The sequence below is a fragment of the Arvicanthis niloticus genome, chromosome 2, assembly GCF_011762505.2.
Source record: "Arvicanthis niloticus isolate mArvNil1 chromosome 2, mArvNil1.pat.X, whole genome shotgun sequence".
NCBI lineage: Eukaryota > Metazoa > Chordata > Mammalia > Rodentia > Muridae > Arvicanthis > Arvicanthis niloticus.
The window spans coordinates 40,755,554-40,893,489 of record NC_047659.1 but is presented as its reverse complement, the minus strand read 5'-3'; the positions used below and the strand labels follow the sequence as shown (position 1 = coordinate 40,893,489).

The 137,936-nt window shown below is 39.2% G+C and overlaps 1 protein-coding gene across 3 annotated transcripts; it reads left to right on the top strand.

Annotated features, from left to right (window-relative positions):
• Positions 1–17,378: 17,378 nt before the first annotated feature.
• On the top strand, positions 17,379–124,343 carry Grb14 (growth factor receptor bound protein 14). 3 transcript variants are annotated; one of them, XM_034496664.2, is made up of 14 exons: positions 17,379–17,728; positions 18,956–19,082; positions 86,610–86,766; positions 101,122–101,243; positions 103,116–103,190; positions 106,265–106,402; positions 109,036–109,146; positions 109,338–109,433; positions 114,629–114,709; positions 119,810–119,926; positions 120,022–120,094; positions 120,210–120,297; positions 122,402–122,495; positions 123,968–124,343. In XM_034496664.2, the coding sequence occupies exons 1-14, from the start codon at positions 17,544–17,546 to the stop codon at positions 124,112–124,114; spliced, it is 1,611 nt and encodes a 536-aa protein (XP_034352555.1). In that variant the 5' UTR covers positions 17,379–17,543; the 3' UTR covers positions 124,115–124,343. The 3 variants fall into 3 exon arrangements, with proteins under 3 accessions (XP_034352555.1, XP_034352556.1, XP_076784936.1); XM_034496665.2 differs by lacking the exons at positions 17,379–17,728; positions 18,956–19,082 and adding an exon at positions 65,056–65,277; XM_076928821.1 differs by lacking the exons at positions 17,379–17,728; positions 18,956–19,082 and adding an exon at positions 67,463–67,501.
• Positions 124,344–137,936: the final 13,593 nt, after the last annotated feature.

The following is a 137,936-nucleotide window of genomic DNA, read 5'->3' as shown; positions in this document are numbered from 1 at the left end:
AAGGAGATCCTATGTTCTAGATGTTTGAGTTATAAATGATGTCACTCTTTGTCTAGGAGCGTGAAAAACTATGCAAAGCAGGACCTCTGCCATGCCATGGTAGAAAGATAGCTTTGTTTTCGTAATCCATGGTGACCTGAGAATAAATCTCTGGCAGCACTTATTCAACATGCGCTAATGGATGTAGAATACATACTCTGCAAATTTTCTTCTTTCCTTTAACATTAAGAAAGATAGGGAAATAGAAACTGCATATTAGTTTTACTGAAGACCGGACCATGTCTCACTTGCTCTGCCAATTCTGGTAATCTCTGCACATTCTATTTTCTCTGATTTTCCTAGTAGGCCCAGGTCCACAATTTCTTAGACTACTGTTATGAAGGCCCTACCATCTTTCAAACAGGATAGCTTTGTTTCTTTGTGGGATTATTTGAAGAAAACACGCTCTGACTTACTAGCCATTTCTCACAAGTACTCACTCTTCTTACATGTGGCTCCTCTGCTATGGTGGACCAGCCAGGAGGAAGGTGAGTGGTAGCCTTCCAGAAACTCTGTAAATCTTTTGTGGTATTGATGTTCGATGGCTAGCAGTTATGGCACAGGCAGCATAATAGTTAGGTCAACACGTTTAAGATTTCAAATAATATTGAAAGTTATTTTGAAACCAGGAGAGAACTTTTGATTGAAGAAGCCAGTCATCTTCATGAAAAAATGGAAATAAGCATAACTCTATAGACAGATGACTTTCTTTTTTTTAAAATTTTGTAATTATATTTATGTACAGAAAACCCAAGTGTACATTTTTAACCCAGTTTAGTGGCGAGTTCTTTAGCCTTTGCCTTTTCCAGCTTGGCAGTGCGAGCCACAGACTTAGGACCCAGGACGTTGCCTCCCCAGTGGCGGCGGATCTCATCATATCTGTCATTATAATTGGTCCTAATCGCTTCCACCAGCTTAGCCAGAGCACCCTTGTCTTCCGAGTTAACCTGTGTGAAGGCAACAGTGGTGCATGTCTTCCTGTGGACCAGGAGCCCCAGCCTGGCCTTTCCCTTGATGATGCAGTAAGGCACCCCCATCTTTCGACACAGGGCAGGCAGGAAAACCACCAGCTCAATGGGGTCTACATCATGGGCAATCACCACCAGCTGAGCCTTCTTGTTCTCCACCAAGGTGGTGACTGTATTGACTCCTGCTCGGAGGACAGGTGGTCTCTTAGTTGGGATGTCCCCTTTGCCAGCAGCCTTCTTCTCAGCACGGGCCAGTAGCCTTTGCTTCTTCTCTTGCTTTGTCTCTGGCCTGTGCTTGTGGGCAAGCTTAAGCAGCTGAGTAGCTGTTTGCCTGTCCAGGGCCTGGGTGAACTGGTTAATGGCAGGAGGTACTTTGAGCCACTTGTAGAGGATGGCTCTTTGCCGCTGCAGCCTGATGTATCGGGGCCATTTAACGAAGCGTGCTAGATCTCTTTTGGGCTGGATGTCCTGCCCAATGCCGAAGTTCTTGGGCCTTTTCTCGAACAATGGATTGACCACCTTTTTGGCCTCCTGTTTCTTGACGACGGCGGGGGCCGGGGCTACCTTCTTCCCCTTGGCCTTCTTTCCTTTGGGCATCTTGCTCGGCTGGAGGAGAGCGACAGATGACTTTCTTTTACCTTGGGATTGTATCCTAACAAACTCCTTCAAAGCTGAAAATATCTTAAGTCAGACATGAGTTTAGTACATATTACATCTGAAAATCTTAGCAAGCAAGTGTGCTATAGTGGATAATTTCATAATTTCCCTTGGGATTGCTTGATGCCTACAGTTAAGACATGAGATATAAACTTAGTCTACTCTCCTCAGCCAAGGAAAAATAAAAGTTCAAACTTTGATGTATGGTTTCCACTTAATGAATATCCCTTCACACTATCTTAATGTTGAAAATCCCTGAGTCAAGGACCATTAGAAAAATAAATTACAGTATAATAGCTTGAGATGAATGTATGCAATTAATTATACTCAATTTAAAGTCCATTATAACTTCAGTTTTTAATAATTTAGCCTGAAACATGGCTTAGATTATTCCTAAATGTTACACTTCGCTAGAACTGGGAGTATTTGTCTAGATTTAGCCAACCCTAGATTTATTCAACATGAGGACACTGGAAAAATAAAACAAATTTGAAGTAACATTGTAAAAAGGAATTTGAAGGCCAATGGCAACAAAAATGATTCCTACTCAGTCCATTGCACTGCCTAATCCATATTTACCATATTACCATATTATCCATATTTACCAACCCCCTCCTTCTACCTATTTTCTTCATCTTCTACCATTAACTGAGACAGTGGGACTCAGTCTTGAAGCTAGCAGAAATAACTCCCTGAGGGCAGTAATAACTACCTAGATTTCCGACTACACCTTCTCTGTATACTTTGAGGTCTCTTCCTCTCCTGCCCACAAATATTCCTGCCTAAGGTTTATTCAAGTCTTTACTTCTCAGACTTTTGTGTCTGGTAGCGTCCTCTACTTTATTCTTGCAAATATGGCCTCTCCACAGAAGGATCTCAAACAAGTAATGGTAGTTGGGACTTCATACTAAAAGCCCATGTGACAATTCTAGCTACCTCCTGCTCAGACACCTGCATACTCCCCAATGGTTCAAAGTTCATATATGCGAAAGCCAAACCCCAAACTTCCTACATCCCAATTCACTCTTCTAGTTCTGCTGACACGCTCTCATCTTCTACCTACACTGTCTGGACACATAGAGCATCTTAGAATTCCTGTGTGCCCAGCCCCACTCACACTACAACCATGGGCACTTTGAGGAATAGATCAGCTTGCCTCCTCACTCTAATGCCTGGCTCATGTTCAAATGTTCTTTTGGAACTTCTGTTTGGTTCTGATTATGTAGAGAGGAAGGAATGCTGATTCTCCATTCTGATGTTCGGGAAGATGATAAAATCTGTCAAACTGTTCTCTACTTACCCTAGAAGTTATAGCTTATATATTATAGTTGAAATTCATTACTGTCTACAATAAGATTTTGGGTTTGCCACCTACAGAATGGGAATTATCAAAAAAAAAAAAAAAAAAAACCTCAAAAGGAACTCTGCAGTGTGACTGAAGTCACTGGTAGATGCCCAATGGAGTCGTCTATACCATGTGCAAGAAAATAGAATTTTCAGGCATCCACATATATCTAATATCATGTGTGAACCCAGCACTCTAAAATAGGGAGTAAGGAAGAGGAGAATGATAGTCCTTGCTTTCCTTTGCTGATGATGCTGAAACTACCACCGAAGTCTAGTCTGTTTCTAGAACTCAGAAACTTAACCTAAAATTGATTGGATTGATGGGTCTGACCATTGCCTATTGAGAAGGCTAGGCTGATTCCATGACAGATTTCAAATTGGCAGTTAAGGAGACTGGGCTTAAGAACTGGGCAAGTTCAGGCAAGTCAATTACTAATAGACTTCACACCCCAATAATGGTACCAAATTGCCTAGCTATAGAGTAAGATAAAGCTCATATACCTTGGAATTCCAATGTGCTTTAAATCAGTCCCACAAGCTTTCACTTGGTTCTCTCTCTCTCTCTCTCTCTCTCTCTCTCTCTCTCTCTCTCTCTCGGTAATGGGAGACCCCAGCATGCTGGTCTTCTGCAGAATAAAACACTGTTTATGTTTATATACTATTTGAGTCCGGGGTGTCATTCTTCAGCAAATCATGAACTCTTACACTACGACTCCTTTGTGACTGATTTATGAAACCAGTGTTACATTTTCATTAGCTATGCTGGACATTACACTGGATGACAAATTGACCCTCCACACTGGCCTAACCAGGAGCCGTGTGCCATTAGAATGAGAAAACAAATATAAATATTCAAGTTTGTTGTTCCTGTTGGTTTGGTTGTTGTCCCGCTCTGTTTTTGCAACAATACGAAGTCATAATTGGAATGCAAGGAAAAGAAAACAAATTGAAGGGAATCATTTATATCATTTATTCACAGAAAATAGGCTGTAGGGGTCTATGTGCTGGCTACAAGTGGACTGCAAAAATAAGAGTGAGTATTCTTATATAAGTATCTGACTTCTAGGCCAGCTTGGTCTACACAGACGAAACCCTGTCTCAGAGAGAGAGAGAGAGAGAGAGAGAGAGAGAGAGAGAGAGAGAGAGAGAGAGAGAGTTTCTTAGACCATGAAGCTGAAAGAGAAGCTGTAAGGGAGGAGGGTGTGAACAGTTCCTGAAAAGACACTGGCCCTCTCAAACATGTGGCTCTGGCAGGCCTTGTCCTTCTCCCGCATTCCCTCTGCCTTGCTAAAACCATTAGACTGTATTCCTAAAGCTAGCCACCAAGGTCTATTCCCTTATTTGGCCACCAAAGTCCAGCTATCAAAGTATTAAGGTCTCCTTTGGCTCACCTAATTGACTTGCCCAATTAAAATTGAATACGTCATCCTAACACAGGGTTTCCGCTTTTCCCTTTATAAACTGTCATTTGTCTCTGGGTCATGTGTTTCCTCTCTTTTCCCACAAATGTTCCTTTCCCCTCTCTATTATCCCCCATCTCCTCTCTCCCTAGTTCTCTTCTTCTGCCTCTTCATCTATCTCCTGCCCTTGTCCCTTGTCCCTGCTTTCTGACCCTCTGGGGCAAATAAACACTCCTTTTGCTGAGAATGTGGTCATGGGGAGTCTTGAGCCTACTTTAAGGTTCCCCACAATTTCTCGGGAATGTTGCTCTGTTTTCCTGGGTCTATTACAGTGGCTGTTTTAAGCAGCTGCTGTAGATGCTCAATTCCTGCAGAGTATTTCCTTAGTGGATTGATACTTCTCCATCAGCCTGTTACCCTGCCACTAATCTAACTATTTTGCATTTGCTTCCCTATTCCTCCTTTATTTCAAATCTAATCTAATCTGTGTGCTCCTTTAAGACATCCATTAAAATGCTAAGGTTTGGATTTACTGGCACTACTAGTAAAACAAAAAACACAAATTTGTGGATTGTGTGTGTGTGTGTGTGTGTGTGTGTGTGTGTGTGTGACAAGTGAGTTAGATCTAGCCACTGAAAGCAATACAAGTTAAACTGTTAAATAGTCCATTTTGCATTTCCAATTCAACCGGGTATGCTCACTGGCAACCATCTGGAGAATAGAGGTCTAAAGGCATGCATGGTTTCCATCTGATAAAGCCAAGCATGCACACATGGGGTGAGGCACAGTCAGGAAAACTTGTGTTCATAGGACTGTTGAATAATGCTGACTCCCTGGGGTCCCTTGTGGTTTTCCTTTCATGAAAAGTGTCAGATTGAAAGTTTTTAGATCCTCAGATTTCTTCTTCCCACAATACAAGAGCATGAAAATGTCAAGCTTGCTGGGATACTTTTGATGGGAGAAATAATTAAGGAACATATTTGGGGCATTTTAAGAGTTCATAACCATGCTACAATTTCTATAATCAGGATGGCCAACTGAAGGCTATACTAAGAGAGGAATGAATAAACTTCTAAACAGTGAAGGTTTCTTTCCCTATCAATTATTACTCATACAAGTTGACTTTTTGATAAGATCACTTATATGCATTTGTGGGAAGGGACCACTTAATAAAAAATAATTGATGAAATCCCCAATAGACAATATGCCATTAAAATAAAACATTGGCTTCTTGACCATAGCAAGTAGGTAAGACTTTAGAAGACCAAAAGTTTAACCTTAAGTCGTGAAGACACTGTAGACTAATGGTGTTTCCCAACCCTGACAAAACAAATACAATCCTTTCTAAAGTAAGTCAATACCATTCTAAAACTATTTTTTAAAGTTATCTTGTACATCAGTTTCAGATGAGGAATTCAAATAAATAAATCATTAAGCATTTGAGATAACATGAAATGAACACAATCTATCATAATAAGTAAATAATAGAAAAGTGTATTTCTTTTGAGACAGAGTGTTAGTTTGAGACTGGCTAGCCTAGATCTCACTGTGTAGACCTGACTGATATCCAATTTGCAATGACCTTCCTGCCTCTGCTTCCATATTCTAAATAACATTATTGTTTTCAAAGAGATCAGAAACAAGCAAGATTTTTCTTTGATTGTTTAAAAATTAGAATCAGAATAAACAAATTCACACACCATTGAGTAGGCTTATAATCATATCTAACTAAGCTGAAGACAGATATGTTAGAAAAAGCACCCAGAGCTATAAAAATATCTTATAGCCTGGTATAACTGTCATCTTAGAGGCTTACTAGTAAGTAAGCTCACCCTGTCTTACTTCTTTCTGAACTCTAGCTGGCTGGTTCAACTCAGCTGTTCTGGCTCAAACTCCTCTCCAAGCTGACTGATTCAATCTTGCTTCTCTCAGCTTCTCATTGAATTGTTCTGCTAGGTCGCAAACTAACTCTAGCAATCTGTTCTAATCTTCTCCATCCTTCTCTGCTGACCTGCACTGAACTGCATGAACTCACAAACAAACTCAATTCTACTGCACTACACTCACTGCCCTGACTTCAAATGACTGATTGTTCTCTTCCTGTGCTGCTCTAAAATAACTTCTCTTTCTTGTGCTGTTCTTGTGAGAGTTATTCTATCTCTGACTCATTTTGTCAAATCTTTCTCTGATTTGTCACTTTGTCTGCCTCTCAATTAGACATCACTTTCAAACATGGGTGCTTCCTTCTACAAACTAATTTTACCTTAAAGGTGTATACTAAGAGAATGTCAGTATTCCAGCTAGAGACATTAAAGGTGAGTGGAGTGTCTGGGTTTTTAAATGTGATCCCTTGTCAGAGCATCCATATTGCTGGATTGAAATTAATCTACATAGAGAAAAGTAAGGAAAAATTAAAAATGAAGGAAATATTAGTCAGAATATAAGACAAGGACATGTTGGGGTAAAAAAAGATGCTTAAGTGCAAAAGGAGAATTTGGGAAAGACATGCTGTTTAAACAGATAATGGTTGAGAAGATTTGTAAACTGACAGAGAACAAACATTACATCACAGATCTAAGAGCACTTACTGGCTGGCTGCAAAAAGAAAGTGAAACACTCCTTCAGAACATTACAGTAAAACTGCTACCCCCCCCAATAGGAACACTATAAATAATGTGGCAGGGCATAGATTATTCTCAAAATTAATGAAAGTTGAGTGCTAAGAGGATGGCTTCTTTGCTGAAGTTCTCATGAGAATCCAGATGCAGATCCTTAACACCTCCATAAAAGGCCAAGCGTGGTAGCACTTGCCTTAAGAGTATCCAGAATCTTTCTGGGCAGCTAATCTTGCTAAATCAGTGAGCTCCATGATTGATTAGAAATCCTGTTGCAAAAAATTAATTGAAGAGCCATAGTCACATGACACATCCAACTCTGGGCTTGACATGCACACATATATGTGCATGTAGTTCTATACATGAAACCTTACATGTGTGAACATATGTGCACATATACATATAAAACAAGGAGAAAATCATTTCCATCTATAATGATATTATAAGGATAAAATGTTTATGAATAAATGTTTTCATAAATGGAAGACTACAAAATAGTGCTGAAAGAAACTAAATAATAAAGAATGAAATTGATTCCATGACTAAATACTGGAAGATAATATTTCTAAAATGAGAATACTGTTTACTTGAACCACAGATTTAATGCAATTCCTATCATAATAACAGCTGGCTCCTTTCTGCTAATTGAATAAATTATTCATGAGAAATCCAAAGGACCTGGAATACTTAAATATTCTTTGAAAGAAAGAACACAACTGGAGGGTTCATAGTTCTTGATTCCAAACATTGAAAACTTACTATAAAGCCAATAAACAATTCAGTTTAACATAAAACAGACATACAGATAAATGGATTAGAACTAAGATTATATAAATAACCCTTATGTTTATGGCAAATTTGTTATTGACTTGAGTGTCATGGAATCAGTATGCAATAAATAGACTTTCCAATAAATGATAGTGTGGAAGCTGTCTATATGCATACAAAATAATGAAATTTGGCTCTTTGTACTGTATAATATACAGAAGTAAGCCTTAAAAAGTAGGAAAAGATCTAAAGGTAAGAAATGCAACTAAGACTCTTATAAAAAGACAAGTGTAAATCTGTGTGACTTAGGAAGAGTGAAAAGAAACCTTCCCAGATATGCCACCAAGCCCACAACTGTCAAGAGAAAGCAATCAATTCCAGCCAAAGTAAAATTTCAGTGGTTTATAAATGTCATCAAAAATGTAAAAAACAACTGTAAATCATAAACTGGTTAGAGAACGTTAATGTAGACTATGTAAAAGATCATTAATGTCAATAGTAAAATTGGAAATGGCTCAATTAAAATGAGTAAATGAATTGGGTGTATCTCACTGACAGAGCGTTAGCATATCACAGACAAAGCCTTGGCTTTATCCTCAGCACCATACCAAAACAAAACATAACAAAACCAACCAACCAACCAAACAAACAAACCAACTAATAAAACCAGTAAGAACTAAGAGCAATAGGTCTGAATTTACACTTTCCCCAAGAGAACACATAAATTTCAAGTAGGCACTTGAAAAGGTACTTAAAATCACTAATATGGTGTTTTGAATGAGAATGGCCCCCATAGACTCCTTCCTATATTTGGATGACTGGTCCCCTGTTGGTGGAACTGTTCTGGAAAGATTAGGAAATGTGGCTTTATTGGAGGAAGTGTGTCACTGGGGGGCAGACTTTGAGGTTTCAAAAGTCCACAGCTTTCCCAGTTAGATTGCTCTTGGCCCAACCATTGTGGATGATATGTAAGCGTTCAGCTTCTGTTACAAAGCTCTACCTGTCTGCTTGCTGCCTTGTTCCATGCCATGCTGTTCATAGATTCAGCCTTTGAAGCTATAAGCAACGATCCCCCACCCCCAGTTTAAATGCCTTTTTAAATAAGTCACCTTTGTGATGTTGTTTTGTCACAGGAATAGAAGAGTAACTATGACAATTAGCCGTGTGATGAATACAAATTAAATCTAACAGTAGAACCTATTACTGACTGGACTGGTTGAAATAAAAAGATCATAAGGGTTAGGGTTTATAGAAATCAGAGCACTCATGCACTGATGAGTGGGAAATCAGAATGGTGTAGACATTTTGGGAAATATCTGGCAGCTTTTCAAATGATTAATCACAGAGTTACCACAGGACCCAGCAATTACAAAGAAAAGTAAATCTACTTTTACATATAAAAATCTACTCTTACATATTAAAAAGGTACAAAAAAACGTTCTCTCTAGTACTGTTTACAATTGCCAAAAGAAAAGTGTAAGCAAAACTAATGGCTGTCAGCTGATGAGTATATACCTAATATATATATATGTAGAGAGAACATTTTTTGTACATATATATATATATATATATATATATATATATATATATATATATGTATATATATTGTCAATGCCCACAGAAATGATAGTAGCAAGACTGTTGCCATTAGCACAGGTCTCCGAATCTAAAACCCCATGGCATTCCATGAGAAGGGAATGTCTACATATGTAGTAGGGTTTCGTTCCAGGAGAGAAAGAATCTGGCAGGGAAGGCAAGCATAATGAGAATAAATATCCAAACTTCATACTCTTCCCATGGTTCAGAGTCATTCTGTGCATTCCTTGGGCAAACCAAGCCATGTTTTGAGTGTTTAGATGTCACCAAAAAAAGTATATCTTCTTGGTGGTTTGGGGGAGAGTAGCGGGACATGGAAGACATGTCAAATGGACCAAATGGGTGGGGAGGCAGGAATAGAGGAATAACAATCCAAAAGCAAATAAGAAATAAAGGAAATAGGAATATAGAGTTAGTGGGGCAAAGACCTAACACTAAAATTAACCTGTTCAACCCAAAATGTTTAAAAGCTTCTATTAAGAAAATGAAAATTATCTGAATGAATACAAAAAACAACTAAGCAAAGAGCTCCAGTCATTTAAGAAAATGCTGTTAAAATGTAGAGATAGAAGGCTGAGGGTGTGGCTTACTTGGTAGAATACTTACCTAGCATACATGAATACCTGGCTTCTATCCCAGCATTTGGCAGGTACATATAGAAGAAAAAGAAGTTTAAGGCCATCCTCAGCTACATAGAAATTTCAAAAATAGGCTAGCGAACATAAGACCCCATCTCAGTGAATGAATGAATGAATGAATAAATAAATAAATAAATAAATTTTATTTATTAATTAAAAATTAAACAAAGGTAGAAATATATGAATGTTGACAATTGTAAACATGGGAAAGGTACACTAGAAAATGTCAGCTGACCCATAGTACCAATTAACAGACTCAAAGACAGAAATTAGTAGAGCTAGAGGACAATTTAGAATGTTAAAATTTCCAAGAATATCTAGTATTCCAATTAATGAAAGGTTTATTAAACTTTAACTCCTGAAAGTAAACCCACAATATGTCTCTCTTTCTCTATCTCTCCATATATATATATATATATATATATATATATATATATATATATATATGGTTTTATATATATATATATATACACACACACACACACACACACATATATATGGAGAAATGAGGAAAAATAAATAAATCCATAACAATAGAGGATGTTTTAGTCCAACACCTCTCAGGGAATTAAACTAAGAAAGAGTTTAGAGAATTTATATACAGATAACGCATTTAGTCTAATTGATGAATACGTAAAACAATAAATCAACCAATGGCAGAAATCAGTGGCCTTTGGTGGTAGTTTAGGCTACAAACTTCAACACACACCTGGCCACAATAAGATGCGGGACCCAGACATAGCCCTCTGTGGTAGCGTGGGCCTGGAACAGTCCCCATTTTTATGGTCTCTCATTCTGTTATCCTCTCAGAAAGATTACATGAGAAAGAAGAATTAAAGGCTGATCTCACTCATAAACAAGGACAAAATCAACCCAACAAAATATCAGAGAACATTAAAGTATATAGAAGAAGAATAAGTAGTGTTTATTTATACATTTAAAAATTTTAGTTTCCTATCTACCTCAGGTAGACAGATGGTACAAAATGAGCCACAGCTGGACCATAAATCAACTTTTAATACATTTCAAAGAATAGAATTATATTACGTCACAAGAAAGTAGTTAAATTTTTTTTTATTAAGAAGAAAAGCAAATCAAATATCAGCTCCAATAGAAACTATAAAATATTTTGATGTGAATAATAATGGAAATAAAGTGAATTAATGCTTGATGAATCTCAGACATCCCTGGAGGAAAAAAGTTAAATACCAATATCAATGTTCTAATACATACATATATATATATATATATATATATATATATATATATATATATATAATACTGAGGATACAGACCAGTGGTAGAGTGTTTAACTTTCACAGGGCCTGGTGTTTTTACCTCTAGCACTGAAGGGAAAAAGAGGGAGGGAAGGAAAAAGAGGGGGAATGAAGGAAATAAGCCAAAGAAAGTAGGAGGCAAGCAAGACATCAATAAAAGTGAACACACAAAAAAGGCAATCCCTAAACAGCTTACAAATTGCTCATTGTTTTCAATCTAATTAGGAAAACAACATCAAAGGCACCAATATCATCAACAGTTAGGACTTAGAAATGGGACAATTCACTAAATGTTTCAGATATTAAAAATAACTTGGGGAGAGAGTGATGGATAAAGGCTCTCTGAGCTTAAGACTTCTGGATGCTCTTCCAGAGGACTCAAACTCAGTTCCCCACACTCACACTGGACAGCTCACAACTACCTGTAATTCTAGTTCCAAGGGATCTGACACTTTGTTCTGGCCTCTGCAGGTACCAACTAAGGCATAAGACACACACACACACACACACACACACACACACACACACACACACACACACACAGAGAGAGAGAGAGAGAGAGAGAGAGAGAGAGAGAGAGAGAGAGAGAGAGAGAGAGAGATTTGCTAAAGTATTAAAAATTTAGATGAAAATTCTTAGAAAATGCCATTTGTTGGCATAAGAATCAGAATACAAATGTATTCTGATACAAATGTATTCTGATACAAATGTATTCTGATACAAATGTATTCTGATACAAATGTATCAGAATACAGTTAGTAACTACTAACTGCATTGAGATATTTATTAAACTTTTCCTTAGAGAAAATTATAAGGTTGCATGCATATTTTCACCAACTATAATGAAAAAGTAACCACAGTAACAGAAGACAAGGGAATAGTTCCCATTTTTCCCAACATAATATATTTATTGATTCTTCAGAGATTTCAGATCATCCAGTCCTATCATATTCATTTCCCAGTCTTTCTCAGTTCACTCCCTCACCCTGGAGACCTCCCCACAAGCAAGAAAATAAGAACCCAATTGGTATTATCAATACACTCAGTGGAGTGTGATGAAACTCTCAGTGGCCTTAAGAGTCTGATCCTTCTCTACATCCCTGCTGGAAGCCATGTATCATGGAAGGCAACACCCCAGAGTCCAATCAGTTTTCAAAGTGCTCTCTCATGGCTTCCTTTCTAGGCTGTTACTGTTGGAGGGGGGAGGGATAGGGGAGGGTATGTCACAGAAGTCTTCCATGTCCCTTTTTCTCCACAGTGTATCTCAGCCATCAGTATCACTGCCAAAGTAGCTTATTTTCTTTTTATGGTCCGTGGGAACATGGATTCTGGGCTTCCAAATGGCATCAGCAAAAACCATCAACAGGGCTCCCGGTTGCAGTTGCCATGGACCCAGACAAGGCCCTTCAAAGTAACCGGGATCATGGACATCAACAAGGCTTCAGTCTGTAGCATAGCCCAGCCTTTGGTGGCAACATGGACCACAGACATCAATATAGACCTGGCCACGATAAGACCATGGACTGACACATAGCCCTGGCCACATGGGTCTGGACATCACTATGGCCCCAGGTAGTAGCACAGGCCACCTACATGGCCCCTGATGGTAACATTGCCATGGATATCATCAACATGGTTTCAGCCTGAAACATAGATTATAGACATCCATATGGCCTACAGTGTTATCAAAGTTCATGGCTATCAACACAAGACCCGAGGCCACAATTTAAGTGTTGAATTAAAACACAGACCCAGCTTCAGTAAGACCACAGACCTAGACATTGCCTTCTGAGGCTACATGGCCCACGGCATCATTATAGCCTTATATGGTAGCTGCAGGTCACTCAGATCAGTATGGCCCCCAACAGAATGGCCCATGAATATCAATATGTCTTCAGGCTGCAGCACAGACCACAGAGATCTTCCTGGCTGTTGATGGTAGCACAGGCCACAGACTTCACCATTGACCTGGCCATAGTAAGACCAGGGATCCAGACTCAGGGAGCCTCTATGATAGCATGGGCCTGGATCAGTTTCCATTTTTATAGTCTCCTATTGTGTTATCTTATACTCTCAGAAGGATAATATGAGAACGAAGAATTGAAGGCTGGTCTCACTCATAAACAGGAACAAAATCTTTCAAACAAAATATCAGAGAACATCAAACTGGTTAAGAGAAGGGTCTCACTACCCACCTCCTCAGTGACACACTTCCTTCAACGAGGCTACACCTGGGTCACACCTCCTGAGAGTGCCACTCCTTGGGCCAAGTGTGTTCAAACCACCACACTGGGTATAATTCCTAACCGTAGAAAAATTATAGATATGAAGTAGCAACAAAACCAATTTTATGATTGGGTCACTACAATACAAGGAACTATATTAAAGAGTCATGGTATTCAGAAAGTTGAGAACCACTGCTCTAAAATGTTAGGTCCAGAGTGGAAGAGGGACTTTGAAAATTTGGAACCAAAAAGGAGCTAGCAAACTGAAAAACGAAGATGTATAATTGAGGTTTCTCAGTGCGGGTGAAGAGTGGTTCAGTGAACAAGACCACTGGCTGTTCTTTAAAGGAGCCAGGTTTGGTTCCATCTGTAAGTTCTGATGCCCTCTTCTGACCTCAGAGGGCACTACTCAGCCATGGCCCTCAGCAGCAGCGTGGTCTGGGACCTCTCCATAGCCCCAGGTAGTGGGGCTGGCCACCTACAACATGCTATTTCTTTTCACCCTTAACTCTAGTTCCTTCTCTCTATTTTCCTAGCAAAGAAGTACAAGTTCACGATTACATGTAAACATAGAAAAACATCACAAACACAATGTTAAAAGAATGGAAGCAAGTGCAAAATGATTACATCTGCATAAAGGTCAAACCCAAACAACCTAACTGACCATGTTTAGGTAAGGATAGTTAGATAATTAAAGCAAAACTCACACTGGTTGCCATGACAATCTTAATAGGAGAAGGGGTGGGGCATTTGGAGCACTGGTCTAGTGTATTTCTTTTCTGGGACTGTATGGTCTTTCCCTATGTAAAGGATTGATGAGCAGGAGACAGGAGAATGAGGAACAAGGTGGAAGATGGCTGGGGTTCCTCAGGACAGGAAGTGCAGGAGGCCAGATAGGGATTGTGAAAGGGAAGAAAAGGCCCCAGTAGTGGAGGAACTGGGCAGACTCCTGCATCTCAAGTTGACAGGTTCAAATCCAAAAAGCCCAAACTACCCAGATCACCCAATCTGGTACCAATATATCTGCTGTATTGTTTCAGAAAACTTGGTCAGTTATAGGGATAAAAACAATCTATAATTATCCGTCCTTTTTTTTTTTTCCTTGTATGGAAAAATCTCCCTGTGTGCTTCTAATAGTGTCCTATACCTTTTATAACACATAGTCCTTTGTTTAGAATAATTTCTTGCAAACTTAAAAATGAAAACAGCCTCATTTTTCTTCAAATGTATTTGGATAATTCTTGGTACAAATACTCAAGGTCTTAGAGGTAATTAATTTGATACAAGACAAAGTATTTAAAATCTTATTCTTAGGGATTTATTCCCTTCTCTCTTTCTCTGCATAATGCCTTGTAAAGGCCTTATAATTTCTATTCATGGAGTTTATAGGAGGTCCACAGAGTCTGGACCTTTCTTTGATTTTCACTAATTATAAGGATGCATGAAGAGGGGAGACATATTTGGAATCTCATTTGAATTAGCAAAGGTTTTTCCTTCGGGTCAAGAAGATATTCTGGGAAGTTGAATAGAATTCACTGTTGGACAGTTGTCTTCCCGGTGAGTTAAGACATACAGTCTTCATAGTCTTTGCTCCAGGAGATAAAAATAGAGTGCTCTTCTGCTGAAAGAGGAGGAGGAGGAAGAGGAAGCAGAGGAGAAAATGTGTGTGAGAACACACATGCATACTAGAGTGCATTTGTTTGTGAGTGGTGTGTGTGTGTGTGTGTTGTGAGGGGACAAACTTTAGTCATTGATTAACTCTGCTGTTATAATGTTCACACCCTATTATGTTCAGTTTATATTACTTTAGAGGAGAAACAGCTGCAAAGCCTTTTGGGTAAAATTAAGATAATTATAATGGTAAACTTTATTGTTTTCCTTCAAGATATCTATAAACACACACCCCATTTTGATTCTGCTGGAATAGCTTTAATATATAACAGCGTGTCTTAGAAAGGGTTTTATTGTTGTGAAGAGACACCATGGCCAAGGAAACTTTCAGAAAAGAGAACATCTAATTGGGTCTGGCTTACAGTTTCAAAGTTTTAGTCTGTTATCATCATGGCTGGAAGCATGACATCATCCAGGCAGACATGGTGCTGGAGAAGGACTTGAGAGTTTTACATCTAGATCTGAAGGCAGACTGAAGGAGACTGTCTTCTTGGAGGCAGCCAGGAAGGGACTCTCTTCTGCACTGGGCGGAGCTTGAGCACCAAGAGACCTCAAAGCCCCACTGACTACACAGAGACACACTTCCTTCAGTAATGCCACAACTACTCCAACAAGGCCACACCTCCTAATAGCGTCACTTCCGATAGGCCAAGCATATTCAAACCACACAGTGCTTTGCCATTAAATGCACTTAAAGTCCACAAGTATAGTCCAGACCATAATTAAGAGGGCTAGATATGAGCCAGGAGTCTGTCTGGCATCCGTGGTTGATAAGTTTTAGCTAAGACCATTACTATTTTATGCCCCAGGAAAGCCACTGTTTGGTCCTGTGTTGGCCACCGCCTTTTTACAAGGCCTCCTGGAAACCGTGGCTTCCATAAAGCCACCGCCACTCATGCTGTTTTAATTCTTAATTTTGGCTTTAGGAAAATGAAGAAGTTAACTATTATCTATTCTTTGACTCAGGTGTTCTGAGTTCATGGAGTCCCCAGGCTATAACCATGAAGCATGACAACCCTGGTTGTCATCAGATTTTGGGGCTGACATCCTGATGGCAGAGATACTTAGGCAGGACAAGGACTGCTCACTTTTTCAGGAGGGATGTTTATTTTGCCATGGACCGAGGTCGTGGAGGTTAACTTAGTGAAACAGGTGCCAGGACCAGATGATACCTAATTTGGTCAAAGAACAAAGAGCGTGTAAACTATCTGAAAGTCCTCCACGGTGCACAGGATGTGGGACACTTCATGAAAAACAGGAACAGAGGTCTGGATTTCAGGGTATGGTTGCTACATCTTGGATGGACACAATGCAGTTACTGTTTCACTATCGGGGTTGAGACGGAAGCTTATGGGATGAATCCTGACTGCATCTGTTACTAAGAGCTAAGCAGTACAAGGCACTGGTTTGCTTGGGGCCCTGGTATTCTTTTGTAAAAAAAATGAAGCAAGTATTTAGATTCATGGAACAGTTAGGAGAGCAAAACAGAATGAGGAAAATATGAGGAAAATGTTCTCATTAAAAAAAGAAAAGAGAAAAAAAAAAAGAAGAAAAAGAAATTAAGTCATTTAATAATCCCAGGAACCTTTGGGTTCATTCAGGTTTTACTGAGAATTCTTACCAGTTCAAAGAAGTTTTTCTAAGACAGCAACCCTATTTTTTCTATTTCTTGATGTGGAGGGAAAAAGGAAAGGGATGGGGTGTGTGTGGTGTGTGGTGGGTAAACTGGGGCATACATAGCTCTAAGATCCCTCTTGGTTTGCCGGTAGGTACTGTGGGGTCTGTCTTGAGGATCCAACCTCCAGCTTAGGTCATCTCGGTAGCCCTAGTGGCACGGAAGGGTCTAAGGATCAGTTCTGCCCGAACCAACTCTGGTTGGAGGTTGGAGGTCGGTCGTCGGTCGTCGGTCGTCGTCCTGTCCCAGAGTGGTACTTGGCCCTTGGGACTCCCGGATTTAGCCTTGTGCTAGGTCACCCACTTGGGAAAGCGACAGTGAGACCTAGGGAGCCTGAGGTCCAGGTCCCCGCGCGTCAGGAGAGAGACACCAGCGCCCCCGAGTGCCCGGGCCACGCGCAGGGCCCGCCAGGCTGGCGGGCCATCCTCCCCGCCCCCCGCACCGCTCCTCCCGGTCCCCACCCTCCACGTCCCCACCCTCCTCCTCCGCCCCCGCCCCTCCTCCGCTCCCCGCCCCACCGCGTCCCAGCCGACCCGGCGGTGAGCGCAGGCGGCCCTGCCACCGCACCTGCAAGGCGCTAGCTGCCTGCACTCGGCACTGCTCGACCCCAGCCCTTCGTCGCTTTCGCCTCTCGGTCGATGACTCCCTAGACCCCTGGCCTACGACCATGACCACGTCCCAGCAAGACGGGCAGAGCGCCGCGGGCCGGGCAGGGGCCCAGGACTCGCCGCTGGCAGTGCAGGTGTGCCGCGTTACCCAGGGCAAGGGAGACGCCCAGGACCCGGCGCAGGTCCCCGGACTGCACGCGCTGTCCCCCGCTTCCGATGCGACCCACCGCGGTGCTATAGACAGGTAGGCGGCTTCGTGGGGGGCTTCTTCCAGCTCAGCAACCCGCGCTGGGGTGTGGAGGCGGCCCAGGGGTGACTGTGTGCCCAGAGCCCGACCAAGTTTGGAAAGTGTCTGAAGACAATTCCCTTGGAGCCAGCTCCCGCGGGGTCAGCAGGGCATCGCGATCTCCAGGTGCCCTGTTATAAATAGCATCGCGGGGTGGTTGGAGAGCCGCCCGTCTCACCTTTGCCCTTTGGTGTGAACCAGGAGGCGACACTCAAGACTGACCACACTCAGCTGCTGAGTGGTCCTTTTCCTACTACACTATAGGTTTCAAAAATCCAAGCATGAATGTGTTCGCCTCCCGAGTAGATAGAGTCTTCCAAGGACCCTGGAGAGGCAGAGCAGGAATTAACATTTGAGCAGCCTTTCTGTTCCACAGGAAGGAACAGAGGCTTTTCAAGGTTTCTCGTCTCCACAGAAATGATTAAGTGCCTTTGGAGTTGTCAGACCTTAGGAAAGAAAAAGGCAGGCGAGAACAGCTTAAGAATCCGTGGCTCTTTGCAGTCACACATGTAAATACCACTCCTGCTTCTTTGTCAGGATTGCAAAGCGCTCTGACTTCAGTCAAGTTAAAATAACCCCCCAGTGGCCTAGCGTACATTCCTGTTAACACAGTCTATTGACTTAGACTCCCTTGAGGTTCTGTATCTATAAGCACTTGAAAAATTAGCAGACTGTGTGTGGGCAACATTGTGAATGAAATTCGAAGTGAGATGAACCGCATTTATATTTAATAAATCATAACTTCCAGCAGTGATGAGTAAAAAAAAAAATTCCTGGGGATGAGTTCACTGGATGTAACTTACAAATTTTGTCAATTTAATAGGCTCCAGGAAATGGCGCACTCCTCTGGGTGATGTTTGCATAAATCATGATGTAGCCTGTGTTGGTGTTCAGGAAAATCCTAAGTACAGGAAATGGAGTGTCCATGCCTCCTGAGGGTTTTTTGTTCTTTCTTCTTTTTTTCTTTTTCTGTGAGGTGGGGTGGGGGAGGTGCTACAGCATTACTTGTGGGTAATCGGCATATTTTATTTTGACCCGTGGATACTCCTCCATCCTAGCTCTTTCCTGAAGTGTTAGCTGTCACCAAGCGGCGCACATTAGCTTTAGCAATGCTCTTCCCCCTGACAGAAATTACATTTCATACTCTGTTCTATGTAAATGACATCCTATGTTCTCTTGGTGTAGGAGAAAAGGTCTGGATGGTCTGGAAACGCCACCCATTCCCAACCCCTTTCCTGAGCTCTGCTGCTCCCCACTTACATCTGTGCTGTCAGCAGGCTTATTTCCCAGAGAAAATTCAAAGAAGAAACAGGTATGTACTTCCAAATCTGTGAGATTCTAATGTCTTCTGAGGCTTATGCCCACACAGACTTCAAGAGTTTTGCGAAAAAGAAAAAAAAAAAGAAAGAAAGAAAGAAAGAAAGGAAGGAAGGAAGGAAGAAAGACAGCATCAGAAGAGAATTTGCTTGGCCCATGCTACATTTCCCTTGACTAAGAGGGCTCTTGAGATGATGTTCCTTTTGGGATTCAGTTTCCTCAGCTGTGTAGTGGGAATAGCAAAAGTTCCCTCTTGGGTTCTTAGGAGAGAATAGGGGTGAAAGTGCACCTGTGACTGCTCTTGTCACTCACTAGGGAGCCAGGACAGGTACCTGAAGGGCATCACTTTCACAGTCTTAATTGGAAGGGGATTGGCTTTTTGTTTGCTATTTAATGGTGTTTTTCCTTATACACATTTCATATAAGGCTAACCTCCTTTACTAAAGAAAAGTGCTGTAGACAATCTGACACAGACAGAGCAATGGCTCAGTAGGTGAGGGCCTTCACTCCTAAGCTGGAGAGCCTGAGTTAGATTCCCGAGACCCGTAAAGGAGACAACTTACTCCCAAAAATTGTTCTCAAACTTCTTCATGGGTTCTGAGGTATGAATATGTACACACACACACACACACACACACACACACACACACGCACACACACACACACACAGAGAGAGAGAGAGAGAGAGAGAGAGAGAGAGAGAGAGAGAGAGAGAGAGGTGTATAAGTAGGAGAAATTATAGATATCTACCTCTGATTGGTTTAGTGGTGTAGTTTTACTTAGGGGAAGAGAGGAAATACTCTGGGGAGCAGACATGGCTACTACCATGCAGCAGTAGATAACAGTAGGAGGTGTGTGTGCAGGAGTTTTATAGGTGTGTAAGTACTGTGTAATATGTGGTTTAAGAGGCCAGAAGTCAATGACAAGTGTCTTCCTCAAATACTCCCTGTCCTGTTTTTAAATATTTATTTACATATTTACACACACACACACACACATACACACACACACACACACACACACACACACACACACACACACACACACACGTGCTTACATTTGTTTTCCTGTGGAGTTTAGAGGACAGCTTTCAGAATTGTTATCTGCTTCCCTTGGTGCCAGGGGTCAAATTCAGGTCATCAGACTTGAGCCATCTTGTAACCCCTGCCCCAACCTTATTCTTTAGAACAGTGTCTCTCACTGAACTTGCCAGACTGGCTGCCCAGTGAGCTCCAGGGAACTAACTGTCCCCAATTTTACAAATGAAACCTATGATGTCTGATTTTTGGAAGTGAAATTTTCGTAGCTGTCTGGTCTATACACATTTTAGGGGAGATTATTGGAACCTGAGAGTGAGTTGGGAGAGATTAAGAGGGTGACTTTAAAAAAGCCTTTTCATCAGAGTGAGATTTGAAGTTTGACTGTAACGTTGCACATAGTTTTTCTGAAATATCCAAGCACTCAGAGTTTGGGTATAGGGTCAGGGATGATGGATTTAACCGTGAGCTTTGTACAGGTGTTTTTCTCATCCTGGGTGGGCAAGAATATGAACGATGTTGGCGTAATATTCAGTTGGGGGAATTTAGTTAACAATTTCTTCAAGCCACACATTTCTTACATTATCCTAGACAATAGACACCTACTCAGGCAGAGGTACACTCCCCTGCCCCGAGACAAAGAGTTACTGGCAAAACAAGGGTGTGTGATGGAGAGGAAGAACAGTAGAAAGAGTGGTCTGGCAAGGCTTTATTTTGTGAATGAACACAGGATACTTCTGTGTAAAAGAAATATTAGTAGAACAAGCTGGGTTCAGGATACAAAGGGAGACTAGATATTATTGTGTTCACGCCAACATGCTCAATTTGACAAAATCTAGATGGGTTTCAAGGCATACCTGCAAGGGATCATCTTGGTTTGGTCTTATTGAGCTGGGAAGGTTACGTACTGTGCGTGGAACCGTTCTCTGGGCAGAGATCCTGGCCTGGGGAAGATGGAGAAAAGAGAGTAAGTTGAGCAAGCATGCAATCATCCATCATCCTCTCTTTCCCACGGATGCAATGTGACTAACTACTTTACGCCTGGCTACTGTGTCTTCCCTGGCCATGATGGACTGTAACATTGGATTGCTATTTGAAATAAACCCTTTCCTTCTTAAGTTGCTTTTGTTATAATATTTTATCACAGCAAAGGGAAGGAGGCTGAGATTCAAAGAGAACGAGAGTAAGTTAGGTCTCAGATCCAGGTGGAGGCAGGTGGTCCAGCGAAGGGCAGCGGGTTTCACACTCGGAAGTTCAAATGTAGAGAAAAGATGACATGCGGATCACTCTGACGGGTTTCCTCTGCCCCTGCAGCCTGCATCTAGCCTGACAGAGAACATTGTGCACACTCACAGGCAGCTGAGCTTACTTAGGAGCTGGTGCTGACTGACTTACTGGGTCCAGTCACTGAGGGGTGTCCTGTCTCCCAAAGACATTTTTTGTAAATGTCTTCCTAGGCCTGGGACTGACAACTTCATGTAGAGGATATCCCACTGTCGAGAAAGATTTGTTTTCTTTTTTTTTCTTTTTTTCTTGTTTCTCTCTTTTTACCTCTCCTAGATGTTGCATGGAGAATCAATCCTTTTATGGTAATTATTTTATGCATTCTAAGTTCTTTGGAAAGAGAAGGCTTTGAGAACGCACAGCTCTCTACATTAGCAATTTTCTTAGTACCTTTGCCAAACACATGCATGCCCCCATGCCCTTGCTACAGGATAGTACCTCTGGCCTCAACATCTGCAGCCTTTGGTTGAGATGATATGCATGACTATACTATGTGACTACACTGCACCTCCCAATATTTCTTATGGCTAGTACTCTTTCCTTTGTAGTCTCTTACATTTGTTAAACCATTCCAGACATGCTAGAACTCTTCTCTCTCCCCAGGAAGAACGAAGAATTGTAACTTGTTATTAACAAATGAATGTCCAAAACCTTTGAGAGAATCCAGACTAGAAATATTAAGTTTCATTTGGCCTTTCAAAGCCACAGTCAAAATCACTTTCCAGGCCACAAGGATGCTTTTTAAAAAGCATCTTGAGATACTTACATCACGTGTGATTGGTATATTGTACTGGAGCCATGATAGGGTTGTGTGTGTGTGGAGGGTGTCTCCTTTGCATGTAAGATGTGCCTAATCCTGTAGTGCTGTGTGGTTTCAGTATTATTTTAACAGGAGAACTAGTGTGAATATTGTTTCTTTATTCTCTCTCTCTCTCTCTCTCTCTCTCTCTCTCTCTCTCTCTCTGTCTTTCACGTTCATCATGTGAAATTGTAAGACCATTTCTTTGTGTCTGACAATAATAGCTATCTAAAGTATCCCTTCCTTTAAAATCTGCGATCTAGAAAAGTGACATTTAAAAATGACTTTCATTATGTAGAGAAATGTCATTCCTAATTTATGATAGAAGTTTGCTAGGAAATTATTCTTTACTGGTGATGCTAAAGACCCATTACTTGAAGAATAGGGAAAAAAAAAAAAAAAGAGGTTTTGGTCTTCATTGAGGAATCATTTCTTGTCTTGTTTTCTAGGCCTTAGGTAATTTTTGAGCCTATTCACAGCCTGTGTGTGGGTTCCGGTCAGTTACCTCCAGGGACTGTCTAGGATAGCTAATGCAGAATAAAGTGCCTGGATATTTTAGAGCTTCAACCCAGTGAAAAACTGTGTCATTGAATGCTGGAGATGAGAGGGAGGCTTGGCATCATCTACTGCCCTACTTCCACAGATCTGTAAATTGTGTCTAAGCGTTGCTAGGTGCTTAACAGTGATGTAATTGGGACGTGGCATTTGTATGTCTTGAGGATTTGATAGGAGTATATTTTTCAGGAAGGGACAATTTCCGAAGACAGAAAGGACCACCTAACTAGTGTGAGTGATAAACTCTTACAAACATTCTTAGCTACAAGCCCACCTATAAAACAGCATAGCAGGCCCTGCTAATGTCATTGGTTAATAGTCATCTAAGGATGTGGCAGTTCTCTCCCTTTTTCTCTCTTTTCTGAATTACAACGCTATGATTTTCCTCTACAGCTTTGCTGTCCCAAATTTGACATGAAAAATTAATCAAATAATGAGCTACATTAAATCTCCTAGCCAATTTCTATCATAAATTAGAAATGACGTTTCTTTCCATAATGAAAATCACTTTGAGTGTAAGTAACTTTTCTAGATCACAGATTTTAAAGGAAGGGATATTCTAAACAGCTAGCATGCTCAAACACATATTTGTTAGTACCTTTAGTAACCAACTTTCATATGCTGTCCATGGTCCTTGATAAATATCCCAGGGTAATATTAAAATGTAGTAGTTGGTCGTCGTAGTCTGACTCGTCAATCTGGTACTTGGGGGAATAGTGAGAAGGATTATTTGCTCCAGACCAGGTATGCATAGTGCATCTAAAAATAAAATACTTTTATGTGCTTTGTGGCTCATCATACTGTTTCTGGTCTGTTGTATAACATTTTTCTCCCTTCCTCCTTTCCTTTCTTTTTTGGAGTCAGGATTTCATTATGTAGCCCAGGCTGACCTGGAACCCCCTATGTAGATAACCCTGGCATTGAATCCATAGAGATCTACCTGTGCTTGCCTCCCAAGAGCTGGGAGTAATTGTGAGGACCATAACCCTTGGCCCCTGCAGCCTTTTAAAATATATCTCAGGAAAACCAGGAATGTCTCCTGAATACTTGAGTCGTTAGTTTTCCGTATTCATTGGCTTGGATTTCCTCTACTGTGTCAACAATGTTTAAAAAGATAACTTGATCTCTGTCTCCAAATTGAACATCCCTTTATGTCACTGTGATGCCAATAATTATATCACCACACATGTGTTAAGCCTGTACGTGTGGTCCCGACTATGTATGTGTGCTCTCCTATATTCATTTCTCCAACATGCATAGAAATAGAAAGAAATTCTACTCTCATGCTCTTAGTTTCCAGGCTTAGCGGTTATCAAGACTTTCCTCAATTTACTTCATCTATTCTTTTTAAAAATATATGATTTTCTTTGTGGGAATATTTGGGAGTTATTATTAGGCATTCTGTCATTGTAGCTCTACCGAGTTTTTAAATGTGTGCCCCGAAAAATACATTGAAAAAACTATAACCCAAATAGTATTATTCCCTGATAAGTATAATTCCTTGCTATCATCTGAAACCACTCATAATTGAATTTCCTCAGTTGAAATAACACATGAAATCCTCATATTATGTATTGATTATGCTTCAAATGTCTAAGAATTAGCCCTTTGAAAGTCTGAAGTCATATTCATATGAAAACAACATCATAAATTGCACTTAGGCCCTCCAAGCTATTCTACAAAATTCCATGTAATGTGAAATGAAACACACACATACACACATACACACACACACACACACACACACACACAAACACACGAAGAATAATAGAAACAATACTTGCTTTATTATTAGTGTCAAATGAATCTCTCTCTGTAACAGCCACTTGTTACTCTTGAATGCTGCTACTTGATGAATATTATTATTTTGGAAAATGTAAGAGTGTGTAGATCTTTCTAGTACCATTAAAGCAGGCTGTAAGAGCAAAGGCTTCTCAATAGGTGCTCACAAAAGCACTTTCCATGGAGAACTTGGACTACTTACAGATGTCCTTGAAGAATAATATCCCCAAGAAGGACAGGGGGAAATGAACTCTTTATACGTTTCCTTTGCTGGGTGCACAAAATCAGCTATTTTCTTCCCTGCCACTTTTAGACTCTGTCAATATGCCTTTGGAAAACTGTGAAGAAATCTCTTCAGTTGAGAGAAGGTGGGGATACTGAAAATGGACTTTGGTTGGTAGTTTAGCCATGTATTGATTCTTTAGGGGAAACAGAACCTTACATGAACTGGCCTGGAAAGTTTTGTTTTAGTATCCAAAGAACAAAAGTTCACTGGTCTCATGAGAAATTGCAATTGCAAAGTAAAATGTCAGGGGGAAAGAAGAAAACATATAAAAACCAGGTCAATGAACTTCTCTCTTTTCTCCTACTGATGTATCACCTAGCCCAGGCTTCTTATAACTTCACTTTGTCCTCTTACGTTCTGTATTGTTCACCAATGGCTGTCCCTTGGCTCTCTTAGTGGTGGCTCAGTATGTAAAAACTGACAATAGTCTGTGCATCCAGCTCTGAAACAGTTGTAGTCAAGGGGACAGAGGGCCCTAGATACACTGACCGCTCAGCTAGTGTTGGGGAGTTCTTCTGGGAAGCACAGGTTCACTAGGTATGGAATAGAGAGACAGGTGCAAAAAACAAAATGAAACAAAAAACTACCTCAGGTATAAAAAAGAGCTGCACCAGAGTGTGCAGTTGAGAACACACCAAAGCTAACTGTTAACAGACATGCGTGACATGTGGTGACCGCTAATCTGCTGTCCGAAGTTGTGTGTGGTTCTTAATGTTTGCTTTAATTCATGTATTTTACACAAAACCCATTTACTAAGTAGTAGTTTCAGTGCACGCCACTTTTCTGAGGCGATCAGCTTTTGGGGGCCATTGTCTTGAGCTTCATGAAGCATGCTGTCCTCTGATGATGGAAGCTCTCCACTCAGGTCCTCTCCACCTTGTGTAAGTTGCCTTCCTGTACAGCAGAAGATGGCTGTCTCTTTACTTCTACAGTGTTCCTGTCACATCACCACTTACTTCAGAGGATTCTAGTTTGAAGATTACTTCCACAACTTGTTTAGATTTTGAAGGCACATTCCCAGTCCATATTCATTTTTCACTTTCTAAAAGCTTGGCTTCTGTTTTGTTTTGTTCTTTTTCCTCAGGGGTCTAGATTTTGTTCTATCAGGGGAGGGAAAATTGGAGTCATTCATTGTTCAGGATAAATGTGTATTTTAATATAATTCCTCAGACTTTCATGGATTTCTTTGGAGGAAATGTTAATTTGCATAGAACAGTAATAAATTCTATTGTGGAAATAATACCCATGTATTTAAATAAGAGATTAACACACTGAGGAATTTTCTTTATGAACTTCAAGGACAGATCAAGGGGGAACCTAGGAAGTGATCACAGGCTTTGGCCCTGGCAAAGGAACAGAAAGAAGGATTCTGGGTTAAATTAGAAGTGGTGTGAGAATGAAGACAAAGATAGTCTCCTTTGCCTCATAGGCTTTCTTGCAGTCTCATATTTAATACTTTTCAAAGCCACAGGGAACATAAATACAAATGGAAGGCTTGAGATCCCTCCTTTGTTCACAAATATCTCTACTTCTAAGAGTCATTAGTAAAGTGCAGAGTTATCCACAGTGCTTTATTCCATAAATGAAATGCTGTGTATGGTGGTTTTGGAATCCCTGTTAAATCATAATGTATTTACACCGTTCTGGGGACCACAGTTAGTTTTGTATCTGTGGGATGGTGGGAGTCAGTGTATTGCGATTGAAAGGTTTTAGTTTGGGGACCAGCATGCCTGTGTTTTAATACCATCCCACTGCTCCTGACAAATGCAGTGTCAGGCCACTGCCTACACTTCCCAGGTCTTGGAGCTCTTCCATCTTTTTCTGGACCCAGGACAGGTGAGTCCTATGGCTTTTAAGTCACTCATGACTCCTGTGTAGTAGACATGCCTTTTTTAATCTCAGTCTTTTTTTTCTGAGCCTCTACCATGGTCCCTGCACCTCTATGGATAAAGAATGCATCTGTGGTGAGATGGGGCAAGGGACAACAGATTCTTGGCCATGGTGAGAGTGGGAATAGGAAGGCCTAGTTAAAGTAAACATTGTGCAGCAAGTCAAGAGAAAACTATCAAAAGGAGAACCAGGGGGTCATCACATCTGGGAGGCAGAGGGCTGTAGTGCTGAGCCAAGTGCTTAAACTGAGGGAGAAAGACATGAGCTTAGATGGGAACATGTGAGGTTGTCATAGGCCCTGTCTGCAATTCACCCCAATTGGCTTCCTGGGTGTGGATTGGTTGTGGCTCAAATTCTTCTTCAAATTCCTTTTGTCTACCCTCTAACCCTTCATCTGGTTGTTAAAGGCAAAAACTAAGGAGACCACTTTCCACTCTTAATTACCACTGGCTATTCCCTTTGTCTCTGCCACTACCATCCTAGTTTAAACTATCCACACAGACCATAAATGGCCGGCCATGATTCTATAATAGTCTACCTTGATCCATTTCTCTTTGTATTTGTTACTAGGAACTTAAAAAAAATATATAGACCAGGATATCACAAGGAGAAATGGATCAAGATATCTTACTGATACTTGTAAATGAAGCCTAGGACCTTTAGTAAATACATAAAACATTTATAGAAAAACAAAATAGACCTCACTGTCTTTCTCTGGTTGAAAAAGTTTTGATCACTTAAAGATAACATCTCATGTGGTATTGCATGTGGTTGGTCCTGTCTTGTGGCTCTCGTGACTCTCGTGATTCTTGTGACTCTTGTACCTTATATACACTTTACCTTTTGCTTATTATACTGCATTTAGAGGCCTGTCATCTCCTCTGCTGTGAACTGGGCAAGCTTCTTTCTTCTGTCTCAGGGACTGCTTTCTGTGATTGGAGACTCTTCCCTAGCTCTGTACAGACTCAGTGCTACTCATTTAGGTTTTAGCATAAAATGCCATTGCCACTACCCTTTGGCAGCAGTGTGCATGACATGGCTTTCATTCTTCTTCCTCCTCCTCCTCCTCCCCCTTCTTCCCCTCTTCCTTTCTCTCCTCTGTCTTCTCCTCCTTCCCTTTCCTCTCCCTTCCCCCTTCTCCTCTTCTTGTTCTTCTTCTTATTCCTGTTCCTCTTCCTGCTCCTCTTCCTTTTCTTTTTCCTATTTCTCCTCTTCCTTCTTCTCTTCCTCTTCTTCTTTCCCCTCCTCTCCCCTTCTCTTCCTCCTCCTCCTCCTCCCCTTCTCTTCCTCCTCCTCCTCCTCCTCCTCCTCCTCCTCCTCCTCCTCCTCCTCCTCCTCCTCCTCCTCCTCCTCCTCCTCCTCTTCTTCTTCTTCTTCTTCTTCTTCTTCTTCTTCCTTTTCTCCTTCTCCTCCTCCTCCTCCTTCTCCGTCTCCTCCTCCTCCTCCTTCTTCTCCTTCTTCTCTTTTCCTATTCCTTTACATTTCTCAGTTTAGTTTCTTGACTGCACTTTCATGACCTGACTTATCTTTTATATCTGTTTGGTCTATTTATTGTTTTTCCATCCAAATGAATTATCTTGGGTTCATCATTCCTAGTTTTTTGTTGTTGTTGTTGTTGAAAATGAATGGATAAATGGATACTGAATGGCAATGCACAATGGAAACCCAATTTTATCAAATTGTATCCTGTCCTAGTCCAACCACGATCAATTATCGTCACTAAAATTTAGAAGTAACCACAATTTTATTAGAATATTCTGTTTACAAAGCAGACATGTATCAGGACTAATTGGACTTAATATAATATTTTACTTTAGTTATTAGGACTTGTTTGTCATCTGTAATGAAGTTAGTGGAGACATTTCCAATTTTACATATTATTCTTATTTGGTATTCTTGTAAGTGATAAGTACTCACTGCACTACTGGACTTTCTTCAGACTAACACTGTTTTGACAAAGTCTACACAGCAACATTTAAATGCAACTGTCATTTGCCTGTTTTTCTCTCAGCCGGAGGGGAAGACACCTGCAAATACTCTATTCAGTTGTTTATTTTTCTATTTAGTTTTGAGGCAGGGTCTCTCAGTTTTGTTCCAGTTAGCCTAGAGTTTGTTCTGTTAGAGCAGGCAGACCCCAAGCTCTCAGAGATATGCTTGGTTCTGCCTCTTGAATTAATTTTTGATATGAGTGTCACTAATGAGTTATGTAGATCAAAATTTATCACACGAGACATGGCACATACCTTTAGATACATGCCAACATTTTGCCAGAGTGGCAAGAACTCAGGGATTTGAGGGAATCAGTTTCCAGGTTTTCAGTTCTTCATCTTCTATGCATGCATTTACCTAAACCTGAACTCCCTTAGAATTTACCATGCTCACTATAGCCTCTCTACTTTGCTCCTTGTCATGGGGTAAGAAAATCCTCAAAAGCATTGCAAACTATTTTTGTTTTCTGTGTGAGATGGAGGAGTCACTGTGTTGTTCATGACTGCCCTGACACAGTTCTTTATAGACGTTAGACATCTTGCCCTGTATCTAAACCTGTTTGTTGAGGGTGTGTGATGGTTAGAAAGGATTCAGGCCAGTTCAAAATGTTTCTTGAGGCATACAAGGCTATGAGAGGACTAACGACACTTCTGGTTTCCCGTTTGTTCATTTTCAATCTTTGACTTCAATGGTCTTGTGTCTAGACTGTTAGAAGATAAAGCCTCTTGGGATGAAGAACTCATCTCTGAGAAAATTAAGTACTTAAAATGACCTTCGTCATGGATTTTAATGCATATCCTACCATACTTAATACATATGTATAGGAGCTTGAGAGAAAATGTACCTAAAATACGTGCTGTGATATAGGCTAGTGCTTAGGTCAGAGTACAAGGCAGAAGCTTGCTTGCAAGAAGCCTTTCGCAGAGCACACTTAAAAAGAGTAGCAGTACTGGTTAGTTTTTGCCAACTTGAAACAAACTTGAGTCACTTGTGAAGAGGATACCTTCTCTGAGGAATTGCTTCCATTAGACTGGTTCTAGACACATCTGAGGGGTATTTTCTTTATTGCTGATTCATGTTGGAGGACCCAACTCGATGTGAGCAGCGCCTCCACCTGAATAGGTGGTCCTTGGCTGTGTAGGAAAGCAACTAAAGAAGTCAGTAAAAGCAATGTTTGCCTGTGGTTTCTACTTCAGGATCCTGCCTTGGCGTTTCTGGATAATAGACCATAACTTATAAGCTAAAATAAGCTCTTTGTGCACTAAGTTGCTTTTGGTTAGTCTGTTATCTCAGCAATTGAAATCAAACTAGGACAGTACCAGTGGGAATGGATACCAAGAAAAGTCAGGCTGTGGTGCAGTTGCAACAAAGCCCTCAACCCATTCCTTAGACATTCCGGAGCCAGGTAGGGCCGCAGAATTGTTGAGAATTGAGGCACAGCATCTTAGGTGCTTTGGAAATGCCTGGCTTTGAATATAGTAGCTCCCTTTAGTGGAGTGAAGTGGCAAAGAAGGAAGTCTTAGCCACCAAGACTTATTGGCTCCTACTGGGAAATTGGGAACTTCGGTCTTGAATAGAATGGATTTGGGTGGTTGCCAGCATCCAATACAATTAGTGATTTATTCTTCTAAATACAATTTTTTCCCCTGAAAATACTAAGTTTTAAAGATAAATTGGTTAAAAGTCAAAGATAAAATTTATGCATGATTTCTTTAAAATTTTGTGTGCAATTCAACATTGTGATTAACAATGCACTAATGAATTGTATTATGAACTGTTTATTCTAACTGTGCTCAGCTCGCATCCTCTTTCATCACAAAATGTTTAAATATGTCCTGCTTTCTAAAAACAGTCACATGCTAGTGGCTGGGCTAATTTTTGCACAATACATTGTTTGCTTTCACTGAAAACATAAGAAAAAATTTACCATGCCTAGAATGATATTTGATTTAGACATTTCTAATTTTATACTGGACTTTTATTTAATGACATTCAAAGTGGCAACCCAGAGGTGAAATGAACATTCACACAGTTCATCGAGTAGGTCTGTGCACTTCATAGGATTTCAACATAACCTGAGACCTCTTACTCCCTCACCATTATTACTTTTATGTTTGGAATAAAGGATGAGAAGGTTCTCATTTTTTTAAGGCTATGCTCAAACCTCATATGTAGCCATGATTGTCCTTGAACTCATGACATGACACTCCTTCCTTACTGCATTGCCTAAATTCTGGAAATACAAGCAGGGATCATCCTGTCTGGCAGTCTTGTGTTATTTTAAATATTGACTCTTTTTAGGTATTTCTATTGTTCAATCTAACCAATAATGTATTGTGTCTTTTTTTTTTCAAATGTTTTGACTCAGAATGATATTGATATCATTGTATAAATGAACAGTAAAATTGAATTTTACCTGACAGGGGATTGACTTCTAAGTGTCCCTGCCTCTGTCTCAGTTTCTCTCGCTGTCTCTCTGTATCTGTCTCTGTCTCTTTGTCTCTCTGTGTCTCTGTGTCTCTATGTCTCTGTGTCTCTGTGTCTTTCTCTGCCTCTCTGTCTCTATCTCTGTCTCTGGCCTCAGAGTTCTGACGCTACTCTTACCTGATTGCCATGATTATAGTCATACACTACCTCCTGTGGTCAACATTTTACTCAAATTGAACAAACTAAATCTGAGGTTTTAAGCTTTTGAAGAAAAAATATTTAAAACAAAAGACAAAACACTTTATGAAAATAACAGGCTGGAAAAAGTTCATGCAAGAGCCTTATGAATGCATTGGTTTGGCTAATGTGTGATGCAATTATCACACATTTTCTATGAATATTGGTTTGAATAAATCTGTATTTATGTAAAGACTATAAGTCATTACTGGTAAAGTTGTGTTAATGAAATATCTAGACAATAAGAAAGTGAGTTAATATGATTGGACGACACATCTGTTTCAACCTAGTCAATATATGTTTCTGAGGCACTGATTAGTTTGCAGTTGATTGATAGCCAATAATGAATTTTATCTCAGACTTAAAAGTTAACACTGCCTTTAATTCCCTCGGCATTCTTCCTCTTTTATATCACGCAGATCCTAGTACTGTAACAAAATATCTGATAATCAACTTAAGAATTACAAAGGTTTTGGGTTACAGTTAGGAAGGTTTCTTTTGACATCATGGCCTTGTGTCTGTGGGAATCAGCACATCACGGTGGGAGGGTATGATGGAGCAGTGCCATCCACCTCTTGGTAGACCCAAAGTTGCACAGAAAGGTGAAGGGCCCCTGTGCTGGTATCCACTTGGAAGCCCTCAGCTTGTTCCCTCCTCCTAGTCCTCACCTGTCAAGGTTTCTGACACTTTTCAAGGATGTCATGTGTTGGGGAAGAAGATTTTAATCTACCAGCCTTCGGGAGACATTCAAGATCCAAACTGTTGTGTTTACCCAGCTTAATCTTTCTTCCTAGTACATAATTCCACCCAGTACTCTTTGTTCACACACACACACACACACACACACACACACACACACACACACACACACACACACACATATATTTGCTCATTGACTTTGCTCAGTAGATCAGAAGTTCTGTGAAGGCAGAAATTCTGTTGTACTAATGTTAAAGTTTATTTTATTTGTAATTATATGTATATGTGTGTCTGGAGAGCAGGCACTCATGGAGTACAAAAGAAGACATTGGATCCCTTGGAATTTGAGTTACAAATTCAAGTGGTTTGAACCAGGTGGTTGGGAACTCCTCTTGGTGGGTGCTAGAAACTCAGTCCTTTTACAAGGTCAGTGTGTTTTTAACCCCTTGTGTTAAGTTTTCTATGCTCAGTTTCTAGAAGGTAAAATATCTCTGGCTTTTAGTAGGCTCTCAAGAAATTTTGGCTTAATAAATAATTAAATGAGAATAAATAAATGAGAAAGAAACAGAGAATTGTTGATTTCTTGATGTGAGAGTCTACCTGAGACCCTACTGATTATTTAATATAAATGATTTAATTTACAATGAAACTTAGAAATGTTAAGTCTACTTCTTTTTCGGGGGAAGGTTCTGCTATTGTAAGTTGTTGAAAGAGATCCTGGGCAGGATAAACATTTGAGTATTGTTTTAGCACTATAAGCATATTCTAAATTTGGATCACCCTTGCTCCGAGTGAGTCCTGTTCTTTGTCTCTTGGTCCCTTTGTCAGCATTTTCATCCTTCCCAGCACACGTGTGCCAATTAAAAAGCACATCTCCTTTATGGGGCCGAGTCTGGTATGGTTTTCAGCCAGCCCACATTCACAGTGGAAGATTACTTTCATTCTTGGGGAGGGTTACACTGGCATGAGAGACTCAGTATTCAGATAAAAGGGCCACTTTGGTATTATTTAACTGTGTTTTGGCAAGACTCTGGTCAGTGTCTGGTTTCTCTTTGGAGCCATTTTGCATTATATCACAGTACTCTGACTGTGCTATGCCAAGGAAATTAAGATCAGCTGGAATACTCAGTTGGTCATTGGCTTGGACTCTTAGGGTACTAGGAACTTGATGACCTCATTTAGGCTGAACCTGCCTTTGTCCCCAAAGCATAAGGGCTCTTTTACAAAACCATGTCTGCAACTTGGGAAAGATAGGAGTGAGGTTCAGAGAAAAATGACTTAATAGTGGAAGATATTTGGGTCAACACTGAATACAGAGCGCATAATACGTGTTGACAATTTAGTTGAGAAAGATGAAGAGGAGGCACCAAGTCCCTTTAACATGACTTTAGCCACCAAGTCCTGCGATCTTGGAGGATTATTTGAAGATTGGTTTGTAAGTGCATGTGCATTTGTATGTGAGATCAGATGTTGATTCTGGGTGTTTTCCTTAATCCCTCCTATTTCATTGTTTTTTGAGACAGTATCTCTTATGGAGCCTAGAACTCTCTGATTAAACCAGGTTAGGTAGCCACTGAGCCCCAGCCATCTTCCTGTCCCCAATGCGTGGATTTGAAGTGTGCGCTGCTGCTAGCTGCAGCTTTTGTAAATGTGAGTTCTGGAGCGTCAAGCTCAGGTCCTGAAACTTTCCTCATAGGCAGTTAGCTAACTGAGCTCTCTCCTCAGCTCTGAAAGGCATGGTTTAAAGAAAACTAAAGGAAAGAAATGTTTATGGTATTGGCAGCTGCTATTCGTCTTATGTTTTGTCAGTCTGAGATCTGAGAGAACCTTCTCCAGACAGTAGAACTTGTGATGGGCTCTGTGTGCATACATTCTGTGAGAAGCTTGTGGGAGGGTTGTCATCTGAGAAAAAGTTGCAAAAAGTAACTTTGGAGAACTCTTTGGTGATGATGATGAGTTTTGGAGACAAGGACTCACTATATAGCCCTGGCTGGCCTGAACTCACAGAGATCTGCTTGCCATTTCCTCCCAAGTGCTGGAACTAAAGGCATGCACTTACTGTAGTAAGGCCTGGGTTACTAAATTCATTTTAATTAAAAATATGAGGAAGAAATTTTTATTTGGGGATGTATTTGAGAAAAATGACAGTTGACACGGATTTTAAAGCACACATTAAATAGCTTAGTAAGATTACTTTCTCTGAGATTCTAAGGGCTGTCCAACTAGTCTCTCTTCTATGTTGGGGAGTTCTGGTGGAGACATTTGCAACGTTCTTTGCTTCCAGTTCTGTGAGAAGGGCCTGTTTCCAATCTCCATCTCTTTCTTTTTATTTCTTCTCTGACCAAAGTTCTTCCTCTAGATTTTGATTTTATTTTATTTTATTTTATTTTATTTTATTTTATTAACATGTGTGTCATTAGTATTGCAGCTATTGGGTTTCCTTGCATTTGAAAAGTAGTTTTTTGCCTTGTGTTTCCTTACGTTGACAGGAAAATGGCTCTCAGTAATCTGAAGACCAACTAGTCTCCAGCAGCCAGCTTCTCTGCCCTTATTTTGATGGCTCTAGAATTTTATACACCTTTCCTTTTTAGACACCATCTTGGCTTCTGCCTCTCCCAGAGCTTGTTGTAGGATGTTAATGACTGCACTATTTAGGGTTTTATCATAGAATTTGTTGCCATTTTACTGTCAATGTGATCTCACCAGCTTCCATGGCTGCAATTGAAGTCTAAATGAGCTGGGGCTGGAACTTTTTGCTCCACGAGGTTCACTGGTGCAGCCCAGAAATGGCTGAAGCTCAGCCTATTTCAAATGGAATCAATTGGTTCCTGTTGGGGCCTTACCTCTTCTCTAGTTCCCTTTAGTGGCAATGGAACTTGTTTCACTCACGTTAGCCATTCACAGATCTCACCTTACCTTTAGCTTCTCTCTTCCTAGTTTTCCTCCTCCATTGGTTGGTTACCAAGTCCCCTTGAGAAGATGTGTCTTGGGTTATCCACTTGCTTATAACTTGTGCTCCACGGCAGCAGCTCAGGCCAAATCACCTCCCTCATAAACATCTGGAGGCTCTTCTCACTAGTTATTCTGTTTTGATTTTCTACTCTTAGAGATACTCCTTAAATTTGCTGTTGCTACTGAGGTCAAGTTCATGCAACACAATAGTCGGTTTACAGTGTTTGATTTACCTTCATTCAATGCTCTCACAATGGCACCATTGTATTCTTGTACTTTCAAAACACTTTCATCACTGGAAAGAAACCCTCTCCCCATTAAACTGTCCCTCCATCTCTTTTCCTCCCTCTGGGTCACTGACAGACATTAGTTTATGTTTCATCTTTATGGTTTCCTTCACAAATCCTGGACATTTCATAAAATTGAACTTCTACACCACATAGCCCTTTGAGTCTTGTTTCTCTTAAAGTTCTCTTAAAGCTGTTTTTGTTTATTTTGAAGTGTGATAAAATTGTTTCATCCCATGAAATAACTCTCGGTCTGTAGAGAGGTAATGAGTTTCTCTTTTTAAGAAATAAGAGAATGTTACCAATTCAGGCCTGTTCCTCTACTCTTGGTCCTTTTTGTTCCATTCTTTCTACTTTGAGGGGAAAACTATTTGAGGTAGGTCAGTATCATCTTTTTCTTCCATTATTTTATACCTTAACAACAAAGAGAACTACAACATATTTCACTTTATATAAAAGTACAATGGGGCTGGCGAGATGGCTCGGTGGGTAAAGAACCTTGCTACTAAGTCTGATGACCTGGGTTTCCCAGATGATAGAAAGACAGAACTGACTTCTACAGCTTAATTTTCTGATCTCTTTGTGCATGTGTGTGTATGTATGGATACATCCTCCCACAAATAGCCCCCCATAATAAACAAATATAATATTTTTTAAAGAAGTAATATATATATATATACATACCTTCTGTTATATATATATATATATATATATATATATATATATATATATATATATATATATACCTTCTGTTTTTGCCTGACATTTTTTATTAATCCATAGTAATGATTGTATAACTGGTCTACTTGCGTTTCAGACATCCTCATTTATTGTCTCTGCACCTTAGAAAAATTTCCAGCACAAAATGTGCAGGGGTTTCTCTTCTTTCTGTCCTCAGAAATGGGACTGTTGGGAGTGTGAGGTCAGTGCATTGTTCAGTATTACTAGATTCTGCCAAGTTGTCATCCTGAGTAGCTGTGACCACCAGCACTGTATGTGCCTTCGTTTTCATCCTTTTGGTTCAACAGCTGCTGGTTCATAATTTTAAGATTTTTTTTCAATCTGGTACATTCAATGACATGTAACCAATGTGTTAATTTGCATTTCCTTGATTGTTTGTGAAGATTTCAGTAGTTTCTGGTTACTCGTTTCTCTTCTTTGTGGATTATCTATGTTTTTCTGTCCTGTCATTTTTCTCTTCAGAATGGTTTGTGAGAGTCACTTATAGCACATGAGGAATACACCTTGTTGAGCAGTGTAAGCATTATGATGACATTTTCTCAGTAATTGTGACTTGCCTAAAATGTGCTTACAGCACCTCTTAGGATACAGAATGCTGTCTACTTTTGTACTTTTGTGTGTCTTCAGAAAAATTAAATTTCTATATCATAAATGTGTTTTCATCTAGCCATGTTAACATTTGAGTTAGCATGCAAGGGCCTTTATGTTAAATTGTTAAATCATTCAATTGTTATTTTTCAAGAGTGCCCCTTCATACTATTGTTAGCATACCATATATTAAAGTAATTGCCTCTCATCTTTTCCCAGAGCTTTGAAAACATTCCTTCATCATGACCACTTCCCTTTATAGAAATAATAGTCTGGAAGGCAACTCCAGCTATAACATTTCTTTCTTAAAATCATTTCATGGATCCTTCATCTCTGTTCACGCACTGATTTCAGTGAGGTCCTTGAGATGCTATGTGGCTGGCCCTCTCTCTAACTATGTTACTCATTTCTCCTCTTTGTAAATTATCTATGTTTTTCTACCTATCATTTTTTCCTTATCTATATCGCTTGCTTTGAACCCACTGAAAATCTTTAGTTTCCTACCGTACAACTTCTCTGATAAAATAATGACATTCAGCCACACCTTGACACATGGGACAAGGATCAAGGCTTCTCATGAAACCGATGCTTTGCTTTCCTGTGACCCTCTACTCCTTAATCTTTAAATAGCTACTTTGAAGTGCATCTCTCTGAAGTGTCAGCTCAGAGAGATTTTTTCTTTCCCTGCTAGACTGTTGTTATGAGCTGCTGTGTTTGGAGATGATCTACCTGGTCAGCGCCACGGCACTATCATTCTATTTACTTATCACTATCTTATGATCTGGGCAGCATTCCCAGGTCACAGGAGTCATGTTTGTCTTTGACATCAATATGTTTCTGGAAACTAACATTGTACCTGGACAGACTAGGTCCTCTGTAAATACTTGCTGAATAAGCAGGAGGTTCATAAAACTCGACTGTGAGTAGGATTTGTTTCAAGATATTTAATAGAAGGAAATGTGTTTATGTGCATAATCGTATATGTGTGTAAGTATGTATGTATGTATGTATGTGGAACACATATATGAACTGGCCAGAAGACAGTCTCAGATGTTGTTCTTCTGAATAGCCATGGATGTTAACCTTGTTTCTTAAGGCAGGGCCTCTCACTGGGATCCGGATCTCTCTGATTCAGGTGAGCATGCTGGCCTGTGAACCTCAGGGATCTGTTTATGTCTTCCCATGACTCAGTTGCTAGGATTACAAGCAAGCATCTCCCCACACTGAGCTTTTTGTTTGTTGTTGTTGTTTATGTGGGCTCTGGGAATCAAAATGGCAGTCTTCATGCATGATGGCTTTATTGAGTTTATTGACTGGATTAGCTCCCTAGCCTCTCTCTGTGGTATTTTTCCTGTGAAGCATATATACTGCTTTTAAGATATATATATATATATATATATATATATATATATATATTGTTCAATATATATATATATATATATATATATATATATATATATATATTGAACAATATATATATTGTTCCTGATTCAAGAAATGTCAGAAGCCGTTCTCATTATTTTGTACTGTGTGGGACTTTGAATGATTTTTTTCAGAGACCAGAAGAGAAATTGAATCATCTTCAGATCAGGATGTATTCTTATTGAATGAGTAGCTGTGCTCTGGATTATTAAATTAAGTTTCATTGACAGATAATAGTCTTAGATTTAAGTCAGGAAAAAGTTCCTATTCAGTGCCCTAGAGAACCACTGGACAAAACAGAGAAGTGGAGAGGACAGAGGCTCTTGGACAGAGCCAGGGCGTCTGCAGAGACAGCAATGATCTAGCAAGGGACCTGTCTTGTTAATCCATGGCAGACATTAGCCAGCCACAGCCAGAATAAGTGTAGGTCTGTAGTTATGACTGCAGATAAATACTGTTGTTAAAAGTATAGAAATTAAAAAGTTATTCAGGTACTTCTAGAGTAAACTGAACTCCATTTTGAAAAAAATTTGACAATCCTTCACTTATCAATATAATCAGTCTTCCACAGGTTGTTTTATATGTGCCGTTTCATGGTGTCAGTAACAAGCACCAGCCTAGAGCCTTTGATGAGCAGGACACATCCTCACACAGCACCCTGGAGAGTCAGTGTCTGTAGACTGAGATACTAGTAGTTTGAACAAGTACCTGCCAGAAGAACCCTCTGTTTCTGATGCAACCTGTCTTAGGCCACCTTTGAAGAGATCTTGCTGCAACTCCAGTGCAGGTTTGGAAGAACAGCTCTTCACTTCCTCGAAGCATTGGACAATCTGCTATCCTCACAAGATGAAGCGTTTTTTATTTATCGTATGCTCGCTACATAGTCTGTAAGTTAACTCTTGTCTAAGTCTCTTTACTCCACCTTAAACTGATTAGCTTTCCCTTGGATTTTAAATGAGGTCACCTTTAAAATTAAAGTGTATTTCCGGTTGGATAAGGAACTTGTTTGGCTTCTGGGAGTTGTCTTTTTCCTTTCTTCCAAGGCTGCTGAGTGGCTGTTGAGTATACAGGGGGCGCTGTGTGAATATGCTTTGGCCTGGGTAGTTCCAGACACACAGAACAGAGGAGGCATGCTTTAAATGACACAGGGTGTCTATTGCCTGATTTCATTTCATTTTTTTCCGGCGTAAACTTTTCTAAATTACATTACTTATTCGTTTTGTTTGGATTATTGGAGCAATATAATTTGTTAAAACATATGATCTGTTGAATAAAGGACTATGCATAGAGGACTTAATTATTTGAAGAAAAATATTTTAAATTTGTATTTATGTAATTGTGTTTTTTTGTCATGGTTTCACATTGTAATGATGATCACTAGCCCCAGATAGCATCTGTTTTAAGCTGGGTGTTGTTGTTGTTTTGAATTGTGAGAGTTTAAATTTTTATATGATAAAGGCTCCATTGAGTTAAAACTATAATTGGCAGATATCTCCTCTAGATTATTATTTGAATAAAAAATTTATGGTGTTTTGCCTGACAATTGACATATATCATTAGGCTGAATCATGTCAGCATTGCTTTTTCTTCTAGACTTACTACATATGCAGATATTTTATTTATAATTTAGTGGTCTATTTTATCTAACATCATTTCATAAATGCTTTAAAGATCAATTCTCTGTTAATTATAATGAAATAAAAGCCTTGAGTTAAGCTGATTATAAAATGAAAGCTGTTTTTAGTCATTCTCTTTTTGAACTGTGAACTTTTTAGTTCACAATGTTTTGGATGAAGAAGGGGCTGCTCCATATTTATTTATAGTCTTTTCAGTTCCTGTGAAACACTGAACAGAGCAACAAATGTCACTGTTGGGATCACCACTTAGATTCAGGCTTTGGTCGACTAATGGTTAGGGACCCTTTGTTAAACCTCCCATTGTGAGGAGGAGCCTACATCTCCACTGGAAACTTTGAGAACTAATTATTGGACAGTGTAACCCAGTGGAAGTACCAGTGTGAGTTTCTGGTGTGAAGCTTTGGGAGGCTGACATCTTTCTCTTCTGCTCTTTGGAACAGCCTCTGGAACTTTGAGCTACCTTATCTGAGCCTGCCTACATCACATGCTCCATGCTGGAGAGTCCATAAGTTCATTAACTTTGCCATAGCCACAGAGTGAAGTAACAGACATTGGGCTTCGGGATACCTAGAGAGCAACTGGCGTATCAGGAAGAACTTTGCTAGTCTTTGATGAGTCACCAAACAGAATTTATCATAGGCATAAGCAACCCAATCATTTTGTGTTTCTTATAAGCTATCATAGAAAGATACCTTCCAGTATTTGTCTGATTCGACGTGCAGCTATAGAAAGCTAATCAAGAGCACTACACACAAATAATGCATGCTCCTGGTGTATGTGCTCATTGGTAGGCAATTGTAGGCATTTGTGCAATTTATATTCTGGACATCCCTTTGAACACTTTGCATGTACTTTCCCATAGAAACATTGATTCAGAATTGGATTTAGCATCTTATGTTTAAATTATGACACTAGAAATGGTCCATGTCTTTATCAGTGTTTGAGAAGGATGCTTGGTATCCAAACACCATGTCCAGCAGCAGGAAGAAATGTTCTTCATGCTCTGTGCGGAGAAGTGTGCTCTTCTATTTCATGATGACAGAAAACAGCATCATGGTTCAGATCTTCCTCCTGAAAGATCTTTTTTAAAGTCATTGTTTCAAGTAAGCCCCTGGCACATGTCTGTCCTGTCTGTTTTCAGACTTGTAAGAACTCTTTTTCTTGCATTTTCCTGGGTGTTTTCTCTCTCTCTCTCTCTCTCTCTCTCTCTCTCTCTCTCTCTCTCTCCCTCTCTTCCTCTCTTTCATTCTTTCTTTCTTTTCTTTTTCTCTTCTTCCTAAGGGAAATAGAATGAAGCTTATCACTTTGTATATTGCTGTCTTAGAGGGAAAACTCGTGTTGTTTTCTTTCTTCTTTTTATTCTTTTCTTTATTTCTTTTCTTTCCCTTCTTGTCTCTTTCACCTCCTCTCTTCATTCTTCCCTCTTTTCTAACTCCTTTCCTTTCTTTCCTTCATCTCTTCCTTCTTTTCTCTTCTTCTTTCTTCACCCCTATTTATTGTCTTTTTTCTCTTAAAAGCATCTAGTTTCTTATATGCCTTGGGAATTGTTGGCTGATGCAGTCAATTATATTTCTCAATTTACTTATAGATTCAGGGAATGTGAGTGGTATCATTATATATCTTCACTGTTTATGACAAGTAATTTAAGGACAAAGACGAAAACAAATTCTTTCTCTGTCTCTCTGTCTCTGTCTCTCTGTCTGTGAAGTTAAGCACCGAGGCCTCTCCAAGACTCCTCACAGCGTGGCCCCAAACATGAGAAAGTCTTTGTGTTTCCAAAACGGGTTTATTGGCATGACAGAAGGTGGATGGTGGATGGATCTGGATGCAACACCTGCTCCCCCCTGTAAAACCCAGGACAGTCCTGAGTTAAATAGCAGGGAGGGGGGAGGGGCTGGGAAAGTATGCTTAATTGGCTCCACCCTCTGGCCTTCAGGTACCACATTAGTATGTAAATCTCTCTAGGGCCTGAGGCCTGTTAATCACGACTTCTACCTGTGCTCTGTGTGACTGAAGGGTGCAGGTTGAATGGAGATTAGACCTCGTGTCAGGAGTCTGGGTTCTGGGGGCATGGATGAACACTCACAACCCAAGAACCAGGATACCCTTCCACGCCCGACAGGCCTGTGCCTAGCCCGTAGCTTAAACAGATTCTACATATTCTACTAGATTGCAAACTTATAAGAAGAGGGATGACAGTTAATTTCTCATTTTAATCACTAATACTTTACAATACTGGGTAGTCAAATGAGCAAAGATTAGAGCAAAAAACTCCTGTGTGCAACTACCTATATATCTGTGATATGAAATGCACCGGATGGGACATTATCTTGACATCTCATAAGCACTTGCAGACTGGCATGTTTCCAGCCTGAGTGCCTCATGGAGCAAGAACGTGCAAGGTTGCCAGATTAGATTTTGTATTTTGTGTTCCCCTTTTCTTTCCTCTTTCACTTACCGTGGTTCAAGGATGCTGCTTGGTTCTCTTGTTAGAATATCCTCAGACCTTGGAACAGTGAAGTGCTACGGGGTTAGTGGTCAGTTTACTAATGTCAAGGGAAAAAACGTGATACTAAACACTCATCAGAATAAGAAGAAGTAAAGGAAGATTTTGCATGTGATTTCGAGCATTAAAGACGCCACATAGGGATCTTTTTCTTCTGATAGTCTAGGCCCTGGCGCATAAGAAGCAGATGTGCAGCTCAGTCTTTATGTGAGTCCCGAACAAACAGAGCGGGTGTGTGTGTGTGTGTGTGTGTGGGGGGGGTGGCTATGCATAAAGCTGTTGCCTATCTGTTTAATCCTTTCCCCTAACTTGGCTTCCTTGTCTGTCCTCAGTGGAAGCACCTAGCCCTAAAGGGACTTGATGTGCCAGGGTGGGGGTGGGGGGGATACTCAGGGGGCAGTGCTCCATGATCTCAGAGGAGAAGTGAATGGGGGAGGGACTATGGAAGAGGGGACTGGGAGGGGTGATAGTAACAGAGATGTGCAAAAAAAGAAAAGAAATAACAAACCACAGTTCTTTCCTCAAGTAGAAGAAGGCACAACGTGACAGTGTCAGGTTTTGCCAGGGATAAGATAATGATTGCTGGAAAAGTTCAAGGTAAGTTTTGAATTTGATGTTGCCTTGAGCCTGATCAAAGTGTAAAAATAAGATTCTAAAGAGTCTCAAGTGGAGAATAAATCATTCTACATTGTTACCCTCCCTTTGCACTTATCAGGGATTTTGCTCTAGCCATTCTAAAATATTTGCTATTTTTATCTTCTTAGACTAAATATACTTCAAATAATTCATCAAGTCACCGAGAAGGGAAATGTAGTGATGAGAGAATCCTACATACTAATTTTAGGAGATGTTTAGAATATGCAAGAAAACTATGTGTCAAGGATTATAGTTTTGCTTCCCTTGCTCCCATTTTAGAGATTTGCATGTTAACGACACAAAGGCTATTCATTACTTTCTTCATATGTTATTTGACTTTGGGATTTTTTTTTAAATTTTCATTAAGGCATAAATTATTTAAGAGCTAAGTATTTAAAAACATAAAATAACTCTATTGTACCTTGGTATGTATTTGTTACACATCCAAACAGAAGCTTATGTTCTTTGTAGCACAGTGGAATCCCTTGCCTCTGAGAAAAACTAATTTGCATTTGTACATAGAGTCAAATAGAGGACATTTGGTCCTTCTTAGAAGGAGTAACAAAATACTCAAGGGAGCAAATATGGAGACAAAGTGTGGGACAGAAACTGAAGGAGGGGCCGTCTGGAGACCATTCCACCTGGGTATCCATCCCATGTGCAGTCACCAAAGGTAGATGCTGATGTGGATGTCAGGAAGTGCAAGCTGACAAGAGCCTGATATAGCTGTCTCCTTAGAGGTCTGCCAGAGTCTGACATATTCAGAGGTGGATGCTCACAGCTAACTATTGAACTGATCAAGGAGTTCCCAATGGAAGAGTTAGAGAGAAGACTGAAGGAGCTGAAAGGGTTTGTGGCCCCATGAGGAGAGCAACAATACCAACCAACCAGAGCTCCCCAGGGTCTAAACCACCAGCCTGGGAGCACATATGGATGGACCCATGACTCCATCTGTATATGTAGGGGAGGATGGCCTTGTTGGGCATAGGTGGGAGAGAAGATCCTTGGTCCCATGAAGGCTGGATGCCCCAGTGTAGGGGAATTTGATGGCAGGGAGGTGGGAGTGGGGGGTAAGTGGGAACACATCCTCAGAGAAACAGGAGGAGGGGGATGGGATAGGAGGTTCCTGGGTGGTGGGGGGAATGGGGTAAGGAAATAAAATCTGAAATGTAAATATAATATCCAATAAAAAATAAAATAAAAAAGAAATCAGAAGTTAATAACTGGGTATAGAGAATGCAGCTCATGTGTACCCCACCAGACAAATTTCAGTTAGACTCTAGAGTTTTCTATATTGCTGCTGTAATCTCTAGTGCTAGTCACTGCTCAACTGCTCTTAGATCCTGTCTGTCTCTTCTTTCCTAAGACGCATCTCCAGTACTCTCTCTGAATACTTAGTTCTTAGTGCACCATCAACTGTGTGGATTCCTGGTGTCTCAGGGTTCTTTTGCCATGATAAAGACCATGACCAAAAGCAATTTGGGGAGGAAAGGGTTTATTTCATCTTGTACTTCCATGTACAACAATTATCATGGTGAGAACTCAAGGCAGGAACGTAGAGGCAGAAACGAAAGCATAAGCCTTAGAGGAATGCAATTTACTGTCTTGCTCCTCTTGTCTTGCTCAGTTTGCTTTTGTAACCCCAACACCACCAGCCCATGGATGGCACTGCTCACTGTAGTCTGGACCTTGCTACAGGCAATCTGATGGAGCATATTCTCAGTTGAGATTCCCTCTTCCTAGATAAGTCCAGGATTGTGTCATGTTGACAAAAAACAAACCTTGACACTTGGGTGTCCTCATGGTGTGTCCAGTAGAGCTCAAGGTTTTTATTGCTTGCCAGTCCTCCGTGATCTGATCTATAACAGCCTACTGATGCATATTGTCTCGTTTTATCCACATCTTTTTGCCCCTTTAGGTATAGTTTGCTAACCCAGAATGGATTACTGGCCTTTTTAAAAAAACATGTCTTGATATCGTCAAGGAAAATTGAACTCATTCTCTGTAGCATCCATTGCATTTGTTTTTTTTTTTTTTTCAGTGTTTACAATATCAGTGCCCTTAAGATCTATCTGCCTACTCCTTAGAATCAGGGACCACCAAACTAAGAGTAGTATTATATTTTAGTCATCCATAGCCCTGGTCCCTAGGACTTAAAAGAGTCTCTTGAATAAAGGAGAAAACCCATAATATCTGTTTGAATTCACAAACACTGATTTATTATAAACTACATCTCAGGTTCTGGAGATATCTGGTCATGTGGGCCTTCTTTCTTGTTTCACTGACTTATCTAAAAATGCTTTGCTTCCTCTATATATAGATACTGTGTTGAGCTATGGGGAGTGGAATTGATGTGAACCTATTAAAGTGTCTGACATTCTAACATTGCAGCTGAGGAATACAACCATTTTCATGGAGACCCATTACCTGAGGCCTGGCAGGAACTGATTTTGGTGTTTAATATGAAGCCTGTCTGTGTATGCCCTACTTTAAGTTTTATACATTTTCCTTCTGCCTTGAAAGTTTCAAGGAAGGTTTTCAGTGGGTAAGTTCAAATGCCTTGCACTATATTCCCAGTAGAAAAAACACTGCTGTATAATCATTTATGGAGAAATCGATGGTTTCTTCTCGTCCTTGATTATATGGCTATTTCATTTAGCATCGTGGAGGTAGATTACAGATAAGTCAAGAATTGTCTGGGTTCCTAAGGTTGATAATGAGCGTTATTTAAAATTCTTGGGCAAAAAACCCATGCAACTCTTGTGCTTCACAAGGAAAAACACAGTGGAAAGATGCATCCAATAAACAAGAGGCAAGAAAGTTAGCTTTTCACACGCCTCTGATATTTACTAGCTGGACTTTATTTTGAAAGCTAGTAGATACATTCTGTGCTTCTGTACCCATGGTATGCAGATGACACTGTGGTGCTTATCTCCACTTGTACCATGAAAATTAAATATATTGTATTCCAGTGCATACGCAAAATTAATTTATATCAAAATAATCCATGGTTCAATAGCCCAGAAATAAAGTCTTATAAAAATGAAAGACTCTTTTTTATCTTCTTACTTCATTGGAAGGAATGTAGCCAATGACTTGGCCTTCTTTTCTGTTATGTAAGAGTTTTATATTTGTCTCTTTTCTCCCTTTCTCTCTCTCTCTTTCTCTTTCTCTCTCTCTCTCTCTTTCCCCCCTCCCTCCCTCCCTCCCTCCCTCCCCCCTTCCTTCTTTCCTTCCTTCCTTTCTTCCTTCCTTTCCCCAGCTTCCCAAATTCTGGGATTATAAGTTTGCACATGACACCAATATGTTTCTAAAGTGTTGTGTGATGGAAAGTCACTGGAGTTTTTAGAGGCAGATCATGGGTCCTGGTATCTGGAACAAGCTGTGCTTGACTCCTCTATTAGTCAATGAAGGAGATATATAGTAGTGGAAAGCAGAGAAAGATTTATTTAATGTGGCTACATTGGGAAGAATAAATAGACAATTCTTCCCCAAGACTGTCGGGACCATGACATAATGGTGACTGAAAGGTTTTACTTCTTTGACATCTCTCTTTTGATGTGTTCACATAATTTTTCTTTTTGTAATTTCATTGACTTAAGTGTGCACATATTATTAACTACTGCACAGTGCATTATAATTGTATTGCTTTTACAATAAAACTTCCTGTTTTTCTTAGGGTTAACGGTTGCCTAGTTGTTTTATCTGTTTCTTTTTCTTTCAGCTGATCTCCAAATTCTTCCTAGATTCTTCCATCCTTCCAAGGAAATTAATCAAACTCAACACAACCTTCTGAGGGGCAGAGTGCAGGCATTTTGTCAGTTTCTTCTCCATCCCAGAATCTTTCTCAGAATATACACTCCTGTCCTACACTCTACCCTCTCCAGGGCCACTTGCTTTGGCTGTCTGCTTTGTGTTTATTCTAAGAATCCCCCTTTCCTCTTTCCTGTGTTAGATGCCTCTACCCCCACCTCAGGCTCATGTGTTCTTCTGTTCTCTTTTATTCTGTTGGAGTATCTTGCTGAGAGGAAACTCAGAAGAAGTAATTTGGTTTTTCTTTGTTTGTTTGAGTGTTTATCAGTTTGAAGTCAGCAATAATTTTGCCTGAGTTTAGAAAAGGAATCATTTTTTTTACTCCTTTGTAGTACTACCCCCCCCATGTGTGTGTGTGTGTGTGTGTGTGTGTGTGTGTGTGTGTGTGTGTGTGTGTGTCTTATTCTTAACACATTGTTATGAGCTCCTTCTTTGGGACCTGGTTATTCCTCTTAGGGATTCCTCTGTTTATTCTGGTATTTGGTGGCTTAGTGTGAGATTTTGTTCAAGAATTCATTGTGTTGGGAATGTTATGACCTTTTAAATCTAAAGTTTATCTTTCTGTTTTTCTATTTTCCTGAGTTTTTCTGCAGCATATTCCTGCCCCATGTTTTGTTTTGTTTTGGTTTTTTTTTTCCTTCTATTTTATAAAATTGTGTGGATCAGATGTTGGGTCTTTTGACTTAATCTTACCATTTTCACCCCTTAGTCTTTTGCTTTGTTTTTTTTTCTTTTGTTTTGTTTTGTTTTTTTTTGTTTTGTTTTGTTTTTTTGTTTTGTCGTTATTAGTTCTCATTTTTACTTTGAGATAAAGTTTTTGTTTTTAGCAATTATGCCTCTAATATCTAAGAAATGATTTTCTTTATTTCTAAGTATTGTCTTTTATTTATATAATCTCTTGTATTATTTCTGGCAACTCTCTCAGGGGATTAGTCATGGTCTCTTTAAAGTTACCTCTGTTGCATTTATTGGTTTCAATGGTTCAATGCTGTGGTCTTTTTCTTCCCTGGTGGAGTTATCAGAAATGTGACTACCTGTTTTTATTTTAAAATGAGGCCATAAATAATTGGGGTCCAGTATCTAATTACAGAGTCTACAGAACGTAGACCAGAGTCATAGACTAGACTGCATTGGAGCACCCTGAGTTCTTTTGAGAGTTACGCCCCTCCTTTTAGGTAGAGATAGATCATTTACTTCACTGCAGAAGAGAATTTCAAGATGAGCTGGTATGAAGTAGAGTGGGCATTTATCAGAAAGTATACAAAGCATGTCTGCTCAGACTCTCAGAAAGTAGACACTGTGCTAGAGAAGCCAGTGAGCTCACAAAATTGGTACAAATATTCTCAAAGATTGACAATTTAGGTGTGTGAGGCCTTTGCAGATCAAGAGTCCTGGGTCTTAGAGGAGGCTGGCTTTCTCTGTGTCTGTTCTCTGAAAATTACAAAATAACTGGTGGTATTGGTGAACAGGGTAGGATCTTTGACTTCTATTTGATTTTGAGATCCACCTGCCTCTGCTTCCCACGTGCCAAGTTCTGAGATTAAAGAAGTCCGTTACCTTGCCTGACCAAACATGCTGGTTTTTTGTTTTGTTTTGTAATTTTATTTTATGCATATGGGTGCTTTGCTTTTATGTATGTTCATGTACCATGTGCATGCCTGGTGCCCTTGGAGGGCAAAAGAAGACATTAGAGCTTCTGGAACTGAAGTTGTGGATGGTTGTGAGCTGACCTGGGAGGGCTGGGAATCAAACTCAGGTCTTACAGAAGAACAGCCATGGCGCTTAACTTGCTGAGCTATCTTTCAGCCCATGGCACACTTCTTTTATTGGCAACATAAAAAAAAATAATAAGGGCAAAGACAGTTGGTGTACCTGGGCCTGAGGCTTGGCTAGAGATGTTCTTCACTAGAAGATCAAAGTGGGCTAGAGGTTGTTCTCTATGGTCTTGTAGAAGGCTTTTTCCATTTAGTGGACAATTCATTGGTGTGTTAGAACACAAGTGGCATGCCATCTATGTATTATGATGGCAGGGGAGGTAAGTGCAGGGGTCCCTTGTGTGAGCTCTTCCTCTATCCCTAGACTTTCTTAGAAATTTTGTGGTAGAAGGAAATTGTAATTGCCAGAGTGTCTGACTGCTGGGGTTGGGTTAGGAATTCTCAATAAAATATATAGAAATCATTATTATCTTCAAAAAGCTTATATTAGTACTGAAAGCAATTTCTCTGTGTCCATAGATATTCATTAGGTCAAGTAATCTTGCTGTGTTAACAGGCTATGTAAACCGTATAGGATTACAGCCATGTATTGAGGGCTAGTCCACATGTCATGTAGCTATTTTAAAAAAAAAAATGAATCAAGTGGAGGTTTGCAAATATGTATTAGAAAGTAGGATTGTGCAGTTGTTGACTTAGAACACTAAATCAAAACAATGGAGGTAATATTTTCTGTTTATGCAAAGAATGTGACTGGACCTTGGTTGTGGAACCAAGTGCTATCAAAATCAAACAAGTGAAATCTTAATACACCAGACTCAGCTGGTCTTGTAGTTGATAGCTTGCTATATGTTCTCTCCAGCAGTAACTGAATGCCAATTTGTGCTATTTTTTTTTTTTTTTTTTTTTTTTATGTAAAGACAACACTCTGGTTTCTTCCTCTTTTCTAAACTGTTGGACTTGCTTTGTTTTAGTGAAACTTAAAGTCTGTGATTTAGCAATTTTTTATGTCAGAATAGACATGTTTGGATAAAGACAGTCCTATTCGAGCTAATAACTGGGAGTGGGCTTTGGTTCTAGTGGCAGTGTGACTGCTTGGTAATTACCTCATCTGGGATAGGTAACTGAGTTTCAGAGATTGCTGACCAACTTTTAAGCTTCTCATTGACGGTCAATATCAATGCCTGGAGAGTCTCTGCTTTAGAAAAAAACATAGAGTTGTGGAGAGCCAATTCTGAAGAAGGAGATGAGGGCTCTATTGGAAGAGAAGGTATTTACACTCTGAAGTTCTTCTTGCCCTTGTAGAGCTCAGTATCTGTAATAGGGAACATTAACATACCTGTGCAGAAGAAAAGCATGGGCTGCATATGTGGTCTCTCCCAACTCTCTGTGTTGAAATCTGTACTCCCTTGTGATAGAGTTAGGAGACAAGGCTGCAGAAGGTCATTAGGTCAGAAGGTGGGAGGGTAGAATCTTCATGAATGGAATTAGTGCCCTATGAAGTGTGCTGAATGAAGACCCAGGAAAAAGATGAAGGCTCTTGTGAAACCTTACTCTGCCAGCATCTTCAGTTTGAATGCTTTGCCTTCTGCCCCCAGAACCATGAGAAAAACATTTTTTTTGCTGTTTATCAGCTGCCCAATCTGTGATTACAATGCAAACTGATTAATATAAGAACCATTACAGACTAACAATGCATGCAGACCCTGCTTCATCTTTCTGTGGATACTTTATCTAGAATAGGATTTCTTCAAAGCATTAGTACTGTTGTGGTTTGAATTCAATACTTTCTAGCAGAACAGTATGAATAGCAACTGAATGCTAATTTTACATTTTAACTCTGTGAATATATGCCTGGAGGAAGGGGAGGCTCTGTGTACTATGATGAGTACACTGACATTTAGAAACTATAAACCTCAATCAATCTTCACTTGCAAATAATGTCCAGACTACTACCAACTGGACATGATCACAAAGAGGCCTCTGGATTGATTTTTCCCCATAAGGAATTGTAACAAAAGAGTCTTGTGTATTTAAACAGAAGCCATCGTTTTCTTAAAATAGCCTTCCTTGCAGCAAGTCGAGCATTCAAAAATTATTGCACCCATCTCAGAGCCTTTTTACTAAAAAGAATTAGGAAGTTCTTTTCGTTCATGGCACAAAATAGTGGCCATTTACTTTGTAAATGATCAGTGGAATGGAAAACGGTGGCTGGAAATAAAAATCTAGGTGTATCTTAAACAATTTTGTGTGAAGCTTCCCATGATGACACCTGAATAATGACTTTGATAATCATCTTTGAAGCATTTCCTTCATTTTACGGTTTCAGATCTTCCAGCATATTTCTTAAATCAGCATCATTATCACAAAGTCACGCCTCATCAGTATTTGAACTTGAGGTCAAAACATTGCATAAACTCCCACAATCACCACCGAGAACACTTTCTTCTCTCTAGTCTCGCACGGCTCTATAATGATGTCCACATTTGCTTTTTTCAAGGCTTCTGCTATGTCCACTGGCAGCAACAGCTTAGTAGACCAGATGGGCTGTGGATTTGAGTGGAGCTATTCCTTGGCTCTTGTTTTAATTTAGTAGTTTGCCTTGATCTGCCCAGGAACATCTAATGGGAGAGCATAAGGATACTGCTGAGAAGACAAAGTTCTTTGGCAACATATCTGCATTTCCTACAATCCCTTGGCTGGGAATTGATTTTAATTTTCTTATCTTAGTAGGACCACTAAATGAATCATTTGAGTAATTTTTTTTCCACGCAGCATAATATTGTTTTTTAAATTAATTTTTATTGAATATTTTATTTACATTTCAGATGTTATCCCCTTTCCCTATCCCCCCCCCAGAAATCCCCATCCCATCCCCCCTTCTCCTGCTTCTAGGAAGATGTGCCCCCACCCACCCACCCACTCACTCCTACCTCCCCGCCATCGAATTCCCCCACACTGTGGCATCCAGCCTTCACAGGACCAAGGGCTTCCTCTTCCACCTATGCCTGACAAGGCCAGCCTCTTCTATATACACAGAGGTCTGTAGGCATAAAGCCTATGACCTGTAGAGAGTTTTAGAAGATCAGAAACAGGCTCATCCTTTAACAAATGATGGTGCAAACGAATCATTAATCACATTTGGCTTAATTTTCAGATCCAGCATTAAGGTTTGTAAATGAAATGTTGCTCATAGACTCATGTGTTTGGACACTTGATCCCCAGCTGGTGGCACTGTTGAGGAGGCTGTGGAATCTTTGAGAAGAGTTTAGCTGTTAATCACAGCCCACAGGCCACTACGGTTAGGCCTTGATGGTAACCAAACCCTGCTTCCAGTCTTCTTGGATTCCTGACACACTATGATGTGTTGAGGAGATGTCTGTCTCATGCTTTCATTGCAGTTGACTGTGTCGTCCCAAATGCTGTACCTCTCCTCCATGCAGTGGCAAAAGAAACACTCCTCTTTTGAGTTATTCTTATCAAAGATTTTTCATAGCAATGGAAGACAATAACTGATAGAACCATCATGTCTGTATTATGGAAGGGTAGAAAAGGAAGTTCAGAAAGATGTAAGGTTCTCTTTGGGACTGGGCATCTACTGCAGAAGCTGCCATGGCTGATACCATCCTTGGGTCTTTTACTTCTGTGAGAAACATTTTATGCCTGATGAAGTTTTCTCTTCACTTGGTCCTGATACCTAGAATAAACGTTTCCCTTGGGAAGTAAAACTAAGTATCACTTTCTGATCTTCCAAACAAAAATTAGTGAAGATGTTTTTATTTGTGCTGAATATCTTATTTGAGGTCAAACTAATAGCTGATCAACAGACTCCACTTTCCCCTTTCTCTTTCATTGGTTATAGTATGACTTATTAGTTTATAGTAAGAGAGTTAGTATCTGCAAGCAATACAACATTATTATGCCAACGTATTTTAAAGACAATTACTGAGGAGATGTTGTAGCCAAACACATTGGGGAATATGGTATCCCAATAAACTAATTTATCATTATTATGATTGACTAAAGGACACTTCTTTTATATAGAGAAAGAGAAACTGACTTGAGAATTTATCTCCCTGAAATGAGGACTGCCTAACACAGTGCCTGACACAGAATGAATGAGTGTTCAGTGGTGAGATGCTTCTTCTACAGGATGCCTTTGTTTGCTGATTCCTCTTGTCTCATAGTATGGCTGAGTATAGAATTGCAAGTTCAAAATAATTTTTCTCCCATAGATTTGAAGTTATGAATCTTTTGTCATCTGATATTGACTTTTGTAGATTAGAAAACAAAACAAAATACTTACAATGTGAGTCCTGTTTGTGTCTAAGACTTTTTGTTTTGATTTATTTACTGGTTCTTAAGCCTTGTTGGGATTATGATATTCCCCTTCAATTTGCTAAAATTGTTGTGTTTAGAAAAAAAAAAAAAAAACCAAAGTGATTCCTGCTTTGTCCTTGGTAAACTCATTTAAACTCAAGCCCATGGTCTTTTATTCAGCACAGAAAACATGATGTATTTTGTTACTTTTACTCTTTTTTGTTTTCCCCTTCTGGGTCCAAGTTTTGCCAACCGTATGCTTGTGATTTTGAAAGCATTAACGTCTAACATCTTTGGTCATCAATTGCAGCATTATAAAGTGGAAATTATAATCCTTGTGAGGAGGGGTCCGGACTCACTATGTCAATCATATCCCCCCTGCAGATGCTGTGCAGCTCTGAGCCTATCCTTTTAGTCAAGCCACTCAAATCTAAATATAGACCTCAGGCTCTTGCAGTGATGTCTAGGTTGTTTTTAGCATGAAGATTATTGGACATGACTCAGGTCTTCAAGGTAGCACTGGTTAGTTGGTGAAAGCCTTTTGAATAGTGTAGCTGTTGGGTTATGTGGCAAATACAGAGGTCAATCCCAAGGAAAGGATAAAGGTGTGTGTGCAAATGGGAGAAGAATGTTGATTGACAAGGTTACCCTTAGCACTTGCTTTAAGGTAGATATCTATATAATAAACAGTGGGATCTATGAGATTCTCATATAGATTCACCTAGAATTTCTAGAAACATAGCTCTGGTCATGTTCCATTCCTTCTTAAGAGTCTTCATTAGATTGTCATTTGTTGATCATGGTAATATACCACCTCAGCTGAGTCTTCAAGTTATGCAGAACATTGGTACTAATGAAATGTTCCAGGTTTGTGTCCCCTCTTCTCTCCAGAACCCTGCCATCAAACTCAATGTTTTACTATTTCCTGGGTCAGTTTTGGTTCATTATTGCCTTCCTCTGAGATACTACCTCCCAATTATACCCAGGAGAACAATTCCTTTCAATTAGGCTCTGAGGCTTCTGCCCCCACACAGCTTTTGCCAGTCTCTGTAAATCTATCTTCTGCTTCTCTTTGTGGGCCAGAGCCCACAAGTTGCTTGTGTGTTTCTTATGGTACATGGTCTCTTGCATTTAGGTGTTTTGTATGTGGAAGGAGGAAAATGCATCTTCTGTTTTTGTTCAGTAAAGAGGAGTCTATTTCTCTGGCTTGGAAGAGGAGGCTCAGGAAGGATTCTTCATATATTGTACAGCACAAGCCTGCTGTGAGCCAAGATCCCAGTGGTACAGGGACACAGAGATTCCCATTACAGGATGATGTTCCTCTTTCTGCCATTAGGTTCCTGGGTCCAAAGATAAATGAGATGGCCTCATCAATACCTCTGAAATCTGTTGGTGATGTGATAATTCTCTCCTAGGTAGAATGCATGTTAAAGGAAAGGGTAATGGGATCACAGGATGCACATGTAACTATCAGAGACAACTGTCCAGGAGCAAATGCTGTGTGAGCGACTTAAGAAGAGATTGCCAAGCTGGGCGTGGTACCACATGTCTTTAATCCTAGCACCCAGGAGGCAGAGGCAGGTAGATTTCTGTGACTTCCAGACCAGCCAGTGCTACACTGAAAGATCATTTCAAAAGAAAAAAAAAAAGAAATAAAAGAATAGAGAGAGAGAAAGAAAGGAAAAATGAGCCATTGCTGGTTTTCCAGCTATCAGAGCTCATGGCTTTCTGTTTTTATTGAGTACATGCCCCGCAGCTTAAGGAGTCCTGTACATGATATAAAAGTCTGGACACAAAAATAAATACATTAAAATAGTCACAAAGGGAAATGTTATAATCAACCCTATTATTTTGTATAATATATGCTAATATATGACAATAAATAAAGATATAGTCCTGCAATGATGATTCCTTCCTCTAGTCTTCCTGTCTTCCCTAGAGTGTAAGATTACAAAAAAAAAATAAGGCTTGGTTTTCCCAGATCTTTTAAATTGGCATGTTTATATTTATGTATCCATTCAACATATCTATTTTGCTTTATTTTATGCAAAGGGGGATAATACTAAACAACTCCTATTAATTAATTAGTTCCTTTTGCTTTAACACTATAATTTGGCATTCTTTTTTTTTTTTTTTTTTTGGTTGGGCTGACTCTTAGTTGTCTCTATTGCTGCCTGATATTCTGTAGTCTCAGTACAGTGCATTTAACTAGTATATAGCTATTCTCATTCTTGTTCCATAGAGATGGTGTACAACTATGAATTATAGTCACAGAACAGTTTTGTCAATATATAATTCCTGATATAATGTATTGCATTTTAATTATGTTATGACTAAAGTCAGGCTTTTCAGATGCCAGGAGCTGATCTTATAGCTCATTTTCTTTAAAAGTGAGTTTTTCTTTTATTATTCTGTGTGTAGGGAAAGATGGATGGATTCTTTCCATGATTAAGTGACCAGAGTTTTATTCATATGAGAGCATTTTTTTTTTCTTAAGTCAGTTTCATGAAAAGAAAGGAAGTATATACATTTACCTTGCAGTTTGATGTAGAGCAATTCAGTCTAGTTAATTATGTTAGCCTTTGATGTCTGTTTGTATTTATATCTGTTGTTAACTCCCTTGTGATTCACACTTTGAGAGGACTGGATAAGAGTCTATTAATAATATATTGTTGCAATCTGATTCTCCTTTACCTGCATTCATTTGCTTTACAAATGTGTGCTACATATTCATCTTCACTTTGCCTTTCGGGTGGATCACATCGATCTGCACTGTAGTGTTTTCCTCTTGAATGCTGTTAACCCTGAGTTCAATATGACTTGAGATTCATGCCTGTTTCCTTCCGCTTCTTCCTTTGTTCCTCTCTTCCTTGTCTTACAAGTCTTCTTATACTTTTGTTTTCTGAATTGTGGATCACTGGTTCTTAGGGGGTTTCTCTTTTCCATAGAATAAAGCAGAAGTGATCTTTATGATTAAACTGGAAATGTTTTCTTTCAGTTGGCAAGTTTAGCTGTTTAACGTTTCTAAAACAACATGGAAGCGTGGTGTTATTATTGCTCTTTTTATTATTTCTGAACGTTGTGTTTATTTTTTATTAGAAAAGTTGTTGCTTTATTACATTTATATCAGTAGTTATAGGATAATTTGAAATTCTTAAATAACCTTTGGAATCAGCACTTTTTCCAAAGATCAGTCCTAAAGCTAATATTGTTTCCATACACCTCGTCTTTCTGCCAGCTTATGTTAGCATTCTGAAATAAATTATAGACAGTTCCCTTTTGAGTTAGCACTTTACCCCTCTTTGATCTTATATTTCAAGGGACTCAGGTGTGTGCTGCATGCCTTGTCCTTCCTTCTTCAACTTCAATTTTTTTCATTCTTTCAGAAAGTTTGTTTTTCCATTTCCATAGAGCCATGCTCTATGTTATTTGCATTTTATTATGACAATTCGATCACACACTTGATTGAATCTTAGTACTATAGCTAATTTCATTGTTCATTCCAGACCTGTTGGCTCTTTCCTGTGTATTCTGCCCATGTCTTGGTTGCCGCAGTTTATCTTTTAGCAAACTCACGATCCCAGGAGAATAAGGTTTTCTGGCTTCTACACATTGTTACATTTATCACTAATGAGTCTTTCTGTTTATAAACCTCCTTATTTCTTCCCCTTCAAGGGTTTCGTGAGAATGACTCTTTCAAGGTTATCAAGCTGAATCCACTAAAATATGCAAGGGATGGACTTCTCCATCCCTCTGAGTAGGTATCAAAACTTTCCTACTTGTTATCCACAGAGTTTAACTTTTAGAGGAAGGGTTATAGTGTAAGATTTTTCTGGGAAACTAAGGTTTTTTTTCTTAATTTTTTTATTAGTAAGTGTGTGTGTGTGTCTTTGTGTAATTTTTACTCTCACTCTCCTCTTATCCTATACTTACCCCCACTGATATCCTCCTCTTCTCAAACAAGCACTCTCTGCTTTCATTTTTCTCTTTTTATGTATTACTTTGTTTTGTAATAAAATAATCTTCATTAGAGTTACTAGCAACATGGGTGAGGGTTCTTTTCTAGGAGCATAGGCACCTTACCAATGGCTATATCTCTAAACTCATAAACCATTAACTGGGTATGACTCCTCAGTGAGGAGTGGGCCCCATGAATCCCTTCTGCTCCTTGACAGAATGAAGGTCTCTGTCTTATGTAGATCTTGCAGGCAATTGCAGTTGCTGTAAATTCAGTAATGCAATGGCCATGTCATGTATAGAAGTGTTCCACATCACACTTCTATCCTCTTCTTCTTTCTGTAATAGTCCTTTTGCTCCTCTATTGACTGAATATTGGAGGGCATGACATAGATGTCCCATTTATACATGAGCATTCAACAGTTATTTCCTTTCAGCCCTTTGACCAGTTATGAGTCTTCATAGTAACTGCTAACCACTGTGAAAAGAGGCACTGACATACTCAGTGATTTAGAAGGCATTTTGACAAGGATATCACGGTCATCTATTAATTCAACCATAACCCCACTATAGCCTGTGACTTCCGCAGCCTTGGTGTTTTGATTGAGTGTAGAATTCTATACATTAGTTCCCTTTAGCTAGTGACAAACCCAAGGGAAAGGGACTGGTTATGTCCTTAGCGTATTTGCCACCATTGCTGTAGTGAGCACATCTCACCTGACTAGTCAGCAATGCTGTGCCCAGCGACTCAGCATAGCTGAGTAAGATGATTGATGTCCAGCAACTTGCACAGCTCCTTCTGGTGCTATGAGGGACAACCAGCCGACAAGACACTTCTTAGTTACAGCGTGATTTCTCTATATTGTCCTCTATATGATTTCTTCAGCAGTAAGGTTTTTCTTTCATATAGTTTTGGTGGGTAACCCACCATAGTGGGTTACAATTGCCTGAATTGCTTTTGGGGGTCCTTAGGAGCCTCCCTTACCAAGTCCTCAAAGTTTATGCTAGGATCATATTATGAAAATGTTCTTACGTTTAACTTTTATGTTTGTCCTTTCCCATTGTTCTTATTTTCTTTTGTGAAGGTTTGCTTTTTAAGTCTTGGTTTTGGAGCTGGGGCATGTGCTGTTTTGTACATGTAGAAGTCAGTGAACAACTTGTAGTCTATTCTCGCTCTCTGACTTATGGTCAAACTCAGTGCCAGTCTCGTTGGCAAGCACCCTTACCACTGAGCCATCTTTCAGTCCAGGTCTTACATTTAAAAGTTTTTCAAAAATAAACAACTAGGTATTTTTTCTTCTCACTTCGGCTCCTTTTCCTCTGTAACCTCTAGGCCTGCAATTGCAACTTTCATGGGTAAGTTAATGTACTGAAGTTAAGTGTCTGTGTTCTGCTTGTGTAAATGCCATGTTCCTTGTTACTATTTTTCCAATGTGCTGGCACTTTCTTAGGCATTTTTATGGCACACCTTTGTTGGAGCCTCTGGTTGCCTCTGCTGCATTCCTGTTAAGTCCTTACTTCAGCACTGGGATTGTTTGTGAAGAGTGTTTCCAGGATCTCTATCCTGAGGCCAGGAGAGGGTTGAAGACCTCCTCCTTTCAGCTCTCTGCCTTCCCTCAACCCACCCACCCCCTGCTTCCTCAAGTCCTTCTTCATCTCTCATGTCTCTGAATCTTTCTTGACACTTTTCATGTGAAAGCGTTCACTCTAATTTTGTTTTGTTTTGTTTTGTTTTTTTTTTAACTAATGCAACTCCAAGAATCTTCTAGGTTTAGAAATTCTTTTAATTTTATGTCTCCATAAAGCATCATTTTTTCTCATCCCAGAATAAAAGGAGTCCTCTTTCCCAGCAACGATGTTATTCCCTCTGCTCTCTCCTCCTTCTTTGTTTTGTTTGCCTTAGGTCATTTGCAGTTTTGATGGGATGGGAAGAACGTGAGGACTTGTTTTGTACATTCAGTCTACTTTTTCTTAAGAAAAGCCTTCAGGAAAATAAAAACTGAAGACGTGAAAACAAGATATTTATGTCTTTCTGGTCTATATTTTGTGGATTACAACTTAGGCCACAAGCTTATGTAGAGAAAAGATATTACTGATGGCTTTGTATCTGTGAGACAGCCTCATTCTGCTGTCTCTACTTCGCTGGTTTCTCTGGAACGTTGCCTTTTTCCTAATCTGGGAATTTTCATTTTTCTGTTAGGTATTTTATGTCATTAATCTTTCTATGTAACATTCTTGGATAAAAATATGGATCATCTTCCACACTAAAATAAAATTCATACCATACTGTATATCTTCATGCTACAGATGAGAACCATGCTCTTCTTGGCATAGCATGGCCCTTCTCACCGCTTTGCCCTCTATTTTGTCAAACTTCTTGAACAGCTGTGTGTGTTTTCATGAAGGGTTACATTCATTCTTGAATCCTTTGCCATTTGGGGGACTTATCTAATATTTCACGGTTTTAAGGTTTCTGTACTTTAATTACAACCAGTTACAGAACTAAATATAGTGTTTAAGTGGTTCCTCCCAACCCCCACATTTATCCATCTTGACACAAAATATACCTTCTTGACAAGAAGGGATAATGGACCACCATTCAGTAGAACAGGTGGAGGCATTTTCAGATAATTGGATGAAGTACACACTGTGATTCCTGTTAACCTGAGAGTCCATGAGTCACTCAGTAATTTCTTTTAAGAAGAAATTCCCATGAGTGGTTAAACTGGTGAGATGTTCTAGACATTCTCAAAGAAAGGAAATAGCTGTTGGAGTGAAGAGAGAAAAGCATTATGGGTAACACCGGGCTCACCAGGTATGATGCGACATCATATCCTGGACCTAAGCAGTAGCATTCCTTCAAAGAACGGATGCGGATAGAGCCAGAGGTTCTTACTTTTCATATCAAGGCTGAGGCTATGCACGCTGACTGCTGTAACACTCTAATTTTGAAACTTGTGTTTTCAGAACACAGTGCAGATTTAGCATTCACACCAGTAGCCATTGAAAGACTGTCACAAATCAAGGAAATCTCATCCCTCAGGAGGCAGAACCAGGGGTATTTCTATGACATAGAGGCTAACCTGGTCTACATAGTGAGTGCCAGGCCAGTCAGAGCTACAAAGTAAGACCCTGTCTTAGCCTGGTCTACATAGTGAGTGCCAAGCCAGTCAGAGCTACAAATTAAGACCCTGTCTTAAAACCAACCAACCAACCAACCAACAACCAACCAAACAAACACAACAAAATATCCAAAGTCATGTAATCAGGTGTGTTTTTATTCAGAATTAGCCGTTAGTTAAGCTAAGAAGGGAGGCTTGACTTTGTGCCATCAGCTCTACATAAAGATAGTATCCACTGTGCACAAGAGAGTACTCTGCTGGGTGTTCTGGGAAGAGCAGGAAGAGGTAGAACCTGAGCCTCACCAATGAGTATTCTAGTTTCCTTAGGCAGAACTGCCTACAGATTATGAAAGAATTTATACGTTATATAACCAATGCACTGTTAAGCACAGACCAAAACACAAGAAGTAGATATAAAAATGTGCAAAGAAATAACTTCTATGACTTAGACGGAAGGATGACTTTCTGGTGGTGTGAACCTAGACCTGGGCATTTGAGAGAGACAATGCATCTGGATATGGAATAATTTCCCTCAGGTGAGCAGCCCACTAGCACAGTGTATAAAATTAGATGAAGGGACAAGGACATCTGTTCTGGGAAAGGCCAAGACCGTATTTGGTTAAGAATTACATGTAGGACTTGGTAAAGAGAGAGTATTTTTCCTCCTTCTACCTGTCAGCTTGTGTATAGACAGTTTGTAGACTGGAATTGTTAGAAGTTAGACATGTCCCTGCTTTCATGTATCTGTATTCAATGTGATTGATGCACACATACATGGGAGACATGACCTGAACTTTCAATGAACTAGTATGTGCTAAAGACAAGTATAGAGCCAGACGAGGCTTGAATCTGTGAAATGGGATTAAGTCATATCTGCTTTGCAGACTTGTTAGACTACAATAAAATAAAATATCTATAATGTCCAACAAATTCATGAGGGGTTGACACATGTCAGCTTTTCTCTTGTACACCACTAGCACTTGGTTCTGAGACAACTTGTGCTATATGAAAGGAGAGACCCTTGATGGATATATGAAAAAAGGAAACTTTTGGAAAATGTGTGGCTTTGCTTAGACTGTGGAAGGTTTGTGAGGGTTGGCAACCTGATGAGCCCTTTGGACAGGGGTGGGGCACAGACTGTGTGGAGTCCAGTGGGCGGCCTTTGCTGCTGTGTGTGGAGAGGGAGAAAGGGTGTGCTGGGACCTACTGGTCATTTGCGACTCCGCAAGCGTCCTGTTCTGCCCACATGTCCCTTGAACTATTGTGACTACTTGCTAACTTCTTAGGTTCATTGGCAAATAACGATTAGGATTTGATCAACTTTAAGTTTTCCATGGGAAGCAACATAGACCTTTCTTTCCATATAGCAAGGGCCACAGCAAATATATCCACTAAGGTTAATAAAAGGAATGAATAATTCCATCAGAAGGAATTGTGATGTGAAGAGGATTCTTTTTGCCAATCTGTATTGAGTTATTTAGTTCAGAATGGGAATGAACATGCACAGTGACAGTCTGGGTCTCTTGGAGAGGCCCAGGTGGGGTTCTGTTCTGGTTTATTGGCACACGGGCTTGCAGAACTCATAAACTGGTTTACAGTGTGTATTATTTCTGACATGATTTCCTAGCTCTGTTTTCCCCATGAATAACCAGTGCTACATTGTAGGAGGGACACTTAAATATTAAAAGTAGCATAGTACCTAAAACATATTGACTATTAATATTAACCATGGTAATAGTTGTTTTTGTTATTTTTCAGTTGATATGCTGATAATACAGATTTTTAAAGAAAGTTCAGGGGCAGGGGGATCGAAGCTAAAGCTTTACCTATGCTAAACAAGTACTCGACAGCTGGGCTAACAACCCTAATCTGATAGATTTTGGTTGGAAAAAAAGTTACTCATGTTCTGCCAAAATATTAATAAAGATATACAGGGCTATTGCATGATGCCCATTGACCCTGTTATATTAGGAAAATTTTTACAAGCCAAAATTGTAATTGTGAAGATAAGTGGCCCCTCGAAAAGAGTCTTTCCTGACTCTAACAAGAATTGAAGGTTTCCTCAACACTTAATCTTGCTCTCTCTTGAGTGTAAATATAAATCTGGATTCATTGATCTTCAGTACATTTCTGAAAGCATCAGTCATGGGTCCTAACCTGAAGCCTGTGAAGACTCTAACGCTCAGGCGACAGGGTAGTGAATGATAAAATCATTGGAAATTCATGTTGACAAAAAGAGCGTGCAAAGTTAAAATTTTAACCTGTGTCTAAAATACATAAAAAGCCAGATGGAACACAGTCAACATGGGCACCTGAAGGAGCTTACTGAAAATGGACATCACCTGGCTTAAGTGTGCATGCCCTCTGAGTTTCTTTTAGTATGTTGGCTAGCAAAAGTGTTTGTATGTTTAATTTTTTCAGAGACAGTCACCTTTTCAGCATCAGAGAGTTGCAAAATGTCTTTTGTTTTTCATTGAATATTTAGAAACTGTAATTTCCATGCGTTCCAAAGATAGGGTCTGTCACTCACATTTGAGCAATTGGCTTTCTGTCAAATGATTTTAAAAATCCATACAGGGTTGATATGTTGGACATTGGTAAAATAAAGACCTAGATTCTGTCTTGACAGAAAGGAGCCGCACTATGGGGTTGGCAGACTCAAGGGTATGATATGAAGCATTGCCAGTTTGAAGGCACAGACTTTAAACCTGTGAGTGAGCTTGAGACATTGTCATAGATGCATGTCAGTTCTCAGGCTCTGTGCTCTTCTCTCTTAATTTCTGAAGGCAAATGTGGCTTCCATCTCAGACTCTGCTTTATCCTACTATGCAGTTTCTTCTCCCTTGGTGCATCTCTGATACTTGACATTTAATCCCTGTTAGCTTGCAAACTAGAGAGTACAATGCTTTAATTTAAAAGCTGATGTCTGTATGCCACAGAGTCAGTGAAATATATTATTTAATATTATACCTAATTTAATATGTAGGTATTTATTATTTAATAATATGCCTAATGTTTAATAATATGCCTAGTATCTAACAGTGTGGACACACAATGTGTTATTTAATTTATTATTTAATATTTATTATTTAATAATGTACCTAATTATTTAGTAATATACCTAATTAAATATTTATTATTTAATATTTATCATTTAATAATATAAGTAATTATTTAATAATATACCTAATATCTAACAATGTGGACACACAATATGTCATTTTCTTAAGTGATATAGTGAAATAAATAATTTTGGTTTTGATAAAACACCAATAAGATATTTAAGATTAAAAATAATATTTTATACTATTTACACTGAAACTGAGGAGATAACAAGATAAAATGGTTAATATTCTTGAAGGTATGTATATACTGAAGGCTTTATCAATATTATAGGCTTAAAATTATATAAGAACCTTTTATTTCACAGATGGTAGTCTATGTAGTAATTTTGTTAGTAATTTTCTTTAAAAAGACTCTGTCTGCCTCTTTATCTCTGTCTCTCTGTCTCTGTCTGTCTGTCTGCCTCTCTCTCTCTCCTCTCTCTCTCTCTCTTTCTCTCTCTCTTTTTCTCATACACACACACACACACACACACACACACACACACACACACACACACACACAACATGAAGGTATGAAGTGGGGGTAATGTACTTCCTGGCAGGCCAGGGAGGTTTCGAGGTCAAATCCTGGGACCCACTCAGTCAGCTGCAGAAGACAATTGATTTCTACAAGCTCTTTTCTGACCACCACACATGTGCTGTCGCAGGTATGCAATCATACATATGCACATATGCACAATAAATAATGTCATGAAATTATAAGTGCGGTATTTGAAAGAGTGGGAGACAGACGAGTCTCATGGTGGTGAACTCAGTAAATGTAGACAATATAACTGAATGTCAATATTATTATGGAACCGTTACCTTGCGTAGTGAATATAAGCTGATAGCTTTTAGCGTGATAAACCTAACTAGATAAGGGTAACTCTGATAATCGCAAAGGAGACCTGTCTGAGATCACCTACCTTAAGCTCACTTAATGGCCCTTCTTGACTCTGAGCTAGCTGAGGAGACACCGGGCTTTGGAATTCAGAGTAGGAAGTCGTTTTGAGGAACATGAGCTCAGTCTGTGCAGAAAGCAGACTCAGGTGAGGCAGTGAGGCACTCTCCCTGTGGATGCGGTTTGTACGGTGACATGGCACGTGTATCTGCAGAGTCATCTCTGCTCCCATCTGCCCTGTTGATGTGACTACCCTGCCACTCTCTGCAGAAGACCCAGCCTTCACACTGGGGGCAGTGCCTGGCCTGTGGGTCGCTGAAATACACCATAGTGCATAGTGCAGCAGTGTGACAGTCCAGACCGATTTTACCATTGTGATAACTCAGATTAGTTTTTATATGCAGGTTTTTTTTTTTTGTGGATATTTTTGCGTGTTTCTTTCATTCTTTATTGGAAACTTCCTTGTTAAAAATTAGTCTTTTTGTTTTGTGTTTTACTTGCCAACTTCCTCTAACACCTAAAATACCAGAATAAAAATTATAGTTATTTTTTTTTTAAAAATTATAAAAGAGCTGCTAAAGGTTTAAGATAGCTTTGAGCAGCAGCTGGTTTTTTTTTTTTTAAGTGTTTTAATATGCTGAATTATGCTAAATTATGCAAACCTCTGCTTTTCCCAAACGTGTGAAGATCAGAGCAAATATCATGAATTCTTTTTTTTTATTTAATATTATTTATATTGCTTACCAGATTTGTGCTTAATAGGTAATATTCAACAGGATATGACCTTGAGAATGGCTGGAAGTTTCATAGCAGAAACATTTTAGCTGCTTGGGACATGATATATATCGCTTAGGTTAAATCTAGCATTGAAATTTATGGCATAAATTAAAATGCTTTGCCAGTTTTATGCGAGGGTTTCTCTCTGTGTCTCATACCTGATGTTATAGTTGAAGCATTTATCAATTCTGTGGGCAGCATAAGTAAATTTGGTTCACTTACATCCTGATATACTTTAACATATATAATTAATGTCATGTATGTAAATAATGAAAAGAGTTTCTCTTCTGCCTTGTGTTGAAAAGCTTTAGGGAAACAGCTGCTTAGTCAACAAAGGTGGCATTGAATTGCACTGTTTTGGAAAAAAAGAAATGAAGGGAACTAGATGCCTGTTAATCTGGTTCTTTAAATATCATAAACAAAAGTATCCGAATGAGTCTCCAAGGACAAAGGCGGGGTTCTGGGAGCTGTGATTGGCTGCAGCCCTGTCCTGTCCGCAGCCATCCTTAATTGGCTTTGGGTAGCCTGGGATCACAGAAGCAGGGTGACATTTATTACTTCCCTAGAGTTTCTTTGCACTGAGCCTTGAGATTTCCGAGGAGTAACCATCAAGGGCTCCTTTCATTTCGTCTGTGATTCTAAGAGGGATCATTCTAGAAGGACAGGGATGAGTTTGAGCGCGAGAAGAGTCACCCTGCCTGCAATCACACCAATAGTTCTACAAAAGAGGGTAGGTGACTTATTTTGCTTCTTCCAACCTTGCGATTTTTTTCCTGCCTTTATTTTTCTGTTGCTGTGTATGTATTAACAGCTTTGAAGCTTACGTAACGGTGAGAAAAGAGTGGAATACATTGAGGCTGAAGGTACTTAAAAAGACATATTATTGAACTCAAAGTCAGGGGAAAACGCTGCCAGAACATCTCTGTGGTAAAAATACCTCTATGTACAAGCCACTGGTCTCAGTCTCTGTCCGGTGTGACTTAGACAGGGCATACAGTGAGCTTCTCCCTTTTAGTCTTTTCTTCTGTAAAACTTCAGGCATTTCTGCCTTTAGTTCAACAGGAAATCTGCTAGCTCTTGTGTTCTGCATTTGTGAAGGGGTAGCTTCTCTGTTTGTGTGTAACTCATAACTCATCCACCTCCTCACTGTTAGGAGGACTGTGTAAGAATTTAACTGATTATCTTCATGTGTGTTGGCCCATGAGTTTCTATGGAGTTTCTATTTGCTCAAGAAAACTTTTCCCATTACATTCTCCCAGGAAAGGGATTTCTATTAATTATTAATCTAGTAAAGCCCGTGTATGAAAAAAGTAGTTTTTTGAAGGTTACTTTCATGTCTCACTTGGGACATTTCCTTTGGTAAGACTGTGTCTGTACCCGTGCAATGTTACTATAGGAAACTTCTCTTGCCAGTACAACTAGATGCGCCAAACTAGATGAACCACAGTTGTGTCGTGAGGAACGAAGGCCTGGAGACACATTACTGCAAAAATACCCTTTCTGAGTGGTTCTAGTGACACAAGACCGTGTAGTGTTTCTCTATTCAACCCTTTTAAAGTTAACTGTTAATTATTAGTGGATTTCATTAAGCCAAAGGTCATGTTTTAACTTACTTGAAACAGAACAGATTGAACAACCAATTTTTTTTTTTAAAAGAAAACTGTTTTTTTTTTTTAAATTGGTTTTAGTTTTTAGCTTTCAGTTTATTTCTTCAGCCAGTCAATTACTAGTTGCAAAGTCCACCTTACTTGGAACTGGTGTGGCTACACTGTAATGTTGTCAATGTGTGTTATTTTTCTTTACCCCTTTCTTTTGCTTTAAGCAAATTTAATTAAAACAATTTGCTCTGAGCTTGAATCTTTATCTTCGCTTCAATTTAAGTGTTGGTTCTCCTATGGATAGGTACATGGGAAAAGTTCGTTAATGTTTATCCAATCCTGTTCTGTTTGACTTATTTACCCAGTTAACGGTACAGTATAGGGTCACCAAACTTCTACTGTGTGCTTTGCTTTATGGTTCATTAATGGGATTGGTTGGTTACTGTCTGGGCTCACTTACTAGAGGAGCCATGTTGGCACATCGCCCTAGTTCCCATGCTGACCTGTGGGGGTACAGCTGAGGTGTAGGTAATTGATATCTGGGGCAGGATGGTAGTCTGTGATCCTAAGGGTAGATTTCATGTTGCCTTGGTTCTAGCTGAGATTTTTAAGTTACCTATTTTTCGCTAGACAGTATGGAACAAGAAAAAAGCATGCCGCCATTTTGAGAACCTTGAACTATTAGCAAGGGTGGAATAGGTAGGAGCAAAACTTGTCTGGAAAACAGTTTCCAATACAGTCTATGGAAGAGAAAAACAAGGTGGCTTCAGAGAGCTGTAATTTCTTCTGCTTTCTTCTTAATAAATATCTTATCAGATTGCCATTATAACAGTGTACATAACAATTCCCAAAAACCAGTTCTATGAGTGTATATTTGCACAACCTGACACATCCTTGTTTTCTGAACATATTTAGGCCATTTCTCCTATAATCACAAAATTACTGGTATTTTTAAAAAATTTTTTGTTTGTTTTTTGTTTTTGCTTCTTCTTTGAAGAAGCATTTTCTATACTTGCCATTTTTCATATGCCCTAAAATTTTAGATGATTTTATACTTAGCATGTGTTTTATTAAGTCTTAATTTGGTTCTTAGCAGTACCTCCGCAACAGACCTTACAAGCACTTTAGAGTATTACCAGGGAGTGGAATTTCTCCTCTTTTCCAGAAGGCTCTGCTCATTCATTTTGCATACAGCTTCAAGGCCTGGATGAGTGGTCCTTGCCAGACAATTGAGCAGCTGGAATCCCTATCATTTGCAAGGGCAGGAACATTTCTGAAAAATGCTCAAAGGCACTTGAGGAGGGGGTTCTTATCAGCCAGCGTGTCCTTCTGATGTGGCCCTGGGACTCTGTTGGGGTGAGTAGAGGCTGAATTTGAAACATAATCATTTACACAGAGCAGAGCCTGAGAGAGGTTTGGTAAATTCTGTCTAGTAGATTGAAAAGAAAACTTTTGACTTCCTCTAATCCTGTAATGATTAGAGTTCATTGATTTCAGTAAATTAAAAATTTAATGTTTCATCAGATTTCTGAATCTTTCACCTTAGAAGTTTTTTCCCCAGATTATCTACTAGGTGGTTTCTTCCCCTCCTCCCAGCTCCTTCTCCTTCATTTTCCCTTCCCTTGTCTGAGTCTCTTGGATGTCAAGTACTTTCTGCAAGGTCACCCAGAAGGTCAATGACAACACTAGAAATAGAATACAGGCTTGGTGAGTTCCATGGTGTTTTTACTAGGTGTATGTTATGTCCTGAAGCCAATCTGTAAGTGAAATTGGCATGTGGTGTGTACAGTTAGCATTAACCCCAGTTCTGGGTTTAGTGAAGGCAAATTCTTTCATCTTTCTCTGCACCTCCATTAACTCCTGTATGTTCTAGTGCAGAATATGTTTCATGTAGAAAGCAGCTGTTATGCCACTTTCTGTCTCTGTCTGTCTATCTGTCTACCTGTCTCTCTCCCTGTGTGTGTGTGTGTGTGTGTGTGTGTGTGTGTAAAAGGGAGAAGGTGAGATGGGGTGGGGCACCTGAACTGAAACTCTAGACTGGCATATTAATTACACCAAGAAGAACATTTTAAGGTCACAGAATTAACAGTTGAACATTCTGATGTATAAAATAAATAAAATATAAAATGTCTGCAAGATCAGAAGGCCTAACACCAGATTTTAATTCTGCAAGTTGCAGTATTTAATGCCTCTGTTTGAGTCATACTGCTTGTCAGATTATGCTTGCAAATAATTTTGCATTCTTCATGCATCCGACCTTTGTAGAGAACATTTGCAATGAGCACACAGATTCCTAAAGTAATTTCAGAAATGAAAGAGGAGGGAAAAACTCAATTTGTACAATATACTGATTCTTAAGACCCAAGGTTGTTTGTAAGTAGGAATTCTACATTGATACAAGACACTATCATGTTGTAACCACATGTCTCATATGGTCAGGCTTTTATGTGATTATCATATCGCAGTTTTTCCCAGAAAGTTCTGAGCAGACTCATAGCTACTCAGTAAACATGGCTGGCCCTGGAGCTATCTGCTTGACTGTAGCCTTCAAGGGAGCCTTTTCCTCTCTCATTTGAGATGACTTTTTAACCCCATGGGCTATGTGCTCCAGCCCTCAGGATTGGCTCTCTGGCCTGCAGTGCCCCTTGCTTTCTTCCACAAATGCTATTGTCTAAGTCTCTGCCCAAACTGTAGACTTATTCTAGTTCTCTAAAAATCTCTCTTTGCTTTTTTCTTCAGTGACATAATTCTGAATAAAAAGATAGGGATTTGTTATTCCCCAACCATGTCTTGTGATATAATTTTACTGTTGTTTTTTACAATATCGAAATCTTAGTACCTATCATGTGTATTTATCCCATGCTTCTGAAAGTTTTAGATTTTTCATCATCTCTGTGTGTTTTGGTTTTTTTGTTTTGTTTTGTTTTGCAGTATTTGTTTTCAGAGTTCTTTCTGTTGCAATTCAGGTTTCATATTTTATCTTGCAATTTTAATTTAGCATTCTGTTGCTTATAAGCAGAATTAACTTTATGTCATGAGAGAGGACCAAAGACATGGATCAAACAGGGGAGGAATTTGTTTTCTTATGCTTTGCGGTAAAGATCAGTCCACAGCTCATCCTGTGGTGCTGCAATGTCCTCAGGCAACCAAATTCTCTCTTGCTTATTATATGCTCCCTGGTGTGGGTCTGCTTCCCTTTTATGGAGTGATAAATGTGAATCCCCAGGCATCTTGTTCACAGTCTTGGCACTGAGGATGGATGCACTAGGCAGGCAGGCAGGCAGGCAGTCTAGCTGGCCAGTGCTAGCTCATGTTAATGTGACATTCAGGAACAAATGGGAGCTTATGCTTACTAGCTGCGCCTGGACCCTGTGGGTAACCGAACTCAAAGCACACTAGGAAAGCAAGCCTGAAGCTCAGCACACCGCTCTTCTCTTCTCAGTAACATCAGGATTCTTTCAAAATCAAGTTTAATAACTTCATACGTGTATACTGTATTTACAGCATTTTCCCTCCCTCCCTTCCTCCAACTCGTGATATATCCTCCCCCCCTTCTGTTCCATCTCAACTTCATGGACTCTTTTTCTTTAATTATTATTGTCATAGACACATACAGACAGACACATGAATAAATATATACATACAACCTGTTGAGCCATTTAGTGCTGTTTATATGTATAGGACTGAGACACTTGGTATTGAACAACCATATAGGGGTCTCTTACCTTTTTCTTTCAGAAGTCATTAATTTTCTATAGCTCTTCATCTAGAGATGGGTACCTGTGAGATCCACTTTTCCCAGCATTCCGAGTTGGCTTGTTAACTGATGGTAAAATTGTTTAGGTATTATTTAGGAGATCATACTGTTGAGATTTTGTGGGTACAATTTCCTTTTTATATATAGATGTCACTGTCTCACTGCAGATATCCTGGTCCGCTGGCTCTTACAATCTTTCTGATCCCTCTTTTGCTATGTTCCTGATCGGTTGGGGATGTACATCACTAAAAAGTAATCTACAGATTCAGTGTAATACTACCAAAATAATCACAACATTCTTCACTACAAAATCATCCCCCAAAAGCATATGTAACAAAAGAGACTCCAAAGCAATCCTGAGCAAAAAGAATTCTTCTGGAGGGATGAGCCTTTTATATTTCAAGATGCGTTACAGAGCTTTTGTAACAAAGCCAGTAAGGCACTGGCGCAGAAACAGACATGAAGATGAACAGAACAGAATACAAGACCCCCAAAATGAGTACGTGTAACTGCAGTCAGCTTTTAACTTGTTCATTGTATATATCCCACTCACTTCCCTCTCCTTGTCACTCCCTCCCACCCACAATCCTTCCCCCATTCCCCCTCCCCTTCCTCTCTGAGCAGGTGGGGGCCCTCCTGGGTATCCCTCCACCCTGGCACTTCAGGTCTCTGTCAGGCTGGTGCTTCCTCTTTCAGTGAGGCCAGACAAGGTATCCCACCTTAGAAGAACATATCCCATGGAGAGGCAACAGCTTTTGGAATAGCTGTTCAGAATGCACACGAGGACCAAGCTGCAAGTTTGCTACATATGGGTAGGGTGGATGGAACTAGGTCTAGCCATGTATGTTCTTTGCTTGGTGGTTCAGACTCTGAGAGCCCCAAGGATTCAGGTTAGTTGATTCTGTTGGTCTTCCTGTAGAGTTCCTATCCCCTTAGGAGCTACAATTCTTCCTCCTCTTCTTCTATAAGGGTTCCCAAGCTCTACCCGTTGGTTGTTTGGCTGTGGGTGTATTCCTTTGTCTGAGTTAACTGGTGGGTGGAGCCCCTCAGAGGACAGCATGCTTGACTGCAAAGCATAACAGTATCATTAATAGTGTAAAGGACTGCTGCTCGAGCAACAACAGTCATCTTATATTTGACAAGTAGTGTTGGGAAAACTGATTGTCAACATGTAGAAGAATGGAATTAGACTGGCCGAAACACAAAACCAAAAAAAACCTAACTTCACATGGATGAAGAACCTTGACAGGAGCCCTGAAACAGTGAAACTTCTAGAAAAAAACAAAGACAACACCCTACAAGGTATAGGTGTAGGAAAGGAGTTTCTTAATAGGACTCCATTTTCCTAACAATTAAGGCATCAAGATTCTTTAGAAAGAAGTATTTGAAGACTGAACATGAGGCTTATCTAGCTACCACCACTACAAGTGCCTCTGCCTTCCTTGGCATTCAGAAAATCTTGTATTGCTAAGGTACCATGTACAAAGTGCAGCAGTATTCATTGGAAGAAATGTATTTCTACTTGTGTGGGGATGGTAGGTGGGCCAATCAGGCATATAGATCCTTCTCTGAGTAAGCAGGGCCATGGACATCTCTGGAGGAGAGGCTTGGGATGGAGTCTTTCTTGGAGAGTGAGGTGGTAATAATTCTTAATTTTTTATTGGGCATTTATTTATTTATTTATTTTTATTGGATATTTTATTTATTTACAATACAGATGTCATCCCCTTTCCCCATTTCCCTCCCTAGAACCCCCTATCCTATACCCCCTCTTTCTTTATGCTTTTATACCATTTTGATTACATGCCTGTATTAAGGTCAGTTCTAGGTTGAGGGTCTAGCAATACAATAGATGCAAATAGTCGAGGAACAGGCAATAAAATAAACACAAATAGCCAAAGAAAAAGCAAGGCAATCTCATTCCTGCTAAACTTTGATTTTCTTCCTATTAATCTCATTTTTATTAGGGTAACTTAACTGTGTCCTTAGCCTAGAAGGGTGTCACTTAGAGCATGGTTTGGGTTATATTTACAGTTTTCATTGCTTGAGAAATAAGGTTTCAGGAAGCATTCTTGATGGACAGTGTGTGTTTTAGAGGCAGAAAGCCTGGCACCTGAGTTCAGCTCTTTCCTTAGCCTATGGAGTGACCTTAGGTGTATCCAGTCATACAGTTTCTCTATGTTTCTCAGAATGCTGAATTTTCAAAGACCATATTAAAATCATTAATACATAGTAGAAGCCCAGAGAATGTGAATTACTTCTCTGACCTAAGAAAAGAAAAGTGTTTTGTGTTCATTTGTTGGGTTGGTTTTTAATCTTCTGATGTTGATGGTATGTGTGCTTTCAGAGACAATCCCTATGCGTAACCCAGACTAACTCAAATCGATACATTCTCTTCTACAACCTCCTGAAAGCTCAGAGCACAGAGAACTTACCACTGTGCTTGGCTTTAAAATACCATGCTTTATTAGCTTCATAAGTGATTTAAATTGAATGAGAAAACACTTTTAAATAAAAAACTTTATAATCATCAGGAATTTAAATTTACCGCTAAAGTTGTTACATAAAACTTTTTGTTGTAGTGAATGAATTTAATAAAAAGTTATTATCCTTTATATCGTTCCACCAGGGCCAGAAGAATGGTGTACTTTTCAAATTTGTTTCCCCACTGCTTGCTTTCTGTAAGTGTGTTTATGATTGCCATGGGACTTAAGCAAGCAGATGACTGCTATGCTGTGTTCATATCTACCTATCATCTGTCTTTTCTGGGAGCCCAGATTGAAGTACAAGATATGCAGTTAGATTATTCAGTGTCCTAGGGGTTGTTAGTCAGTGGCTGGCAGGCTGTCTATTTGCAAGAGCTAAAGCTGTTGGCATTCTTTTCAGGTTACCTGTATGACAGTGGGACTGAGTCATCTTTGATCAGGACACGGATAGCAAAGGCATAGTCTATGCAAGCTGAGTATTCTTAATTTGAAAAACAAAATATAAAGTACTCCTAAATTTAAAACTTTTCTGTGAAGCTATGTGATGTCACAAGGAAAAATGATGTACAAAAGACACTGAATAGAATTGCCTGCAGGCTCTGTATATAGGTGAAATATAAATGAATTCTGTGTTTACTGAGAAATTCTTTCTTTAGGATAGCTCATTGTGTGCACAATATTCCGGGGGGGGGGGGAAGGGGGAGGAAGGGAGGGAGGGAGGGAGGGAGGGAGGGAGGGAAGAGAGAGAGAGAGAGAGAGAAAATGAAATTTGATATACTTTCCATTCAAGCCCTTCAAACAAGGGCTACTCAGATGGAAATTACTATTATTTGTGTAAGTGCAGTTTTTGTGAAAACAAGATACTGACCTACAATTGGTATTTCTCAACATTGTTGTTTCTCTTTATTCTTCTTAGAGTTTTATCCCTTAGGGTGAAAAACCACAGTCCCAAGCCTTTTCATTATCTTTATCCAACTCCAACTTGTGGCTTGGCAAGATGGAAGGCTTTCTGCCATCCCCATAGACCAGAAGAAATCAAAGGAGCTGTGATCTACTTAGCACTGAGTCCAGATTCTTTTTAATCTTCATAAGAGCCTCACGAGGCTGCTGGTCAAACCCATTTTGGGTGAGGAAGATTGGTTGGAGAAAGGTCATTCCCCAAAGCTCCTACTAACAAATGGCAGAGGGCAGGGTTGTAGGCTAGGCTTGTCTTCCCAGACAGAAAACAGTCACAGAACAATGGGGACATGTGTGCTGCACAACCCAGCTGAGGAATGCATACCGCATGGCCATGCTCCTCAAAACAGCCTGGGCACACATACTATATACCCCTGCTATGCACAGCATTCTAGACAGACACTGTACACCCTGCTCCTTGGGACATCCTGTGCATGGCCCTGTTCCACATAGCAGCCTGGGCACAGACTGCATGCCCTGCTCTACAGAACAGTCTAGACACACACTGCATGGTCCTGCTCTACAGAACAGCCTTAGCACAGACTGCGTGCCCTGCTCTGCAGAACCAGCTATGTTACTTTCTTCTCTTACCTGTAATGCTTCACATGGGATAATTCTCGCCTCTTTTGCCAATCCACTTTTACTCTCTGACTTCGTGTTCCTCGCTGTGTCCTCAGCCTCTCTTCTAAGCCAGTGACTAAGCTAACCTGAGAATACACTGGGGGGGCTATAAGGATATCTTGGGATGTAATCACAGTAGATTGTTTTCTTTTAAAATTCACAGTATTATTACTATGCAACACATAACACCGAGTGCTGTTAGTCCTTCATACATTTTAAAGTATGAGAGGTTGAAGATTTAGAAGATGATCTGTTGATGGTCACCACCAGTCCGACTCAGATCAAATTTCCATATTCCCAGCACTGTGGACACCTGGGCTGTAATTCCATGGGAACAGGCAGTGAGCCTCACGTTATTTTGTAAACCACAATGCCTGGTCCATGTCTGGCACACAAGGCTGATTAAAAATAGCTAGAGTGATGGACAGTCTCAGACTCCTGCTTGGGGCTGTCTGAAGGGCTGGCTCTCTTGGCTGCACCCCAGTCCCCTGAGCCAGAATTTAAAAATAATAATCTCCTGTTGGCAAGAGAAGAAGTAGGACTTTTGGTAATTTCAGATACTACCTCCAGCTGAAAATATAAAGATTTTCACCCCAGTAGGGTATTTAAAAATGCTCAGTCTTTAGAAAGTTCCAAAAGAGAAATTAAAATATTATGTTGGCAACCATAACATTGTCAGACAACAATTGTAGCCCCATGGTCAGTCCTGTGTCTCTGTATTTTGGAAAATATCAACAGTAATGTAAATTTTGAAGTTAAGTTAACTCCAGCAGCCAAGTTAATAGTTGAAGAGAAATTTTACTATCAGTATTCTAAATCACAGGATCTCAGAAATATTTTCTCTCTCACACACACATGTGTGTATGCCTATATATGTGCTCACAGGACATTTTCTCAATGGTAATATAGAAGCAACTAATCTCAAATTTTCAGATGTTTAAGAATTAAAAACAATCTACTTTGATACAAGATTATAAATATATCAAGAAGGAACTACATGCAATTAACAATCTTTTGGTTGTAACATTCAATATATATATATATACACATATATTTGCTTTTTTGTTTTACATTTATTTATTTACTATCTATGTGTGTTCTGGGTTAGTGTAGACATCTTTGAGGAGGTCAGAGAATAACTTGTGCAAGTCAGTTCTCTTCTTCTTCTCTGTAGGCATCCGCTATACGTTTCCAAGGATTTCATTTTCAGTGTGCAGACTTGGCAGCAAGCTGAGCCATTGCCCCAGACAGAGAAACCTATTTGGGGTTCTGTATTTGTACCAACTAAGAATAAAGACTCCCTCTGCTGGCTGTTTCTATATTTGCATGCTTCCTAACGCAGAAAACAAGGAAAAAGCAAACCACTCTCTGGCATTCAAAAGCTAGGTGCTTTGTGACATACATCTCATTTATATATTCTGGTGTTAATGCTTAGCTCGCTAATACTTTTATCGAACATGTCATGAAGCAGTCGCAGATGAAAGAGGCATGGACACTGGACTGGCAGTGGGAGGAGGAATTCAGACAGTGTCCAGGTGGAGCCTATACAGGTTCTATGGTTCTGCCAGGGAGCAGGTACCTGAGCAAGTCATGTCTTCCCTCGCCTCGACTTCCTCCTTTCTAAGATGAGGGTGTTTGTCAGTTGTCCAGCCTGAATTCTGCTAACTTTTATTATTCTCACAACATTGTATTTTTTTTTTTTAAAGAATAGGAATATGCACACTATGCATTTCACACTGATACATGAGAAACATTTAAAAGAAACAAAATTACAGCCTGGATATAAAGTGGTTGTCCTCTAGAACTGTCATAGCCTGGGAATGTTAGGATTTGGAAAGTGATTTTTGCTTTGGGTGCAATTTAAAGTCTATAGAGTAACACATAAGTATCACAGAGAGACTGTATATAGCATATACCATTGGCTTTTTGGCACTATATATTACATAATAATGTCATTCAATATACCTCCAATTAAACTGCAACTGACCTTTTATGGTAAAATTCATGTTGAGTTTCCAAGACATGAAATTATGGGAAAAAATTAAAAATCAATGAGGACAAATAGTTCTTAACAACGCATGGATAGATGCTGTTTGTCTCCATAAATGTGATGCAGCTGAATGCATCATGTCTGCGTTCTTCTTGTTTGTTCTCCTTCTCTCTATACTCTTTGCCCTCCACCCTTCCCCATTTGTCCTTTTTTCTCACTGTGTGAACTGATTTGAACTTTTTCACTTAGACATGTATAGTGGTTATTCTGGGAATAAATGATTACTTAAAATCTGAAAGGAGACATCAGGCTAACCTTGTGCCCAACACAAGCCTAACTAGTGGTTTTCTACCATAAGGGTAGGTCAGTGTTAGCATTTGAGAAGGTTTGTATCTTGTAAAGAGGAATTAGCTCTAAATGATTACATGTGTCTTAAAACACTGACTATTTAGAGACATGAAGTCATTTGGAAGTTAGCATGGGATTTTGACTAAACCCTTTATAATACACATTGGATTAAAATGCACATAAATGTAGTGTGTTTGTGTGTGTGTGTGTGTGTGTGTGTGTGTGTGTGTGTGTGTGTGTGTGTGTGTAGGGCCATGAAAGGGGTCTTGGTTTTGGTTGAAGCACTGGCTGGAAAGCCTGGAGATCCAACAGGTGTCCATTGCCTGTGAGGGACTGGCATCTATTCCGCTGTGCTCCCAGAATCCAGGCTCCTAACAGGTGGCATGGAACTCCATTGACCTACACTATTCAGTCACATTCAGGGCAATGCCACCCTGCCCGAAGAGCACAGGTAGAGGGCATGACTACAGGCCTCAGGCCCTAGAGAGATTTACATACTAATGAGATGCCTGAAGGCAGAGGGTAGAGCCAATTAAGCATTCTTCCCCAGCCCCTCCCCCTCTCCCTCTGTATTTAACTCAGGTCTGCCCTGAGTTTCACTGGGGTGCACATCCAGATTCAACCATCATCCATCATGCCAATAAAGCCATTTTGGAAACCCAAGGACTTTCTCCTGTCTTTGGGGCCGTGCAGTGAGGAACCGTGGAGAAGGCTTTTAATGAACCACTGTAGCCACAGTCGTTCCTGGAGGAACTTTCAGCATTCCCAGCCACCCTACCCACATGCGCGCCCATGCACACCACACACACACACACACACACACACACACACATGTGCACATATGTATATGTCGGTAACTTCAGATGGAAGCCTATATATGAGCCAGATTTTCATATGTGGCAATGTGGAGTCTCTTTCTAGGTCAACTTTAGAACATGCCCAGTAAGGGTAAGGCTTCATGGGGCTGCTTTTGCCCAGGAACGCAAACTAATTTGAAACATTCTAAATCCTTTCCTATTGCATGCACTCTGGGCCTAGTATGCAGAACTAGATAGACCTTGGCTACTCAGGTTCTTGAGTCTTGAGTCTTGAGTTTGTTTGCTTTGAGCAGGCACTCTTCACAACTGTTGAAATGAAGCAGAACTGCAAGCAAACGGCTGCTAAGCCATGGAAAGTGTGGCAACCATCCATCCAGTAGTCTTAAAAGTAAATTACATTAGGGATGAACTTAAAGACCCTGGGTCAGTAGGAGCTTGAGGGACCTGACTATGTAAACGTTGATCTTCCAAATGTGAGAAAAAGAAATCTGGGACAGATCTTCTGCTATTAGTATTGAAACCCATTTTCCATGATGGTTCCATTGAGCAATCTTTCCCTTGCCCCTACTGAGCAGAGACATGCAAAGCTTCTATTTTAAACCTTATTACTGTATTCCCAGAGAGTTTTAGGAGATGCTTTGTAATTCGGGTGTGGTAGACTTTGTTCTCCAGTTTAGTGGTCCCAGGGGAAACAGGTGCTCAGCACATCTGGGTGAGACCTCCTTTCTCCTCCTTGGTCTGCTGGTAACTGTGAAGCTTCACTAGTTCTGCTAAAGCAAACCCAGTCTTACTACTGTTATTGTTGTTGTTATTATTATTATTTGCTTTTCTTCCTTCCTCTGTACCTTTTCTCATACTGTTTGCTTTACCCAGGTTATTCCCTGTGTGTTTTAAGTTTTTACATAACCTCAAATATGGCAACAGGCCACTTTAAGTCCCAGATTGGGCTTTGTTCAGCTGAGAAATTCTATGAAGACTTGCTAATATTTTCTCTTTGGTCTGCGTGTGTGGTTTCAAACTTGAGGGCTTGATAGTGTTGCTGTGGAATCCCTAATGTCTCCCATGGGGCTACAGACAATGAGTTCATTCACCATAGAATATCACTGTTCCATTTGTCCGTTGTGAGCCCCGTGTTCTGCTGGCTGCTGAAGAGAAGATAGGAAGCAGCTCTGATTGATATGTGGTGTTCGGAGTAGCAAAGGTTTTGGGATTTGATGGCACAGGCACAGCACAAATGGAATAGACATTCTGGCCTTAAATTGGAGAGGTCATTGAGATTTCCCTCACAGAAGTAATGGTGTGTCTGAGACTTTAGGGAAGAAAAGTAGGTTGCAGGAGGAAAGTTCAGATAGTACCTGTAGTAAGTGCACTATGCCACAGGGTACTGTGTTCTGGAAGGAGCTAGGCATTTGTAAGAAACTGAGTGCTAGTGAGGGTGGAAAGATCGGGGAGGAGCAGGTTGTGTGGAATGAAGGTGAAAAGCAGACTAGGGATAACGAATGGTCTTTGTTATGTCAGTTCCCTGAGGGTTAATATTAGTGACATTTGCATGCTTTCAATTACTGTAACTAATTACAAATGCATAGTTTCTGCTCAGGTGCAATGATTGTGAAATATTTCTTTCAAATTTAAGACTTTGTTCCGTGGTGTCTCTAAGCTATGCCCTCCTTTGCTCTCAGTATTTCACACCTAGGAAAAGTACAGTAAGGGTACAGGAAGCAGCAGCTTTGAGTTACTAGGGGCTGCTGGAGCAGAGTTGTTTTTGAGATCCATTGTTTGAAAAGCAGAGATATGGAATGAGAACTAATGAACGCATTATTTCCATCCCCTTAAGCAAACACACAGGCTTGTATAATTCAAAATCCCTGCACCGTTTCCTCTTATCTCTGGCCACAGCATTCCTTATTTAGAAGAATGTGAAGACCCAAGGCTGCTCTGACCTTGCTATAAAAATATTTGTATGATTTAAGTACATTTGCTATCTGTTAAAAAAAAACAGCAAGAAATCTTAAAACATCAGAAAATGTTTTATAATCTTTCTTTAGTTGCTAATAACTTTGGATGAGTTATAGAAACAAACTAAGCTCCACTTTGGGTCCTCGTTCAGGGAGCTTTTCTGTGGACTTTATGTCTTAACTTTAATATTCTAGTAATTATATGTTAGTGATAGAAAAATGGATACACAGGATTAAAGAATGAAACTTAAACATTTTTATAATTATAATTGCAGTAAGATTCATTTAAAATATGTTTATTATATTATTTTAAATTTAGTACTAGTTAATAATAACTGAGCTAAAAATTTTTCTAAACTAGACACTTCAGCACAGGAGCAAGCGGGAACCAGTCATTCGCCACACATTTTTCCTCTATGTTTGTTCCATTTTCTTTCTCTCACTCCATTCTATATGTTTTTAGAAGCTGTGTTCTCTCTATTATCCTCAGAGAAAGCCAAGGACAGTGAGGGCAGGACTGTGGAACATTTATCAGTTTCCCATGATGGCAGTTTGGAAAACACTTGACAAATACTCACTGGAAAATCCTCACTCATCCCCACTGCTCATGAGTGCATTCAGCTTGGAAGGGACTGGGGATCCCCTTGGCATCCACTAGTATGGTCAGCTGTGGAGAGAGAGAGAGAGAGAGAGAGAGAGAGAGAGAGAGAGAGAGCTTGCTTAGTGTCTGCTCTGTCTTCCTGGGCTTCTCCATATAATAATTTACACTTAGAGTAAAATTCCAGGTTATTTCACAGAAATCCACAGTGTTCTGAGAACAAGGCACTGCATATTGCCCTCACTCTCAGCTTCTCTCTCTCTCTCTCTCTCTCTCTCTCTCTCTCTCTCTCTCTCTCAATCTCTCTCTTTATTTTGGTTCTTTTAGACACAACCTTCAGCTTATATTGAAGTATTTTGTCTCTCAGTCTAGAGGTTATAGGGCCCACACATGTTTTTCTGAAGTCAACCAATTTTTTGTTTCCTCTCTAATTGTTGTGTCTTTTATTTTAAAAGAAAAAAAAATAGGTGGATTTTGAAATCTCTTTTCTCTATTCACTTTGGAAAGAACAGGAGCTGCTGGGCCAAGAGTCTAAAGACATTCTGTTATATCCCTGTAAATGGATGCACTCACCGATACTCCAGACTGTGTAAGGAAGGGGTGTTGGTGAGTGACTACTCACCACTGTGACCAGTGATTCTCATGCTTCAAGCGTGTGCTATTCGAACAGATATGAAGCTGTAAACTGCTTCTAAGGTGCAGACGGTTCAGTTTGTTCAGTTTGTCAATCATCCATCCACGTGGAAGGATTGCTCATCATACCCATTGTTTATCCAGTGGCATCTTTGCGCAGTCTGCTTATGCTAGGGAGATGCTACAAACAGACCCCATCAGAGCTGTGTTTCACTTGTTACTGAACTGTCTAATCCATTGGGAAGCAAATCCTAATCCTATTCTTTGGATCCAAGCAGAATTTCATTTGGTGTACAATTTCAAATGATATTAGTCTTCTTGTCCTATTTTCTTCACACTATAAAGCAAGCTGGGAATTTGAAGGACTTAACTAGAAATGTATTATATCCCTTTATTAAATAGCATGATTATATAAACATCAGCCCTTTTTATCTTTCAGGCTGCAGTGGAAACAGGATACTAATGTTATGCTCTAAGGGTTCTGAAGAGCAATGTGCTACTTGTTTTCCCACGATCCTTCACAGTCCCAGCTTGAGGTGTGCACGCATCAGTCCTGTGTCTTCTGTGAGGAACTGATTTCTTTTTCTTAGATAGGAAGGTCTTAGTGTACTAATGCTTTTTGCAAGAGGCCTAACTCCACTTGAGAGTGGAAGCTTACATTATCTTTTCTGTCGTCACATATTTAAATGAGATAAGAAGACATAGAACAGAATTCTCAACAGCTTTGTGCACAAGTGACGTAAAAAGTTGCTATAAGCAAGTGGGTTCCAGAGACCCCACGATGTGCTGCAGAGAAAAGCTAACCTAGATGATATCTCACCTCATCTCTCTCTCTCTCTCTCTCTCTCTCTCTCTCTCTCTCTCTCTCTCTTTCTCTCTCACACACACCATACTCTGCATAAGCACTACACAAACATACATACATACACACAATATACGCTGTGCATATGTACACATACATACACACACAAACACACACTGCACATACCTCACACATACACATACCTTACACATACACATACCACACACATATGTACATATACTTATATAATACCACCCATATAAACATGTATCCACACATAACACACAGGCATATATCCACATCAATACATATACAGAAACATATATATTTGAAAAACAGCAGCATTAAATATGTTTTTTTTCAAAATCAGTCTTTGAAATGGAGTTCAAACCAAAGTATTATTTCTTTATTAAAATCAATAATTAATTTGTATTTCGTAAATTTCAGCTGGTTTTAAGCCTTGTTCAAGGAAAATTTGGGTTGACATTGTTTCTGAAGTTTAATTTTCTGGCACTTATGTGCTAGCGATAGATATAATTGATACATATTATAGAATAATGAGGCTCTTAGTTTACATGTTCCAATTTTTAAAATCTGTAACAACGTAGGTTGCACAAAGCAGTGGCATTTCCTGGATGGGCAATTAAAATGTTCTCTTCTCAGCCCTTTGCCTGCTCTGTACTTTCCTTGCCCTCATTTACAATCTATCATTGCTCCCGAGTGTCTCTAACTTTTGCATTTTTGTAGTTTCTTTGAAATAAAGGGTGGGGCCAGAAAATGAGAAGCAGGCTTCTCTGTCAAAGGTGATAAGAGTTTGCTGTAAGAAAACACATGGGGTAGTCAGGAGGTAGAGGAGGCCTTTCCTGCTTGCCCATCCTTCAGTCACCCTTCCTGGAGTTTGGCTCCAGGATACATCAGTGCTCCACTAAATCAGGTGTATTTATGCTCAGCCAGTGGTTATACTCTAATGGGTGTTGGCAGGAACACCCTCTGGAGTTTGATCCAGTTCTCTGTAAGCACAGCAGCATGGGGGGGGGGGCACAGTGGAAGCATCCTTAGAAAGTCATCCCTGGTCTAGCCCAGACCCAGATGTTGGAGGCATGCCCTTAGGAGCAACAGTCTACTTAGATAACATGGCCCAATGAGACTCCCCAAAAATCACTATATAGGGAACTGCTAAAAACTAGATGATAAGAAGGAAAGTTCAGCAACAATCCTGACTGGCTTTGAACATGTGCTTTCAGATATCAATGGCTGCCATATTGAATCAGTTTCTACTTGAGATTTTTTTGTCCCCAGTGGAAAGTTGTATGTAGAAACAACTTTCCTGAACAGAGGTATTATTGAGTAATTGTATTTACCATGGGGGAAGATAGTTTCAAATTGAATGCCGGGAAGATAAGTTGAATATTTAGTGTGCAGAATGCTCATAGGCTTTGCAGTGGACGGATCCACTCAGCATGGCTTGATTAAGCCAGAATGACTTAAGCTAAGTTGCTATGGTACAAGTGTAAATAGTGAATAAATAGAAGATTTTCCCAGGCAGGGGGAATGCTTGCTAGAACAGGTGGGAAGGATGTACCACAGAGCCCTGAACATTCAAAATAACCTTCTGAAAAGGAGTTCATTGGAATTCAGGTGGAACATAAGTAGGGATTTTCCAAAATAAGTATTTTTTTTTTGTGGGTAGAACACAGATGTGAATTGCAGGTGGAGCCTCATATGTGATAGGAAAGATGGCTTGCAGGAACATGTCATGTTTTTCCTAGGATCATAGAGTGACCCATTCCATCAAACCTTAATTGCATTCTGGAGAGCCACAACCCTAGCCTGATCACCTCCACTCTCTCACCCCCCACCCCCGCCATAGCACAGGTCATATCACCACTCTGAGATTAGGTTTACAACATAGGAATTGTGTTGGGCACAAACATTCAGCATATTGCCATGTGCTTTCTTCACTTGGGTTGCATCTGCCCAGGGCCAGTGTCTTTGTGATGAGTACCAGCTCTGATCTACATCTCCTCCTCATCCATAACTCTGGAGAAAAGAGATCCCATACAATGATTGTTGAACAAGTTCTGCTGGCTCTTCCAACACTGGCCTCTGAGTGACTACTTTTGTCATGGTTGCTTTCAAGATGCCTGGCTTGCAAGGTTCTGGGGTTCCACTAAAGCCAGTGCCAGAACTCCAGCCCAGCATCACTGAGCTGGAGTGGGGGTGCTGTCACATTGAAAAGATAGCTGGTGATGAGTGAGAGAGAGTACTTCGAAAAGAAGTGACACAGCCCCAAGAAGAGGGGTAAGAGACTGGGATCCAAGGCCAAGGAAGCTTGCACTGTGTCCTACAAGTGTTTTAATTGTCTGTCTGTCTGTCTGTCTGTCTGTCTGTCTGTCTGTCTGTCTGCCTGCCTGCCTGCCTGCCTGCTGCCTGCCTGCCTCTGACTCAGTCTCTGTCTCTCCATCTATATCTCCATCTGTCTCTCTCTGTGTGTCTTTCTCTGTCTGTCTGTCTGTCTGTCTGTCTGCCTCTCTCTCTCTTAGCTCAGGCTAGCCTCAAACACACTTTGTATCCAAGGCTGGCCTTGGATTCCGGATCACCCTCTCTATACCTTTCAAATCCTGGGATTACAGGATTGTAAATTGGGATTAGAGCCATGCCTGGCTCTAAATACTCTTATACAGTTTGTTCAGCTAATGTTTTCAAGGCTCACAAAACAGTGATCCGTTCTCCACAGCCTTTATTCTGTGGAGATGTTGTTTTCTTTATTATATTATCCTCTCATTGATATACAGAATACTTTTTCTCCTTATGTCACCTTTCCACTGGGAGATAGAGCTTACTTCATTGTGATATAATAAAGTGTACTTTAAAAACTGATAGGACAGAACTGGCACATTGTTCTCTACTGCATTTGCTTGAATTACTGGGTGTGTGTGGATGCTGATATTTCTATGATAGGAATGTTTTCTGTACTGCATTTTCTTGCTTCTCACTTTGGTGTGTTTTCCCAGCTACACGATTGCTCCATTTCTATGGGCATGTTTATCTTATTAACTTAATACAGATAAGACTTGATCCTGGGAATTCTAACACAGAGCGGGGCTTGGTGAATGTTGTGTTACCTAAGTTGGACAGTCTGTGTTTTAGTATCTCACTTGTGATTTGCAGAGTGTTCACAGAGTGTAAGTTTGCTTCTCGTTCACATGGATACTCCTAGTGGGGTATTGTCCTTGAGGTCTTTTAGGGACAAGGACTCTGTCTGCCCATGGCCTTCCTCTCCTCAAGGCCTGTGTAGTTGTTTTTATTCCGTGGGAGGGTGGTGAAAGACAATCAGGGCATGTGGTAGAATTTTATGAGACAGATCAGGAGGCTCACTGTTCCATGGGCTTGTGTTCTGCTGACTAAAACTCAATTCCATAGCCACGCAGATGGGAAGAGAGAAAAGGGACGAAGGACAAGCAAATACCTAGCCAGCCCTTGCCAGAGCCTCCATACTTGAATTGGAAATATCTTTCCACATATGCTAATTGCATTCTGGGTTTCATGGTTACATTTTAATGTAGAATAACCAACGTTTCTTGGATTATTTACAAAATCTAAATATGGAAAGGAAAATGTAGAATATTAAAAAGAGGCTCATAGCTTTAATAGACCAGAAAAGTAAAGAAATGAAACAGTAGTGATTGAATGGAACTTAATTTAGATAATACAGAAAGGATAGAAGTTGCTGAATAAAGAGACTTTGGTACCTAAGGAAGGTGTGGATGCACAACATTTAGTCAGCATGTAAGAAAATGAAATGCACAAGGGCTTATACAGGGAATTTATGCCCAATCAATAAATTTGATGACTTATAAGAAGGACATTTGAATGCAATAGCTAATAAAACTCTACCTATAGAATAGAAAATATTTGAAAGTCATATACCTGATATGGCCTGTTTCTCTTTCTCTCTCTCCCTCCCTCTCTCCCTCCCTCCCTCTCTCTCTCCCTCTCTCCCTCTCTCCCTCTCTCCCTCTCTCCCTCTCTCCCTCTCTCCCTCTCTCCCTCTCTCCCTCTCTCCCTCTCTCCCTCTCTCCCTCTCTCCCTCTCTCCCTCTCTCCCTCTCTCCCTCTCTCCCTCTCTCCCTCTCTCCCTCTCTCCCTCTCTCCCTCTCTCCCTCTCTCTCTCTTTCTTTCTTTCTTTCTTTCTTTCTTTCTTTCTTTCTTTCTTTCTTTTGTCACTGTTGTTCTTTTTCAAGAAAGGGTTTCTCTGTGTAGCCCTGGCTGTCCTAAAACTCACTCTGTAGGCCTTGCTGGCCTTGAACTCAAAGATCCACCTGAGTCTGCCTCCTGAGTGCTGGGATAAAGTAGTGTGCCACCCCCACCTGACGACAATTATTTGCAACTCAAGAGAAGAAAGCAATCAGAGTCAGAAATGAACTATACAAAGTCTCTAAAGACAAATGGTCAGCTGATAGGTATATAGGAAGGTACCAAGCAATGAGAAGTAGAGATCAAAAACTCTGTTAAATGCAGAAGAAGTTGCTCTGGAGATAATGTAGACAAAGGGAGAAAGGACTCCATTCTCATTCGGTAAGAAGAGTATATTAATAAGCATTATGAAAAATGACACCTGATGTTTCTAAAGAAACTAAACACAGAACTACTATGTGACCCAGTGGACAGACACTCAAAAGATCTGAAATCTAATAGAATTTTGTAGTTTCACTCACATTGTAATGGTGCAATGATATGGAAACTACCGGTGTCCTATTGATGGGAACAGAAGTAGAAAAGAAGCTGTGGTGTTAATGCATAGATATGATCATAATGGAATACTATTAACCCTTTAAAAGGAGAAGAATCCTGAGTTGAGTGTAGTAACTTTGTCTATAATTTCAGCATTTGAAAGGCTGGATTTTTTTGTTTGTTTGTTTGTTTATTTATTTTTAAAGAATGTTTAGAATCTCCATGCAAACAAAAGTTTTGGTATGTCTGAGGAATTATTAAGGTTGTGACAACTGGCATGGTAAGAGCCATGCGAATGTGGCTGGCATTATTCCATGGCCTGTGTGAGCCCTGGATTGAGTTACTAAGAAGATGTGAGTTGGCCATGAGCCTCTCTCTCTCTCTCTCTCTCTCTCTCTCTCTCTCTCTCTCACCTCTTGCTCGCTCCCTCCCTCTCTCCCTCCCTCCTCCCCTCCCTCCCTCTCTCTTTCCCTCCTTTTCTCCCTCTCTCTCTCTCCCTCCTCCCCTCTCTCCCTTTTCTCCCTCTCTCTCTCTCTCCCTCCTTTCCTCCCTCCCTCACTTCCTGAGTGTGGATGCAGTGTGACCAGCTACTTCCAGCTCCTGTTGTCGTGACACCAAATAGTGCAAGTCTCTTGGGGCTATGCATCAAAAAGAAACCCATCAATCTTTAAGTTGCTTTTGATAGGTGTTTTGTCATAAAAAGAGTAACCAAGACAATAAGCGCAAATATCTTAGCTCGTTGTTCTCTTGTTTCTCACAAACACAGGTGATTAAAGTTTACAGCGAGGATGAAACCAGCAGAGCGTTAGAAGTACCCAGTGACATCACAGCCCGAGATGTTTGCCAGCTGTTGATCCTGAAGAACCATTATGTGGACGACAACAGCTGGACCCTTTTTGAGCACCTGTCTCACACAGGCGTAGGTAAGGACACAGGATCTCTGCCTAATGGTTTTCCTTTTGGGTACACAACCTATCAAATGACAAAGACTTTCTTCCCATGCAGAAAAGTAGAACAATTATGTTGAAGATTCCATGCCTCGTTTAGGGCCATTAGTTTGCAGACAGAGAAGGCACAAAATAGAAATAAAGGCAGAAATGCTGTAAATTCGTCATCTCTACTTAAATCATGATGGAGATACATCCATTTTCGGACCAAAACATAGAGTTAAGTTTCATAGGCAAATCTCATAAAAACAGGAAAGCTTTTCAAGACAACAGTAGAAAAAGATTTTGTTTGGTCTCCTTGTGAGTTGGTTGGGAGTGTATGCTCTATTTTTTTTTTTTTTTCTTAGAGAAATAAATAGCATTTTTATATCCAGGACTTAAAATAGCAATCTTTTTTAAATCTTTAATGGGATGCATCTCTGGGTTGTGAATTGTGGGGAGAGAGTTTTAAACTCTTCTTTTAATCAAATATAAACTATTTATTGGCCTCTAGAGTGAGAACAAGGTTTGGCAACAACTTTATTTTCTACTTTTTTCTTGTTGTCGGTACTAAGGTAGGATGGAATGCTTTTGCGTTTAAGTGGATGAGAAAGAAAGGAGTGAGTTAAGACGAGCTATGTTATTCATTTAACTTTGCGTTAGCTTCATATGGTTGCCATGACAAGTTACCATGAAGTTAGTTGCTTAAAACAATTCAGCTTACCATTTCATACCTCTGGACATGTGAAAGCAAAACCTTTGGTTGAAATCAAGGTTTGTGTGCTTCCCTTGGAGACTTTAGGATAGAATATTCCCCTCCCCCTGCTTCTCACAGGCTACCAGTATTCACTGGCTTGAAGGTACATTATTCTTATCACCCTCCTTGGTCAGATACCCTAGTTCTCTTGCGTCTATGTTGAATCCTTCGCTTTTGGCCCAGCAATGTTTAGGACTTCCTACATCACCTACAGCAGGGCCGTTATTTCAGATTCCTGACTTAATCATACCTGCAGAATCTCATGGTTGTTTTTTGAGGGAAGGTGTTCAAAGTGCCACAAATTGCTTCTCTTTTTTATCATATAACTCTTACTAAGCTATCATCAAACTGATTTCTCATAGCTTACTATTGACATCCAAGTTACTTCAAATGTTTTATTTGGAGAACCATAGAGGAATTTTATACTACTCAGGGCAGTTTTCACTTTCTGACATAACTACTGAAGGATAAAATTTCACCTTTACTTCTTTTGTTCTGGGGTTTATATGCCGAAGAAGCATTTCAAAGCCAGGTCCAATTCTGAAGGGAGCTCTGCCTTTTCCTCATGAGATGGAATTGAGAAAAATGATGAAGACAACAGAGGTCTTTGGTTGACTTGCTTTAAAAAGACTCTTAAGGTTGGGGAGATGGCTTAGTTAGTAACGTGCTTGGGGTATTAACATGATCTAAACACCCACTTAGAAATCCAGATGCAATTGCTTGCATTTGTAACTCCATTTCTATCTAGGTGAAGACAGCAGATTCCCAAAGCTTGCCAGCCTACAGGTCTAGATTATTCTGCCAACTTTAGGTACTAATAAGACGTCATCTTTAAAAACAAAAAAAAAAGGACAGATTCATACTCTCGTCTCCATATGTGTGCAGTATGCTTACACACATACACTGTTGTGTGACTTTTCCTGGGTAGACATTCAAAAATTTCTCTTCATCCCAGAAAGGGAGCTTGCCATAAACAAAGTATCAATTCTACCAAAGTTACACTGGGAGGTCGAAAGAGTTATGCTTACTTATTGAAATATGGATCAGGGTTACTCACAGGAGCAGAAGTGTGGCCAGATGCATAATGGAAAAGCTGCAAAGCATGGCAATCTCTGTGACTTGCAGGGAACTTGACAGATCAGAGAGTCTGGTCTAGGCAGATAAGCCAGTCAGTATCTTGTATCCTGTCATCCTAGCTGCTCAGGCTCCTCTCAGTTGTTTACTGCTTCCTGGACCTTAGGGTAGGAAGGTAAGGGTAGGTTATGAGTCTTGAAGGTTTCAGGAACTTCCTCAGACTTGTGAGTTGTTTATTTCCTGAGTCTCCAGATCCTCTCTCCAGGAGGTTATATTTCATTTTGGAAGAAACTGTTATACAACACACTGGCACAGACAGAGTATCCTGAAGACCCCTGGGGGCAGACACATGTATTGTTGCATCCTGGTTTTGATACTTGTGACAACAGAGTGGAAACAAAATACCCTCTGAAGATACCTGAATTCTGAAGGTGGGCTAGACTTGCCAGTGACATCTTCTGCCTTCACTAAACATTGGCTTTTTCCATTGCCACTTATGATGAACTTAACTTCTGCTCTTGATAATTAATCTCCAAGAAGGCTAATTCCCAGTAGATACTTGCCATATTCCAAATAATTTCATTGCCTATTCATCTCTTAATTAACATAATATATAAATGCTATATTTTATACTTTTATCTTTTTTTCTTTCATCTTAGGGTACTTTGGAAACATTATGTATTATAGTCAATATAATTTATGTCTGAGAAACAGCTTCAAAATTCAGAAATAAAAATCTATCCTGTAAACAAAGGCGGCATCATGTGCACAGAAAACCTACCAAGTATTTATACTAAAAAATGAAATGCAAAATCTTAAAATAGAGCCTTTGAATTAATTGTGAGCTCCACACTAAATTTAAACTTTTAGGCATTGTTATGAATATGCTTCTTTATGACTTCATGCATTTTCTAGATATTGATGAGATAAAGTCAAAATGCCTGAATATCGCCTCCTGGATTCAAGAGTCACAGGTCAGGTCAAAGGCTATGAGAAAGACATTTTCTTCAAGACCTTCACGGCATTGCTTGTCTTTCGGCTTTATTATAGCCGAGGTTACATATCCACACAAAGTAGTTGTAAACACTAATTTTACCTGAGCACTAAATGATTTAGCAGAAGATGAGAAGGCAGAAATAATCGTTGGGGATGTGGTCTATGGTCTTCCTCAGCATCGGATGCAGGCTCTTGGTCATGTTTGCATTGAGGACACTTATCGGTGTTCCCTGCATCTAACGATGTTGGGGCAGTGAGTTTATGTTGGTTCCCTGAATAGACTGTAAAAGGAAGGAGACAGTATCTGTCATTACACCTACACACACACACACACACACACACACAAGGCTATGGTTCTATTTCAGAATCCAGGACCTGGTGCCCACTAGGCAAGTCCTATACCAAGAGCATGTATTCCCCATCACAAAAAAATATTTCTAAACACAAGAATAAGCAGCTCCCTGAACATAATTGAGAAACAGAGATTCCAAATTAAATATAAATAATTTTACAACATTGAGATGACTTCTAGAATTTTAAGACTCTAGATATTTTCTCTGCCTACTCTGTCATTTTCATTATGTAACCCAAGTTAGCCCCAAAGTTGCCATCATCCTCCCTCACCACCCCCAGGCCTGGAATTACAGGTGTTTTCCTGCACCATTGAGTTTGTGTGTTGTTTTAGCACAGTTGTTTCTTGTATTCGGTTGAATAAACTATTTTAGCCCACTGAAATGTGATTTGTGGGATTTTTAAGTCTCTCTTTTCAATTGTAAATCAGGAAATCTCCCCTCCCTTGGTTGCCTCTCCTGAACACTCCAGCATCTATTCAAAGACAGATTTTTTTTTGTGTGCCTTGAAACTTTGAACCCTGTATCAATGCTTCATTCTGGTGCCAGCTCAGTAGCCGGTTCTTTTTTGTCAGTTAAAGGATTAAAAGACAGAGCTGGGGACCACTGAGACTCCAGGGCTTTAGGTTTTTATCTGGACTTAGGGTGGCCTACTACTTGGTTCCCCAACCCTTTCTCTATCATTTAACATTGTCTGGGGCACCATTGTGAAGCAGGGGTGAGTCTCTCTGTCTCTGCAGCTGCTGATTGGCTGGGCTGAGACTGGGTGCTCCCAGGACTTCTGCTCTTGGCAGGTAACAGCTACAGAGAGACCCACCACATGCAGGGAAAAAGAGCTTTGCTCAGGAGGAGCAGAAACTCATCCTGGGGACAAAAGAGCCACTCCACAAAGAAAGAGAAGCACTGCATGTTGCTGGGGTGGTTTCTTCTACCCCAAGGCCCATGGCCTCAGTATCCTGTGCCCAAAATATATACTCCTGGGAATTTTAATTGGCTAAATCATTGAGGTCAAGCACATGTCCTCATTCAGGTTTATGTCTTTGAATTGTCCAATGGTGGAGTATAGTATGACAGGGTTCTGACAATTTAGTTTTACAGACACCAAGTTTAAAATGTCACTGTATCAACATTGTTATAGTTCCAGCTCTATACTTTCCTTGACAGCCACTGGATGTCACTATAGTTCCCCAGATGGAATCCTCTGCTGTCACAGTGGAGCTGGTGTGTGTGTGTGTGTGTGTGTGTGTTGGGTGTGGCATCAGTTTCAACTCCTCTGGAACTTAATGGGATCCATGTTTGTCTTGCTCCCTTTTGGATTCCTAATTGAAGCCGTGGTAGAAGGCAGCGGCAATTAATACAATACCTCGAGCGCACACCTACACAGTCTTCAGGAAAAAAAAAAAAAAAGGATTAATTGTTTTAGTATCGTTGCTACAGCAGCTGAGATTTCCATTGTGAATACTACTGTGGATTGGCTTTAATAAGCAGAATGAATGACCAGAGGCTTTTAATGAAACCATTTTACAATGTGCAGTCGTGTCCACAGCATCTCTCAAAGCCAGGAGGAGTTGTGAGGTGCGGGCAGCTTGCTGCTACCTGCTCTGAAGCTATGACTGAACACGTTTTCCCCTTTTGTTTCAAACAAAAGAGTCTCAGCATTTCCCCTGTTGGCTGGAGCCGATGATGATATGCACTTGCACTTTCTGTGCTCTTTATAACTTAGCAGTTTTCAGAGTTCTAACTCCTCTTGTCACCACTCGGAGCCTCAGTTGAAGCCCACAGGACATGTTCTGGACATGGTGTCATGTGCCTTGACCTCGTGTACTCTCAGATGTGGTGTCTTGACAACATGGGAATAAAACTGCATCCGGGTTCTTCGACAGGTTCCCAGAGCTGTCTGAATTCCCGCTGTCTCCCACTTCAGGTATTATGGTAGCCTCATAGCCGGCCCTCTCCCAAATTGTGCACCAGGTTTATCCATCTGGGTGTGGACCTGAGTCTTTATAGTTTTATTCACTGTCATTTGTGGGGCCTGGAGTGCTTGCCTAACCCAGTCTGCACAGGCTATGTCTCACCTCTTGCTCCTCACAGCACCCCTCAATCCTCTACAGGTGAAGCGCAGGCATATTGTTGCACGCACTGGTTGCCTCTTCTTTTCCTTGTTTGTTCTGTTAGGATCCTCAGGTTCCTTCTTTATCTAGCTCCCTGCTTGGCTACTAGGGCTGTTGCTCTAGTAACTTTAGTTTTTTCTTAAAAAAGTACTCATGCCAACTAGGTAAATGTGAGCCCTTTCTTCAGTAGCTGACTCGTCTGACTGCTAACCTAATGGCACATGCCACCAAATACCCAGTCTCATGTGGTGTAGTCATCCTTTGTGTCTGAGACCAAGTAGGTTGGCCTACTGCTTTTCCACATTGCCCAGCCTGAGCCATGACCCCTCTTCTGGCCTCCATGGGAACCTATATTCATGTTTGTTCGTTCATTCATTCATTCATTCATTCTCACTCTCTGTCTCTCATTCTCTCTGTGGGTGTGTGTGTTACACACATAATCAAAAAAGCCAAGTCTTAAAATCAACTGATTTTTGACAAAACATATATAAATGATAGTGATACTTAAAAAAAATGTACAAATGCAATATTCCCTAAATTTTATGAGAAATGTTTATATATTCCCTCATACAGACCAGTAGAAAAAGCAGGATAGGAATAGTTTCTTCATATCCCTGGTTGGTAGATTTAGAGGCTGATTGTGATGACCAATATCCTGTAACATCTTCCCTAAGGACATAGCACAGGCCTTTTCCTGGAGTTTCAAGCAGGGACAACCCCCCCCCCCCCCTACTTTAACTGTTGTTTTTTTTTTTTTTAAAACAACTATCTTAATAATATTATCTTAATAATGATATTGTTATTAAAATTAGATAGTACTTCTGTGAAAAAAGGACTCTGCCTATGCCTATGTCTTCATAACCAGGCTCAAAGACAAATTAGTATGTTTTGAATTCAGTTGTACCAAATTGTAAGGTGCTTGTTTATATCCAATAGTTCACAGTGCATCTTACAAAGTCCGGTGAAGAAAGGCTTGGAAAACACATCAGAGAATTCACAGGCTGAGACGGATACTTATTCCTTCTCTCAAGTATGTGCCTGGTGGCTTGCAGTTTATGGAGGCTGTTAGTAACTGCTCCGTATGCTTTCCTGGTTCACTGGAGATATAGCATACACACAAGCCTTGAAAGAGAAATGAGTCTTTCTGTGGGTGTAAGTTGCCATTGTGGATTGGAGTTAATGAGTAGCTTATTTTGATTTGCTGAGACATGAATTTAAAGGTCTGTGAGCCTTCAATGTAAACCGTAATTTTCCTGAGGGAGTTAATCTGACTCAGGATTACCTGGGGGGTTTTGGTGATCTTAAGTAGCATTCTCTGATTAAGGCGTCCTTTAGAAATTGAGGCCCGGTTTAATTCTTTGCTTCTCAGATTCAGGTTTTGTTTTGCTTGGTCAGAGGCTGTTCATTTTGATTTGGAAATAAGATTGACAAAATATAGGTGGTTTGAACCCAGCTCTGGGAAATCCGAGGAACATTTGTGGCCTGGAGTTTCCTGCAACAATGGTGTGGGAAGACTGTTTCCTGGGTGCATTAGAGGTAAAAGCCACTTTGTTTCTTCTGTTATCAAGTGATGAGAAGAACAGGGGCTCGGCTTCTATTTGAGCCCAGATGCGGCGCTTTTAGTGGATTCAGAGAACGAATCCAGGCAGAAGGTCACAGGTGAGCTCTTCCATTCTTGGCGGATTGAAGTTTCTTAAAAGACTTTGAACTTAAATCAACAGTTTCAGAAGACACTTTTCTTCTTTTTCTCTTAAAGAAAAAGTTCTCAAAAATTAAACAGAAAACAGAATTATTTGGTAACTTTTTTTCTAACTGCAAGACCCTGCAGATAAGTTAGAAACAAAAATAAAATGTAAAAAAAATAGGAAGTTCTCATTTTTGTTGTAAACATTTAAAATCCTTCTGACTGAAGCTTTACTGTGTTGAAGTAATTTTAAGGAGGCATTTCTGCTAGTTTTTAACTTACATATGAGTGATGTTTGGTGATTACAATTCACTTTCTGATTTCTGCAAAATAACCAGATTTAAAAAAAAAATAGTTTAACTAGTTATTGGTTAAGCATTTAAAATGGTTAAAATTTAATATAGCATTTGGGAGTGAAATGATTTTTAAACATGTGTCCCCATTGATTGCTTTTGAGTGAATGCCCACCCACTTAAAGCAGGAGGCTTTAATTTTGGCTCACGGTTCTGGATGGTTTCATTCACAGTCACTTTCTCCAACGTTTCTGTGCTGTAATGAGGGGGCCATCATGGCTGCAGGAGCATGTGGAGAAGGAAGGGAGACAGAAAGGGACCAGGGGCAAGATGACACCACTGTTTCCAGTGACCTGTTTGCTCCAGCTGGGTGCAACTTTCTAACACTTCCAAGGTGTCCCAAAATAACACCACCAACTGGAAGATCAAGTGTTCAACTCTGGAGCCAGTGTGGATCATTTTATAATTCAAACCACAGTTACAACTGAAAACTTTTAGGAATATTTTAACAGAATATTTATGTTGATCTTTATGAAGTTAAAAGAAAAACAGAAAACAAGGCCTTTAAAATAATAGAAACGGATCTGTGTGAACAGCACTTCTGACTGTTTCTTGAATAGTGACTCAAAGGTCAGAGTTTATTCTGGGTTTTGAACACTGTATCAAAACTTATGTTTTAGAAAATTAATGGGTTCTATTTTTGTGTTTAAAAATGTGGGGGTACTTAGAAGGAATACTTAGTTGGCTAAAACTTGTTTGGTTTTAGAATATGAAGGAGAACATTCATGAGAAGACTTCATTAGGTGCCCAGGACTGCTGTTTGTGTCTTTGCGTTGTTAGGTCTTGGTAGCATGGACATGGCAGTGCCTACACTTTCACACTGGTGTTCTGAACGTTTCCCTTTCTCCACACATGACCTGTCTTCCTTTCAGGACTACGCTTTAGCATCTTGTATCTCTCTGTTGAACGTTATGACTATTCACTGTATTTAGTGAGCTATCTCACTAAAAGAAAACAAATACTGTAAGCTGTAATTAGCTGATCATCAGTGGTCCGTGCCGGGGTTATTTAGATCTTTGGAACTGTAGTCCTTAGTGGAATGAAATTGACTCGGGATGCAACAGTGCATCTAAATTGAGATGCTGAATTACAAATGTATAAAGAATGTGGTATGCTTTTTAAAAGCCAAATTCCACGGTAAGAGAACTTCATTGTCAGACTTGTACATGGGGTAAAAAACATAGCCGAGTTCAGCCCCATGGAATTTTACTGGCTTTGTCTATATGATTTGGAGCCAGATCATTTCTTTAAATGAATAGAAAAAAAATATATTTTGCTTTCTTAAATACAGTCTTAAGCTTTGATTGCCCTTTGATAGCATTTTCTTAATATTGTGAGGATTTTTTTTTTGTAACTTCATTGTTTGCATTATTGAAATATTCAGTACTATAGATCTGTGAAATTTCCTGAAGTATTTTTTGTTTATCTTTTCTTTACAAATTTATATTCTGGCTGTAGTTGGTGTGTGTGTGTGTGTGTGTGTGTGTGTGTGCAGGCGTGTGCTGACAACAAAAACCCAGACTACATTCTACTCAGTGATCATACCCAGCACACTATATTCTTTAGTTTCTTATTTGTGGTGGCCATTCAAATACAGCTTGTTTTTTTTTTTTTTTTCCTAACCAATTTTGTATTTAAATTTGAATGCATCCCGAACTCAAATGATCTAAATTACTTTTATGGAAGGTTAAGATTAGATAACTTGAAATCTAGCTTTTATTTTTATTCTTCTTACATTCAGAACATGATTGTGTATTTTCAAAAGATTAGCAAACATTTATTGCACACATTTGAAAGTAAAAACAAAACTGATAGTAAAAATTTTAGGAAATGAGATGAGTGATACTTTTCTTGTTTATAGAATTAGAACTTGCTGAGGTGCAGGGAGCGTGCCTATTGTAGGAAATTCTATGCAGGAGGAAGCAGTGCTCTACAGGAGAGAGGCCATCTTGGACCAGGCAAGAGGGCACAGTCAATCTGGGGAACTTGGCTAACTTTAAAACATAAGCATAAACTTGCTCATTAGATTATTATAATAATGTCATAAGGATTCCATTAACAGATTAGCAGAAACTTGAAGAACCATCCAATGTAAATGGAGGTGTGCATTTCTACAATTCTGGAGGGTCACATTCCTTTGAAGGGTTCTAAAGGAACCTGACTCTTGATCCTTCTAGGTGCTGTTGATGTTTCCTGGCTTGTAGTCCTATTGCTTAATCTCTGTTTTGCATGTCTATATCGCAGACATGCATAATGCCCTATACTGTCTACCTCAAATCCCCTTCTGTCTGTGGTTTCAAGGATGCTTACAGATGGATCAAGAGCCTAATTCTTTATTTCTCAACACTATATGCTTGTCATTGGACATCTGCAAATGCTTTTTCATGTAAGATAACATTTGCAGGTTTTTGGAGTTAGGCCCTGATATCTTTAGGGACATTATTCAGTCTTCTTGGGGTATTATAAAAATTAAATATGGTAGCGTGCTCACAGATTGAGACATGCAGAGTAGTAATTTCTTTCTGTAACTGGAATGAATTTTAGGCCCTGTATTTCTTGCCTTCAGAAAAGCAGAGAATTTAACCTTATAGTATTTGTGTGCAGATAGTTTTTTTTTTGGGGGGGGGGTCAATAATTCAGATTCTGCTGGTGAGTTGCCTTTGGTTTGAAGTGCATATATTCGACAACTGAGACCCTGTTTACCTTTTCAGCATCCTGGTTAGGCACTTCATTTTCAACCAAGGTATCTTATCTGTCTTATTCACTGTTTTCTTCATGTCCTAGAATCTCCTGCTTGTCTCACACTTCCTTTCTGAAAAGCATAAGGCCCTTTAAGTCTGGGGTCTTTTTATAGCTCTCCCATCTTCTCTCTGGGGACTTAACGCTCTCCCACCCTTTCCCAATACCCATACGGGGAGGCTGTGAGCTTGGCATTGCCCTCAGCTCTTGCTTCTGTTTGATACATGACTTCTTGAGGATTTTTTTTTTTAATGCAAACCTATGGTTCAACCCACTCAGTACACTTCAACTTTTGAGGACCCTGATTCCCTGAAAATACTCCTGTTCCTAAAGTAGGCCAGACAGGGTCATGGGTCATGGTTGAGGGTCTGACTTTACTCTTTCTCATTCATTATTCTCTTACCTCTAACTCCAAACTCATGAATGGATGGATCCCTGTATGGGGCAGCAGAGGACCATGATTCTTTCTAAGCAATTATAACTGCCAAAGATCGGTTAGATCTATATTGAATCTTAACCATCAAGAAAATGTCTATCTGTTGTTTTTCCCTGTCTGTGTTGATACACATTCAGGGTGTGTCATAAGCTCCTTTCTTATTTTTAGGAAAAGGGAACTGTACTGAGAAACACAGGTTGCTGAAAGCCAGCAAATGAACCATTATTGTCACCCTGAATTTCTTTCCCTGGCAGAATATTTTCCCTGCAGTTACACAGAATATAGGAACACACTCAGGGCATAGTGCGTGTACTCATTTTAGCTTGGAAGTACCAGCTAAGGTTTGTGGGAAAGATAAACAGAGGTGAGTAGTATTTAGAGACTGCTAACAATACCAATTTTGTACTGTAGTTCATTGATCTCTGGGTCTCACCCACTTGTGGCTCAGTTTACCAGTTTTTTTCTTACTAATACAATCTTCCCAAGTGTAGTAAGAGAAGCTGGCTATCTCTCATGGCTTGTCCTTCCTTCTCACACTTTTGGAGTATTCCTTCTGCTCCCATTGCTTAGATTTTCAGGATGTATCAAGATAGTGCCCATTCTCTTTTCTTCTTTCTTCATTCTTCTCCTTTGATTTTATTATTTTTTTTTTTTTAAAACAAACCTACTATTACCATGTCAATCTCCTTTACATCACCTCTGCCATGGTTAACTCCAATTAACCTCCTAAATGGACTTTGTGTTAAAAATCAGTTCTACACTCAACAGCATACGTGATACAATTCAAACCTGTCATTATACTGTCTCCTGTAAGTCCTGTAAGTCCATGGAGGATGGGGCTTCAACCCCACCCCTACTGTCGCTCCTACCTCTAGAAGCTCTTCTCCTGGTGCTGTCCTGTCACTCACTCAGCATGAGTCATGCTAACCTGGAAGCCATGTCCACTCACCCCAGGGGCTCCCTTCTTACTCTGCTGCATGTGTTTGGCTCTGGCCTTTTCTTTGGCATCTTTGCTGGAGGATCACCCTCTCCACAAGTACTTCTCTGTAAAGCCACTGGAAATGGACTCTTTCCTTTGCTCGTAATACATTATGTCTTCCTTGCTCCATGTTATGGTTTTTTTTTTTTTTTTTTTTTTTTTTTGCCATCTTTAAAAAGCTAACATTTGATTGTCATGTTTGTTTTTTTTTTTTTTTTCTGGTTTTGTCCATTTTAAAACTCCAAGGTCCAAGTAGAACCTTGAATCCATGCAGGCCTTTAGTGACAATTAGACTGGAGAGATAAGTGGATGAGTGGACAGGTCTTGTAGTTTTATCTCATGTGAAACAGAAATTGATACGCATCTTGGGCACAGATGGTTTAGGGCAACTGCCATGACACCAGTGTTCGGGCTGGAGGTAGAGTTTAAAGAGCAGCTGGAAGCTTAGGGATTAGTAAAGAGGTTCTGTGAAAGAAGATGGGGGAACCATTGGAATGGTGACATTGGGAATGGCCTTAGGCGGCACATGGAGACCCCACAACTGATAGTTGGAAATACCAGGAGTAAAGGATACAGAGTGGGAGATAGAAAAAGATGCAGAAGGGACTAGTAATTTTACATTTCTTTAGGAGATTATGGTCAAAATGATATTAACAGTCACAATAATAAGACTTTCTGAAGTATAAGTACTTCGAGGTTTGAAAGGAAGATAATTGTAAGTATAGTAGCCATGCTATTATATTGAGGTAGAACAACATAAGTAAAGTTGATCATCTTAATCAATGGAACTGTGCAGTTCAGTGGGCATATGTACAGCAGATGCCCCATCGAACCGTAGCCCCATAGAACCAACATTTCTCTGCAGAACTCTCTCTTTTCACAGTGCAACTCTTTCCTACTTAAACAATAATGCTCTCTCTAGCCTCATATCCAGCCTTGGAAACTGCCATTCTACACTCTGTTAGTGTGCATCAGAGTGTTCTTGGTACCTTCTATGGGCCATACAGTGTTTGTCTTTTTATGTCTGTCTGATTTCACTTAGCACAGAGTCTTTAGGATTTACTCCTAGTGTACATCATACCTTCATTTCTTTTGAGGTGGATTTTCCATGTTGTGTATATATTCGCCTCCTAACCCACGGACACGGTATTGTTTTTGCTTTCAGGTACAAATATCTTCTGGAATCTCAATTTTATCGTCTTGGGATTTAGAGCCAGATATGGAATAGGGAGAGTCATTAAATGATTGTTCCATGCCTACTGGTTTGAAAAATCAGGGTGTGAACCTTGGCTTTCAACAAATTGTACTCAAGGAGGTGAAGATCTGTTAGCGCTGGGGAAAGCCATTTTAGGCTGAGGTTTCCCTTCAGGGAACTGGGTGCATGTGTCAAAAAGAGTGATTTTATGTAGAGGAGACAGGGAAGAGGAAACCAAGTCTGAGTTTTAGGAAAGGTAAGCAGTGAATGGAATTGGTCAGTGAGACAGAAACAAAGGTATCTGAACAAGCTAAGACCAGAATTCTGCTTGTCCGTGAGTACTTATTGCAACCCATCTATATTCATCGAGATGAATTCCTTTTCAAAGAATTTAAGTGTGATTGCTTACAAGGATTCCTTATAGTATGTCACAGATCATGTCTGCGTGTTGAATTTCTGAGATGCTGATTTTTTTTTTCCCAAAAGGTCCTAAGAATATGTTAAGAACAGAGGAGTTCATGTTCCTTTCTTAGCTATTCTGCACCTTCTTTTCTGCACTGGCAATCTCATAATTAAATTTTCCTGACTTTTTACTTAAGAGTAAGATACACTAAGAATGTTCAGCACATCCCATGGGAATATCTTGATGACTTTTCAGATACTGCATGTTCCTGGGAATGTTCAATGGGAATAAACAGAATTGTGACCTCGCCCAGTTGCTTCCCATTTGCCACTCTTCCTAGCCACATAGATGGAATTTTCCCACATTGAACCTTATGTGAGAAGAATCATGCAACAAACATCTTTGTTCCTTAAAGATTTCTGCTTGAGATTATTGTAGAATATACTTATTGTGTGCTCTTATAAAAATCATTCTCATGTCAAGGAGTATATGGGTAGTTTCTCGTTTGGGGCTATTATGAATTCTGCAATCACAAACACCATCACTGTTTGCATTACAATAGACATCTTGCAGGTTATGTTTGAATTCTTTAATGTTGCCTTTGCTGGATTCACGGAAATCCTTTTTTACTAAGTACCTTCCTACCTTACTTAATTATCTCCATTGTTAATTCAGGATCTATTTTTCTTAAATTAGGTTTGAAAGTATAAAGTGCCATGAAGAATTGAGCTTCATAAGAAACTGTATCCACTTGAGTGGAAATTTCTTCTTTAAAACATCTATTTTAATTTCTTCAGCTACCCAGATTATGTGTCTTAAATGCATAGTGAACCTGTCAAAATTCTTCATCTCTTAATGAGGTGAATTGTTCAAACCTGGAGCAAATATTTTAATTTTGGCACCATGATGAGTTAAAGGAAGAATAGCTCTCATGTCTTAATACAGATTTGTTATCAAACTTATACTGTAATTTGCATAGCAATAAAAGGAGTATGAGAATTAGCAAAAATGGCATTTGTGATATTTTTGTGTAATTTTCCTTTTAGATGACTGCTTTGGTATAAAAGTCGATGTAGTAATTCTGAGTTGAACAGAAACCTTGCCAGTGTGTAGATATTTAAGAATTGAGATGAAACTTGATGTTTAATAATACATTGTGAATGATACATCATTTACTTTATATGTTTGCATGCTGATGCATTTGTGTGTATTATCACATTCATCTGTTGAACTATTTATGTGTCTGTCAACACACTCATTGAAATATTCTCACAGAGAGAACAGTAGAGGACCATGAGTTGCTGATTGAAGTGCTGTCTCACTGGGGGATGGAAGAAGACAATAAGCTGTATCTTAGAAAGAATTATGCCAAATATGAATTTTTTAAGAACCCAATGGTGAGTAGACTCTCTGCTAACAGTTATGGAATTAAATGAGTCACTTGGTTTTTATGTGCAGAAGAACATTGTTATAAATAAAACAGAGCTAGTTGCTTTGGATTTGTGGTCTTGAGGTCCTATTTTAACGATGGTGAGCTAACATGATGTCTGGTAGTTTACGTTCACAGATATAGCACTAAATTTAACATTATTGGCAAACTCTGAATGGAGATGAATTTGGTTATTTGATTTCTAAATATTGGGAAAACCAACTTGGAGATTTACTATTTCTTCTCTTTCCTGCCATTTAAGACACGAAGCCAAAGAAATTCTGTATTTGCTTTAGAAAATGAATTGTATTGGTCCCTAAGTGTTTTCCACATTGCTGTTTAGTATACTTCATAGAATTAAGGAAAATAGGGCATTTTCTAAAGCAAATTGGCGATGGTTGTGAGCATTATAGCTTTGCCAGGCATTTAATTAAGACTGATATGTATCTTTCTTTAAATTATTTTATTTTCAGTGCAGTAACTGCTGTTCTAGGTAGATATGAGGCAAAGCACAGCACATCACCTCGTAAACACTCCCTCCATTACAGTTCTCTTTAAAAGAAGGAAAACGCATGTTATCCTAATGAAGTCTGCCAATCCAGAGAAGTCAGAATCGCCTCTGGGCTCATTATTTTAATTTTTTTTTTTTTTGTCTCTGCAGCTGTGGTGTATTTTTATACTAAGTTTTGGATAATTGGATTGAAACGATCCTTTATGAAAAATATATGATACACACCATAATAGAATATTTTCAAACCCTAGAAGACCTCTTATGTTCTCTTTTATTGTAACTTATTAATAGAAACATAATGGGTTGATCTTTGACAAAGAAAATGAGAGTTCTAATAAAAATGAAATAGAATTAGATTTGAAGGAAAAGTATATTCTTCCTGAGAGCCTTTATTAAGACATCCACTTAGAAGTTATATTTAAGGAACTATGGCTTAGTGTACAATTTTTTATCTTATTTATTTTTACTTAAAGCTCGACATTCATTTCTGTAGATCTGCGTAGTGATTCTTGACTTGGGGGTGATGTGACTGTGTGGGGAGCTGTTTTTTTTGTAATAACACAGGGTAAGTGGGAGAGCAGCTGTGGGGTGAGGTTAGAAGCTAACTGTTCAACATCTCTGACACACAGTTCAGCCCCAACAATGCAGAGATTTTCCACCAGAGTGTTAGTAGATGGTTGTTGACAAATCCTCTCCTGGAGGAAATACAGTAGAATATATGTTTCCAAACTTTTCTTATCGTGAAATTTACCTTGGGGAGCCCCAGAACTTATTAAAAACACTTCAAGACCTGTCCAAACCTACTGAATCAGAAAAGTAAAGAATGAAGCTTGGGGATTTCTATTTTAAACAACTTCCTGGGCTGATTTTTTATGATTAAACAAGATTGGAAAAATAGTAGGTAGAAATGAATGGCCTTTTAGCTTCTCAGCTGAGTCCTGGCTAGTCAGTTTTCTGGGCTATGACTTTTGACACAGCCTTTGCCCCTTACTTCTATGAGTCTTGACTTTGTGCAATGGGTCAGGCCTCATGCAGTACCTGGTAGGGTGGTTGCAAGACTGAAGGAAGAGATGAGAGCATACTCACTTGAAACTCAAGGGGTAAGATTTCTCCGTGAGTATCATTGCCTTGTCTGCTGATCTTTGCACTGTCACCTGGGTTTATAAGGAGGTCATGTAATTTAGGTTTAGGAATGGCATTTTCCAAAACATTTTGGAGGGATTTAAGACATGTTGGTTTATAGATGTTTTGCTTAAGTTACTATATTGGTCATCATGGAATCTTGCCTGGCCCAAGTTTGAGATTAATTTAACTTGTATCTTTGGTCAGTATTTCTTTCCAGAGCACATGGTGTCTTTTACAACCGAAATGAATGGTGACAGATCTCCTCCACAGATCCTGCAGGTAAAATGTCTTCATTAAAATATGTAAGAACACAAAAATGAAAACTCTGTTGTTTTGGGGTTTTTTTTTGTTTTTGTTTCCATAAGACTGTTTTTAACCAGAGTTTGAAATGTTGTAACCTACATGATTCATTTTTCCTGAAGATAAAAGGGAAAAAAAAAACCTAGATAAATAAATAATTTACTAAATTACTCAATAACATTTTCTTCCTGATTGGAAAGAATTTTCAATGTTTAAACATGTTTTCCATGACAGAAAACTTACATGTAATTTGTGTGTGTGTGTTAAAAGCACATTTGTTTTTGAAAAATTCAACTTCCTAGTGAACTAAGGCACTTATACTGGTAGAGACTTAGAATAGCTTCTATAATAAATAGCTTCAATAGTATTTGAGAGAAAATACATAGCAGTTAAGTGATTGGAAGAGAAGATGTATGCAATGTACCCATTCCTTTAAATTCCTATGTGAAGTTGCTTCCCTCTTTTGACCATCTATACCCCCCCAATGAAAGACACACAGAGCCTTATATTTTAATATGCCTCAAGCAGCACAATAGCTGGGCAACTGCCTAACCTCGAGCTATTTGTAGCCACTTTCTTACTGATAACTCTGAATTACTATTTACTGATTTCTATGTTCCATCTTGGCTGCCCTTGGCCCAATAGAGAAGCCCTCTCAGCCATGTTCTCTTGGCACTTTTACATGGTGGCTTTCCTTCTCCCTTCTGCACATTCTTCTTCCACGGCATCTCTGTTGCTTCTGCTCCTTCCTCATAGCCTCTAGCCTGGGAACCCTCAATGCTGTCAATGCTGTCTACCCCACTATTGGCTGCTGGCATTTTTATTTACCAATCAGAATTAACTGGGGAGGGGGCAGGTTCCCAGAAGCTAAGTGCAGACTCCACATCTTAAGGGCCAGCACTTAGCATTCATTACAGTAAACAGCAAAATACAAAACCTCAACACATTCTGTGAGCCAGCACTTACAGTGGCTGTGAGGGAAACACATGGAATCCTAAAACAGTTGTAGCATCTCCACTGAATCCACCTTATGATTACTGGGTTTGTTTCTATTACCTGGGCTGTTCTTTGGGATGGTCATTTTTCTAAGGCATCACCTCTGCAGTCAGTCAGTTGGAGTAATTTTATTTTCAACAGATTAACAGATGTGGCAACCACAGTTGTTTTTCACAGATTCATTAGTGCTGTGGAAGCTAAACCTGGAAATTCACAAATTCAATTAATAGTGATGTTGTCTGGCCCAGTATAGCATGCCTTTTTATACATTAGACAAAGGTGCTTATCACAGATTTCTTTCCTGTGCATTTAAAAATAGGGAATGCTTTATTTTTGTCCTTCAGAATATTTGACAACTATCATTAGTTTTAAGAGAAGTTATTTTTTTACAAGCAGCTTTCGTACTGTAGGGTCTCGTAGAGGCACCCCTTGGTGTAGAAGAGTAGACCCCTAAAGCCTTGCCTGTGGATGCTTTGTGGGACGTGGTTGTGGTTTTTCTTCCACCTCATTTCCTAAATTGTCCTCTCCTATGATTCTCTTGCATTAATGTTAAATTAAAATAAAAAGGGAAATCACAGGCTTTAGAATCAGATAGTCCAGCACATGCCCTGACCTCTCCTCTCCGCGGAGGCAATGTTTCTACTTTTTAAAAGGTTTCTTCTCTCTCTAGCGTGACCCCTCTGACTCTTCTTTAAAAATTTAATTGGTTTGGTTTAATAACTTGGAAAGCACTCAAACTAAGAACCCACTTGCCTGTTTTGCATATCAATTAATTAATGGCTCATTGCATCAAAATTTTTTAGTGATTTACTTAAAAATGTAAATATCTCCTATCAGCATTTCCCTGGATATATTATAGGCCTTTAGGATATTTTACCCCATTTTAGTTAATGATGTCTGCTACTCTAAATTTTTCCATTTTTGCATTTGCATCCTCATAGGGATTTCTGTTTTCTCTCAGAAGGAGACACTAATGCATCTTCACTGTTGTAATAAGGGCCTGGCATAGCCATTTACATATGACTATCTTTTTCCTTTTCAATTTCCCCACCATCACATGCCCAGGGTCTCTACTAATTACTGCTTTGTAACAAACTCTTCCAAATCTTAATGGCTTAAAGTACCTGCTCCCATCTTACCAATGATTTTCTGGGGTATGAATTGGGAAGGAATTTGCTGCCAGGGTAACATTTCTGATGCTGTTTGGCTCAGTGGCTTGATGATGCTGGCTTTAAAAAGACAAAGTGAACTTTGTCTCTCCACATGGTATCTCATCCTCCAGGCCTTTTCCACTTTGTTTTAGGCCTTCTGTCTATGGTAGTCTTAGGTAAATATATTTTTTAAAAATCTGACAGCTGGCTTCTATGAATCAGTTCCAGGAAAACATTAAGCTAGGACTCCCATCTAGAACTTGTGGTGTTTCTTGTTTCTCCAACCAAATTCTAAGAGTGAGATACTTATCTTCATAAGGGTGAGAAACAGACTCCACCTCTTCATGATTCAATGCCAAGATCACACTGCTTAAGCCCATGTGGGATAGAAGATGCAACTAAAATTCCTCTTTATACCCCAGTCTGCTATGCCCACCAAAAACCAAAATTATGAGAGACAAGGAGAGAATGTATACTTTATCCTCTCTAGGGAGATGAGCTTGATTCAACTGTCTAATGACTGAAGTCAGGATGTCAGTCTTACAGTATACTGCATTACATAATGTACTTTCCAGGCCAAATACTTGTATGGGAATCTATAGAAGAAGATGAAACATGTCAGGAGTTAATTCTCTAGGTAATGTTTACTTTCAAGTATAAATTCAAATAGGTGTGATTTTCACCCATTTTATTGATTACTTTGAATGTATACATTTTTGGACAACCTTAATTTGGAACTTGGGCCAGGTTTTTGACTGAATTCTATCAAACATGCATCGTAATCTTGGTGCAGTGCAAATGCCATTGCTACTATTTATGTGAGTTTTCATGGTTGTGTCTGATGGGCAAAAGACTATTGGTATCATTGTTCCCATTGTTTAGGAATGCATCTAATATGTCTTCCAGATGTTTTTAAGCTCAAGCACGTATCCTGAAATCCATGGCTTCTTACATGCAAAGGAACAGGGAAAGAAGTCTTGGAAAAAAGCTTACTTTTTCCTCAGAAGATCTGGTTTATATTTTTCTACTAAAGGAACATCCAAGGTAAGCCATGGTATTTGGGGGTATGTTATGAACTATCTATTAGCTCTATTATATCAGGTTCGAATTTGTTATGGTGATTACTCTCCTAACTAATGTCGAGAGTTGAAGCTTAGTTTGAATCCTAGTCATCTGCTATAATACGTTTTAAAGGTTTTCAGACTTGCTTTCCATCGAGTCTCTCTGTTCTACAGCATTCATGACTCTGGATGCTCTTCCTCGTATATCAAAGGCATCCATTCCTTCCACCTCCAAACCAGTTTTACTTGGTTGATTCTCATCGGAGGCTTCAGATTTGAAGTATAATGCCTAATGTAATTTACACTTCTTTTAAAAACAGAGTTATTTCATTTTATGTGTATATTACTTTGTGTGCCTGAGTCTGTGCGCTGTATTCGTGCGACCCTGTAGATGTCAGAAGAAGTGTTGGGTCTCCTGGACGTAGAGTCATAGGCAGCTGTGGGCCACTGAATGGGTGCTAGAAACTGAACCCTGATTTTCTACAGGAGCAATAAGTGCCCTTAACCATTAAGGCATCTCTGCCGCCGCTACACCTTAAAAACCAACCAACCAACCAAATAAACAACCCACCCTTCTGTTTTATATAACTGGACTCCAGAGGCAAAAAAAAAAAAAAAAATCTATCCTAAGACCTGGGGTAATAAGATTTTAAATGTTGGCTGTTGAGCAATAAAATACTATTGTAATCTACATATCAGGCAGGTGAAATGGCTCAGCACTCACTGCTAGGTCTAACAACCTGAGTTCAAGATAGTTTGAACTCACATGCTGGAGGGAAAGAGCTGACTCCCACGTTTTTTTTTTTTTTTTTTTTTTTGAACTTCACAAGCACACTGTATTGTGTACACATACACAATGTAATTTAAACATGGAACTAATTTTAACCCATTAAAAATTGGGAACATAAGAACACTTTGATATTTTAGACCTCAATATTTCTGCTATGTGATATAAGACACGTCTAGCTGAGCAAAGACAATGTTTCTTGGTTTTGCTTCTTCTTTTTCCTGTGAGGAGGTCTTGGTGTCCAGTGAAGTGAGTGCTGTGTGGGAGTGACTAACCACTACTGTAAGACTTGGAGATAGGGCTGTGAATTACATGTCAGTGAAAGCCCTAAGTACCATTTTTCCTTCTCCTTTCTTTCATGAACATATGTACATTTACTTGACAACTAAATCAATATAGTCTTTAATATGCATTTTATTATCAAATCAGTTTCTGTCAGTGAATAATATAGTTTTTAAAGTCATAGCAGTAAGAAAGCCTTTCTATGTTTTAATTTCTCATTTCATTTTTTTTTCTTAAAAAAAAAACAAAAAGTGTATTCTGGCTAGGCATGGTGGCACATGATTTTAGACCCAGGACTTTGAGGCAAAGTCAGGAAGATCTCAGTGAATTTGAGGCTAGCCTGGTCTATCTAGAGAGTTCCAGGATAGCTAGGACTATGTAGAGAGACCCTGTCTCAAAAACCCAAACTAAGTAGGTAAATAAATATAAAAAATATTCTGCTTCATTTTCCAGTGAAGCCAAGAAGTGCATGCTTAGGAACAATGACACACAATGACATCTTTTGAGTTGTAATAGCTTACTGGTAAATGGTAATAAAATGTTTTCCGATTTGGACAGGGTTGTTCACACTGTAGAATGTACTCTGTGTGTGCCTGCATGCGTGCGTGTGCACTGCCTAAACACTGTGTATATGAGACCACCTGGGATCGTGTTAAAATGCAGATGTTGATTCAATGGGCCTGGTGTGGGCACTGAGATTTTTCCTTTCTAACAAGCTCCAGATGAGACTGGTTCTGTGGGTCAGTGCCCATGCTGTTAGTTGCAAGATTTTGGAGAACAAATGCGATTTTGGCCAGTTTTGATTATATAGTCAACCTTAGAATTAAACACTTCTCTAAGTTATTAACCTATCACAGAGTACTATGACCCAGTGATTTCCTGTGGCCAGCTCCAAATCTCCCGGGTTTTCCAGAGAAGAAATAGCTGCTCATGATTTCCCCTTGCCCTGACAATCAGACACTTTCCATCCCAGGTAATTTCCCTGAACTCTTCCATGCAGGCTCCTCTCCTTTGGTGGAACAAGATGGCCACACAGCTGGCTGTCAGCACACACACATGTGAGGGATGGGTGTATCTGAAAGAAGCAGGATTTTCTTTCTCTCTTTTTCCCATCCTCTTCTCGGGAAGCCAGATTTTTTTCCTGTGGCAGACCCAACCACTTGACATTGAGATGACACAAATGCTTTCAAAAGCCTAGCAGGCTTCCACTTTACTCTTAGTTTGACACGATGGTTAATGAGAACTGGAAACTTACAATAGGAATTTGTCTGTTACGGGAAGTAAAACTATAAACAAACTGCCCCTCGTCAATTTAAATAAAATTGTATGCAGCTCTTGGTTATTTAAGAAAATGGCAACCTCCCTTTTCCTTTGGCTTTTTTTTCTTTTTTTTTTTTTTTCTTTTTTTTTTGACATTGCTGTGGAATTTTGCTTGAGGTCATGTTATTTTGGCCGAGGTGGAAATTGTACAATATGGGAAATGCAAAAGATATCATGGAACTGTGCATTCAAGTCAATGTTCACATGTGTATTATTATTTTTTAAAGGAACCACGGCATTTGCAGTTTTTCAGCGAATTCAGCACTAGTAATGTTTACATACCACTGGCAGGCAAAAAAAAACATGGAACACCAACTCCCTATGGATTCTGCTTTAAGGTACAGGCTTAATGTTTTAATAGATGAGTAAAGCAAGCCTCAGCCTCTTAGGTAAGCGTGAGTTTCTTTCGATTTCTTTGGAAAAGAGATAGAGTTCTCTTATGTATAGGAGAATTTTAGTGGCTTTTATTTCAACAGGTGTTACCTTCGAGATATGCATTAACAATAAATCATGTGCTGTGGCCTTCTAGCCTAACAAAGCAGGAGGGCCCCGGGACCTGAAAATGCTCTGTGCAGAAGATGAGCAGAGCAGGATGTGCTGGGTGACCGCCATTAGATTGCTTAAGGTAATTTCTCAGGACGGGTGGGTGCTTGCGAAATGCTGTCTTTAAATACTTTAAATACATCTGCTTCCCAATGTGAAGATGCTCCACTAATCTCTGTGGCTATAAGAGAAAAAGAAAAATAATTACTACTGTCTTTAGTCCAAGAGATGAACATACAGAATAGAGCGGCTAACCCTAATCTGTGAGTCTTTTGTGTGTGAAGTAGGTATTTTTCTTCGAAAAATGGCTTTTTGTTGTAAGTCTCATATACATAGCCAGTGTAGCTGAGCGACAGGACTCCTGTATAAAACTTAGCCTGTGTTTGCACAATTGCCCCAAACCCACAGGGAGCTTTTAAAAACATTTCCCTTAAATATTGCTAACTGGAATTATTTTACATTCTATTTGTGTGTGTGTGTGTGTGTGTGTGTGTGTGTGTGTGTGTGTGTGTGTGTGTGTATGTGTGTTCTTTGAGAATTTCCTACGTTTTTTGATCACTTGATCACATTCGACATTCCTCCCCCAACTCTTCCTGGATCCACTGAGCTTCCCTTCCAACCCATGGCTGTGCACTCCTCCCCTCCTCCCCCACATGCTATACTAATTATAATGTATCATATCACCTCATATATGAACACAGAAAGATTTAGGTAACTAAGTGTATGCTAAAACCAGCTTTTTGCTGTGTTCAGAAATAAGAATCAGAGAAAACCGTGTCTTGTTTGGAATGCTTGGTGTCCCCCATTTTCCTTCAGCTGTGGCAGAAAAGGAAGAGGCAGAAGAAGCTTACTGGCTTCCCTCTTGGTTTACACTTGGTGTGTTTTCTGGGTCCTGTGTTCCTTCCTGTCTTTGTTATGGCATTCTTACTATCTTTAATGCATTAACCCTTTCCTGGTACCCTGGATAGGCATGAGATCAGAGCAAAGATAGCAAAGCAGAGAGAACTGGATCATGTCATGCCAGGTGCAGAAGGAAGCTTTATTTTGTCATTTTCAAGGTTTTGAGTTCATCAAGTTATCTTAATATGAACAATTTATGTCTCACGCATTCAGTTTGTTGTGCATCCATAACTTCCATTTAGGTCCAAAAGAAGATAGTGTTCTCAATAAGTAGTTTCTCCCAGGCTCTGGTAGCCACTGATCTGAGCTGTCTTTATGAGTTCACCTCTCCTGTGACTGGACTGATAGAGGAACCCCTCTTTACTGGCATTTGTTTATCCATGAACCCCTGGCTTTCAAACACATGCATGCCCACACATGGGCACTTATCTGCATACAAAATCACACATACACATGAACATACACACCGACCTAAGGTGCACAGGAGAAATTTGTTTTTTCTTTGGAAAGTACTCTAGTTATATAACCAAGTATAGAAAATCCGAGGCTTAGAAAAGAGAATCATTGCTACTGTATTGTGTTGTATCCTGGTTAAGTGTCAGCTCTTTCCGTTCCCATCAATTAGAACGCGGCCAGCTTCTCTCTAGCCTAGTTTGGTGCCTATCTGCCCCTCCATGGGACAGGCAAATGTTGAGGTGACCCATGCCCTAGCCCTCGGCCAGAGTTAAATGCTTTCTAAAGACCCCCAGCAGCACAGAGGCACTGCCAGGACCGGGGACAATACATCTTTGAAGAAAACTGTCTTATTAGTAGGTAGCTGGCTTTTCAATGCTGATAAATAAAAGGTAGCCGAGCAGCATGTTTCTTCTGAAAGTGTTGGTTTGAGGTTATTACCTGTTCTGTAAAATGAACGTATCTAGGAATTAGGCGCCTCTGAGTTTATGAAGTTATTGTTGGCTCGAAGTTAAATTCATTAAGTCCCGTTAATGTCACTCAAACTTTAAATTAAAGTAATAATTTTTAGAAGTAGAGAAATAATTGGATAAATAGTTGGTATAGAGGATTTTAAAAATGAGTATGGGTTTGGATTCATGTTAAAATCAAAATCTTGAGAGCGGTAATTCTCCTACTCCTCTCTGACATTTTTTTTTTTTAAAATTACCAAATATATTCACTTTGTGGGAATTACTTTAAGGACATAGTCTTCAGTGGAAAAATAGCAGTTCTACAATGTTTAAATAGAATTCATTCTGGGGATAAGATTCCTTGATTTCAACTTTTCTATTCAGTTTCCATATTGGACATGACACCCACCACCAGTTCTTCTATTAGTTCAGGAAACAGTTTAGTGTATGTGACCCTAAAGTCCTGGGCAAGGTAGAGGTTTCTAAGTATTGTGCAGGTGGGCAGACAAGTGTGGCCTAAGCCAACACTTACCCTTAGGAGATAGCTCAAGACACAGGGGTTGGTCTAGGCAGGCAAAGTAAGCAAAGGAAGATCACCCAGACTGGAAAAACCACCAAGGGATCTGAAGCCAGCTATTAAGTAAGAGTCTGATCCGGACAGGGAGGCCCAAGCTATACTCTGGCCCTGGGTTGTGAGGTTGAGGCCAGATCAAGGCCTCAAGCCAGAAAGGCAAGTGTCATGAGTCTGATGGTTGGACATCATCCATCTAGGAGGTGGATATGGCATTGGTCATTCTTCAATTCAGAGTGGAACAGATATGAAATGAGGATCTTCAACTTAGAGTTGATAGTGTAGTCTACTTCCCCAAAACTGTTGTCTATAGATTCCAAGCTTGCCTATGCCTTCTTGTCCAGATCCGCACTGTTGCCTGGGATGCTGCAAGAGCCATTCAAAGACAATTGCTGTGACATAAGCTGGTACTAGGAATGATGCAGAGGCCTGTGTTAGAATCCAGTTGTTGGGACCTAACCAGGGTTCATTGCAGCTCCATGCAATAACGATATTTGAAGAGTGTGCTGAGATGAATTAGTAAAGCTGTCCATCCATTGCTTTCTTTTTTTTTCATTTATTTTTTTATTGGATATTTTATTTACATTTCCGATGTGATCCCCTTTCCCCATCCCCCCCCCACACACTCAGGAACCCCTTATTCCAACCCCCCTCCTCCTGCTTCTATGAGGATGTGCCCCAACCCCTTTCTTTCCGTCAGCAAAGTGGCAAACTCAAGGGGCAAGCAGTCAGATTCTTAGACAGACATCTCCAAAGTGGGTTGGTTCAGAACAGTTTACTTGCTTGCTTCTCACACTGATTATCTTGTCCCACTTTCCCACGGTAGCCTTCTGGCTCATTCTCCAAGATACTGTCTCCTGAAAGTAAAGACACTATTGTTTTTTATTTTATGGGAAATCAAACCTCTCTGCTTGAAATCCAAGTGATTCCTACTACTTTGATGCATAAAAAAAAAAAATAGATGCCATAAGAATACCTAAATTAAAAATGGGCTAGGGAGATACTTCAACTGATGAAGCAATTTTACAAGTGGGAGGACCACAGTAATTAGACACATGGAATCCCCAGAACCCATGTGAAAAAGGTTGGCTTGAGGACATGAGTTTACAATAGCAGTTCTGGGAAGGCAGAGGCAGGCTTGAGGCTGGCTGGTCATCCAGATTTGCCTACTTCACAAGTTCTCAGAATGTGACTGTTTTCTAAAAGGAAGAAGAAAAAAAGAAGACAGTAATTTGGAAATGACATCTAAAGTTGGTCTCTGGACTACACACACACACACACACACACACACACACACACACACACACAGGGGAGTGGGATAGACATAGGCTTGCATGTACATACAGGTAAATATTTATAGCTGGGTAATGTACTACTGAGGGTTCTTGCACATAAGAGCAAATTTATGATTTAATTAATCAACAAAGTAATTCACCCATCAGACATCAGAGAGACTGAATTTCTCAGTGATATTTAGGATGCATAAGATTTTAAAAATATCATTGTCCCCAAAAGGATAACAGCTTTCCCAAGTCAGCTTCATTACCAGGCAGCGTATCATTCAAAATGCTTATACTACAGTTTGGCACCAAGAAGAAGTGTGAATTTTAGAGCTTTGTTCTGGTGAGGTATACTAAAAGCTTCAGGTCTAAATGAAAACACTGCTTTTTAAAATGTACCATTTTATGGCTCTGAAATGAATATTTCAAAAATTTGGTTGCTTATTTCTTTCAATGAAATGTTATCCCTGTATCCCCCTACCCCTAGAGCCCTCCCTGTTACTTAGCCTCTCTGGGTCTGTGGCTTGTAACATGATTATCTTTTACTTTATAGCTAATATCCACTTACAAGTGAGTACATACCATGTTTATCTTTCTGGGTATAGGTCACCTCACTCTGATATATTTTTTTTAGTTCCATCTATTTGCCTGTGAATTTCATGTTGTCTTTTTTTTTTTTTTTTTTTTTTTTTTTTTTTTTTTTTTTTTTTACCTGCTGAGTAATACACCATTGTTTAAATGTACCACACTTTCTTACTCCATTCTTTGGTTAAGGGATATTTATGTTGTTTCCAGTTTTTTGTTATTGTGAGTAAAGCCGCTCTGAACATCTTTGACCAAGTGTCCTTGTGGTAGAATGGAGCATCCTATGGGTATATACCCAAGGGTGGTATAGCTGGGATTTGAGGGTGATAGATCCTTGTTTTTCTGAAGAAGTGCCATTTTGATTTCCATAGTGGCTGTATAAGTTTGAACTTCCACCAGCAATGGAGAAATGAAATGTGAGGAAGCAGGCGCGTGGCAGTGGGGCGGTAGGATGGTGGAAGGGGGGTTGTGGGAGCCAGAGGTGTCATGGATACTGGGAGAGCATGTCCTAGGCAATCAACTAAGCAGGGCTTTCGGAGGCTCACAGAGACTGAAGCAGCAACTGTAGAGCCTGCATGGGTCTGCACTAGGTTCCCTGCATATGCATTATGGTTGTTGGCTTGGTGTTTTGGGGGGACTTATGACAGCAAAAGGGGGGTCTCTAACTCCTTTCACTTCTCTCAGGACCCCTTCCTCCTACTGGGCTTCCTTACAGAACATTAATGTGAGGGTTTGTGGCTGGTCTTATTGTATCTTGTGCTGTGTTTGGTAGATGTTCCTGGGAGGCCTGCTCTTTTCTGGTGGGGGAGGGAATGAGAGTATAGATCTGGGGGAAAGGGGAAATGGTGGGGAACTTGGAGGAGTAGGTGGAGGGAGAGCTGTGATTGGGATATATGAATGAGGGAAAATTGAATAAAAATCCAAAAGAAAATGTTTTAGTTCGTTTTTTGTATTGATAATGTATAACTAATGAAGGTGTTGACATTCAGTGAGATGATATCTTGAGAACCTTTGTTTTTTTCTGTCTGTTCTGTAGTATGGCATGCAGCTGTACCAGAATTATATGCATCCATACCAAGGAAGAAGCGCCTGCAGTTCTCAGAGCATATCACCCATGGTAAGGATTAAGATTTTGAATCTAGACTTTATAATTACATTGCTTACTGCTAGATTACACTAAACATATAATGTCTTTATACTTTGTCTTGTGATCAAATACAGTATTTCTTCTGTAACATTCTCAAATAATGTTATAAAGAAGTTTTGTTTTTGTTTTTTGTGTATGTTCAGTCCCTGTAATTAAAAATAAAACACAGAAAAATATAAAACATTCAACGAAAGTTAATAATTTTTATGTCTTAAACTAAAATAGATTGAAAGACTTCTCTAAGCCATTCTGTGCCATTATGATATTTGATAATGAGGTCATAATAAGATAGTTTGCAGAATATTTTTTTCTTGGCATTGTGGATTATGCCTTAACAACCATTCATTTGGATTGTAGAGTTAGAGACTCTTTCAATATTAATTTAGTATTATTATTGCCACATAACAGAGGATTATTTAGAGTTCTGAGGGTACATTATAAATATCTAGGTTTTTCTGAGTTCTGACTTTTTAATGATGATACTTTCTAAAGTTGTAGTCTCTTAAAAAAAATAGCTGCTTTCCAGAAAACTACAAAACTGGAAACCAAAATCTAGGCCACTGGGGCATCAGTAGAGAACTACTTCGCCAACTCTATCTTGGATATTCATTTGCAGATACACACAGACACATACAGACATACACAGACACCTACAGATACACACAAACACACAGAGACACACATACAGACACACACACACACACAGACACACACATTGTGCTTTTTCTAGAACTTAGGTTTAATTTCCTGTACATTCACACAAAAATAATATTTTTCCAATAACGTTCCCCTTCTACCCTTTGCTATCCTCCCTGTTGTTGGCTGAATTCAAACTTCAGCCATATGTGCCTGGGGTACAACTTACTTAGTGTGAAATATGTATTTCCAGTGAGGATAAAATACATTCTTCATGGCTGTGACCAAGGAAGGTACATGTGTCCCACAAGTCAGGTAGCAGATGAAGTGCCCCGCTCTAGGAATGAAGCATGAAATGACGCTAACCATGGCGCCTGATAGGACCGTAGGGGAAAGCTTTCCAGTTTTGTAGTTATGTTCCTTTAAGACATAGAAAGATAACTTTTCATCTTTGTATCATATTCTTATAAGCCTTAAGATAAGAAACTAAAGAGCATAATGAATTTTATATTAGCAATCACTTTAAGGTGGATATTTTTACAGTTTGTCAGCTTACTTTTATCTTCCAATCCATATATATATATATATATATATATATATATATATATATATATATATCATATTGAATTTTATTATCTTAATCCTTCCCTAAATCCCTGCAAATTTCTTTCAGAGTCTGAAGTTATTAGGATGAATGTGTTAACAGCAACTAAGCATTTGGAGGCAATTATTGTCTAATGTCCTTTTAATCATAGGAAAATGTTATAATCAAACTCCTTTCCATTTTCATCGCTGTCATTAACATTCAAGTATGGGGGTCACGTCTGACTATTGAAATTGTGTAATATAGGAAATGCTGGCAGTCAAGGTGTGTGTGAGATCATAGTTACAGTGTTAACTGATCGCTATGTATGGGAAAACAAACTCCATAGTCGGGTATGGAGACTAAAGAGGGAGAGAGATTCAGATGTCTGTGTGAGAAAGACCCGTCCATAAGGCAGGGATTGTGATCAGAAAGGGCAGTGCTTATCAATTTTATCTATGTGGTTCATAATTTCTGTCATGGAGACTTAGAGGATGTGGGAGCATTTTGTTTATTTCGGTGTCTGTGGCCCAGCCCACATTTCAACATTATATGGAAGTGTTAGAGGCTTAATAAATGTCCTATCAGTCCCCAACCTTAGCTGTTTTTCTATCAGGGGCTACTGAGAGGAAGTGACATATAAAGGACAGGATACTCAGTTACACACCTAAAGGCAAACTCTATAATTTTTTTTACATATATATTTTGAGAAATGATGGAAAAGTTCATACACCATAATGAACATCATAGCTATAAAGCTGCATATAGCTACCCCCTCATTAGCCCTGAGATGAGAATCAGCAGCAGCCCTTTCAGGAGGCCAAATTTATCTGGTTTCTTTACAGGGCACAGTAAGGATTCATATGAAGTAGGGCTGTTGATTGGGCCTTACCTGACACGAGGAGATGGTTAATTCACCCGTGTTCTCTCTATTCTCCACTTCTAACCCTGACCTACACTTTCTAAACTAAAGTTCGTCCCTGTACCTCCTACTTTGTGGTCAAAAAAAGTACCCTAGACAAGACACAGCAAGCCACTTACCCCTGTTACCGTAAGCTGTCTGCATGACTTTGGCTAACCACTGTTTTCCTACTGTGCGTGATAAAGGGATTACTGTACAGTCTTTGAGGATGATCTATCTCTACTGTCCTGTGGCTCTGTAGGAATGAGCTGAAATGACAATGCAGGAGAAATTCCGTGGCCTCTTTGTAATGAGGGGGCTACACATTTATCCAGCTCCTTCAAATGGGGTAGTGGATTGTGGTTACTATGTATCTTGGAGTTAAACTCCCAGAGCCACAGACATGTTATGCAAACTCCATTGGGTGTGGGTGCATCTGATCTCAAAGTGTGAGTCATAAAACCCAAGCTTGTCCCAGAGCCCTTCTTCTTTGAAAAGAAGGCAAGGCTATTACAATCATGGACTATGTTTCTCGGGAAAGGCTCATTCATCCCTAGAAGAATGGGTGAGAATTTGAGGCAAATATTTGAGAAATCCAACCATTTCTGAATGTTATCAGCATTGCTTTCCTATGTGAAGGAAATTGAGCTGAAAATGACCTTTCCAGTCTGTCAAACTCTGCTTCGCTTCTATTTCTTTGTCCACTAAAGGTAAACTATTAGTTTTTCATTCACCACCTGCCATTCAGTAGAAAACATTTGGTGTATTGCTGTTTTCCCACGGTGTAGTTTCTATAGCAAATAAAAACATTCTCTGTTTGTCTTATAATCTCTTTGCATTTGCCAGATAATTATGAACATGGGATCTTGTTTCCTATCCTTGCCTGGCATATTGTGGGGAAGAAGGAAAAAAAAAAAAAAAAGAGATTGTATTTACGTCTCTTTCCTAACATCATTTTTATGTTATCAGGAACTTGAGAGTGCAGAGCCCGTCTTGGCATGTGGAGGTAGAGATATTATAAGGATCAAACTATCATTAGGATCGAGACCAGTTACTCTGTGGTTGGGTCAGGTAGATAATTTTCATTAAGGTCGGCAAAGCAAAGGCATATCCGACTGGTCCCCGGCCCGGCGGAGAAGATCACGGGGTGAGAAGGGCAAACTAAAGTGTGACAGCAAATAGAGATTACGGAGACAGCATCAGCCAGGAAAGAGCAGCTGTCAGTAATAAAAAACTCCTGCAACAAACAGGAGATTGCATGCGGGTCTCAGGGATAGGGTTGAGCCATAATAAGACCACCGTTCCTCTCTCGTGTTTTGCAGAGAAAATATCAGATGCTAATCAACAGGGGTATGTGATGCAGTGATAACGGAACCCTAAATGTTTTTCTTGTGGATAACGTTTTGTTTGAAGTCCACATGTGAGCATAGTCGGTTGGCTGAATCCTCAGAGAAACATGACATGGTACTCTCTGACAGGCCCCACATGTAGCATCACTCGGCTTTACCACTGTCACCCCTCTTTGGCTTTCATTTCTCTAATAATTAGTGGAGAATAACTTAAAGGTTTCCATAGTGTGCTGTTTCCTTTGGTAACATTTTTATCATGTCCCTGATGTATGAAGACAGCAAGGCTCTTGACTAGAGAGTTTGACAACTATTTCTCTTTTTGAGATTCTTGACTAGAAGGGGTGACATACTTTTTAAAGAGATTTATTGTGAAATAAAAATCCTTCCAACCCCATAAACGAAAATAAGATCCAGGCATTCTTTGATTTTTTTTTAGAGGATATGTTTTAAAAAAATATTAGCAAAGAAACTATGAGCTCTATCCTTTAGGCTATCCTGGTTCTGAGGTACCACTTGGGGTTCAGACATATATCTGTACATCTCACTTTCCTACATGTTCCCCACAGAGGAAACTGGTGATGCCTTAGACACAGACACTTTAATATTATGGACAGATCTGAACTATCATTTTACTAAATTTTACTTTCTGTGTAAAACCAGAATTGATGCACTAAATCTTAGAAATAGATGTTCAAAAACAAAGATGCTCAAGCTTTTTTTCCACTATAAAACATGAGTATTTTTATTCAGCAACAATGATACAATTTAGAATTATAACACACAATGGACAGAGCAAGTTTCTCAGTTCTTTCAAATTCTTGACATGGTACTCTCTGGGTTTCAGGGACAATAAACCACCATTCCCTGGAATTCTCAGAAACTTCGAAATTGAATTTATTTTAAGGATATTTCTAATAAACTCCATCCACACTATTGTATTTGAATCACTAAGATCCATGTTTAAAGAAAGAATATGTCTATTTAAAATTAACAATAAAAATAAGACATGAATACAAATTCTAAATAGATATATGCTAACCTAATCATACCTCCCACTGCTATGAGTTTTATTTTTTAGCTTTTTATTGATTCATGCACCCTAATTCCACTTATCTCCCCCATCTCTTCCTATCAGTTCTTTGCCCTTGCCACCACCCCAATAAAAGAAAAAAAAAGAAGATAAAAGAAACAAAGCAAAACAGAACAAAGCATGGGGTATTATAGAGTATAAAGAGGAGGGTACAATGAGACACGGAGCATTTAGAATCTGAAGGCTTTTCTGTTCCTCTTGGTGTGTTTTACCCACTTTCTAGCCTGATTTCTTTCTCAACTGCAGAACAAATGAGGGGGTTGTGTTACAGAAGTGGCAACAAAGATATTTAAAAGAAAAATAATGAGGCAAGAATTAAAAATATATGAGAAAAAGATTTTTTCAATTAATTTTAATAAATTTTGCACCATATCCAAGAAACCCAATTTAGGACATCATGATATAAAATATATTTATTATATCTATTATATATGAGTGGACACATATGGCCAGGAAAACAGTGAAGTTTGATGGTTCACATGTTTATGTTCGATTGTTTGTATTTTTTCAGAGAAGCATATCCGAGAATTCCCTGGTAGCAATGGACTTCTCAGGTCAGAAGAGCAGAGTCATAGACAACCCCACAGAAGCTCTTTCGGTTGCTGTTGAGGAAGGACTTGCTTGGAGGGTACCAGTAGCTTCATTTTTTTTCTCAAATGTTCATGATTTGAGTCATTTTTACCCATGAAATTGAGTTTTACTTTTGTTCCTTTTCTTGCTCAGAAAAAAGGATGTTTACGCCTGGGGAATCACGGGAGCCCCACTGCGCCATCCCAGAGCTCTGCTGTGAACATGGGTATGTCTGCTCTCAGTCAGATCCATGTTCCTTTAGATATGGTCACGTGGGATAGAACAGGAATTGAATGCAATGAAATCACGATCACGTCAGACAAAGCTTTTTCTTCCTCCAGCTATCCATCGGTCCCAGCCATGGTTTCACCACAGAATTTCCAGAGATGAGGCTCAGCAGCTGATTAGCCAGCAGGGCCCTGTGGACGGGTAAGTCTGATGCTTGCAGTGTTTGTGATCATGTTTGAAAGTTTTTTTCTACCTACAGGTGATGGTTTCTTAGCACATGCCCTGAAATTATAACTGCGGCTTATCACGAAGCAGAAGCCCTTTTTTTTTGTTCCATAAGCATGGTAGTCACTATATATTAGCAGTGTTTAATATTTGTGCATAAATGACCAAATAACAGGATACCTTATCCTTGACCAGTTATCCTTAATATTCACTTTTATTCATTTGTGTGAATTCTGTCATCTCAGACACTAATGGATGAGTGGGGGCAGCAGAGTTTGTTTGAGATGTCAACATTCTGGTTTGCACATATAATAGATATGATCCCAAATATATTTCATAGCATAACGTTGTCCTAAATTGGGTTTCTTGGATATGGTGCAAAAATATATCAGTTGAAAATCTTTTTCTGATATATTTTGAATTCTTGCCACATTTATTTATTTTTCTTTTAATATCTTTATTGCCATTTCTCTAAAGTAGTACATAGCTATAAAATTACTTTTTTGGTAATATCTCTTATTATTTTAATGGCTATTACAGAGTATATAAGAGGAGGATAAAAATGAGTTATGGAGCATTTAAATCGGAAGGCTTTTCTGTTTCTCTTAGTGTATTTCATCCACTTTGTATGATCCCAGCCAGATTTCATTCTCAACTGCAGAGCAAATGAGGGGGTTGTGCTGGTGTTTGAAGAGGAGAGAAAGCAGGATCCATTTAAACAATGGTGGTGGGATCTTGTATCTGCAAAGGTTGGCTTAAGGTGTCGACGACATTGAGCTGTTTGATGCTGACGTTCAGATAAAGATGGCTATTTGCACATTGCACTAACCTCTAAGAAGAGATGTGACCATGTCTTTCTCCATGAAGCACACCCTTTGTGGTTATAAATGTAATGAACTGCAGTTTTACAGAGAACGGACCAAGAGAAAAAATAAGTATTTACATAATAGCAGATTACAATTTCCTTAATTTCAGAGTCCAGTATTTGGAAGTTAAAGGAAATAATTGAATAAGGAATATCATATGAGTATGTTCCTTTAAACTCTTTTTCTTTTTTTCTTTCTTTGGAAAGATGTGATGGTGCCAAGTAGCCCACTAGGTGGTACTGCTGATCTTCTTGGGAAGGGAAGAGAATTACAGCTTTCTTTACCACTGAAATGCCCTTTTGTCTGGTCCCCCAGTGATGTAATCTCTGAGCCTCACACAGTATGCATGAAATGGATGCTTTCCTCAGACATTGGCTGCCTCTTTGCCCAGGCACAGTGAGATTAGTATTGGAGTCAGCGTAGGGACATTTACACAGTGTGCTTGCCAACAATTAATACAAAACGGGTTTTGCACAGCACTGCCAGTAAATACGAATCTCTGCCTGGTAGTCTTTTTTCCCTAGGTCAATAGGCCACATCTTGCTTGTCTAGCCTGACATTATAAAGGTTTTCTGCTGGATGTTTCAAGGTTAAAGTGCATGTTGTTTGGGTATTTCTTTTACTTAAAACATTCTTACCTAAACATTTCACAAACAATTTCAAGAATAATCTGTTAGAACATATTCATCTCTTACTAATGAGTCTATAGTTGTAAAAACAAGAGGATCCACTTGCAGAAGAAGGGTAAAACCTATTTAATTCCAAATAATTTCCTCCTTTCAGGGGCCTGTCATGCCCTGTCAGTTAAAATAGCAATGTCCATTCTTTGTGATGAATGGTTTTGAGAGAGTACCTAGTTTCTCAGTGAGAAAAAGACATAACAGTAATTATTGATGCCACTTTAACATTATATTGGCAGTTGTGATCACACAACCTGACAAAAGGTTTGTGTATTTACCCTGTTATATTACATTAGTATAATGATAGTTTTATAGTGTAAGTTTATTACCTGTTGTTTGCTAAGTTGGATAGTCTTACCCATTGAACTACCTGGTAAAGGAGGCTCTGGCTAGACCATTTAGATGTACACTTCCCTGCATTTCTACAATATATATGTATATATATATATATATATATATATATATATATATATATACAATATATATATTCTGAGTATGCGGAGAAACATAATTAATTTCCTTTTCTCTCTTTAGAGTTTTCTTGGTACGGGATAGTCAGAGTAACCCCAGAACTTTTGTACTGTCAATGAGTCACAGACAAAAGATAAAACACTTTCAAATTATTCCCGTAAGTATTTGTGACGTCAGGTTTGTGTATTGGAGATGCTCTTAATGCATATGCTTTGGGAGACTTGGGTTTTCTTTTGTTCCTTTTATTAAATATAATTTGGGAGCTTGTGCTTTGACTAAAGTTAAGTTTGGCAGAAATGGTTTCATGAGCCTGCATTAATATAAGAAATACAGGAATTGTAAAAAAAATTAAATTTTCCCCTTTTCCACGAAATATGATTTAGCAATGTTGTATAGACCTCATGCCACCTATTGTTAAAAGGCCACTAAGAAGTCCTTCTATGAATGTCACTAACAGATATTTAAAAAGCAGTGCTTGAAAGCTGCTTTTGCCTCCTTCCTCCTCTAAAAAATATATGCCTTTGTTGATGTTTCTGCTTACTTCTTTTTAGCCAGATGAAGTCACAGGTGCTGTGTAGCTGGTGCACATTTAAATTCTTCTTAGAACACTAAGAAACATCTTTGGCATATCCCTCTTTCATGTTTTTATTGCATTGCTGCTCTCTCTCTCTCTCTCACTCTCTCTCTCTCTCTCTCCCTCCCTTTCTCCCTCCCATCCTTTCTCCCTCCCTCCCTTTCTCCATCCCTCCCTTTCTCCCTCCCTCCCTCCCTCCCTCCTCTCCCTACCCAACTCTCTCTCTCTCTCTCTCTCTCTCTCTCTCTCTCTCTCTCTCTCTCTCTCTCTCTCCCTCCCTCCCTTTCTCCCTCCCATCCTTTCTCCCTCCCTCCCTTTCTCCATCCCTCCCTTTCTCTCTCCCTCCCTCCCTCCCTACTCTCCCTACCCGACTCTCTCTCTCTCTCTCTCTCTCTCTCTCTCTCTCTCTCTCTCTCTCTCTCTCTGTGTGTGTGTGTGTGATATGCAGACTAGTAGCTCATGGAGTAGCAGAGATTTGTTTTGTAATACTTCTAGAATGCTGGCAATTCCGCTTGAGATGCCTCTTTTTGGATTTTTACAATAGTTGTTGTCTAAAGTGTTCTCCCAGATTATTTTATTTTTTTTAATTATGTGATCAGTAACCCCAGCAAATAAGAAGTGATTCATGCCCCAAAGCATGACGAAAATAGATAAATTAAAATTTAAAAATAATTAAAAAGGAGAAAAGAACCTTAATTGAAACCATTGAGGCTTTCTGCTTAGCATGGAGAGCAGAATCTGCATCAAGAACAGGCAATGGTTGTGCTATCCTAACTATACAGAACCGTGGGAGAATTAAGAGGGACAGAACCAGAGTGCTGACTCAAAGAGCAGATGCTGCTTTTGAATGCAAGTGATGTCTGGAATAGTAGGCATTATGCCGTTTTCATTGTCCTTAGTTTTATATACTTGTTGATTTAGGCTTATGGACACATAGTATGTAGAGGACTGTATTTGCTCTTCTGGGTAGTTGATCCCCTTTGTTTTATTTTAACGCTTTGCTTATTTGTTCATTGGGGTTTCCTTTTATTGGTTGGTTGCTTCTTCTCTTGAAGGTGGAAGATGAGGGCGAGCTGTTTCACACCCTGGATGACGGCCATACAAAGTTCACAGATCTCATCCAGCTGGTCGAGTTCTACCAGCTCAACAAGGGCGTCCTTCCTTGCAAGCTGAAGCATTACTGTGCTAGGATGGCTGTTTAGCCAAACTGTATGTGACTCATTAAACTATGGAAGAAGAGAGATGCAAAGAAGAATGATTAGAGAGAGAAAGCGAGAGATCACAAGGCTGGAAACAAATCATGGTGAAAAGAAGATTTCACCTGTGGGTTACAAAAATAATAGGTCATGCATTGCAAATTAGTGAACTTGGATTCGTATTACACTCATTACTTTAAATTTATTAGTTAAAATTAAACCTTATTAAAAAATAGACTTGTGTTCTTGTGTGATTTTACATGACTATGGGGTTTTGTTCAAGGTGAACCTTTAAGCACTGCTTATTCTTACTTATTTTAGTCTCACCATGAAATGTGACAGGCCACTGGGGGTGGATATGCAGGGTTGGGAGCACATACTTATAGCTTCAGTGCTGATGAGATCAAGTCCAGACTGTGCCATGTAGTGAGACCCTGACTCAAAGAAAAAGTGGTTCTGTCTGCTCAAAATCCTGGATTTGATCCTCACCACAGCCAAAAGCAAAAGACAAAAAACCAGTTCAGAAAGTTCCTTTACACAATGGATTTCAGTTACACTACTTAAAAATATTAATAATTATGACATATAACCTGTGGTTCTGTGGCTGGTCACCTCAATATTTCATGTGTGTCTTATGTTCTAGTTTGAAGAATACTCTAGATTCCTTTACTAATAGATTATTATCCCAATCAGAGCAGGTAAAATCAAGGATTTCAAATCTTTAAGGACCCAAAAAGCTAACTCCATTTCCTACTCTTTATGGCTTCCTTTAGCTTCTCACTGTGGTAGCTAATCAGCTTGCAGACTTAACGTACTGAGAGAATAGCCTTCCTTATCATCTTGGAACCTTCTTGAAAGAAGCCTCCTCTTCCTCTTCCCTTTCCTCCTCCTCCTCTCCCTTGCCCTTCCTCCTTCAGCCTCTCCTACTCTCCCCCTCTTTCTTCATTTCTGTTTCTATAACTTTTGTTTCCTCTTTTTGGAAATGATAATAAGTTATTCTTAAAGAAATGACAAGAAACAAAACAGCAGCAAACATTAATATATCTTTTTTTTCTAACTGACCTTTGTAACAACATCGTGGGAAAGTTAAAAGACTTCTTTAAAAATATTTCAGAAGTACATAATTTAATCTTAGATAACAGTGATGTATTTTGGTAATGGAGCATGGAATATATTCCCAAGATGCTAATAAAATCAGTCATCCCTGAGAAATAATTATTGGTTGAATTTTAAAATGTCCAACTTACTTTAACATTACAAGCTTAACTCCTGAAGTACCTAAAACAGGCCATTTCTTCTGTTAAAAAATACTGACAAATCTCTATGAAGACTTAAAGGTATAAGCTCTTCAAGTGTATCCATCCCTCTTTACCTTCTAAAACAGGTCTAAGTAGATCTGCTTTATTTCCAATTTATGAAAACAATTTATGTTTTGAGTTAGAATATGTTTGTTCATTTTGTACACAAATAGATAATATAAAATATGCTGCTCACAATGCTAAACTCTGATCAATTGACCAATTTGCATTTGTCTTTGTTATTTATGTTTCTGACTGAATTCATAATCTATAGATATTATAAGTCAAAGAAAATTACCACAGAAAGGTTAGCAAAAGAAATCATTAATTTTTATTCCTTCTGAAAATGTGTGTGTGTGTGTGGGGGTATGAATTTAATGAAATGTTAACTCTGATGATGACAGACATACCCAGTTGTCGGGTAATTTCAATATATTCCCTAGGAAATATGAATTACTATTGGATTATCATCCACTTTGATTTAGCTTTGTTCATTTAATTTGTACGGTTTTGGATAAGGATGAGGAAAAATCAGCGCCATTCTTCTCTGTCTGTTCACTTGTTGCCTTGTGCTCCACTCAGAAAAGAGAGGATGGGATTGGGGTGGGGGAACCTCTGTTCTCTGTTCTTTTGTATCCCCTGATACTGAAAAAAATAAGGACACTATTATGAAATATTTAAATATCAAAGAAAACATGTTAAAATTATCAGGAGTGTTTTGTTTAAAATTAATTGCTTCTTTGTGTTAGAGTATGGGCCCTGGCTAGTGTGACTAGACTAGACGAGTGTTTTGGTTTAGGTCTCTTTCACATTGCTTGCCGTTAGTTAATCAGAGTATTCTTCTCCCCTGACTTTTGAATACCAACAATAATAACTGCAGGTGTTTTGTTTGTATGTTTAGTCCTAAGATTATAGTGTTCTTGTGGCAGAGGGATGTTACTGGCTAAGTTAGAGAACAGTTCTCAGAGCTGGCCTGACTATTTCAAAAGCTGTTCTCCCTACTGCTAGTCATTTCTAAGCTTCTAGGTGTTGTGGATTCATCCAACATCCAGTTGAAGCTCTTGGAAAACTTTCATGGAATGCCATGAAATGTGTAAATTAAATAGATATTGAGCTGATCACGCACAGATATCATTCTGTCTACTTCTGCGTCTAGACGACCCTACTGCAAACCCTGTTGTATAGTTTCTTGCTCTGTCTACTTCTGGAACAGTGTATTTCTTATATAAGTTTTCTAGGTTTCTATCTTGTATTCCCTGGATGCTCAGTGGATGATTCACATTTCTTATACTACCAGTGGCATAGAAAAGTTTTCTTTAAGAGGAAGGTCCCTATAACATTTGCTGAGTATCATCAGTAACTCCATGCCTACTTTTGGGATGTATCATCTTTGCCAGTCTTGGCTCCCACTTTCACCATCTGTGACGTTTAAGAATCCACATAACTGGGGGTATTGCTAGCAATGTCTCTGACTGAATGTTCCTTAGGCTACAAGTTTGCTATTTGCATAAAAGAAAGGCCAAAATCTTGGCTGAGCATCTCATAATAATCACCTTAAAATATATTGCAGAAATTCCATAAGTGCATTTCTCACCAGCATAAATGCACATTTGTGTAGCTGTAACACCATGTGATCAGCTTTTTTTTTCCTGCAAAGAACAAAGTTTACAGAATTCTCAACTTTCTAATTCAATCTCACTCAATGTTCAAGTCAGTAGGAAGCAGGGTTAAGATGACAGTACAGGTTTTACATTTTGTAGGTTTGAATTCTAAACTATTTCTAGTAGCTATGAAGCCTTAGCCAAGTAATATTTGTCAACTCTGTAGAGTATACCACCTCCACTACCAGCTCTATCATCTTTATCAACACCACCACCAATGTTGCCTTGACTGTTAATTAAAATCACTCATGTAAAATGCATAGAAAATTATTTGGACTTTTAACACATAGAATTTGCACTGCATTATTAGCTGTATAGTGTGATTCCTGTGCTTACTTTCCTTTTTTTCTTCATGTCAGGAGTGATACATTGCACTTTGTATTGTGTGCCTCTACGTTTGGTCTATGCCTACATTAAGGCTGTATTTTAGAAGTAGCCATAAACACTACTGCTAGTCCCACCTTTCTATAGGGCCAAGGAGGACAGCTAGACTGTGTTCATTTGTACCAGATCCTACAGAAGTCCATAACTGCTTTTACCTACTACACTGGATTTGGCATTCTCAATAGTTGAATCCTCTTTCCACATCATAGTGACTGACACAAGAGAAATACAGAAGGATGGAAACTTCCTGCATGGGCAGTGTGAAGATGGAGGGAACACCAGGCTAGGTGGGAAAGTTGAAAGAAGTCTTCTCAGCTGCTTTGTTCAATGCTCAGAGATTAAAAACTGCATACAAGTGCCCTTCCTCTGTCTGGTTCTATACTCATATTGCACTTGCCACCCTCAGAAGCTCTTGCAATTAGGAGCAGAAGATGCTGTCATTGCCTTATGTGCTTGCTACATTCACTCCTGGGAGCCCTGAGTGCCTGTTATGTGAGAGTTACTTTTAGACATGCAAAGGCGAGGATTGAGTTATAAGCATCTGTACTAAAAAGCAGACTAAGTGCTATACTCTAAATATAGTATATAGTATATAGTATATAGTATATAGTATATAGTATATAGACTATACTCTAAATGACAGTGATATTGGAAGGCCAGTTGGAGTTGGATATACAAAGCCTCTGGCAAAAAAAAAAAAAAAAAAAAAAAAAAAAAAAAACTGTATGATGTCATCAGAGGGCTGCAGCAGAGTGCCAGGCAGTATAGACATACTACAGATGGAAGTTAAGAGTTTTTTAGCAAATGATAATAGCTTCCTTGTAACTAAAGTACACAGGCTATGACCACACATAACAGAGTTATTGAAAATAGGACTTGAAAGCCATTTCCTTTTGTATTAGGGCATTTCACTGTGAGGCAAAGCAAGTTTTTGCCTCATTTAGGTAAAACCATAGTAAGATGTTTCAAATTTTTGGTTTTATTTTTACCTATTAGATATCATAAATAGGATTTATCCCTTATTTATCTTTTTATTTATTTTATGCATCTCCAAAATTAAACGAATGGCTGAACTCATTCTACATCTATCTTAACGTTGAATTAATGGCCCGGAGTTAGAAAAGGAATTGTTGATATGGTGACCAAATCTGGAGAAGAGAATGAGTGTGTGTGTGAGGGGGGTGGGGGGAATGGAAGATAGATGTGTTTGAAATATATTTTATGATATATTGCATGTATGATAGATATATGACAATGAGAAGAGCCGACTCAAGAGCCATGGCATGAAAAGAGAATTGTATGGAGAAGACAGGGGAGAGTGGATGAGTGAGATGAGGGAGGAAGAAAGAACTAAGGACACCAGGAGAATAAATGTTGACAGAGATGAAAAATAAATGATTTTAACACGAAATAAAAATTGGTTTCCTAAAGACCTCTTCACACAGAAAGGTGACATCTTCAGGTCTTGGGGGAAAGATGCTTATGGGAACAGTGACATGTAGAAAACTTGTTTCTCACAGGAAAATTAGAATTAGATTCCAAAATGAAGAAGGGAGACAGGACAAAAGAGGTGGAGCCAGCATCAACGGTATGGTGTGTGAGGGTGACGAAGGTGAAGTTGCAGGTGACGGCAGATCACATAGATTCTTACAAACCATGGAATGTGATTTGGGCTTCATTCTGAGGGAAATGGAAAGGCTAAATATGGGAATTTAAAGAATCAAGATCAGATTTATATTGGGTTAGGTCCCTTCTTAATGCTTCACAAAACATTCTCAGGGAGCAGGCAAGAGTGGATGCCTTCAACAGCACCATTCATAATAGTGAAAAAAAATTAAACCATGCAAAAGGGACTGGCCATAATTATAATGGATAATTCTGTGTATGCTTATACTACTGTGAAAAAAAAGTCTTCAACCCTTGATGAAAGATTTGTCTCTGAATGTGTCAGATGTTCATGAACATGGTATCAGAAGCAATTGAACTCGATACCCTTGTAACAGAAAAGCCGTGAGATGGTAAGGTGTCTTTATATTTTCTTTTATCATCTTTATAGTTTAAAAATGAGTGATTATACTTTTAGTAACCTAAATTTTTCTTCATAGTAGGTAAATATATTGTTCAGGAAAATATTAGTCAAGTAACATTCTCGATGCCTTTCTAAATTTGACAATATTTTGTTTGTCATTACTAGAATTGATCTTGTACTGTTTTCTCTAAAGCACACGTTTTGAGTATTTTTTCAAGTCTAGTTTTTCAATCTGGACTCTTTTTTTTCATAGTAACAACTGATGATATTTATTTCATATATATACATGTGCTACAATCATCAAATATATTGTTGTTGATATTATTATTTGCACAAACATATTAGATGAATTAAAATCATAAAAATACATTTTCATTTTCCTTTCATTGATTCTTTCCCCAGTGCTTTCTCTTTTTTCAATCTGGACTCTTATGAAACATATACACTCATTAATTCCCAATAATTGTCATGACTGATGTGCATGCATGGCATGTTCCTCAAGAAAAGAAACGAAGTCAAAATTTTCCTTTTTCTTAGGCTGTGGTCTTTATCACTGAGAGGATCTAGAGAATTTTCATTACAAGGGCTTGCTTTTAACTTCTGAGTTCAATTTAGCTCCCAGCGTTTCATCATCTGGTAAAGACTACAAAGTGTTTCAACAGGAAGCTCCCCAGGCCTTCTTCAGTGATAGTATCCTGATCACAGAGGAATGAGATCCAGGGAGTCTGAAGGTTGTTTGAGCACTTCTGAAAGGACATTAATGTCTTGTTGATGCACATCACACTGTTAGAACATTTCAGTCGCCATAAAGAAAAATAACTTATCTGCAGTGATAAGTGATCTATGGAGCTAATATTTCGTTCCTTTAGAGAAAAAAAATGTAGTCTCCTCTGGTCATATGGCAGCCCTATTCTTCTAATACATTCCCTTAGTTTCTAACAGAAAATAATTTAGGCTTTGTGCTTTCTTGACCCTGATGTGTCTTATCTTCTTGGTACCTTTCAAAACTGTCCTTCACTTCATGCTATAGTTATGAACTTAAATTTATTACATTGCTGCTGCTTTCATGCAAGTTCCATAACCCTGCCCATTAGCCCAAATCATCTGTGAAGTTTCTGAAGAACTGGGAGCGTAGTCACTAGATATACAGAAAGAATGCTGCTACCACTCATTAGTTAACTATTATTAAGACTGGCAAATGTCCCATTAAGTGCTCCTCAATACCCATCAGTTTCCTGGAAGCTGGAAGGTGTTTACTTAAAATAATTTACACAAAAAGAAATATCTTCATGAGAAAAAAAAAAGGTAACATTAGCAAAAACAAAACAAGTCCTCCTGGAGTTTTATAACTTGTAGATGACACAAGACTGCAAATACTGGTATTTACAATGAGAACGCCCCATGCACTCTGGCCTCAATAGTCCCTACTAGTTTCCCCTCACGTAGCTAAGCTAAATTCATCTGTGGCCCTTGTTCTGTTTGCACAAGTTGTCATAAATGATTCCTGTTGTATATGTGTTTTATGTGCTGCCTGGAAGACTTGGAAATAGTTTTAGAAGATTATGTGGGTTTTATGAGTGTACATGTTCATGTGTGCACAGTGTGCATACCAGTGGAAATTAGAGGTCATTGTTAGGCTCGCTCCTTCAGTAGCTGTCCATCTCATGTGCAGAGAGGTCTTCCACTGAACATGGAGTTCACTGGTTGTTGAACTTCCGGTTTCAACTCTCCCCCTCTTTCCACTATTCAAGGGTTATTACAAACACAGACCACAACCACTGGCTTTTTTTCATGGATCCTGGGGATCGGGGTTCAGGTCCCCATGGTTCTGAAACAAGCGCTTTATCTACTAGGCCCCTTCCTCCACCCCTTTAATAAGTTTTGATTGATATGGTGATGAAGTTTTAGGAAATTGCACAGTAATTATGGAAGAATCTGGTCCCATGGATGAAGTTACATCTCTGTTCTTTGTGGTCTCTAATGGCGAATTTGTGTTTTGATCTCTGTATGATGTTGGTCCTGGAGCAGTGATGTCAGAAGTATTAATGTTAATACAGTGATCCCTGAGGTGGGCTTTGTGAACTAAATAGGTGAGAAATTTTCTCAGCATTTCTGCTATACTTCTACAGTGGTACCCACAAATTTACAGGGGCAAGAAGCCTTCCAGATCATTCAGATTCACCCAAGAATCAAACTAAATTTTAGAATCATTTCTTAACTCCGAGAATCCTAATTTACCTGATGTTTCTTGGCACACTGGTCTTATCCAAATTATATTATAAGGAAATCCACCCAGTTCTCAGCAGTGTAAGATGACAATATAAATGTTCATTGTGTAACTCTGAAAATACTTTCTTTGCTTGCTGGAGTTTTCTTATTTCAAATTCAGAAGAGTAAGACATTTTAATCAGATCTACTTTACATAGAACAGTTATCATTTATGGCTGAATTATGGCTTTGAAATTGTGCATTTGGTGCATTAAATGCAATGACTATATATGTGGTACAAATATGGTTAACATCAAGGAAAGACATAAAAACACAACACAGAAAACCACCAATTCTCTTTTTGAATCCACGTAGGAAAGCACCGAAGAATCCAGGTGATGCTAGTGGACAGCCAGTGGATGTCACCAGCGCGCCATGGATTTGTATTGGAATCAAGTGTTGTTTTCTGTGTTACCACTCAGGATTAACTGGCTGGTGGTCTTGTACCTCATAACATCCAATATGTTTTTCCCTTCCCTTATAAATTATTGACTTACTCTGCGCCAATTAGTCCTACCAGTTGGTAGGTTTGTTATCAAGTTGAGCTTCAAGACAAGAACCTGGACTCAGATGATTAAAAATTTAGGAGCAGTTGATTAAATATGCAGCTAGTCTGTGAAGTTACTTCTTGAAACTATTATGTTGTCTTTTAATACTAATAATTTGTCTAATTAATAAAAAAGCTGGAAAGCATGTAAGAATGCGTGAGTCTTTCGAGAGAATCAGGGTAAATGTCAAGAAGTAAGAATAGTGTTAGGACACATGTACTGTGTGAGATAGCTATAGCTATTTTAAGAAATTATTTCCTTTTCAGAAAACTCGGTATTTTTGAATGCCACAATGGTTATGGAAACTTCATGTTCAATCAATGTATGGTCTGAGAGCTAATTAAGTACATTTTGTAAATGATATATTTTTGCTTTAATTTAAAATCTCAGTGACTGCAATATATTTTGCAACTCAGAGGTCTGGTGTGCTGTTAGCAGTAAGACACGAATGGATCCATCACACTGAGACCACTGTTGAGAACCCGTACCCCGTACCCCTGCCTTACAACGTAGCTATATTTTAGCTGTCACTGGAGTTAAGACATCTCCCTGAGCAACTCTGAACATCAGCTTTTAGGTTTTAAAATGTATGTATCTCCAGATTATGGCTGCCTTTCCTCTGTTGGAAGGAGTTAAGATTCCACTCAGGTCTGGCCACTGTCCTTAATATACAAGCCATTTATACTGCTGGTGCCCATTTCTTCCCCCGTATTACTGTGCAAATAAAATGAGGGAAGAGATTAGTAATCATAGATTTCTCAGCTATATTTTTAGTCCTATCACTGGTTCTTTGATTAGGTAATTTCCAATGAAGGAAAAATAATCTGTAAATGTAGTTGTGCTGTTCTGATACCACAAGGAAGAAAACAGAAGTGCTCAAGCTTGCTTTCAAGTCTTGGGGTGTCTGATTCATTAACATTAGATTTCGAAAGGGCTCAGTTCAGTAGATAATACTGTTGCCCTGCTTTCTAAGGCCCAGGCATTGCATTGAATACACTCCATGGTAGTGCATTCACTAACAGCTGGCAGTGCATGTGAGCATCATTGATACCCAAGTTTGATATTATGGGACATAATATAATCTGTCAAGTCTTTTAGAGAGCCTGTTGAAATAGGCCTTGTCTGTGCTGATCCATAAGTTTTAATCTAGTTACTACAATTGAGACACTGGAATCAGGGCTGTATGGAGCATTAATGTTTGTTGGTTAATCTTTGAAGCACATTTAGGAGACAGGGGAAAATGTTCTCAATCTTCAAAATGAACAAAACAACAACAGCAAATGAATACGATTAATACTCTCCTAACTTCAGGCCAATCTGAACTTAGCTCTAAGATTGATCAACTCTTCTCATGCTGATCTATGGATATAACTTCAGTTGTATATTAACAGTTGTATATTAACCTCACTTCTGCTACAGAAAGAAATATGCTGTCGCAGTCAATATCCAGGAATGACAGACTGCTTTCAAACTAAAGGTTTTTTAGGTCATTAGGAGCTATGTATTCTAATGGCATAAGATGATTAAATTTGTGAAAAAGCACTATGGGTAAATAACATGGTAACTATTAAACGATTTTAAATCTAAGGAACCAAAATTTTATATTTACCAAAAACATGTTGGTAGCATGATTTATTTTCTTTTTTAAAATAACTTAGGATTTTTTATATTGGAAAAAAATTTTTAGATTTATTTATTATTTTATGTATGTGAGTACTCTATCTGCATGTACCTGCATACCAGAAGAGGATATCAGGCCCCAGCATAGGTGATTGTGAGCCAACTGAATTCAGGAACTCTAGAAGAACAGAAGTGTTGTTAACCACTGAACCATCTCTCCAGCTCAGAAGGATTGTTTTTTTTTTTAAAGCTACTCATTTTGTAGTTGTTCAAATGTGCTGATTTCAGTGGCCTGATGGCAGTTGTCTTTATCTGTTTGTCTTTTCTTTTCAAACCTGGCTGATAAAACCTTTGAGTAGGGGAATCTTGTCTCTAGGTGCTTTTGCTGGTTAGAATTGGGGGGGGGGGGATTGATATGTATTAGGGAGAGAGGTAAGAAAACTTTACGTTGCAGGTATAGAAAGATTGAGGAACCAAGCCTGCTTACTAATTCTGTGACTTAAGATAAATAACTTCTCTGCACTTCAGTTTACATTTATATAAAGAATTGTCATGTGAATCCAGATAATATACACAAATCAGAGGGCCTCAATTGTTGAATGAAGTCCTTCAATAAATACTACTTAATATGTCATTTTCTTTTTCTTTCCTCCTTGTGACTATAATTGCCATCTCATAATTATTGGTTAAAAGGATAAAATGACCATCACTGAAACTACATAGCTTTTAAAGCCATGCCAGGATTATTGTGTCTATTCTAACTAAACCTTTTTAGTGTCCAGTATTCTACACTAGATCTTAGACAAAAGGCTGAGAAGTGATGTGTCTGGTATTATAATTTTTTCTCTCTCCTTTTTAAGGTGGCCGTAGTAAGAGAACACTTGCATCGCATGAATGAGCCTTGGTTCATAGTCAGTATTAATATTACACTAAAAAAAAATAAAAAAAGAATACAAAAACATGAATAGCCTGAGCTCTCTGCAACTCTTCTGGGCTATGCTTTTGCTGGTTGTTGTGTTTGCTCTGGGTAGGTTCCTCTGCCCTCTTTATGTGTCTATTATCCCATAAGTAGACTTCTTTTTTTTCACCCAGGGTTTCTTTTGCTATTCATAGTCTGACTGTACTTCAGTGATCAACATAAAAATACAGCTTTCTTTTGAAACCATCCGAGAAAAAAAATGTTAGATTTATGCAGAAAATTGTTCTTTCAAAAGTTTACATTTATGAGTACACATTGATGAATGTACTTTGTCAAATTAGCACATTTGAAACAGACTGTAAGGTTCTCTTGAACAAGGAATGCACTTCATATGCTACTGTCTAGTCTCTCCAAGCTGTCTGCCAAGATAGGCAGGCAAATATGGTCTGATTTGAATAATGGATACATCTCCTCCCATAACATACAAAAATAGAACATAATCCTTTCTCGGCATTTAAAAAGTAATTTTGATAGCTGGAAAGATGTCTCTGTGGTTAAGAGCCTTGGTTGCTCTTGCATAGGACCTGGTTTCAATTCCCAGAACCTATATGGTGTCTGTGACTCCAGTTCCAGACAATCTGTCACTCCATTTGACCTCTATACATTGCATACATGTGGTGCACATATACACATTCTGGCAAAACTCTCATACACATAAAATAAATATAAATAAAATTAAAACTAATTTTGGATATTTCTTTTCTCCTTTGGTAGCATTTTTGCAATATATGAAAATAATATTGAGTTTGTGTGTAAGGTAGTTTCTGAAATTGTTTATGACTGCTTTTTTTTTTCTGCCTGTGATACCTATCTATTCAACATTTACTGATCATTTCCTGTCTCCGGAACTATCATGTGTGCTAAGAAACGGAACTATAATAAAAGACAAGGTCTTTGTCCTCAGATAACTCACAAAAAAGGAGGAGGTAAAGGTATACATAGGTAATTATGAAAATATGCTATGCAGATAGATAAATAGATCACAAATGTAATGACTTCAAATGGGTAACCACACCTCCAAACTGGCAACTGCATTCTGCAGGTGCTGCTATTATTTTTAAGATAACATGTTCTTATCTTTTATCTTGTCTATGCATATTTTAATGGAGGTGGTCTAAACCTTTTAACTTCATTCATACTATTGCTTTCTTGCGTTCATAAAAATCTCAACTTTCATATTCTATGACAAAGAATTTACCACATAAATAAACATATAGACTTTTGTACTTACGAATTGTATCAATAAACCTCTTTCTTATATATGAAATTACCTTCTAGATTCCATTATATCACAATATTTGTAATAAACTTATATGGCATGCACTTGCTGTTTTACAAAACTAACAATTTGGACAAGGTCTTTGAATATCCATACAGAATACAGCATTTTATATGCCCATATCACTTGATACTTTTCAAAATTATATTTGTAAAGTTCTGAGTCGGAGGAATCATGTTTCCCTGAAGAGAGAGACCACTTTTGTTGCTACAAGGTGCAGAGTATACTGCTACCTCTTCAACACAAAGACAATTCAAAATGTTTATGTGATCCTTGACTTGTCAAAGATTGCAAATGCACTTCAGATATGGTTGGCTGATTCTATAAATGAGTTTTTCCACTTTTATAGTTATATCAACAGACATTTCATTAAATTATACTTAAAGATTTGATGAGATAGGTGCCGTGGAAAGCAAGTCAGCTCAAATTTCATCGCCATGTTGTGATTAGTCTAGGTGTGGCAGAGCCTGAAAGGGTGGTCTTAATCAGCAGGGTCATTTGCAGGACATAATGAAACTTAATAATAAATAATTTCAAGAGACCTCTTTAAGCTGGAACATTATTATCAAGCTGAATGTGTGTGTTGACGGCTGTATCAATAAATTTGAGAGCTGTGAACACTTAACCACATGAAATAATGAAGGTCAGCTGGGAGAACCACCGCTCCTGTTCTAGAATAAACGATGCTCATTCCTCTGTTTTCTTGCTCTGTTAAAAAGGGGTAATGAAGAAGGAGTATTTCCGGTTTTCCATCAAGACATATCTGAAACATTCACTAAATCTATATGAACTGCATGAAACAAAAATTTCTAAAGAGATACACTGAATCTCTTCCATCGAAGTTAAGGTAGAATAGTTTTGGGGTCTCACCACATTAATAATCGTGTTCTCGATTATAGTCATGAATAGCAATGTAAGATTACTTAATTCAGGCAGTTTCATTTTGTAGGCAGAATTTAATACACAGTCAGTTTAGCTACTATGTTGAACTTAATACAGTTAAAGCCAACAGGCAACTATGCTTGAGAACAGGTTATGTTAATTTTACAATTTCCAGCAACTTAAAAAATATTTCCTTTGACATAAGATAAAGAAACAGACATGCTTGGTTAGATTTGCTTGTTACAGAACACGTGTACACATTGGCATTAAATTGCCTTTGATTTAAAAATAACCGGCATGCATCTTCACATCGGAAATTGCCAACACAGATGACTACAGTGTAGCTGGGCCAGGAGAGAATCAAATCCATTACAGAAGGCAGGGGATTAATGAATTTTGTAAAGAGACTCATCCTAATGAGATTAATTTTAGAATTAATTGCGCAAGCCTAGTTGTCAATGAAGATAAACAACATAAAATCCCCTTAAAAGATTAAAAAAATCTGTCTAAAGTATCGTTAGAATTTGAACAAATTTTCATTCCTTATACTGAGTCTGACTAAAGAGAAAGAACAAGAAGGAATTGCCTTTATTTGATTTTTGTATTTCCATTTAAGCATAAGAAATTAGGAAAGACCTGCCACCTGCTTGCTGATTGCATCCCTGGATTGGAATTGCTTGAGAAAAAAAGTTCTAATAATCTATAAGATGCTTTTGGGTTGGGGCACCTTGCACATTTCCACTAGTGTTTTACACTAACAACTGCAATCGTGCTATTCTTTTTTTAATTCCTGCCTCCTAGTCAAATGCTGGTTCTATTAATATATATTTTAGAAAGAGATTTGGTACCTTGCTCTCTTTGTGTTTTCTGTCCTCTCTTT

Bases quoted from the DNA above. Each gene is read 5' to 3' on its own strand.
- Grb14 (XM_034496664.2), top strand. From the start codon at position 17,544: ATGACCACGTCCCAGCAAGACGGGCAGAGCGCCGCGGGCCGGGCAGGG. The intron at 101,244-103,115 runs GTGAGTAGACTC...ATCTTTGGTCAG, and splicing joins AATTTTTTAAGAACCCAATG to TATTTCTTTCCAGAGCACAT. The intron at 109,434-114,628 runs GTAATTTCTCAG...TCTGTTCTGTAG, and splicing joins CCGCCATTAGATTGCTTAAG to TATGGCATGCAGCTGTACCA.